The sequence below is a fragment of the Erinaceus europaeus genome, chromosome 14 (genome assembly GCF_950295315.1).
Source record: "Erinaceus europaeus chromosome 14, mEriEur2.1, whole genome shotgun sequence".
In the NCBI taxonomy this organism is placed as follows: Eukaryota; Metazoa; Chordata; class Mammalia; order Eulipotyphla; family Erinaceidae; genus Erinaceus; species Erinaceus europaeus.
Genome location: NC_080175.1, coordinates 67,980,137 through 68,124,315, shown reverse-complemented (window position 1 = coordinate 68,124,315; position 144,179 = coordinate 67,980,137). Strand labels below are relative to the sequence as shown.

Here is a 144,179-nt window from a genome sequence, read left to right as displayed (position 1 = left end):
TTGCTGAGCTAAGAAGGCAACTAGCTGAACAAGCTAAAACAGTATCAGAGCAGGGCAACAAAATAGATGAACTCCAGAAAGCAGTAGAGGGCAGAGAGAATAGAATCAATGAGGCTGAAGACAGAATTAGCAAGATTGAGGATGAATTAGAGACAACTAAAGAAGAAGTAAGAGACCTCAAAAAGAGATTAAGAGATGCTGAAAACAACAACAGAGTCCTATGGGATGACTTCAAAAGAAACAATATACGCATTATTGGCTTACCAGAGGAAGAAAGAGAAGGGGAGGAAGAAAGCGTTCTCCAGGCCATAATAGCTGAAAATTTCTCTAGTCTAGACAACACCAAAGACATAAAGATTCAAGAAGCCCAGAGGGTCCCAAACAGAATTAACCCAGACCTAAAGACACCAAGACATGTCATACTTAGATTGGAAAGGAATAAGGATAAAGAAAGGATCCTCAAGGCTGCAAGAGAAAAACAAAGAGTCACCTACAAAGGAAAACCCATAAGATTAGCAGCAGACTTCTCCATACAAACACTACAGGCCAGAAGAGAATGGCAAGATATCTATCGAGTGCTCAATGAGAAAGGCTTTCAGCCAAGAATACTATATCCTGCTAGATTGTCATTCAGACTAGATGGAAGCATCAAAACCTTCTCAGACAAGCAACAGTTGAAGGAAGCAACCATCACCAAGCCTGCCTTGAAAGAAGTTCTGAAAGGTTTCCTATAAACAACCAGACCACCACAAATAGAACATATATCAAAACACTCTAAAACTCTACAAGAATGGCGTTAAAATATCTTCAATCTTTGATATCAATAAATGTGAATGGCCTGAATTCACCTATTAAAAGACACAGAGTAGGAAGATGGATCAGAAAACACAACCCAACAATATGTTGTCTACAGGAAACTCACCTAATGCAACAAGACAAACACAGACTTAAAGTGAAAGGATGGAAAACTATCATTCAAGCCAATGGCCCACAAAAAAGGGCAGGAACAGCTATTCTCATATCTGACATGATAGACTTTAAAATAGATAAGATTAAAAAAGATAGGAATGGACACTACTTAATGCTCAGAGGATCAGTCAATCAAGAGGACTTAACAATTATTAATATCTATGCACCCAATGAGAAGCCATCTAAATACATCAAACTTCTACTGAAAGAGCTACAGCAATATATTAACAGTAACACAATCATAGTAGGGGACTTCAACACCCCACTATCTCAACTTGACAGATCATCCAGGCAGAAAATCAGTAAAGACATAAGGGAGCTAAATGAAGAGATAGATAAACTAGAACTATTGGACATTTTCAGAGTCATTCATCCCAAGAAACTGGAATACACATTTTACTCAAACCCACATGGATCATTCTCAAGGATAGACCATATGTTAGGCCACAAAGACAGCATCAGCCAATTCAAGAGCACTGAAATCATCCCAAGCATCTTCTCAGACCACAGTGGAATTAAACTAACACTTAACAATCAACAAAAGATTAGTAACAGTGCCAAAATGTGGAAGCTCAACAGTACACTTCTTAACAACTTCTGGGTCAAAGAGGAAATCAAGGAAGAAATCAAAATGTTTCGAGAGTTCAATGAAAATGAAGACACAAGCTATCAAAATATTTGGGACACAGCTAAAGCAGTCCTAAGAGGGAAGTTCATAGCTATACAAGCACACATTAGGAAACAAGAAAAGGCACAAATTAGCAGCCTGATTGCACATCTTAAAGACCTAGAAGAAGAACAACAAAGGAACCCTAAAGCAACCAGAAGGACAGAAATTACTAAAATTAGGGCAGAAATAAATAACATTGAGAATAGGAAAACCATACAAAAGATCAATGAAAGTAAATGTTGGTTCTTCGAAAGAGTAAACAAAATCGACAAACCTTTAGCCAGACTCACAAAACAAAAAAGGGAGAAGACCCAAATAAATCGGATAGTAAATGAAAGAGGAGATATCACAACAGACACTGCAGAAATTCAACATATCATGCGAGGCTTCTATGAACAACTATATGCCACCAAGCTAGAGAACCTGGAAGAAATGAATGATTTCCTAGATACCTACCAACTTCCAAAACTAAGTAAAGAGGAAGTCGATAACATGAACAGGCCCATCACAGCTAATGAAATTGAAACAGTTATCAAAAATCTTCCCAAAAATAAAAGTCCTGGACCAGATGGTTTTACAAATGAATTCTACAAAACTTTCAAAGAAGAACTAATACCTCTACTTTTAAAAGTCTTCCAGAAGATTGAAGACACTGGAATACTCCCTGCCAGCTTCTATGAAGCCAACATCACCCTGATACCAAAAGCAGACAGGGACACAACCAAAAAAGAAAACTACAGACCAATATCTCTGATGAACATAGATGCGAAAATATTGAACAAAATTCTAGCCAACCGGATACAGCAGTATATCAAAAAGATTGTTCATCATGACCAAGTGGGGTTTATCCCAGGCATGCAAGGTTGGTTTAATATACGTAAATCAATCAATGTGATCCACCACATCAACAAAAGCAAGACCAAAAACCACATGGTCATATCAATAGATGCAGAGAAAGACTTTGACAAAATACAACATCCCTTTATGATCAAAACACTACAAAAAATAGGAATAGATGGAAAATTCCTGAAGATAGTGGAGTCTATATATAGCAAACCTACAGCCAACATCATACTCAATGGTGAAAAACTGGAAGCATTTCCCCTCAGATCAGGTACTAGACAGGGCTGCCCACTATCACCATTACTATTCAACATAGTGTTGGAAGCTCTTGCCATAGCAATCAGGCAGGAGCAAGGAATTAAAGGCATACAGATTGGAAGAGAAGAAGTCAAACTCTCCTTATTTGCAGATGACATGATAGTATACATGGAAAAACCTAAGGAATCTAGCAAGAAGCTTTTGGAAATCATCAGGCAATACAGTAATGTGTCAGGCTATAAAATTAACATTCAAAAGTCAGTGGCATTCCTCTATGCAAACACTAAGTTAGAAGAAATTGAAATCCAGAAATCAGTTCCTTTTTCTATAGCAACAAAAACAATAAAATATCTAGGAATAAACCTAACCAAAGAAGTGAAAGACTTGTATACTGAAAATTATGAGTCACTACTCAAAGAAATTGAAAAAGACACAAAGAAGTGGAAAGATATTCCATGCTCATGGGTTGGAAGAATTAACATCATCAAAATGAATATATTACCCAGAGCCATCTACAAATTTAATGCTATCCCCATCAAGATCCCAAGCACATTTTTTAGGAGAATAGAACAAATGCTACAAATGTTTATCTGGAACCAGAAAAGACCTAGAATTGCCAAAACAATCTTGAGAAAAAAGAACAAAACCGGAGGCATCACACTGCCAGATCTCAAACTATATTATAGGGCCATTGTCATCAAAACTGCTTGGTACTGGAACATGAACAGACACACTGACCAGTGGAATAGAATTGAGAGCCCAGAAATGAGGCCCCACACCTATGGACATCTAATCTTTGACAAAGGGGCCCAGACTATTACATGGGGAAAGCAGAGTCTCTTCAACAAATGGTGTTGGAAACAATGGGTTGAAACATGCAGAAGAATGAAGCTGAATCACTGTATTTCACCAAATACAAAAGTAAATTCCAAGTGGATCAAGGACTTGGATGTTAGACCAGAAACTATCAGATACTTAGAGGAAAATATTGGAAGAACTTTTTTCCGCATAAATTTTAAAGATATTTTCAATGAAACGAATCCAATTACAAGGAAGACTAAGGCAAGTATAAACCTATGGGACTACATCAAATTAAAAAGCTTCTTCACAGCAAAAGAAACCACTACCCAAATCAAGAGACCCCTCACAGAATGGGAGAAGATCTTTACATGCCATACATCAGATAAGAGTTTAATAACCAACATATATAAAGAGCTTACCAGACTCAACAACAAGACAACAAATAACCCCATCCAAAAATGGGGGGAGGACTTGGACAGAATATTCACCACAGAAGAGATCCAAAAGGCCGAGAAACACATGAAAAAATGCTCCAAGTCTCTGATTGTCAGAGAAATGCAAATCAAGACAACAATGAGATATCACTTCACTCCTGTGAGAATGTCACACATCAGAAAAGGTAACAGCAGCAAATGCTGGAGAGGATGTGGGGTCAAAGGAACCCTCCTGCACTGCTGGTGGGAATGTCAATTGGTCCAACCTCTGTGGAGAACAGTCTGGAGAACTCTCAGAAGGCTAGAAATGGACCTACCCTATGACCCTGCAATTCCCCTCCTGGGGATATATCCTAAGGAACCCAACACATCCATCCAAAAAGATCTGTGTACACATATGTTCTTGGCAGCACAATTTGTAATAGCCAAAACCTGGAAGCAACCCAGGTGTCCAACAACAGATGAGTGGCTGAGCAAGTTGTGGTATATATACACAATGGAATACTACTCAGCTGTAAAAAATGGTGACTTCAGCGTTTTCAGCCGATCTTGGATGGACCTTGAAAAAATCATATTGAGTGAAATAAGTCAGAAACAGAAGGATGAATATGGGATGATCTCACTCTCAGGCCGAAGTTGAAAAACAAGATTAGAAAAGAAAACACAAGTCGAACCTGAAATGGAATTGGAGTATTACACCAAAGTAAAAGACTCTGGGGTGGGTGGGTGGGTGGGGAGAATACAGGTCCATGAAAAATGATGAATGAAATAGTGGGGGTTGTATTGCTAAATGGGAATCTGGGGAATGTTATGCATGTAAAAAAAAAAAAAAAAAAAGAAGTAGAAACGCAAATCAGAAATTGACTGAGTTTGGAATATGGCACCAAAGTAAGAAAGCAGAAGTATACTAGAGTTTGCAGTGAGTATCTCCCTAATACTTCCTCTCCACTTTTCCAAGCTTTGGGTCCATGATTGCTCAACAATTTGTTTGGCTTTGTATGTTAACTCTCTTTTCAGTCACCAGGTTCCAGGTGTCATCAGGATGCCGGCCAGACTTCCCTGGATTGAAGACACCACCAATGTGTCCTGGAGCTCAGCTTCCCCAGAGACCCATCCTACTAGGGAAAGAGAGAGGCAGACTGGGAGTATGGACCAACCAGTCAATGCCCATGTTCAGCGAGGAAGCAATTACAGAAGCCAGACCTTCTACCTTCTGCAACCCTCAATGACCCTGGGTCCATGCTCCCAGAGGGATAGAGAATGGGAAAGCTATCGGGGGAGGGGGTGGGATATGGAGACTGGGCGGTGGGAATTGTGTGGAGTTGTACCCCTCCTACCCTATGGTTTTGTTAATTAATCCTTTCTTAAATAAAAAATAAAAAATAAAAAGAGAAGAGAAAAAGAAAGAGAAAGGAAGATGAGGGAGGGAGGGAGGAAAGAAGGAAAGAAGGGGAAATGAGAAGAGAAGAGAAGAGAAGAGAAGAAAGACATATCAACCATTTGTAAATGCTTTACTGTGTTGAAAATCCTCTATGAAATAGGAATTTCTTCTTTCACCTGTAGGGAGGTTAAAGTGTAGGCTAATCCTACTTTTGAAAATTCTCAGGTGATTATATATAGTTAATTTTAAATCCAAAATTACAAAGGGTTCATTATTATGTGTTATTGTCTTTACCAGGACTTTCCTGCCCTGGGCTGGGTGTTGTTTGGTTTGTTTTTTTTTTTTTTTAAATAAACTCTTGGATTTTGTTTTATAATATTTTATTTAATGTATGTATTTTAGATAAAAACAGAGAAATTGAGAGAGAAGGCTGAGGCAGAGAGGAAGAATGAGAGACGTTGTAGCACTGCTTGACTATTCATGAAACTTTCCCACTGCGTGTGGGGACGGGGGCTTGAACCCAGGTCCTTGAGCACTATAACATGTATATACAAGGTGCACCACTGCCCAGTCCCTTTGTTTTTGTTTTATTTTTGTTTTGTTTCTGCAGCTGGAAAGAAAGAGTCAGAAACACAGAAAGAAAGAAAGAAAGAAAGAAAGAAAGAAAGAAAGAAAGAAAGAAAGGAAGGAAGGAAGACCACAGCTCTGAAGCTTTCCCCAGTGCAGTGGAGACTGGGCTCAAATGCAGGTAACACACATGGCAAAGCAGGCACCCTTCCAATGAGCTATCTCACAAGCCCTATTTGTTGTCACCATCACTGTCACCACCATCGCCACCATCATCATCACCACTATACAGCCTCTTGTGCCCAGGAATATTTAAAGCTCCCAACAATAGAAGAAACTAGAGTGGAACTGGCCATGGCACAGTGGCTATAGCATTGGACACTCAAGCCTGAGGTACTGAGTTCAATCCCTGGCAGCACATGTACCAGAGTGATGTCTGGTTCTTTCTTCCTCTTCTCCTCCTATCTTCTTCATGAATTAATAATTAAAATATTTTTTTAAAAAAAAGGAAAGAAAAAAGATAAAAGAGAAAAGAAAAGAAAGAAAGAAGAAACTACAGTCTCTTTTTAAAAAATTTTTTTTATTTCTAAAAAGGAAACTGTTGCTGAGGAGTTATTCTGATGCAGTCTCCGCCCCCAGGTTTTTCTATGCCCTGCTAAATCCTAGAGTGCCCCCTTTCAACCAATCCTGGCCCTACACGTCACCCCTGGTTGTCGCCCAATAAAAAGCCCCCTCACCCCTCCCCTCTCTCTCTCTGGGCTCTTGGCTCTCCCTCTCTGAGGTCTCGCTCCCTGCTCTCCCCCGTGGTCGGCCATTGCCGGCTGGCTCCACGTGGTCTGAACCAAACCTCCCCCCCCATCCTATAATAAAGATTTGTGTACCCCTTTGCTCTGGACGTCCGCTCTCTTCTCCACGGTGCAGCCCGACACCAGACCGCCGCAACAACATCTGGCGCCCATCGTGTTCCGTACCCACACCACGCCCGGCCTGAGGTCTCCGAAACCGCCCAGACACAGGTAAGTGGCATCCGCCCACTTCTGTGGCCCCGTGTTTCCCTCCACCATGGGAAATTTCTCGCTTTATGAGGAGATGTCCCAGTCATTATCTCTTACCTGGGACAGATTCCCGCTGTCATAAAAGGTTTAATTTTTGCTACCCCTTGGATTTTTTTAACTGTGGTCACCACTTTCAAGATATGTAAAACGTGGTATGCCATAAGAATAAGTGACCTTGAGGCTGAGGTACGAGAGTTAAATCACATGTGCTTAAGACTTAGACATCCTAAGCGATCAGCGGCTAAACCCAAGAATTCCTTCCCACAGACACTCACACATGTTCGGACGCTCCTCCTCTGACCCCGCCCTCTTCCGCCCCGGTTTCAGCTCCGCCTGAGGCTTCTGCGTTCCTGAACCCCGCCCCTGCCGCCCTGGTTTCAGCTCCACCTGCAGCTTCTGCGTTCCTGAACCCCGCCCCTGCCCCTGCCATTCCGGTTTCAGCTCCACCTGCAGCTTCCGTTTTCCTGACCCCACCCCCGGCCCCTGCTGCCGCGGTTTCAGCTCCGCCTGAGGCTTCCTCGTCCCTGACCCCGCCCCCTGCTGATACATCACCATTAAGGGACCTAGTGGCTGAGATACGAGAGCTAAAGGATATTTTTTCAGCATTTAAGGATTTTAAACCATGTGCAGTCCATCCCGGGAGCTCCGTCCCCGTAGATATGCGTTTAGTCTCCCCTGCAGCCACTACAGCAGTTTCTACTGAACTTTCCACTTCTGTAGCTCCCTCTCCCGTGCCATCAGACCAAATCCACACATTCCCGGTAAACTTGGCCCCTTCTAAACAAAACCCTCAGCCGTGGCAGCCATATTCCTATAAAAAATTTGGAACACTCAGACAAGCAGTCAGGGAGGACGGAATGCATTCTCCATGGACCAAGTCCGTCTTGAGAAGCTTTTACCAGCATTTAAATACACCACAAGACTGGAAAGATCTGGCTCGTACTGCACTCCCAGACCCACTCTATCTTCAGTGGCAGGCATGTTTCCGCGATGAGTGCTCTAGGCAATCTCAGGAAAATAGTAACAAACAGGTAGAATGGAATTCTGATGCTTTGTTTGGAGCAGGAGCTTATGAATCTGGAGCTCAGCAGGCAGAAGCCAGGTTTCCAACCGGTTATTTTGAACAGGTACGCATCTGTGCAACACAAGCATGGGAAAGGGTGACCACACCTGATGTAGATCCATCAGCTCCCATTAACTCTTTTCACCAAGGCTCTGATGAGTCATTGGTGAGCTTCATCTCAAGGGTGAAGAGAAGCTTAGAGAGAAAGGTTTATAATCCTGACGTCCGCAAACTACTCCTGCGCTCTATTGTCTGGGAAGGCATGACACCACAATTCTGTCAGGTATGCCTTAATCTTAAACACCTACACCCAGATAATTGGATTCTAGCGACACAGGAACTTACATCAGGCAATTATGGGGCACCTGCTACGACGCAGGTCTATGCAGTTGCCCCACGTAAGCAAAACGGGGCCTGCTTTCAGTGCGGTTGCCAAGGACATTGGCGTAACCAATGTCCTGATAAGTTGCGACCACGCCTCCAGTCAGGGAAACCACGCCTCCAGCCAGAGCAACCCCGCTTTCAGTCAGGGAGCCAGAGACCACGTACTGTTTGTCCAAAATGTCGTAAGGGGTTTCATTGGAAGAGAGATTGTTGGTCCCAATTTCATAAAGATGGTTCGCCCCTGAATGGTACAAATTCGGGGCCTGAGATTTTGTGGACCACTCCTGTTTTAGAACAAGGTCACCCTTCTATGACAGTAAAGATTGGCAATATTCCTTTTAAATTTTTGATTGACACGGGGGCAGCAAAGACGATTTTAAGGCAAGAAGAGGTTCCCCAAGATTGGGAACTCATCCCTGGACCCAGTTTACATGGAATAGGAGGGATGACGAGAGCATTTTGCACATGAGACTCGCTTATGTGGGAAGACACAGAAGGTTCTACCGGACACTTCCGCCCTTTGGTAGCTAATATTAGCACCAACTTACTGGGAAGGGATCTTCTGGAATGTCTTAATGTTAGGATATCCACAGATGCCTCTGCAGAGCGTAAAACTCATTCCCGCGATACCAGGTCTATTCAGCACCCCCAATACTAAATGCCACTGTTTGTAGTCAAACACCCCGCTTAAGCTGGCTTTCTAATGAGCCTGTCTGGGTGGAACAGTGGCCTTTACCTAGGGATAAGCTAAAAATTTTAAAAGAGCTCGTCCGAGAGCAGTTGTCCTTGGGACATATTCGTCATTCTCGAAGCCCATGGAATACTCCTGTCTTTGTGATTAAAAAGCGCTCAGGAAAATGGCACCTCCTTCAAGATCTCCGTGCAGTAAATAAAACCATGCAGGTCTGGGGCTCCCCCCAAAGGGGTTTGCCTCTTGCTTCTGCAATTCCCAAGGGAATTCCAATCATAGCTATTGATATACAAGATTGTTTTTTCTCTATCCCCTTGCATCCGCGAGATTGTAAACGTTTTGCCTTCTCTGTTCCGTCTATTAATAATGCCAGCCCTGCTGATAGATTTTAATGGGTGGTGCTGCCCCAGGGTATGGCCAATAGTCCTACAATTTGTCAGGAGGCTGTTAAATCTGCCCTTGTCCCATATATTCATAAGGGCCTTAATATTTTTCATTATACAGATGATATTTTAATATGGGGAAAATCAGATACAGATCTCTATGCCTTACGTGATTTTCTCATTCCTGCATTAAAGAAAAGCGGCCTTAATGTAGCCCCTGAGAAGATACAGCTAATCCCTCCAATATCCTTCCTAGGTTCAGAGATTTCTCTAACGCAAATTCGTCCCTTAAAACCTAATGTTACCTTCCCTTCTAACCTTACTCTTGCTTCTTTACAAAGTTTTCTAGGAAATTTAAATTGGCTTAGGCAGTATCTCTATCTGCCCACAAGCTGCCTCCAACCACTGTTTGACCTGTTGAAAGGAAACAAACAGCCCTCTTCAAAACGTAAGTTAACTCCTGAGGCCTCCTTGGCACTGGAAAGGGTTAACCAGGCCCTCCAGGACATGCACCTTGTTCGATTCTCCCCCTCCTCTCCGGTAAACCTTCTAATCTTCAACTCCACCCCCACAGTAGTAGGGGCACTGTGGCAAGACCATGGGGTTCTCGAATGGCTTCACACGCCAGTAGGAGGAGCCCCAAGACTCCTCACTGAGATAGATGCGTTAGCATTCATGGTTCGCCAAGGGAGAAATAGGTCTGTGCAGGTCTTAGGGAAAGAACCGGATTTAATCATTCTGCCCTTTTCTCTCACAGATACAGAGTGGCTTATACGCCATCATTCCCGCTTTGCCATAGGCTTCGTGGGGTTTCCAGGACAAATAGATAACCATTTTCCTTCTAATAAATTGATAGCTTCTTTACCTCTTCTGCCTCTACTAGCACCTAAACTTTTCTCTCGGGATCCCATTCCCTCTGCTCCTACAATCTTTACTGATGGTGGAAAAAGGGGAGCTGCTGCCCTTATATATTACCCAGACAAACAATCTCCTAAACCTCTCTTTACTGAGCTTCCTGATAATTCCCCTCAGTACAAAGAACTTTATGCTGTTTTTCTTGCACTAAAAGCTGTACCAGAATCCTTCAACCTTTTTTCTGACAGTGTGTATACTGTTAACTTACTTCCATGGCTTGCTCATTCGTATGTGAAAATTGATGACAACCCACTTTCCCCTCTCTTGATTCAAATCGCCTCTATGCTCTGTTCTCGAACCCAACCACTGTATATTCAACACCTTCGTTCCCACAGCCCTCTTCCTGGTTCCCTGTCTGAAGGGAATGCCGCAGTTGACCGCCTTGCCTCCACAGGAACTTTCCCAGTCTCTGTCTCTGATCCTGCTAATTTTCACTCTTTAACCCATGTTAATCTTAAAGGCCTTCAAGCTCGATTCCCTGATGTTCCTGTATCACAGTTAAAACATATCTTTGCTACATGCTCTTCTTGTGCAAGTCTCATAAAGACACCTGCTATCCAGACCCTTGGGGTTAACCCCCAAGGTTTAAAAGCTAATGCTATTTGGCAAATTGATGTCACCCACATACCAAACTTTGGCAAACAAAAATATGTGTTTGTCTCAATTGATACCTTTTCTAAATTTATGTGGGCTACAGCTCAGACAGGAGAAAGTGCTAAAAAGCTTGTAAGCCATATGCTCTCTTGTTTTGCCGTTATGGGGGTCCCATTATTTTTGAAAACAGACAATTCACCTATGTTTACAAGCAAACAATTTAAAGATTTGTGTTCCCTCTGGAATATTACTCATACCACGGGCATTCCCTACAATCCACAGGGACAAGGCATTGTCGAGAGGGCCCATCAAACTCTGAAGGCTCAACTAAATAAAGATAAAGGAGGAACATATCCCCCCAATATCCAGCTATCAAAAGCCTTAACTACGTTAAATCTCTTTAATATTTACAATAACCCTATTATTCTTCACTGGCAAACACCATCTACCCTCCCATCTATTAAGGTCAAATGGAGAGACCCACTCGATAAAGTTTGGAAAGGGCCTGACCCATTATTGACCATGGGAAGGGGTTTCACATGCATTTTCCCTCAAAATTTCTCTAAACCTGTCTGGGTTCCTGCCCGCCATGTCCGACAATACCCGCAGGATGGCGCTGTTATTCCTGAAGAACAAGAAATACTACAAGAGGACCAGATGCAGGATACATCCCAGGACCCATAATACGACATGGCAGAACCTGCAAAATCTGGCTCACAGAGACCTCTCTCCTACCCTTTCCCTTTATGTCTTATGTTATAACTGGCCAGTTGTTTTTGTGAGTGAGTGTGTTGAATGACAAAATTTTTTTTTTTGCATGACCCATCTGCTTGGAGTACTCTAAAAGGTAATTGGCTTTATGTAAAAATGCTGGACGCAGCCAAAGTTTCTGGAGACGTCCAGAAACATTCCAAAATTTTTTTTTCTTTCTCCCTCTTTTGAATTATATATATATAGTTTTGGTATATATGTAAGTCTTAAACTGTGTGACTAATGACAGATTTAAATTTGTTTTTAAATAATGTGTTTTTATAACAAAAGTTCTTTTTCCTCCAGTTTGTTATAACTAAATGTATATGGGTATGTCTCAAGTTTGGTAACAGTAACTTAACGGTCAAAAGTGTAACCCTACAGCTACACTTTTACCAGACAAGGTAAAAGTTAATTGTTAAGGTAACTTACTATTTAGGTAAAAGTCTAAATGTTCAACGTGACTATTCATTCCCCAAACAAAACTATATAAATTTTATATACAGGACACCTTTGAAGGGTCCCCAAAGGCGCCCTGTGAACTATCTTGTGGAAACTAATCCACAACAGATCTGGCATCAATCTGGCACTGTAAACGTTGAAATCATTGTCACGAATATGCGTTAACTCTCTAAGCAATTTGAGTCTGTTTAAAATACATATTTTAGCTAAAATTGGTCTCAAGATCCTGCAGTAGAGGCTGCTACAGGAGGTCACATTAGATGACCTTTAAATAAAATCATAAAGAGATTCTAAACCAATTATAATCATCGAGGTATCAACTATAACAAACCTATAACTTGTTACAAGTTCAAATTAACCACGAGAAGCAGATTGTTTGTGTTTCTTTCACACGAATCCCGGAAAAACCATCTGAACCCCTGAACACCCTGACGGCACCCACTAGATGGCACGACTACCGTGGCACATCCCCCGAAACCCTAGATGTCACTCAACGCGATCTGAAGAACCTGATACACAGACTCCAAGGACAGAACTTTCTTCATGCCTGGTTTCCGTTCCTGCTTCTGACCTGCTTGTCACGTGTTGGCAGTTCCAGCTAGCTATCTACAGAAAAGCAACATTCCAGCGGCTGACCTCCCTCATGCAGCGTTGCATCCCCTGCCAATTCTTCCCCTAGCCATCTACTTCGGACTGAGACTTGTATCGGACTTTCTGACATACCCTATATACATTTTACATAATTTTGAAGCATCTTATTTCCCTTCACGCTGCTGGTTTTTCATAGACTGATCCTGAGTAATTCATAGACTTTACAGACTGTTGCCTTGAGGACTATACAATGCCAAATAGCCCCTCTGTTTGGTGGGTCATGCCTCCCGCCTCCTCCTCATTATGTACCCTTGCCCCTTTCCCCACCCAAACAGGGAATGTTCCTTTACACACCAATCCTTCCCTTCACACCACACTGGCTTTTACTACTCCCCTACTTGTCCCTTCCTATTTTGTTATATCATTTAGGCTTATGCCCAAAAGGTTTCTGCCCCATGATAGTCTTTTATAGACTTTGTACATCTTATGCAATTACTAGATAGAAAGATAGAAAAGATGTAGAGATATTGTGAAGAGATGGTTGAGCAGGCTGCGCTTAAACCTATGAGATGAGTCTCTCCAGGTAAGTCTCTCTCTCTAAAGAGGGGTTGAGCACAGGAGGACGCATAAATCTCACAAGGTTGGCAGCCATTTAAGCCTTCCCTCCTCCACAGAAAGTCCTACATCTTCCCACCTGAGCATGGCATTCCTCTAAAACATTTAAGCCTGCTCCATTCCATTTTTCTTTACTGTGTCCATTTAGATATAAAGGGATAGGAGGAGATGTTGCTGAGGAGTTATTCTGATGCAGTCTCCACCCCCAGGTTTTTCTATGCCCCGCTAAATCCTAGAGTGCCCCCTTTCAACCAATCCTGGCCCTACATGTCACCCCTGGTTGTCGCCCAATAAAAAGCCCCCTCACCCCTCCCCTCTCTCTCTCTGGGCTCTCGGCTCTCCCTCTCTGAGGTCTCGCTCCCTGCTCTCCCCCCGTGGTCAGCTATTGCCGGCTGGCTCCACGTGGTCTAAACCAAACCTCCCCCCCCATCCTATAATAAAGATTTGTGTACCCCTTTGCTCTGGACGTCCGCTCTCTTCTCCGTGGTGCAGCCCGACACCAGACCGCCACAACAACAGGAAACATTGACAAAACCATAGGATAAGAGGGGTACAACTTCTCACAATTCCCACCACCAGACCAGGTTTTTCTATGCCCCGCTAAATCCTAGAGTGCCCCCTTTCAACCAATCCTGGCCCTACACGTCACCCCTGGTTGTCGCCCAATAAAAAGCCCCCTCACCCCTCCCCTCTCTCTCTCTGGGATCTCGGCTCTCCCTCTCTGAGGTCTAGCTCCCTGCTCTCCCCCCGTGGTCAGCTATTGCCGGCTGGCTCCACGTGGTCTGAACCAAACCTCCCCCCCATCCTATAATAAAGATTTGTGTACCCCTTTGCTCTGGATGTCCGCTCTCTTCTCCATGGTGCAGCCCGACACCAGACCGCCGCAACAACAGGAAACATTGACAAAACCATAGGATAAGAGGGGTACAACTTCTCACAAGTCCCACCACCAGACCTCCATATTCTATCCCCTCCCTTGATAGCTTTCCTAGTCTTTAAAAATTAAAGTAGTCTTCCTTCACCTTCCCTCCAGCACACCATAAGAATTAATTACCTACTTTGTGGGGGAGGTGAACAGAAGCATTATCCCATCTAGAATGGGAAAACCAGGCCCTCAGGACTCAGAGGGCTTCAAAGCTGAGCCTGCTAAGCTGCCTCCATTTAAGGAGGATTGAAATGCTCTTCCCTGCTTCTTCTCTATCAGAAACAAATCACACTGAGATAAGAAGGCGGCCAGCGGTGACAGCAAGCTGCTCGTGTGAGGTGGGAGAAGGTCTGCCCCTGACACAAGGAAGTCTGTCGTATGCTTTACATTGGCTTGTTCTAGCCCTCCCCCTCCAAGAGAATTGGATGAGTCCTGTTAATTTCGCGGGCCTGCTTGGCCCCGCCCCAAGGGACCCTGGGAGAGGGTTCCGGAGTCCGAGAGTTCCTGAGTTCCCCAGTGACAGAGTTCCTGAGTTCCGGAGTTCGAGAGTGCGAGGGTGCGAGAGTTTCTGAGTTCGAGAGTAAGGGAGAGGGTTCCTGAGTTCCAGAGTAAAAGAAAGAGTGCTTGCGCCGCCGCAAAGAGACAGCAGAGTTCTGTTTGGTGATTAGTTTGTCTTAGTTTGTGAATCGTTGTTCCTGAATAAAGAAATACAGCTTCCCTGCCCAGCCGTGTGTCTGGTCGTCTCTGTTACCCGCCCGTGAAGCTAGCCCGGCAAGAGCTTCCGAATTTTAACAACAAATGGCGCCCAACGTGGGGCACGAACCCACGACCCTGAGATTAAGAGTCTCATGCTCTACCGACTGAGCAAGCCGGCCCGGCAAGAGCCTCAGAAATTTTAATAACAAATGGCGCCCACGTGGACCTGACCTGCGCATCTCTCAGATAAGTAAAGACAATTTGGCTACCTATGCACGATGGCCTTCTCTTCTGCTTGTGAAGAGATCTCCAAAGGCCTCTGCTCTTTCTTCACGAGACTGTTTTGCTGTTTCTGGAACATTTATCTCTGGACCACTCTGTGGTTTCCACTCGCTCGAGCGAACTCAGAACAGCCAGCGGGAAGAGCCAGCGGGCGGGAGGCAAGGCGCGGAGCTGCTGTTTCCACCTGGTCAAACAGCCAGCCAGCCGGCTGCGCCCAGACAACCCCGCGCACTGCGCCAGCAACCCCGCAGCCCCGCAGCCCGCAGGAGGCCTACGCCACCATGCAAGAGCCCGATGCCAGCACGCTAGAGCCCGATGCCAACATGCTGGAGCCCGATGCCAACATGCTGGAGCCTGAGGCCAACATGCTGGAGCCCGATGCCAACATGCTGGAGCCTGAGGCCAGCCCACAGGAGCCGGCTCTCCACCGCGTGGTGCAGGGCACTGGACGCTTGATCCCTCCACGCTGCTCGGCCACTGCGAACAGGGCAGCAGACATGGCAGGGCCATGGGGCAGGGCCGCGGCGTTCTATCATAGCCGCCACCCCTGGGCACCTAGGCTCACGCCTTCTACAAAGATGGCCTGCCTGCCCTCTTTCTATGAATTCTGGAACCATCCCGGGCCTCCCGGACCCCCGGGCTCCCTGCCAAAACTGGGCACACGAGATCTCCAGCCGCCGGTCCGGTCTGAAGACAGACAAGCTGGAGTACGCAGAGATTTGTGCAGAGATCGCAACCTGCAATTCCTAGAAGTGGAGCTGCGCGGGAAGCCACCTCCGGATGGTGAACCCCCCCCCCAACAACTAAGACAATATAGATTTAAATTCGTGTTTAAAATGACATGTCTTCGTAACAAAGGTTTCTCTCCTCGTGTATTAATGACTATGTTTATGTGTATGTTTAAAGTTTGGTAAACAGTAGCTTTAAGGCTAAATTCTTACTAGTCAAAGATAAATGAAAAAGGTTTTCAACGTAATTCTCATAAAGATAAAAATTAACTTACATTTAAAGTCTGAGGTAAAAATTAGTTAACAATCAATATATTTCAACTAAGTTGGTCTAAACAAAAGGTTAAATAGACTTGTTGATATGTAAAACACTACCTTCTCTATTAGAAATGGTAGATCGCACAATGGCTATGCTAATTATTCTCATGCCTGAGGTTTCCTCTCCGGCCCACACCTAGGGTGTGTCTCCATCTTGAATGGGTGTAACAAAAGGTTAAAAGACGTTGTTGATATGTAAAAGTCTCAAATTCCTTCTCTATTAGAAATGTTAGATCGTGCAGTAGATATGCTAATAACAAGTTTTGTTTCATAGTAAGTAAGTTGCAGCCAGCTGCCTTTGGGACCCTAGGCCGTTCCCCGCCCCCATGCAAATGCCCGTCGAGGCAAGTAGCCCCCCAGAGGCAAGAAATGTTTTTTTTTTCAGATATGGCCCCCTCAGGCCTTCCCTTGGCAACATGCTGGTTTTGGTTATATATGTTTCTGTTCACCCCACACCCTTGATACTATAGTCATTTAGTTAAAAAGAAAAGGGGGAATTGTCGTATGCTTTACATTGGCTTGTTCTAGCCCTCCCCCTCCAAGAGAATTGGATGAGTCCTGTTAATTTCGCGGGCCTGCTTGGCCCCGCCCCAAGGGACCCTGGGAGAGGGTTCCGGAGTCCGAGAGTTCCTGAGTTCCCCAGTGACAGAGTTCCTGAGTTCCGGAGTTCGAGAGTGCGAGGGTACGAGAGTTTCTGAGTTCGAGAGTAAGGGAGAGGGTTCCTGAGTTCCAGAGTAAAAGAAAGAGTGCTTGCGCCGCCGCAAAGAGACAGCAGAGTTCTGTTTGGTGATTAGTTTGTCTTAGTTTGTGAATCGTTGTTCCTGAATAAAGAAATACAGCTTCCCTGCCCAGCCGTGTGTCTGGTCGTCTCTGTTACCCGCCCGTGAAGCTAGCCCGGCAAGAGCTTCCGAATTTTAACAACAGAAGTCTCAAGATGGCAACTGTGCCTCTGAATAATGAAGGGTAGGGCCAGAGAGTAGAGACAAGTCTACCTTTAAAAACAAAAACAAACAAACAGAAAACCAGAGGGGATTCTGCTCATTTCTAGGAGAATAAGGAACACTCAAATTCAGCTGCTGATAGAACTGACCGCTCTTCTGTGCTGCAATGTGACTCTCTTTCATTTGTGCTGTATATAAATCACAGATATTACGAAACAGTTGTTGACACATAGGTACAGCTTCTCGTCTCCCTGTGATGGGTGTCTGCAAGACACGCTCTCTCTCAGCCTAGATCCTTTTCCACCATCATGCCCCAGGAACCCAGAGCCCCTCCATTGCCCCCCTCTCCCACCTTTGCTTTGGTGTAATATACCCCACCCAATCTAAGCTTCACCTGATGTTTCCCCTGACTTCTTAAGAATGAGATCATTGGGAGTCAGGGTAGCACTGCAGGTTAAGCACCTGTGGTGCAAAGCACAAGGACCAGCATAAAGATCCTGGTTCAGGCCTGGGGCTCCCCACCTGCAGGGGAGTCGCTCCATAGGCAATGAAGCAAGTCTGCAGGTACCTATCTTTCTCTCCCCCTCTCTTTCTTCCCCTCCTCTCTCCATTTCTCTCTGTCCTATCCAACAATGACAGCAACAATAATAACTACAACAATAAAACAAGGGCAACAACAGGAAATAATTTTTTAAAAGTTTAAAAAAAGGGGGGGAGACGGGCGGTAGCGCAGTGGGTTAAGGGCACGTGGCGCAAAGTGCAAGGACCAGGGTAAGCATCCCAGTTCGAGCCCCCAGCTTCCCACCTGCAGGGGAGTTACTTCACAAGCAGTGAAACAGGTCTGCAGGTGTCTATCTTTCTCTCCTCCTCTCTGTCTTCCCCTCCTTTCTCCATTTCTGTCTGTCCTATCTAACAATGACAACAACAATTAAAGAAAAACAACAAGGGCAACAAAAGGGAAAATAAATAAATTTTTAAAAAAGATTAAAAAAATAATGAGATCATTGCCTGTTCATCCTTCTCTTTTGGGCCGATCTCACTCTGCAAGATTCCTTCAAGTGATAGATAAATCCCAAGTCCTGAAGCATTCTGAGCAGTAACAACCCAAGAAAACTGAGGCAGAAGGGACTCCTTGTCCTTTCCCTTGCTATCTTCTTCCTTTCTCTGCCTGCTTCTAGTCACAGGCCAAAAGTCAGTCATTCCACCCCATCCCAACCCTCAACCCCTTGTGGAGTGCAGAAGCCCAGCTAGGGGAATGTGTTCATTCCCTTTGCAAATGAATGAAATCCCAAGTTCTTGCCCAAGCTAGAAGCACATCAGTTTGAGAGATTTTAAGTTTCCTAGATGGCAATCAGTGAATTAAAACTCACTTCTTCTTCTTCTTCTAGCGTTTGCCCTTCTTCCGTAGCCAGTCAACAGGTCAGGTTGAAAGCTGTCAGGAGCTGCTTGTTGCTGGCTTTGAAAGTGACTGGGATCCATGTGGATTCAGTCAGCTAGGAAGGATCGTCAGTTTCCCCAATGAATGGGTACTCACGGGATGCACCACGAGAAGGTCGATCCAATGCATCCCAAAACTCAATGATTATGTCAATAAACTTTTGAGACAGCTGTTTGCCAGGGACTGAGCTTTCAGAGTTACCAGTCACAGCCTGTCATCACAGGTTTATGGCAACAGAATACTAGCCAGAATCTCACATGTCCAAAGGCCATGAGGTCCAGTCAAATGTAGGCTGTGGGGCTAGGAAGACAGCAGAGTGGTTCTGCAAAGGACTTTCCTGCCTGAGGATCTGATATCCTGGCTCAGTCCCCAGCACCACCATTAGCCAGCCAGAGTTAAGCAGGGCTTTAGTGTCTGTACTTTCTCTGTGTCTAATTAAAAAAAAAAAGTGAGTGGGTGGGGAGAATACAGGTCCATGAAAAATGATGAATGAAATAGTGGGGGTTGTATTGTTAAATGGGAATCTGGGGAATGTTATGCATGTTCAAACTATTGTATTTACTGTTGAATGTAAAGCATTAATTCCCCAATAAAGAAATAAATTATTTAATATATATATATATATATATATATATATATATATATATATATACTCTTTTAAAAAAACGGCTTTTTGTTATCAGAAGCAACCAATGGCACAGCTATATACAAGATACTGGCTACTATACAGCAAATCCTAACAAAAGGACTTTCAAAGTTAACCCAGTTACCAAATAATGTGATGATAACATTAACTATCCATTGTCTTTTTGAACCCTAAGACAGCAGGAACCTCACATCTCCACTATAGAGCCTATATTTCCCCCAGTCCTGGAACCTTAGGATAGGGCCCACTTTCCCGCATGCTTCTCCCAATCCATATCAAATAATATTGCATCAGCCGATCGCAACCTAATCAGCTCAGACTGTGTCCAGAGACTTCACGTGTGGAATGACAACCCTTCAGCTTCATTACTCGGGTGAGACCTTTCCTTTCATAGTATACTCTAATTCCATCCCAGGTGGTTCACTTTCTAACAAAGTCCCAAAACCTACATATAGACCAGGTTCTGTGAGAGAGAGCATATGTTCACACTTATTCATAAACTAGTGCAAAATATATACGTGAAAGGAGAAGTACACTAGAGTTTGCAGTGAGTACCCCCCCAACACTTCCTCTCCACTATTCCAAGCTTTGGGTCCATGATTGCTCAACAATTTGTTTGGCTTTGTATGTTAACTCTCTTTTCAGCCACCAGGTTCCAGATGCCATCAGGATGCCGGCCAGGCTTCCCTGGACTGAAGACCCCACCAATGTGTCCAGGAGCTCCGCTTCCCCAGAGCCCCACCCTACTAGAGAAAGAGAAAGGCAGACTGGGAGTATGGACCGACCAGTCAACGCACATGTTCAGCGGGGAAGCAATGACAGAAGCAAGACCTTCTACCTTCTGCAACCCACAATGACCCTGGGTCCATGCTCCCAGAGGGATAGAGAATGGGAAAGCTATCAGGGGAGGGGGTGGGTTATGGAGATTGGGTGGTGGGAATTGTGTGTAAGTGTACCCCTCCTAGCCTATGGTTTTGTTAATTTATCCTTTCTTAAATAAAAAATAAATTTAAAAAAAAGGCTTTTTGCATGCTAAGGCACACACTGTAACTTCTAGGTCACCTCCCAGTCCTCACAATCCTAATTCATCTTTAAGAATATATATTCAGGGGACTGGGCATTAGCATAGCTACGGGTTAAGTGCACGTGGGCTCAAGGACCCACACAAGAATCCCAGTTCGAGCCCCCGGCTCCACATCTGCAGAGGATTCACTTCACAGGCGGTGAAGCAGGTCTGCAGGTGTCTTTCTCTCCCCCTCTGTCTTTCCTCCTCTCTCCATTTCTCTCTGTCCTATCCAACAATAAAAAAAAAGATATTTTTTACATGTAGACTGATATTACACTGACAATATTGAAAGGAGAAAGGAGATAGGCTTGGTGCCTATGATGGTCTTTGAAGTAAGTTTTCTGGAAAACTTATCTTGTGAAAAGCCCATTTGTATTACAATATATTGTTTCTATTTATATATTTATGTATGTATGTATGTATATGTATGTATGTATTTATTTATTTCTAGGGTAGAGACAGAGAGAAATCAAAAGGAAATAGGAAGATAGAAATGGAGAGACAGAAAGAGAGACACCTACAGCGCTGCTTTATCACTTATGAAACTTTCCCCCTGCAGGAAGAGAGAAGGGACTTGAACCCAGGTTTCTGGGCAAGGTAATGTGTGCTCGGCCAGGTGTGCCATTACCCAACTCCTGTATACTTATTTTTTTTAAGGGACCAAAAATTTAAACCTATAGTGGCATTCCTTAATTTGCAAGTAAACAGGGTACCTCCCAGTGTGGAAGTGGCCCAAGACTCTCTGAAAGTCTGAAATAACATGAAACGATAGAAGTGACCTCATCATTTCCTAGCACTCAGATCACCTCCCAGTCACAATTACTCCCCTTTCCTTTAACTCTCCACTAAAGTTTCTTACTGACTCTCTATAATGGCACGCGTCCCCGTGGTCTGGAGTTGTATTCTGCTGCACTTTAAAATCTTTCTACATCAATTTCCCTCCATCCTTTCTTGACCTATTGGTATAAATTGGAAGAGAGAGAATCATTTGTCACCTTTTATAGTGATTAGTCTGTGTCTTTTTGCAGTGGACATAAATAGGATCCTCTTCTTGTCAGAGATACCTAATGAGTGTCACTCGAATTTAATCAAGTCAAACAAATCCATACACAAAAATGGCGAGTGAGTTAACAACTGCTGCTAAAACGTGCCATGCACTGTAGCTAGTATATTGCACCAAAGTTAAAAAAAAAAAAAAAAAAAAAAAAACTGGTGTATGTCTGTGGGGGGGTGGGGGAGGGGTGGTATTCAGGTCCTAGAACATGATGTCAGAGGAGGACCTAGTGGGAGTTGAATTGTTATGCGGAAAACTGGGAAATGTTATGCATGTAAAAAAAAAAAAAAACATGCCATGCATATAGTTCCACATTTCTGTAAAGTTGTCTTCAGTTTGTTTCTTTGTTTATTTTGACTAGAGCACCACTCAGCTCTGGCTTATGGTAGTGCAGGGGACTTTGAATCCTCAGGCATGAGAGTCTCTTTGAATAACCATTATAGTATCTCCCTTAGCCTGTAAAGCTGTTTTTAGTCTCTCTGGTCATACAGTTGATGAAACTGAGAGGCTAAGTGACTTGCCAAAGGTCTCATGGGTAATAAACAGAATTGGGACTTCCTCCAAGCCCCTGTGAGCTCAGAGCCTGTTTCAGCCCCAGACTGCCACGTAGAAGCTCACCTTTGGTCCTGAGCTGATTTTGTCTGCTTTTAACCATCCACAGGCACCTCCCTAGCATCCCAACAGAGTCCTGAACCATGAGCAACTTGATGGAGGTTTTGAAAGAAGTAAAATAACAAGTACATTTGAAGAGGTCAGAGCTCTGACATTTCCCCCATCATATTTCTTGAAAGTAAGCTCTCAGGAAGATAAGGTAATACTTACTTCCAGTAAAACCGTGCCTGTCCCAGAAATGCTGACTCATGATGTAATGGAACTTTGTTCCTGGAACCATGTCCCACACAGCTCGGCCTGTCAGAGCTCAGCAGATACGAAAGGGCCCCACGCACAGCCCCTTCCTCTCTTGCCTTCCCTGCAGCCAGAATGCCCACAGAACACCTTCTGTCTGTGCTCCAGGGTCTAACACTTTGCAGGCTGCATCCTGCCAGGGCATTTATCTTCTTAAAAACAAATGGAGTGGGGGTCAGGCTGTGACACACTGGGTTTAGTGCACATGGACAGGCGTGAGGATTCCAGTTCCAGCCCCCCCCACCCCGGTTCCACACCTGCAGGGGTGTCCCTTCACAAGCGATGAAGCAGGTCTGCAGGTGTCTTTCTCTCCTCCTCTGTGTCTACCCCTCCTTTCTCGATTTTTCCCTGTCCTATCCAACAACAATAACAACAAAATTAAAAATGGCCTCCAGGAACAGTGGATTCCTAGTGCAAGAACCAAGTCCCAGCAATAACCCTGCAGGCAAAAAAAGAAAAAAAAAAAAAAAAGGATGGATTGAGTTTCAGACTGGGCAGTGGTTCACCTGGGAGAGAGCATGTGTTCCCGGGCACAAAAGACCAGGGTTCAAGCCTCTGGCCCCCACCTGCAAGCTTCACCATTCCCTTCTAAAAACATTTATATCCCTGACTTCCTTGTTCTTCTTTCCCCTACTCATTTGCCTCCAATTTAGCCAGTCCTCCCACTCATTTTCATTTGTACAATGGCGTTCTTATCACTTCTTCTTCTTCCTCCTACATCTTAAATGCTAACTATTCTTGGGACACAGCTTTTATGCTTGTTTTTTGTTTGTTTTGCTTTGTTTTGTTTTTCTTATCAGAGTACTGTTCAGCTCTGATTTATAATGGTGTAGGGGCTTGAACCTAGGACCTTGAAACTTCAGAGTCTGTTTGCATAGCCTTTATGCTATCTCCTCTACCCACTGCTTGATTTTTCTACACACTCCATTATTCATTGTCAAGGCTTTATATGTCCCCATTATGTTATGTCTAACAAACACTATAATCATAAAGAACAGGGATCAAGCTAGCCTTGACCTAGAATACAGGAAATTATGAGTAGATGTTTGTCTAAAGCACTGGGTAGCTGTCTCCCACCCAGATCTCCCTCCTGGAGCCCCAAGTAATCAGTGCACACTGGACCTTATGCAGATGTAAAGTATAATCTTCCCCTGGGTCTACTCCAACTGAATCTTAAAGAAATTTCTCATTTATCTTGTCAAAATCATCCTAATCTGCTCCAACTTCTTCCTCATCTTGGACTCTCCACATTAGTAAGTAAATGGCATTGTGCAGACCGGATACCCTGAAGCCTGTCTTTATATCCCCCTCATCTACCACATGCCCTCCCACATGTCTAATTATTCACTAAATCCATCCTTTCCTCTTGTGAGTCTTCCCAATCTATTCTCTACACACCAACCATTCACACTGTCATAACTTTCATTCAGATCTTGATTGTGAAAATCTCTTTCTTGGGTCTGGGTGGTGGAGCACTTGGTTGAGCGCACATATTACAATGAGCAAAGGCCCAGGTTTGAGCCCCTGGTCCCCACCTGCAGGGGAAAGCTTCACAAGTGGTGAAGCAGTGCTGCAGGTGTCTCTCTGTCTCTCTCCCTCTCTATCACTCTCTTTCCTCTTGATTTCTGGCTGTCTCTGTCCAATAAATAAATAAAGATTTAAAAAGAATTTTTAAAAAAGAAAGTCTCTTTCTTATCAATCCCTGAATACCTCAGTGTATCTTCCAACTCTTGTCAGAAGTTTTTTTCTTGCTGCTTTTTTTTTTTTCTTGTATTTTTTTTTCTTTTTCCTGAAAGGAAATCCAACCATGAACAATTATACATTCATTGATATAAATTCTGTTAATTGCCCTGTGCTCTGTCATTATTAAGTACAGACACATTTCATGAAAGTTTCACTCAAACACATGTAACCTGCCTTTGTAACAGGATTCAGCCAGCCTTCTAGTGGGTCAGAGGTCAAAGACCCCCTAGATTCCTGTACTTCCTGCATGCAAGAGTGATGTCCGTGCCATATTCCCAGCAAGTCTCCTTATCTTGAATAATATAATTCCGCTGATTTTAAATTATTGCTAGCATCCCTCTGGCTAGTTAATAAGTTTTCTGGTGCTAATTGAGATAGCTAAAAGCTAAACATTTACAGTTGCTATCTGATTAGAGGCTTCCACATGCTAACTAACCTCCCCTGGAATGTATGTTTCTGATTAAGGTATTACTTCAAATAGTAGCATGCCACCCCTGGAGTTAAGTTAAATCCACTAAATACACACATATGTGTAGCACGTTTTTCTATGCTGACTGATTCTCAGCTAGATTACGGACAACATAACCCCCTATTTTATAGGATCCGACATGCAGCCTAATTTGCATACTGAGTAGTGAGGCACCATCAACATGTGCCCAACTGTTGGCATCTTTGCCTTGACACTCACTACCAGAAAGTCGTGCAGGGCCAGGAGACAATGTGGTGGTGGTGGCGTGAAAGATTTGCATGTGAGCAGACCCCTGAATTAGTCTGTTTCTTACTCTTCCATTGGCACTGCCCTGTGGGTGAGACTTCTAATCCCTTCACATTTTTTGTTGCTCTTGTTGTTTTTTATTGTTGTTGTAGTTATTATTGTTGTTATTGAAGTCGTCATTGTTAGATAGGACAGAGAGAAATGGAGAGAGGAGGGGAAGACAGAGAAGGGGGAGAGAAAGATAGACACCTGCAGACCTGCTTCACTGCTTGTGAAGCGACTCCCCTGCAGGTAGGGAGCCGGGGGCTCGAACCAGGATCCTTGTTTTGAGACACCTGTGCTTAACCAGCTGCACTACAGCCTAACTCCCTCCCTCCACATTTTTTAAGACCCTGTGGGGTCTTAAATTGAGACTGAAAATGTTCTGCGGACTCCCATTACATGGAGCTGGAAACTGTACCCGTATGTCAACAACTGTGTTGTAAGCCACTGACCCCTCCCTCAATAAAATGGACAAATAAATTCAAAAAGAATTTTTTTAAATGTGGAGAGATTAGAAGTTGTCTTTTCCATCATGTCTTATTCATTAACGTGTGTGGCACAAAGAATAGGGGAGGCCATGAACAGGCATCATGTAGTTTATTTAGGGAAAGTGAAAGCATGTACATATATGCGTGGGCCATTTGGACAAAGTGGCAGATAGATAATAAAGCTGGGCTCTTTTTTCTGGCCTGTCTACCTGGGATTTGTTTCTTATATTAGTCTGTTTCTGACTCTTCCATTGGCCCATCAGGACCCCCACCCCAGCCCTAATAAAACAATGCTACTTCCATGTTGAACAACACATAGGTATTGGCTGCTTCACACAGCTCAGTCTGCAATGCTCTGCAGTCACCTTGAAATAAACAAAGAAAACTAGTTTGAAGTGCAAGTAAGAAACAGGTTCTATTCAAACGCTTAATGACAAGGTCCCAGGAGGAGAAGTAATTCTTTCTCTTCGAGGAGCTGCTAGTGTCTTTGCCCTCTTTAATAATCTTAATCATTAAACAGGAGGCCTAGGTGCAGGAAGTTGTCACAGATCAATTAAATTCTGGGCACTTCTGGGGTGACATTCAGATTAGCAGGAGGGTGAAAGGAAATCAATTCTTCCTTTTCAGCTAGCAGGTGCCCACGGATTTCCCGGTGTGAGAAGTGAACTCTTATTTCAGACACAAAGGCAAAGATGGCCTCTCCTCTGGGGCCATTGACTGATTGTATAGGTGAGGTGCAGGGGGAATCGCAGCCCCAGGGGGCCTCGCCTGGCCATGAAAGGCTCTGACTCACAAAGACCTCTTTCTACCAGGGGGTTAGCAAAAGGAAAAGACAGAAATTCTGATTTCACCAATCCTTGAAGTACAATTACCTTGAGAAGTTGGGCTTCAAACAGGGATAAGAGCACCCAGCTTCATTATCTAGCCAACATTGATAGGGGAAGGGGGAAAAAAAACCTTTTTGAGAAGAGGTGTCATTTCAGGGGGGGGGGGCAGGAACAGGAACGGTGAGGCAAAGTGAATAAATTCCACCATTTAATTAGCAAACCCCCCTGACCCACCAGACACAGAGTGTGATTCCTGAAGGGCTGAGTCAAAGAAAAGAGCAGGTAATTAGACAGCAAGCACCAGAGCATTGAGAAGCAGCACCTTTCCAGGGTTGAGAGCAAACTGGATATATATGCGATGCTTTTAATGTATTCTGCTTTCTAATTAGCAATCAGTCCTGATTTGTCAATCACTCTCCCTATAATGCAGAAAGCCCTGGAACATGGGGCTGGGAGGGGGAGCAAGTTCAGAAAATCAATTATGCTTATATTTACATTCCCTCAAGGCTGAGGCGTTGCAAAAAAACTGCTGAAATATTATCTTTCTCTTTACAAAGGAACAGAAAGGAAGGGTGAGATTGTATTTCAATATAATGAATAAATTTTTGACTGTTTGGGGGAAAGGTACAATAGCTGAATATTAATGAGATTGGCTATGGGAAATACACTTCAGAGGGTCAGCCATTGTGGAAATACTCGACTTGGTTTTTTTTTTTTTTTTTTAGCATTGGAAAAGGTACTTGTTCAAGAAATGGAATCTTATTTCACCTATAGAAGGTTCACCGAAATGTTTTAAGGTTTAGCCTTTACATTGGATGGTGGTTGGCAGATAGGACTTTTTTCCTCCTCCTCCTCTTCTTCCTCCTCCTCCTCCTTTTTCTCCTTGTTCTCATAGAGACAGAGACAAAGAGAGTGAAAGAAAATGCAGCACTAAAGCTTCCTTCAATGCAATGATGGGAGCCAGGCTCAAACTTGGGTCAAGGACATGGCAAAGCAGCGCACTGTCCAAGTGAGCTATTTTACCACCACAGTTGGAACGTCTCATCACCCTCAAATAAACCCATGAGTGCGGTACTGGGCTCACTCAGAGATGGTAGCTACCTTCCTTCTAGCTGTCTCTGGAGAAACTCAATCCATGTCTGTGCTTCCTTAATAACTAGCCCTCACCAGAGCATCTTCATTCCTTTAACACCACTACAGCAGAGCTCATCTTATAGATCTAAAGAACACTCCCCTGAGAAGACTCCCTGTGCCATCTCCCACCCTGGAAGGTTTTTGTCTCTGATTTCTGTGATATCTCACTCTTTAAAAAAAATTACCCAGAGAGAGAGAAGGAAAAGGAGAGGGACATATGGAAGTAGTTATGATGTCATTAGTGGCTTAGAGGGAAAGAGAGGATTGAATAAGAAAAAGAAGGGGGCAACTATGTATAAATGTGGACAGATAGTTGTAGAGAAGATGGTTGGCCCATGTCTAAAATTTTAGGGGAACTGTGGTGGGTTGCAGTGGGAAAAGTGAAGATTCGAACTCTGGTGGTGGGAATGGTGTGGATTCAAACCCCTGTTGACAGGTAATTCTGTAATATAAAAATATAAAAAAAGAGAAAAAATAAATTTTAAAAATTATTTATAGAATAGAAATATTGACAAGACCATAGGATAAGAGGGGTACAATTCCACACAATTCCCACTATCAGAGTCCCATATCCTATACCCTCCCTTGAAAGCTTTCCTGATTTAGGATTCGACTTCCGGAGGTGGAGCTACGAGCAGCAGATCGCTTTCTCTCCTCTCCTCTCCTCTCCCGGATCAACTAGGAATACCAAAGGAGACCACCCGGACCGAAACAAGACAGGACTAGAATGACCACAGAAACCCAGTAAATCACCCATGAGTACAAACACGCATGGCTGGTGACAGAGAGGAGAGAGGGGCCTAAGAAGAGATTAAGTGACTGCTAACAGTTCGACAGTTTATCAGTGGAGACACCACCTCCAGTCTGCTCCACCAACAAGGGGACAGCTGAAGGGAGGAAAGGACTCCCCAGAGACTCACCAAGTACAACTCTGAGTCTCCATTGCTACTATCCTCAGAATCTGGAGCAGCAACAGGGAGGGACACCAGGGCACAGAGATCTAACCGGGAAACTCAGGAGAAGACCTATACCTCGGTGGCATAGCTGAAGGGCTGTGAAAGTCTCTTTGCATAACCACTGGATTATCTCTGCCACACCCTGCTTTATCTCTTGGTCAGGAGTCATTGATTAAACCAAGAAGCCTATTGATAGTTTAAAAGCCCTCAGGCTACCATAGCCTACAGGGGGGAAAAAAAAAAAAAGGCTTTTACACCACTGAACTCCAACTCAGGGATTGAAAAAACTGTTAACTTATATAAAATGGTTAAAACAACAAGAAAAAATAATGGACACTCGAGCCAGAACAAGAGTCCAGCTAAAAGTCCTCCAGAGGGCGAAGCACAAAACAATGAGTTCAACATCCAAACATTAGCTAAGGAAATAATAACAGGAGTGAGTAAAGAATTTGAAAAAATTGTAATAAGAACTGCAGGAACAACAAATGAGAATATGGAAGAAAATTCTAATGATCTCATGGTTATTAGAGAGCTGAAAGCTGAAATTGCTGAGCTAAGAAGGCAACTAACTGAACAAGCTAAAACAGTATCAGAGCAGGGCAACAAAATAGATGAACTCCAGAAAGCAGTAGAGGGCAGAGAGAATAGAATCAATGAGGCTGAAGACAGAATTAGCAAGATTGAGGATGAATTAGAGACAACTAAAAAAGAAGTAAGAAATCTCAAAAAGAGATTAAGAGATGCTGAAAACAACAACAGAGTCCTATGGGATGACTTCAAAAGAAACAATATACGCATTATTGGCTTACCAGAGGAAGAAAGAGAAGGGGAGGAAGAAAGCGTTCTCCAGGCCATAATAGCTGAAAATTTCTCTAGTCTAGACAACACCAAAGACATAAAGATTCAAGAAGCCCAGAGGGTCCCAAACAGAATTAACCCAGACCTAAAGACACCAAGACATGTCATACTTAGATTGGAAAGGAATAAGGATAAAGAAAGGATCCTCAAGGCTGCAAGAGAAAAACAAAGAGTCACCTACAAAGGAAAACCCATAAGATTAGCAGCAGACTTCTCCATACAAACACTACAGGCCAGAAGAGAATGGCAAGATATCTATCGAGTGCTCAATGAGAAAGGCTTTCAGCCAAGAATACTATATCCTGCTAGATTGTCATTCAGACTAGATGGAAGCATCAAAACCTTCTCAGACAAGCAACAGTTGAAGGAAGCAACCATCACCAAGCCTGCCTTGAAAGAAGTTCTGAAAGGTTTCCTATAAACAACCAGACCACCACAAATAGAACATATATCAAAACACTCTAAAACTCTACAAGAATGGCGTTAAAATATCTTCAATCTTTGATATCAATAAATGTGAATGGCCTGAATTCACCTATTAAAAGACACAGAGTAGGAAGATGGATCAGAAAACACAACCCAACAATATGTTGTCTACAGGAAACTCACCTAACGCAGCAAGACAAACACAGACTTAAAGTGAAAGGATGGAAAACTATCATTCAAGCCAATGGCCCACAAAAAAGGGCAGGAACAGCTATTCTCATATCTGACATGATAGACTTTAAAATAGATAAGATTAAAAAAGATAGGAATGGACACTACTTAATGCTCAGAGGATCAGTCAATCAAGAGGACTTAACAATTATTAATATCTATGCACCCAATGAGAAACCATCTAAATACATCAAACTTCTACTGAAAGAGCTACAGCAATATATTAACAGTAACACAATCATAGTAGGGGACTTCAACACCCCACTCTCTCAACTTGACAGATCATCCAGGCAGAAAATCAGTAAAGACATAAGGGAGCTAAATGAAGAGATAGATAAACTAGAACTATTGGACATTTTCAGAGTCATTCATCCCAAGAAACTGGAATACACATTTTACTCAAACCCACATGGATCATTCTCAAGGATAGACCATATGTTAGGCCACAAAGACAGCATCAGCCTATTCAAGAGCACTGAAATCATCCCAAGCATCTTCTCAGACCACAGTGGAATTAAACTAACACTTAACAATCAACAAAAGATTAGTAACAGTGCCAAAATGTGGAAGCTCAACAGTACACTTCTTAACAACTTCTGGGTCAAAGAGGAAATCAAAGAAGAAATCAAAATGTTTCGAGAGTTCAATGAAAATGAAGACACAAGCTATCAAAATATTTGGGACACAGCTAAAGCAGTCCTAAGAGGGAATTTCATAGCTATACAAGCACACATTAGGAAACAAGAAAAGGCACAAATAAACAGCCTGATTGCACATCTTAAAGACCTAGAAGAAGAACAACAAAGGAACCCTAAAGCAACCAGAAGGACAGAAATTACTAAAGTTAGGGCAGAAATAAATAACATTGAGAATAGGAAAACCATACAAAAGATCAATGAAAGTAAATGTTGGTTCTTCGAAAGAGTAAACAAAATCGACAAACCTTTAGCCAGACTCACAAAACAAAAAAGGGAGAAGACCCAAATAAATCGGATAGTAAATGAAAGAGGAGATATCACAACAGACACTGCAGAAATTCAACATATCATGCGAGGCTTCTATGAACAACTATATGCCACCAAGTTAGAGAACCTGGAAGAAATGAATGATTTCCTAGATACCTACCAACTTCCAAAACTAAGTAAAGAGGATGTGGATAACATGAACAGGCCCATCACAGCTAATGAAATTGAAACAGTTATCAAAAATCTTCCCAAAAATAAAAGTCCTGGACCAGATGGTTTTACAAATGAATTCTACAAAACTTTCAAAGAAGAACTAATACCTCTACTTTTAAAAGTCTTCCAGAAGATTGAAGACACTGGAATACTCCCTTCCAGTTTCTATGAAGCCAACATCACCCTGATACCAAAAGCAGACAGGGACACAACCAAAAAAGAAAACTACAGACCAATATCTCTGATGAACATAGATGCGAAAATATTGAACAAAATTCTAGCCAACCGGATACAGCAGTATATCAAAAAGATTGTTCATCATGACCAAGTGGGGTTTATCCCAGGCATGCAAGGTTGGTTTAATATACGTAAATCAATCAATGTGATCCACCACATCAACAAAAGCAAGACCAAAAACCACATGGTCATATCAATAGATGCAGAGAAAGACTTTGACAAAATACAACATCCCTTTATGATCAAAACACTACAAAAAATAGGAATAGATGGAAAATTCCTGAAGATAGTGGAGTCTATATATAGCAAACCTACAGCCAACATCATACTCAATGGTGAAAAACTGGAAGCATTTCCCCTCAGATCAGGTACTAGACAGGGCTGCCCACTATCACCATTACTATTCAACATAGTGTTGGAAGTTCTTGCCATAGCAATCAGGCAGGAGCAAGGAATTAAAGGAATACAGATTGGAAGAGAAGTCAAACTCTCTTTATTTGCAGATGACATGATAGTATACGTGGAAAAACCTAAGGAATTCAGCAAGAAGCTTTTGGAAATCATCAGGCAATACAGTAATGTGTCAGGCTATAAAATTAACATTCAAAAGTCAGTGGCATTCCTCTATGCAAACACTAAGTTAGAAGAAATTGAAATCCAGAAATCAGTTCCTTTTTCTATAGCAACAAAAACAATAAAATATCTAGGAATAAACCTAACCAAAGAAGTGAAAGACTTGTATACTGAAAATTATGAGTCACTACTCAAAGAAATTGAAAAAGACACAAAGAAGTGGAAAGATATTCCATGCTCATGGGTTGGAAGAATTAACATCATCAAAATGAATATATTACCCAGAGCCATCTACAAATTTAATGCTATCCCCATCAAGATCCCAAGCACATTTTTTAGGAGAATAGAACAAATGCTACAAATGTTTATCTGGAACCAGAAAAGACCTAGAATTGCCAAAACAATCTTGAGAAAAAAGAACAGAACTGGAGGCATCACACTCCCAGATCTCAAACTATATTATAGGGCCATTGTCATCAAAACTGCTTGGTACTGGAACATGAACAGACACACTGACCAGTGGAATAGAATTGAGAGCCCAGAAATGAGGCCCCACACCTATGGACATCTAATCTTTGACAAAGGGGCCCAGACTATTATATGGGGGAAGCAGAGTCTCTTCAACAAATGGTGTTGGAAACAATGGGTTGAAACATGCAGAAGAATGAAACTGAAGCACTGTATTTCACCAAATACAAAAGTAAATTCCAAGTGGATCAAGGACTTGGATGTTAGACCAGAAACTATCAGATACTTAGAGGAAAATATTGGAAGAACTTTTTTCCGCATAAATTTTAAAGACATTTTCAATGAAACGAATCCAATTACAAGGAAGACTAAGGCAAGTATAAACCTATGGGACTACATCAAATTAAAAAGCTTCTTCACAGCAAAAGAAACCACTACCCAAATCAAGAGACCCCTCACAGAATGGGAGAAGATCTTTACATGCCATACATCAGATAAGAGTTTAAAACCAACATATATAAAGAGCTTACCAGACTCAACAACAAGACAACAAATAACCCCATCCAAAAATGGGGGGAGGACTTGGACAGAATATTCACCACAGAAGAGATCCAAAAGGCCGAGAAACACATGAAAAAATGCTCCAAGTCTCTGATTGTCAGAGAAATCCAAATCAAGACAACAATGAGATATCACTTCACTCCTGTGAGAATGTCATACATGAGAAAAGGTAACAGCAGCAAATGCTCGAGAGGGTGTGGGGTCAAAGGAACCCTCCTGCACTGCTGGTGGGAATGTCAATGGGTCCAACCTCTGTGGAGAACAGTCTGGAGAACTCTCAGAAGGCTAGAAATGGACCTACCCTATGACCCTGCAATTCCCCTCCTGGGGATATATCCTAAGGAACCCAACACATCCATCCAAAAAGATCTGTGTACACATATGTTCTTGGCAGCACAATTTGTAATAGCCAAAACCTGGAAGCAACCCAGGTGTCCAACAACAGATGAGTGGCTGAGCAAGTTGTGGTATATATACACAATGGAATACTACTCAGCTGTAAAAAATGGTGACTTCACTGTTTTTAGCCGATCTTGGATGGACCTTGAAAAAATCATATTGAGTGAAATAAGTCAGAAACAGAAGGATGAATATGGGATGATCTCACTCTCAGGCCGAAGTTGAAAAACAAGATTAGAAAAGAAAACACAAGTCGAACCTGAAATGGAATTGGAGTATTACACCAAAGTAAAAGACTCTGGGGTGGGTGGGTGGGTGGGGAGAATACAGGTCCATGAAAAATGATGAATGAAATAGTGGGGGTTGTATTGCTAAATGGGAATCTGGGGAATGTTATGCATGTAAAAAAAAAAAAAAAAAGAAGTAGAAACGCAAATCAGAAATTGACTGAGTTTGGAGTATGGCACCAAAGTAAGAAAGCAGAAGTATACTAGAGTTTGCAGTGAGTACCTCCCTAATACTTCCTCTCCACTTTTCCAAGCTTTGGGTCCATGATTGCTCAACAATTTGTTTGGCTTTGTATGTTAACTCTCTTTTCAGTCACCAGGTTCCAGGTGTCATCAGGATGCCGGCCAGACTTCCCTGGATTGAAGACACCACCAATGTGTCCTGGAGCTCAGCTTCCCCAGAGACCCATCCTACTAGGGAAAGAGAGAGGCAGACTGGAAGTATGGACCGACCAGTCAACGCCCATGTTCAGCGAGGAAGCAATTACAGAAGCCAGACCTTCTACCTTCTGCAACCCTCAATAACCCTGGGTCCATGCTCCCAGAGGGATAGAGAATGGGAAAGCTATCGGGGGAGGGGGTGGGATATGGAGATTGGGCGGTGGGAATTGTGTGGAGTTGTACCCCTCCTACCCTATGGTTTTGTTAATTAATCCTTTCTTTAATAAAAAAAATAAATAAAAATAAAAATAAATTAAAAAAAAAAAAGAAAGCTTTCCTATTCCTTATCCCTCTGGGTGTGTGGACCCAGGATCTTTATGGGGTGCAGAAGGTGGAAGGTCTGGCTTCTATAATTGCTTCACCGCTGGACACGGTCGATCCATATTCCCAGTCTGTCTCCCTCTTTCCCTAGTGGGGCAGGGCTCTGGAGAGGTGGGGTTCCAGAGCACATTGGTGAGGTCATCTGCCCAGGTAAGTTAGGTTGGTGTCATGGTAGCATCTGCAACTTGGTGGCAGAGTAATGGAGCTGAAGGGTTGACATCCCGTACTTGGTGTCTCTGGATATAAGCCAAAGTGAAACATGTCAAGGTGGTACTGGCTACATTGGTTAGGTTGAGATCAGCAGGTGCAATATTAACTTTTTTAAAGAGGATGGATATTTAATATGTCTTTTTACCCCAAAAGATTTATTTATGAGAACAAGGGAGGGAGAGAGAAAGAGAGGATCCCTCTAGCAATGCCAGGGATTGGACTCAGGACCTCTTGCTTGACAGTCCAATGCTTTATCCACTGTGCCACCTCCCAGGCCAAAATTGATTCTTTTTCTTTCTCTCTGAATCATCTCACTTACATCAATACCAGAGCTTCCCTTAATGCTATGACACTCTCATGTGGTGCTGGGGCTCAAAACTGGGCCTCAGGTTTGACAAGGTACTTACCCTTACCTGGTGAATTTTCTCTTTAGTCAACAATGTAATTTTTTTTAATTTTTAGATTAGTGATAATGATGGTTTACAAGATTATAGGGTATATAGTTCCCACAGCATCTGCCACCAAGATTCTGTGTCATCACCCCCCCCTTTCCCAGAGATGACCACCATAATTCTCACAAAGTCTTAGAGACAGTTTGGTATCTTTCTTCTTTTTTTTTTTCTTTTCTATGTTCATATGTTTCAATTATCTATATTTCACATAAGGGAGAAACTAACTGATAACTGTCTTTCACTTCACTAAGCACAATCACCTTTAACTCCATACATTTTTTTCACAAAAAAAAAAATCTTTTTTTTTAAATTATAGGACTGCAGACATAGCCTAATTGTCATGTAAAAAAGCTTTTTATGCCTGAGGCTCTAAGGTGTCAGTTTCAATCCCTAGCACCTCCATGAACCAGAGATGAGCAGGGCTCTGGAAAAAAGAAAATAGAAAACAATTCAAGTGTTTTTAATACTACCAAATATCACACTCGAAAAGGGTTTGGGTAGCAGTTATATATTGTCATATACCACAGTAAAAACTCTAATGGAAAAGGTAACATGTAATTTTTCACATCGAAATGGCAAAGCTATCTTTTTGTACACTCTCTGAGATTATGTTAAAATGTCAGCAACAACAACAAAAAATACCTTCTTAGAATATTTGTTTTGAAATCATTTTAGACCTGCAAAAAAAAAAAAAAAAAAAGCTAAGAAGAAAGTTCCAAGTTGAGTTCACCTGCCTCCTTCAGTCTGCTTCCTCTAATACTGGTGATGACAGACAGACACCTAATTTACTTACTGAAATGGAGGCTGGGGGGTACTAATTTTGCAGTACTATCAGCTAAACTACTACAATTCTACCAGTTTTCTCGCAATTATCCTTTCTCTAGTGCAAGACCTAATCAGAAAACCCTCATAGCATCTTTAGTCTTCTCTATATAAACTGTGGAGATCCCTCATTTATTTTTCCCTTGTTATTCATTCTCTTGACAGAGTGATATCGATTTCGTTGAATAGTGCTCAATTTGGTGTTTTCTCATGGATAGCTTAACCTGAGGTTTTGGGGCAAGAGTACTGCATTAAGAAATGCTTTGCCCTTTTCTGTACAAGTCAAAGGGCCCCACTTTATTGCTAGTGATATTATCCTTGATATTAGCTAAGATTGTTTCTGCAAAGTTTTTCCTCTCTAAAGTTACTTGTTTTCCCTTTGTAATTAACAGGAACAGCTCGAGACTGTACTAATATTCTGTTTTCTCCTCAAATTCTGCCTGATGATTTGAGCAGCCTTCTTAATTTGTAGGTCATACTTCTGGGGTGACATATAGTGATTTCTATACTATATTCTTTCAACATTTTTAACAATATGTAATTTATTAATGGATAGAGACAGAGAGAAGTTGAGAGGAGAGAGGAGACAGAGAAAAAGAGACCAATAACTGCAGCCCTGCTTCACCACTCATGAAGCTTTCCACCTACAGGTGGGGACCAGGGGCTGAAACCTGGGTCCTTGACCACTATAATGTGAGCACATAGCCAGGTATGCCACCACCTGGCCCCCTGACCAAACTTGACTACAGAGGAAGTCTACCTCTTTTCTCCATTTAGTTACTTGATTATCTGTCTCTGTTGTTACTCAAGTATATTTCATTGTTCAATTCATTCCACTTGAGGCTATTCGAGTGCCATTATTTCTTTTAATACTTTATTATTTATTCGGGCATTGAATAGAAACAGAAAAAATGAGAGAGGGGAGACAATCAAGAGGAGAGACACCTGCAGCACTGTTTCACCACTTGTGAAGCTTCCCCCTGCAGGTGAGAACAGGGGGCTTGAACCCAGATCCTTGTACATAAGGTACAAGTTCCTCCAACTGTGCCGCCACCCACCCTTGGGAGTGCCTGTAGACTAGTCGCTGTGATCTTGTGACATGCTGTCCTCATTTCTGTGAGCACTTCCTCATTTTCTGAGGCCACAGGGTTTTCCAGGATCATCTCCTGTTTTATCTGTTCCAGGCCTGAAATCAATTCTCTTTCCAAGAAGCTCTGATTTCTTTCATTGGAGAAATATGTTTGTCTTTGCTGAGACTTCACCACTCTGGGCTGACTTTTTCAGATAGAGAGAGAGACAGTGACAAGGTGGAAAACACTACACCACTGAAGATTCCTCCTGTGGTGAAGGTCTGACTTGAGCCTGAGTCCTTAGCCTAGCAAAACAGGCACATTACCCAGGTGCTACAGAATCATTACTCCAGGACCTTCTCAATCAAACAAAGCTGGAAAATATTTCATTGTATCCTAACCCCACTTACACAAATAGATATTTCCATGAAGTCTGCCTTTGGATTTATTAAAAAGCACAAATTCACACTAATATCTATGATTCCAAACTGACACCATGAGCTTGATTGTAGCCTTCTCTCTATATGTATCTATAACTTCTCCGACAACAGTGAGACTGAGTGTATTTGTTCCATACCACACACACTTAGTTAACCACTGCTCAGCTATACCCCTATGAAGCCAAGACTTACTAACCAGATGACAGGCTTTTTTTTTTTTTAATAAAATGGAAACACTGACAAGAATGGAAACACTGACAAGACCACAGGATAAGAGGGGTACAATTTCCATCACCAGAACTCCATATCCCATCCCATCCCCTAGTACCTTTCCTATTCTTTAACCCTCTGGGAGTATGGGCCCAGGATCACTATAGGGTGCAAAAGGTGGCAGGTTGAGCTTCAGTAATTGTTTCCCCACTGAATGTGAGCATTGACAGGTCGATCCATACTCCCAGCGATAGGCTTTTTAAGCTCTTGTTTTTATTTTCAGTATCACAGTATCCAATCAAAATACTTTCGGGACCAGGCATTGGCATACTTGGTTTAGTGCACACCTCAACATGCACAAAGACGGGGGTTTAAGCACCCACTCCCCACCTGCATTATTTCCTGCTCTGCAGATGTCTATCTTCTTCTCTATCTCCCTCTTCCCTTTCAATTTCTCTCTGTCCAAGCAAATAAAAAATAGAATGGGAAAAAAGAAAAGAAAAAGAAAGGAAATAATGGTCACTGGGAGTGGTGGATTCATAGTGCTGGCACTGAGCCCCAGCAATAATGCTGGTGGCAAAAAAAAAGAAAAAAAGAAAAAAATCCCCTTGGTATCTACATTAATGCCCTTCATTTTAAATGCAGTTAGGTTACTTTGTTATTGACTATAGTCCTTTGAACTTCCCCCTCTTCCTGGCTGAGTTTAATTAATTATTAGGAAGAAGGGATCCATGTGAAGGATGATTCAAACAGTCGTGCCTAGGAGCCAGGCGGTGGTGCGTCCTGTACATTCCATGTGTTAACATCCATAAGGACCCAGGTTCAAGCCCCCAGTCCCTACCTGCAGTGAGTAAACTTCACAGGTGATAAATTCGTGTTGCAAGTCTCTCTCTCCCTCTCTGTCTCCCCCTTTCCTCTGGATAGATAGATAAACAAACAAACAAACAACATTTTTAAAAGCATGGCTACATAAAAAAATATTTTTAGAAGCATTTCTTTTTTCACCCCCTACTGACCTCTCCTTATTCATTTCTTCTCCCTATTTTTCCATCAGCCCTTGAAATCATCTAATCATTTCAGTTTCCCATCTATCATCTTTATATTTGACTTGCACCAGTGTGCAGACACATATGTATTTTGTATACCCTTCTTTTCCACACAAAGTGTAGCATGCTATATACTCCTTCTTACCTTTGCATCCCACTTACCAGTAAATACATCACTCCAGATCATTCCATAGTGATTTTGCTCATTTTTGTAACTGCAGTAATAGATTGTATGCGACCACTCCTCTAAGTGTTGGGGTTTAGTTTGTTTCCAGTATTTTCCAAATACAAGCACTATCCTCACAATTGCATATATTTTGGACTTATTGAAATATAGCTTCAGGATAGATTGTTAGAAATGGGATTTCAAGGTCAAAAGCGAATGCATGTATATTTTTATTTATTTTTCTTTTCTTCTTTTCCTCCTTCACCTTCTCTCCTTTTCCTCCTCCTACTTCTTCTCCTTCTTCTATTTCTTTTCCTTCAACTTCATTGCTTCTACTTCCTCTTCTTCTACTTCTTTTTCTCCTCCTCCGAGGATCCTCCTCCTCTTCTTCCTCCTCCTCCTGTTTGTTTTCTGCCAGGGCTTCACTGAAGTTTTTTGGCTTATGATTCCACTAATCCTAGAAGCCTGCCTTTCCTCTTCCCTCCTCTTTCTTTTTTTTTTTCTTTCTTTCTCTCTTACCTTTTTCTTTTCTCAAAACAGTGAGATGCAAAGAGAAAAGAGACATCACAGCACTGTTCCTCCACTCATGAAGCCTCCCCTTTGCATAGTACTGCCATGTGGTTGGTGGTCAGGAACTCAAGCCTGGGTCCTCCCCATAGTAAAGTACAGGCCCTACAGGATGAGCCATCTCCCAGCCCAGTGCATGTGTACTTTTATTAGGTATTACCAACAGCACCTTTAGGAGACTTATACTGATGTGCAGTCTCACCAGTGATGAGATATCTGAACTCTCACAGCCTCACTAGTAGAATACTAGTTATGTTTTTGCTTTTTGTTTGTTGGTTTTTGCTTTTTTTGTCTGCATGATTCCACCACTCACAGTTGCCCTTATTTTTCTTTATTTTTCATAGAGAATGAGAGAAAGATAGAAATAGAGAGGAAAAGAAAAACAGAGAGAAGAGACATCTGCAGCACATTGCCACAGTTCATTAAATTTTTCCACACCCCCACAGGTGGAAGCTTGAACCCAGGTCCTCGTGCATGGGAACATGTGCTCTACTGTAGGTGCAACTCCAGCCAGCCCTCTGCTATTCCTTTCCAGTCTCTCAGAAACGATATCTCAATATTAGGTGGGGTTTTAAAATGTTATTTTAATATGTGTTTCTTCGATTAAAAGTGAGTTTGAACTAATTAGAAGAGGCATATGCACCCCTATGTTCATAGCTGCATTATTCACAATAGCCAAAGAGTGGAAGCAGCCTAAATGACCATCAGCAGATGACTGGCTAAAGTATTTATGGGATATATACTCCATAGAATACTATTCTGCAATCCAAAAAAGATGATATTGTGTCCTTTAGGGCAAAATAGATGGAGGTGATTATGCTTAGTGGAATAATAAGTAAAGAGATGAAATATAACTACCAGATGGTTTCACTAATGTGTGGAATCTAGAGATCTGATACACATGAACTTCAAAAAAAAAAAAAAAACAGAAGCAAGCAAGCAAACTATTTCTAACATTTGTGAGAGCTATAGTGGTTATCTTTGGGAGGTGGGAGGGTGGGGACACAGAATTTTCTTTGGTGGTGGGTATAGTGTGGAGCTCTACACTGTAATCTTACAGATCTTGTAACGTACTATTAATCACACACACACACACACACACACACACACACACACACACACGTGCGCGCACGCAAAGTGAGTCTGAGGAGCTAGGGGGTGTGGTCCCTGGCGGAGCACACATGTTATTATGTAGGAGGACATTGGTTCAAGTCCCCAGTCCCCATCTATGGAGGAAAGTTTTATGATCAGTGAAGCAGTGTTACAGGTGTCTCTTTCTCTTTTCCTCTCTGTCCCTCTGTCTCTATCAGAAAAAGAAAAAAAAGGAGGGGGGAGAATAATGGCTGCCAGGAATACTCAAGTCATGGTGCAGGTACCAAGTCTCAACTGGATCCCCAGTAGCAAAAAAAGAAAAAATGAATTTGACCACTGTTTTATGTGCTTTAAAGGACTATTTTATATATTTTGTTTTTCCCCTTGGTATTTTCCTCCAAGTCTTAACCCTTTGTTGCTCAGTTTTTAAAAACTCTATACTATGTCCTTATCCCTGCTGTATATCACAGAGATTTTTCTGCTAGTTGGTCAGTTTCCTTTGTTTGTTTTTAATATATAGTAAGAGTCCTGACTTGAGAGTCCTTCCCTTTACCTCTAACAAAATTAAGGAGGCACTTGCCCAATTTTTCTATACTATGTCCTTATCCCTGCTGTATATCACAGAGATTTTTCTGCTAGTTGGTCAGTTTCCTTTGTTTGTTTTTAATATATAGTAAGAGTCCTGACTTGAGAGTCCTTCCCTTTACCTCTAACAAAATTAAGGAGGCACTTGCCCAATTTTTCTCAACATACTTAGATTTTTTTTTTTAGTTTGATCCCTAACATTTATGGAATTCATCCTTGTGTAGGTAATCCATCATCACTCATTAAAATGTCCAGCATTATGCCAATGTTCAGAGCTGTCATGTAATAAACAAACTAGCATTCCAATCTGCAATGAAATGGCTAGCAGAGCCACCAGAAGACTGGACGTTATTACCCAAAAAAGAACCATAAGAACACTGGCAGATGGAGCTGAACTGAGGGGATTATGCCCTAGAAAACAGAGGTGAGCAGGCAAAATAGCTTATTCAGATAATGTGCTGCTTTGTCCCAGCTCCCACTGCATTGATGGAAGCTTTGGTGCTGTGGTCTCTCTCTTTCTGTCTCTCTCTAAAAAAAAAAAAAAAAAAGAACAGAGAAAGGAAAGGAAACAAAGAAGAAGCACACTACAATGGTGTTTAAAAAGGCAACTTCGGGGGTTGGGCAGTAGTGCAGCGGGTTAGGCACACATGGCATGAAGGACTGGCCTAAGGAACCCAGTTTGAGCCCCCGGCTCCCCACCTGCAGAAGGGTTACTTCACAGACAGTGAAGTAGGTCTGCAGGTGTCTGTCTTTCTCTCTCCTTCTCTGTCTTCCTCTCCTCTCTTCATTTCTCTCTGTCCTATCCAACAACAGTGACAGAAATAACAACAACAATAATAACCACAACAACAATAAAACAAGGGCAACAAAAGGGAAAAAAATAGCCTCCAGGAGCAGTGGATTCATGGTGCAATAAACCTGGAGGCCAAAAAAAAAAGGCAACTTCACAGAAGAATATATCACAGTGTTGAATGTGTAACAACTAGAGTAACCAATTTTCTAATAGAACAAAATCCCATGGTTCTCATACAACACAAAAGTTGGGCTGGGAACTCACTTCTTGAGTCAGGTGGTAGCTCATCTGGTAGAGGCATGCATCAACATGTGTAAGGACCTGTGGGGGAAGCTTTGTGAGTGATGGAACAGTGCTGCAGGTCTCTCTCCACCTCTCTCTCTGTCTCCCTTCTTTCTCAATTTCTTTCTGTTCTTATCAAAAAGTAAAGAGAAAGGAAGGAAGGAAGGAAGGAAGGAAAAAAGAAAGAAAGAAAGAAGTCAAGAAGGAAGGAAGGAAGGAAGGAAGGAAGGAAGGAAGGAAGGAAGGAAGGAAGGGGAATGAGAAGAAATGATTTAACCCACAGTGCTAGGCACTCAGTGAGGAACCTCCTGCCACATCTGCTGTAGCATCCTGGCATCTTCAACCTACCTCCCAACAGGAAACCAGCTGGCTCTGTTCTTCATTCAGCCCTTCCAGCTGTGAGTTTTATCTTTAACTTTGAGCCTTCAAACATGTTTGCTGACCCACTGCCATTCTTGCAGGCAGGCTTCAAACAGTGAAAATAGTAACTGGTTTTCAAGGGAGTGTTACCTGAATTGGACTTTCTCTTCTCAAAGACCAGGAGAGTGCCCAGACTGTTAAACAGAGAAAGGGCAGTCTGTTCAACAAATAGTATTGAAAATGATTGTACTGAAACATGCAGAAGAATGAAACTGAGCCACTATATTTCACCTTACACAAAAGTAAATTCCAGATGAATCAAGGACTGGGATGTTAGTTCAGACACTATCAAATACCTAGAGAAAATATCAGCAGCACTCTTTTTCATCTAAATTTTATGACTTCTTCAATGATAAAAATCCAATTGCGGGGCCAGGTTAAGTACACATCTGGTTAAGTACACATACCAGTGTGCAAGAACCCAGGTTTAAGCCCCTGGTCCCCACCCACAAGGGAAAACTTCACAAATGGTGAAGCAAGGTTGCAGGTATCTCTCTGTCTCCTTCTCTCTCCCCCTTCCTCTCAATTTCTGGCTGTCTCTATCCAAAAAAATAAAGATAGTAAAAGTATTTTTTTTTTAAAAATCTAATTGCAAGGAAGACTAAAACAAAAATAAAGAAATGGGACTACATAAAATTGAAAATTTTCTGCACAGCAAAAGAAACCACCACCCAAAGAGACCTCTTACAGAATGGGAGATCTTTACATGCCATACATCAGACAAGAAGCTAATAACCAAAATATATGAAGAATTCACCAATCTCAGCAACAAAAAACATATGACCCTATCTAAAAATGAGGAAAGGATATGAACAGAATATTCACCAAAGAAGAGATCCAAAAGGCCTACTAACAAATGAAAAAAATGCTCCAAGTTACTGATAGTTAGAAAAATGTAAATTAAGACAACAATGAGATACCATTTCACTCCTGTGAAAAATGTCATACATCAGAAATGACAGCAACAACAAATGCTGGAGAGGTTATGGAAATAAAGGAACCCTCCTGCACTGCTTGTGGGAATGTAAATTAGTCTAACTCCTGTGGAGAGCTGTCTGGAGAACCCTCAGAAGGCTAGAAGTGGACCTTCCCTACGACCCTGTAATCCCTCTCCTGGGGATATATTCTAAGGAACCAAACATACCTATCCAAAAAGATCTGTGTATGTGTATGTGTATGTGTATGTTTATAGCAGCACACCTGGTAGCAACCTAGGTGTCTAACAACAGAAGAGGGGCTAAGAAAGTTATGGTGTATATACACAATGGAATACTACCTAGCTATTAAAATTGGTGAATTCACCTTCTTCATTTCATCTTAGGTTGAGCTAGAAGGAATCATGAAAAGTGAGATAAGTCAGAAAAAGAAGGATAGATGTGGGATGATCCCACTCATAGACAGAAGTTGAAAAACAGGAACAGAAGGGAAAACACAAAGCAAGACTTGGAGTGAATTTGTTGTATTGCACCAAAGTAAAGGATTCTGGGGGAATTGTTCAGGTCCTGGAACATGATGGTGGAGGAGGACCTAGGTGTGTGTGTGGGGGGGGGGGCAGTCGGATGGTTAGAGTGTTATGCTGAAACCTGAGAAATGTTATACATGTACCAACTACTATAATTTACCATTGACTGTAAACTGTTACTCCCCCAATTTAAAAATATTTAAAATAAATAATTAAACCTGACAGGGTTTCCTCTGTAATCCCTGCCAGTCCTCAGCACTCTGCTGCTGCTCCCCTGCCCCAAAAAAGAACAGCGAGAGCTGAATCACTCAATTTCCAAAACACTTATTGTTAATTACAGCTGGGATGATGAATTGAGCGCTAAGGAGGATCAGTGTGACATTTAGGAAGCTCTCCAGAATCCAGTCTTCAGATGAGCAGGAGGTGCTGGATTAAAGTTTCTAGGATTCAGACTGAAAGATTTATCCCTCCCTCCAGCTATTAGAATCAACCAGGCAAAATCCTCACTTCCTGAGTGTGAAATGCCTTTCCTCCAGGGATTTCTCTTCACATTCATTATCTGATTAATCATCCACTGACTCCCTTAGTGAAAAGAAGGTTGTGTCAGTTCCTTCACTCCCAGGAGGAAATAGGAATTAAAAAACAAAGGAAAGCTATCCTAAGAAATTTGTGGAGAAATCACATAGATAATTATTATTTTATTTTTTAAATAACCTTTTTTTTAAGGTTTTTTTTTTTTTTTTTTTTTTGCCTTCAAGGTTATTACTGGGGCTTGATTGCCGTCACTATGAATCCATGGCTCCTGGTGGCCTGTTTTTTTTAGTTCTTCTATTTTATTGGATAAGACAAGAGAGAAATTGAGAGGGGCAGAGAGATAGAGAGGGAGAGTGAAAAATAGATACCTGCAGACTTGCTTCAACACATGTGAAGTAACACCTTCCTGCAGGTAGGGAGCCGGTGGCTAGAATCAGGATCCTTGAATGGGTCCTTGTGCTTGGTACTATGTGCCCTTAATCCAGTGTGCTGCCTCACAGCTCCCTTTTAAAAAACCTTTTTTTTTTTTGCCTCCATGGTTATCACTGGGGCTCAGTGCCAGCACTATGAGTCCAGTGCTTCTGGAAGCTATATTTTCCCTTTTGTTGCCCTTGTTGTTTATCATCATTGTTACCGTTGTTGTTATTGCTGTCGTTGTTGGATAGGACAGAGAGAAATCGAGAGAGGAGAGGTGTTGTCTCTGCGTCCAGCACAGAGTAAGGTTCAATGATAAGCCTGAGAGAAGGTATGAGAGATGAATGGAGTAGGGAGGGTCATGCCAGAGACATGACAACTTTATTTCTGAGTCTCCAAGATTTATACAGAAAGCAAGCAGTTTTACACAATACAAGATCACACAAGATAGTTCTACACAATACAAGATTACACAGGGTATCATGGTTTACTGGCAGTTAGTTAAAGATCAATCGATTACAGTAAAGAGCAATCAGTTATGGTAAAGATCAAGCGATTACCGGATTTTGCTCTCCTCCTCTAATGATTTGCTTGTAAAATTTGTTTTTCTACAGTTGCTATGTTCCCATTACTATTGTCCTATATGTAGCTAGTTCCAGGAATATGGTCAACTGAACATAACAGTAAAACAGGGTAGTGGTTACATGCCACCAAGTCTACATCAGCTAACCAGGCATAAACAATAATAGGGGAATTTGCAGAGCGCAGCCAAAGGTCATGGTGTACCTATGTCACCCCTCCCGGCTATCCCCCTTCTCAGGGCTCCTGAGAGGTTTACCTTGAACGCTGCTCCCAACATCAGGGAAGACAGAGAGGGAGAGAGAAAGACACCTGCAGGCTTGCTTCACCACTTGTGAAGCAACTCCCCCGCAGGTGGGGAGCCAGGGGCTCAAACCGGGATCCTTGCGACGGTCCTTGCACTTTGCACCATGTGCACTTAACCCACTGTGCTACCACCGGACCCCCTTAAATAACTTTTTAAAAACATTTTATTTATTTCTTTTCAGATAGAGATAGAGAGAAATTGAGAGTGGGTAGATAGAGTGGAAGAGTGAGAGGATGAGGGACACCTGCAGCCCTGTTCCACTGTATGACACTTCCCTCTACAGATGGGGACTAAGGCTTGAACCCTGGTCCCTGTGTACTGTAACATGTGCATTCTACTGTGTGCACCACCACCTTGCCCTTAATCACAGATTTTGGGTTTAATCCCTAAAATTGATACTTAAAATACAAGGTGAACCCTGCCCAGTAGCCTGTACTAATCTTAAGTCATTAATGCATAAGGACCTTCAGAGCACTGTGCTTATGATGTTGGTAGAAAGTTTCACATAAAACAGATGTTGTCTTGTAGTCAAACAGCTGAAAGCCCTGTCTCTTTGGGTATGCTAGAGGGTGTGGGGGCTGAGTAGATAGCATAGTGGGTCTGCAAAAGACTTTCCTGCTGAGACTGTGAGGTCTTAGATTGAATCCCCAGCACCACCATGAGCCGGAGCTGAGCAGGTCTCTGTCTCTCTGTGTTTTTATCTCTGTAGCTCTCTCTGATAAAAATATAATGAATAATGTATCAACAACTGTATTTACTATATGCCATTAACCCCCTAATACAAATTTTAAAAAGCAATAAATTAAATGTTTTTCAAAAATAGAGGACTTGAGAGAGTTGCCTTTGTTAGAGATAAAGCAAACTCATCCGTAAAATGAGTCCTCTGGCCACTTCCACCCAAGGCACTTGATGAAAATGAAGAATCTCAAAAGCTCCTTGACTCTCACAGAGAAGGAATCACATCTGGTTAGGCAAGCAAACTGATCCAGGTCAAAAGCTCCAGAACTCCATGCTTTTATGACCCAAGTGACTGTCTTTTTTATTATTATTTTATTTATTATTTTTAAATATTTATTTATTAATGGGATAGAGACAGCCAGAAATCGAGAGGGAAGGGGCAGCTAGAGAGGAAGGGAGACAGAGACACCTGCAGCCCTGTTTCACCACTCGCAAAGCTGTCTCCCTGCATTAGAACATGTACACTCAACCAGGTGCACCACCACCCAAACCCCCGAGTGACAATCTTAACAAACATGAAAATGTACCAGGCAAGTACTTACTGATTGGTGTTTTGTCTTTACTCTTGCCTGAGAGTTGTTCCTCATGAATAATGCTGACAGTCCCATCAGTGGACTTACATAGCTTTAGTGTTTGAAGGCATTGCCAAGTTGGGGGAGACTGCATAATGGATCTGCAGAACAACTTTCAGGCCTGAGGCTCTGAGGTCCCAGGTTCAATCCCCAGCACCACCAGCTACTCCCCCCCCCCTTTGATAGGACAGAGAGAAACTGAGAGGTGAGGGAGAGATAGAGAGGAAAAGAGAAAGACAGAGACCTGCAGTCCTGCTCTACCATTTGTGAAGATTCATCCTGCAGGTGGAGCCACTGGTTCTTGTTTGCTTTATTTTGTTTTGTTTAGAAAAATCCGGCTTCTGCTCTCTCTCTTGTTACCAGTCATTGTCGACAGTGGGCCCACTGTCTGGGAAGTTCAGGCCATTGTTTCCATGAGAGTTTGGGTGGGTAGACCCCAAGTTCTCCCCACTCCAGGTAGAGACAATGGCAGGTCCCTCCTGACCTCATGAACTATGATGGATGGAACCCCAGACGAGGCCACCTTTCTGCACATGCCCCTCCTCACCCCTTAAAACAAAGGCCATGAATTACTTACTGTGTATTGTGTATAGCCTACTTGAAAACCATCACAAATATGCTGGTTTTGTTCAACTGCTCCCTTCCCCCCTGCCCTAAAGTGCCTGTAATTTACCCCCAGAGAAATATTCACTGTGAACTCATGATCAAGCCTTGTATGGTAACTTTCCAGTGTGATCAAATAGCTTGTAGGTCAAGATGCAATTATGTACTGTTTGGGTTAATGATTACCTCAACCTTTTCCCTGGACAATGGGTATATCTGCTTGCTTTCTCCCTCAATAAATGGGAGCCCCTCTGAGGCCTCTCCCGGAGCTGGAAGAGTCTGGCATGATTCTCTCCTCTCTGTGCATGTCACCCCCTGACACACAGAGCCACCCCAGGACTCCCAGGGGGCAGCTTTGACTTCCGCCAACCAACGGCCAGGGAGGCGGGGGACTCGGAGAGAGTCCGCAGGTCATCTCTATCAGAAAAAACAAAATAGACCCCTTTGTGGGCCCCCATAAGACCTTGCCCTCCATATGAATAAACAGCAATAATGTTCAATTCTCCGAAGAGAGGCTGGACAAAATACTCTATCCTCCACCTGAGGAAGATGGGTCCTGAAATTGGGGCAGCATGGAATGTTCCTACTCATGACCACAGACTGTGAGTTCAGATCTACAGGGATGCAGAGGTTACATAGGCTTCTAAGATGAATATGGGCCCCAAATCAGATCAAATTGATGGGGTTTACAGTCAACAATATTTATAAACCTTTCCCATATTTGGGAGCTATTCTCTTCCCTGATTCAGCTTTCTGGTCCTTTTTTCTATTCATGACATCATCTCCTCAGACAATAACTTGGATACACCTATATATCAGATGTCAGGCTCAGGAAAAAAATAATTGTATAGTCATGGGCCCTTTGGAATATAACTAAAATATGCCCACTAACTATTTACTAAAGGAGACCCCCCCAATCTTTACCTGCACTATTCCACCCTTAAGGATCATAATTAGTCAACAATTTATTTGGCTCTATATGTTAACTCTTCTTTCAGCCACCAGGTTCCAGATGCTAACATGATGCCAACCAGACTTCCCTGTGCAGACAACCCCACCAATGTGTCCTGGACCCCCACTTCCCCAGAATCCCACCCCACTAGGGAAAGAAAGAGACAGGCTGTGAGTATGGATCAACCTGCCAATGCCCATGTTCAGCAGGGAAGCAATTACAGAAGCCAGACCTTCCACCTTCTGAATCCTATAATGACCCTGGGTCCATACTCCCAGAGGGATAAAGAATAGGAAAACTATCGGGGGAGGGGATGGGATACAGAGTTCTTGGTGGTGGGAATTGTGTGGAGTTGTACCCCTCTTATCCTATGGTTTTTTGTCAGTGGTTCCTTTTATAAATAAAAATTAAAATAAGAAAAAAGAAAAATTGGGCTTCTGGGCACAGTGGAAGTAAATCTGCCACGAAGAAAGGGATGAGAGGCATCACTCACTAGGAGTGGTGTCCCTGGTGAGCTTGCAGCTCAGAGGACTCTACGAAACCCTGTTACTGCACCGTGGTCTGGGATAGCTGAGGCCTGTATTGTATACCTGAATACTTCCCACTATCCAACAAAAGAACAATATTCAAGGTTAAATATACACTGTAACTACGTTAGTAACTTTCAACATTTACTTTGCCTCCATATGCCTGTGGGATACAACAGGCCACAGTGGAAATACTGTTGGGTCTCCCTGCTACGTCACCTGGAGGTATCCCATTCAAATCCCTGGGCATAGGGTGAATCTAAAGGCACTGACCAAAGTCACTTGGATGACAGCAATAGAAAGCCCTCTTTGTAGGCTGGGGATATGAAGCAGCCTGCCAATGCCCATGTCCAGCAGAGAAGCAATTACAGAAGCCAGACCTCCTTGCCTCATTGCCACCAGATATATCAAATCATCATTTGAGCAGACCCTGCTTTCATGCAAACTATATCAGAAATCACAGCAACAAAAGCCAGCAACAAGTGTATCCCTCCAGCTTGCTGAAGTCTATCCATCTATCCCAGCTCTCTCAGCAACAAGTGTATCCCTCCAGCTTGCTGGAGTCTATCCCAGCTCTCTCTCTCTCTCTCTCTCTCTCTCTCTCTCTCTGGTCCGGCCTAACCCACAGTAGCTAATGATGGATGATCTGCACCATTATGGAGCAGTGACCTTGCCAGAGACGTTGAAAGGACAACATTTCTCATTTCTCTAGGACAGTATGGCTCCAAGTACTCATTAAAAGATTAAAACTCACAATCTCTTTGATCCTCAGAGACTTAGTTAATTTGCTAAAAAAAAAAAAAAAGATACAAAAATGTTTATCCTGACTAAAAATTAAATATGTCCACATCCAAGTCATTTCTCACTTCTCAAAAGTTACAGTTTATGTGAAGGCCAGACAAGATGAGGTAGTCCATCTATTTTCTGGTGGGGTGGGGCTGACCAGGCAGGAGGGTGCCAGGCTCCTGGCAGGAGGGGGCAGGAGTCTGCAAGTGCCCAAGGTCCTAGCATAGTTCTCAGTTCCACAGAGGAGGAAAGATCAAATGTCTGCTGACCTGAGTGCCAGACATGGCATCTCAGTGGTTTCAGTCGGTGCTGGAGGGACAGACTGAGTGACCTCCCCTCACTTCGTGGAAACTAAGAGGAGCCCTTGAAGCAAGATGCTGCTGGCTGCAGATACCTGCAGATCCTGGTTGGAATAGGAGCCACACTAACAGAGATCCAAGGCCACAGCCTTTGTGCTCACACTGAGCTGAGTGAGCCTAGTCATAAAGAGAAGGCAAGATTGGGGGGATTTCTACTCCCAGTCTGGCCCTCCCAACCCCCATACAGTGACTGCAGGAAAACTGCAATTTACTGACCCACCAAGGAGCACTGCACCAACGCATTATGTCAGAATTATCAGGTAGACAATTATTGGTTGTTGGAAAAGTAATGATGGGTTTTTGCATGTAAAAAGAAAAAAAAAACACAGAAAAATATGGCATGACCTTTCAGATAGCCCAATAGTGGGTTTCAGTGAATATATCTTTAAAATTTATTTTATTTAATAGGACAGAGAGAAATTCAGAGGGAAGAGATAGAGATACCTGCAGCTCTGCATCACCACTCATGAAGCTTCCCTCCTGTAAGTGGGGAGTGGGGGCTTGAACCTGAATCCAGGTATATGGTAGCGTATGTGCTCAACTGGGTACGCCACCACCCAGCCTGTCAGTAGTCATATTTTATATAATATACAATACACTGGAAATTAGTTTTAATTATGTGTCTCTCTTTCTCTCCCCCTCTATGTCTTCCCTTCCTCTCTCCATTTCTCTCTGTCCTATCCAACAATGACGACAACAATAATAATTACAATAGTAAAGTAACAAGGGCAACAAAAGGGAATCAATTTTTTAAAAGCTTTAAAAAAATAGACAAACTAATAAAACAAGTGTATGGGGATTTTTTTTTTTTTTTGGAAAAAAATCTTACATCCCCAATAAGGAGTAGCCTGGGGGGAGAAAGACAGGGTGCTGTTAGCGAGACCTGATGCGGCTCAGGAGTGGGTGAGGTAGTGGAGAGAATAAGTGGAAGCAGATGCTTGAAGTTCACCATATTCAAGTTCAAGGACTCTGGGGATAAGAATCTCTTTTTGGCATAGGCCTTTAGAAGTGGGTGGTTATGAGCAGTTGTCTACACTTTTTTTTAAAAATGTTTTTACTTATTATTGGATAGAGACAGAGAGGAATTGAGAGGGAGGGGGAAGAGAGAGAGGGGAAGAAACAAATACCTGCAGCCCTGTTTCACCACTCATGGAACTTTCCCCCTGGAGGTGGGGACCAGTAGCTTGAACCTGGGTCCTTGAGCACTATAATGTGTGAACATAACCAGGTGCGCCACCACCTGGCCCCGATATTTATTTTTTTATTATTTATTTATTTATTTGCCTCCAGGGTTATTGCGGGGGCTCTGTGCCTGCACCACAAATCCACTGCTCCTGGAGGCTATTTTTTTCCCCTTTTGTTGCCCTTGTTGTTTTATTGTTGTGGTGGTTATTGTTGTTCTTACTGCTGTCCTTGTTGTTGGATAGGACAGAGAAAGAGATAGAGAGAGGAGGGGAAGACAGAGAGAGGGAGAGAAAGATAGATACCTGCAGACCTGCTTCACTGCTTGTGAGGCGACACCCTGCAGGTGGTGAGCCGGAGGCTCGAACCAGAATCCTTACACCCATCCTTGCTCTTCGCAACATGTGCGCTTAACCCGCCTTGCTACTGCCCAACCCCCCTATTTATTTTGTTTTTGATGAAAGAGAGGTACAGAGAGATGGATATAGAGACCAGAGCACTGCTCAGCTCTGGCTTATGGTGGTGTGGAGGATTGAGCCTAGGATCTTGGAGTCTACGATGTGAATATCTTTTTACATAACCATTAATGCTATCTTCCCCACCCATTACGCAATCCTCCATGCCATTTTTTGACATTTAATTCATTTATTTATTTTAATGAAAGATAAAAAGATATAGGGGGAAAGAGGGGCCAGAACCCTGCTCAGCTCTGGCTGATGGTGGTACTAGAGACTAACCCTGGGACCTCAGAGTCTCAGGCATGAAAGTTTTTTGCAAAACCATTATGCTGTCTCCCCAGCCCTGAAGTGGCAGATAATCATGGATCAGAGTGGGGGGAAGCAGCACTAAACTTGCAGGAATGATTATTTCTCCTGCAGAATTCCAAGTTTTCTCAAGACAGCTCCTCCTCTTTCTTTTCCTCTGACCTACGATATTGCACGCTGTTGAACATGTTGAACAAGTCCCTTGGTCTTAAGTTCTCTGTCCCATCCATTTCTCTAAATGTAGCCTTCTCCAAAAGATTTAGGATTTTGGCTTAGCATTACTCACTTCCCAGAAACCTTGGAAGTCAGCAACAATTGTGGGGCCAGTCTCTCCCCACAGCTCCCTCATTGTTTGTTATGATACATGCCAAAACAAAGTTGATAAAGTTAAAGTTCTTCTGAATGTCAAAACTCTTCCATAAATCCTTAATGGAAGCGGTGTTACCTGCACATCAGACCATTCATCAGTTTATGAGCTCCACACTCTGCACCGCCACCTATAAACAATATGCCTTGAAGGCTACAGTGACTTTTAGGTCCAGAGGCTATGATAATGACATAATGGTGGGAGGGAAAAAAAAAAAACACTGTAATATTATTTCCGAAATTGTCAGCTTTTGAAGGACATCTGGGAGTACTGTCTATCATAAAAAGAGCCTTGTTTGCAAGTTCTCCATCCTTGTGCGTTCTGATGAATAGAGACGGGGCCTTGTGTAATCACTAAGCACCTCCTTGGTCACCCAAGCTTTATGAGTGGAATAGCCCATAACAGGCAATTCACTCTTCAATAGTCCCTAAAAGACACTTGGGTTTTTTGAAATTATATACCCACAGAGTTTTGAGCTTAACATCGCATTCACTGGAAAAGCAGTGTTAGCCTATTTGGGATGGTTTATGTCCCGGTACTTTTGTCTCCTTTTCTGAAATGAACATACAAGAGAGCATTCGTTCCCAAAATAGCCCAGTTTCATCAACATTAAAATTTTTTTGCTTTGCTGTACAATCACCTTTTCAATAGTTTTCTGCCCTTCATGAGCTCATCCACTCGCTGGCAGGCTTTTTCAGCATTCTCAAAAGACAGTTTTGTATAATAATTCAGGGAATCTGATGAGACGGTGCACAACATGTTTAAACCGTCCCAAGTCCAAGACGCAAAGTTGTCATGAAAGGACTGAGGCCATACTGCTGCTCAAGTCTGCATCGCCCCTGCTGAATGTGTCACAAGTCAAGCAGCCTTGCTGCTATGACAATGTGTATTTGTCTAAAGTTTTTCTTTCTGATAGTGAATTTGGTGGGGAGAACCCCGTAAGTCATTTAAATAAAGATTTTTGGATGGCAAATTATCAATCATGGTAACAGAATATAAAAGGATATAAACAGCATAATGGTTCTGCAAAAGACATTGATATCTGTGGTTCTGAGATCCAGGTTCAGGCCCCAACTCTACCATAAGCCAGAACTTAATTGTGCTCTAGGCTATGTATCTCTCTCTCTTTCTCCTACTCTCCCTCTCATTCTGTGTCTCTGTCTCTCTCTCATATTAAAATAAAATACTAAAAAAAGGGGGGGTGGGTAGTGGTGCGCCTGGTTGAGCACACACGTTACAATGCACAAGGACCTGGGTTCGAGCACCAGGTCCCCACCTGCAGCAGGGAAACTTCATGAACTGTGAGGCGAGTGATTCAGGTATCTCTGTTACCCTTTCCCACTCGATCTCCCCCTCCCCTTCTCAATTTCTGTCCTATTAAACAAAGGTTAAGTATTACTACTCCCTGAAAGATGGAACAGACTAATTTTGGTATTTTTCTTGTCGCTCACGGATGCTGCTACTCTCTCAGAAAATGAGTGTGTATCATCTTTAGTTTAAATGGAGCAAACAGATCCATAGAATTTGATCCATAGAATCAAATTTCATCACTCTGTACTAGCAGAATTCTTCACACCTGAGCCACATTGTTCTGGTTCTCAAACCAGAAAGACAGTTTATACATTTTCCTATCCACTTACACTGAAAAGCTTTATTTAACAAGATAGTAAAATGGAACTTTAAAAAAATCACTTTGGGGGCTGGCAAGATAGTTCGCTTGGATAGTACACTGCCTTTGTCACTCTGGAACCCAGCCCCCACCACACTCTTCCTACCTCCTTCTCTCTGAAGAGGACAGCCTGGAGCAGTGAAGCCCCAGTGACAAGAAAATAATAATAACTGAACAAACCTCTTTCAGCAGAGGCCACCAAGAAGTAGAAAAGTCAAACCAATAGATGTCAATCAAGGGCAATTGGCAAAGATGTCAGAAAACTGGTTTTGCATCTTTTAGGAAAATAGCATAGGAAATGGATAACTAGGTTTTTTTTATACAATGCTGAGTTCACACTCAGCTCTGGCTCTGAGCCACTCCTTGCCCAAATTTTAAACATTTTATAATTCTATAAGAGACTGAGCTAGAGGCAGAGAGTACAAAGCACTATTCTGCCATCCATGGAAATTGGAGGCATTTTTTTCTTTGTTGCTTTCATGTAATGCCAAGGCACAATCACACTTAAGGTCTTGGCCAGAAGAGACAGCATAATGGTTCTGCAAAAAATCTTTCTGAGGTTCCAGGTACAATTCCCTGCACCACCATGAGCCACAGCTGAGCAGTGCTCTGGTTTCTCTCTTGTGTCTTTCTCTCTATTATGTTCTCTCTCATTTAAATAAAATAAATGTTTAAAAAAGGAAGAAAGGAAGGGAGGGAGGGAGGGAGGGAGGGAGGGAGGAAGGAAGGAAGGAAGTTAGTTAAGGTCTCATACTAGTTTCACTGCATTCATGTGTTCACTGCAGACTATTGTTTTAGATTTGACTAATTTAGGTTGACTATATTTGTTTATTTTGCCCATTTTTATTGCCTTCTTTAAGGTCCTGCCTTCTCTTTCTTTCTTTATTTATTTCTTCCTCTCTAAGATTTTATTTATTTTTTTAATGAGAAAGATAGAAGAGGAAGAACCAGACATCATGTGCTGTGGGGATTGAATTTGGGGGCTTCATGCTTAAGGGTCCAGTGCTTTATGCATTTCACTACCTACGGGATCACCTTTTTTTTTTTTTTTTTTTTTAAACCAGAGCACTGCTCAATCCTGATTTATGGGATTGAACCTGAGATCTTTGGTGCCTCAGGCATGAAAGACTTTTGCATAACCATTATACTATCTCCCCAACCCCCTTACTTCCTTTGTAAGCCACATCTACACCTTTTACTACTGAATGTCCTTTTTACCTCTTTCCTCTCAGATAAGAGAAACAGTTCCTGACTTCCTCTGGTGTTTTCCAGATTCTCTTCCCTCCCAGTAAAGGTATAAAAACAGACTCCTTGTCACACACATTCTGGGCCCCATTGAAACTGGAGTTCAGAGCCCTCTGGTCATCTTCCCTAACAAGTCTCCCTCTGGGAGTATGGAATAAAATTCTCTTTGGGGTGCAGAAAGTATAATTCTGTAATTGCTTCTCTGATAAACATGGACATTGCTAGGTTCATCCATCTCCCCAGCCTCAGATTTTTCTTATAATAGTCAAGATATAAAGCAATCTAAGTTTCTGATCACAGATGAATAAGGGGCATCCATCATATGTTCACATAAATTGGAATATTCCAGACACTAAAGAAGGAATCTTGCCATTTATGAGAACATAGACAAAATGACAGTGTGATGTTACGTGAAATAAGTCCAAGACCAAACACAATGGTGATCTCACTTATGGAATCTTAAAAGACAAACAAAAATGGGCATAAGACGACCTCACCAATATGTCCTGGAGCCCCACCTCCCCAGAGCCCTAGGAAAAAGTAGAGACAGGCTGGGGACTATGGATAGATCTGTCAACACCCAAGTGCAGCAGAGAAGCAACTACAGAAGCCAGATCTCCAACCTTCTGCGTTCCTTAGAGATCTTACAGTTCATACTCTCTAAGGGATAAAGAATAGGGAACCTTCCTATGAAAGGAGCGGGATATAGCATACTGGTGGTGGGAACTGTATGAATTGTACTCCTCTGATCCCACAATCTTATTATTATTAAACCACCAATTAAAAAAAAAAAGAGGAAGTTGAAAAGTAAGAAAACACAAAGCAGAACTTGGACTGGATTTGGTGTCTTGCACCAAAGTAAAGGACTCTGGGGTCGGGGGAGTGTTCAGGTCCTGGAACATGATGTCAGACCTAAAAGGGGTTGAATTGTTATGTGGAAAACTGAGAAATGTTATTCATATATAACCTATTGTATTTTACATTTATTATTGTACTCTATTGTTGACTGTAAAACATTAATCCCCCAATAAAAAATGTTTAAAAACAAAACAAAAGGGAGTCGGGCAGTAGCACAGTGGATTCAGTGCTTGCGCAAGGACCTACATAAGGATCCCGGTTCGAGCCCCCGGCTCCCCACCTGCAGGAGAGTCGCTTCACAAGTGGCGGAGCCAGTCTGTAGTGTCTGTCTTTTTCTCCCCCTCTCTGTCTTCCCCTCCTCTCTCCATTTCTCTCTGTCCTATCCAACAACGATGACAACAACAACAGCAATAATAACTACAATAATAAAAAACAAGGGCAACAAAAGAGAAAATAAATAAATACATATAAAAAAGTTTTTAAGTGCACATAAAAACAAAACACATTGGCAGTTGCCAGGGTAAGGGGATTGGGTGGGTTTAAATGAGAGGAGGAAGTCAAAGGCGCAAGCCTCCCTGTTACTGAGTAAGTCATGGAGGTGTGGAATGTAAAACTTGGCAACTACAGCTAATGATAATACAAAAAAACTTGCAAATATCCAACAAATTTAGACTTATTGTGATTATCTCATAATATATACAAATAAAGGATATTACAGACTGAAAACTGATATAATCTTGTATATCAGTTACACTGCCATTAGAAAAAAAAAAAGAATTAAAGGTGATATTTTTCTTTCTGAGAATAATAAAACTCAAGGCGTGGGCAGGGTATCGATTCCCTCAGTAGAGCATACACACTACTAAGTACAAGACCTGGGTTCAAACCCGGAGTCCCCATCTGTGTGTGTATGTGAGAGGGCAAGAGGGGAAAGGAGTTAAGAGGTTTGGGGACACTGTGCTTGATAATGGAGGAGGACTTAGAATGCTGGTCACAGGGAGATAAGAAAATATACCCATGTGGCAATTATCTTATTAAATTATCATTTCTCTAAAAAAAAAACAAAAAGTTCCACTGAAATTCATCTTTCAACACAACTTAATTTTGTTTCGATATTTATAAATGTGCTTTTTTTTTTTTTTTTAACCAGAATACTGGTCAAGTCTGGCTCATGTGGAGGAGCAGATTGAACCTGGGACTTTGGAGCCTCAGGGATGAGTCTCTTTGCGTAACTATTAAGCTACCCACCTCCACCCTGTGGTCTTGCATTGCCTTAAGGACTTCAGCCTGAGTATCAGTTGTTTGCAGTTAAATCTGATAAAGCTGATGAGGAGTTTAATTGGTGTGGCCCTGCCAACAAAGTTGACTTTGTTACTAGTCTGGGGTGGGTGGAAGGCAAAAAGTATTATTTTGAAATCACCTGTAAGTGGTGGGTATTTCCAAGCAAATAGCCACTTGAACCTAAGACATTTAGTTTTAAAGAAACAATGTTGTTTTTGCCTGACAATGCTAATTGTACACATTTGAGATTATGTGTATAAGTGTATAACGTCTATACAATCTATAAAAATGCTTAGTTTTTATGGGAGCTTGACAGTTATTCTACTCTTGCTATATGTATCCATTTGAGTATAAGTATTGAATTCCCGCAGAACTCTCACTTATTCCTGTTGCTTTTTTTGTACAGTCACTGGGCATGCCACCTTACTTCACTAATATGCTTCATGTTCGCGCCTGAGGCAGCAAAGGCCCCAGGTTCTATCCCTAGCACCACCATAAGCAGTTCTCAGGAAAATAATAATAAAAAAAAAAACCAAGAAGGAATTTAAAGTACAGCATAGCGTAAATGACTTAAGACTCCAGTCAGAAACAGTAAAAAATAAAATAACTGAGTATGAAAGGTAGGGGAAAAAAGAGAAGACATCAGTAGAGGTTTGAACACATGTTTGTAAAATGGAAACAGGATCAAAACCTTTTGAAGGACAAAACCAATCAGAGAAGCAGGGACCTAGACTCCCAAAGAAGCAAAAACAAACCAGGAGTTAACCTTGATGACAAAACTTTAGTGAGGGGATTGGGCCGTTGTAGCACAGCAGGTTAAGCTCACATGGCGCAAAGCCCAAGGACCAGCATTAAGGATTTCCCTTTGAGTCCTCAGCTTCCCGCCTGCGAGGGGGGGGGGGGGGGTCGCTTCGCAGGCGGTAAAGCGGGTCTGCAGATGTCTTTCTCTCCCCCTCTGTCTTCCCCTCCTCTCTCGATTTCTCTCTGTCCTATCTAACAATAGCAACTATAGGGGCCAGGCAGTGGCACACCTATTTAAGTGCTCACATTACAGTGTGCAAAGACCTGAGTTCAACCCCCTGGTCCCCACCTAAGGGGGAAAGCTTCACTGAGTGGAGAAGCAGGTCTGCAGGTGTCTCTCTGTCTCCCTCCCTTTCTATCACCCCTTTCCTTCTCAATTTCTCTATGCCACTATCCAGTAAAAAACAAACAAAAACAATAGCAACTACAACAAGGGCAACAAAATGGGGGAAATGGCCTCCAGGAGCAGTGGACTTGTGAACTACTCTCCTGAACACCACTCTGGAGGTAGAGGTGGAGGTAGAAGCGGTTGTGGTCCTGTGAGCAGCTGATGAGGCGGCAATATGGAAGACAAGGGGAAAGACCTGCTTAAAACCACATCATGATTTTGAGCAACTGGAAGACTTGCTGATACGAAATGGAAATCCCTTTGAACCGTATGTGGATCACTTAGCTTTGATTGGCACCAAGCATGAAACGTTCAATTTCCAGTGGTAACACAGGTTCTCACACTGGGTAGTTTTCAGTTAATCATAGTAATGTCAATGTTGCATATTCCCTTCTTTTTTTTTTTAAGCTTTTCATTTGCTAGGACAGAGAGAAACTGAGGGGGAGGGGAAGATAGAGGGAGAAGAAAGATAGTAACAGAAAGCAGAATCATCCCAACCCTACAACTTACTAACTTACAACCTTATGCAGGCTATGTCACTTGCTTTCTGCCTCAGTTTTCATGTCTGAAAATGGGGCTGGTAATCTCTACTTCACAGAGCCAGTGTAAAGATAATTGGACCAGTGGTCCGGGAAATGGCGCAGTAGATAAAGCATCAGACTCTCAAGCATGAGCTACTGAGTTCAATCCCTGGCAGCACATATACCAGAGTGATGTCTGGTTCTTTCTCTCTCTCCTCCTATCCTTCTCATTAGTAAATAAATAAAATCTTAAAAAAACAAAAAGATAATTGGACAAGGACAGGAGAGTCTGGCTGACAGTAAGCACTGAAATATGTTTAATGCTTTCTAACATCACTGGGAATTAAGAGACGCTATCTTGGTAACTTAAAAAAAAAAACAATAATTTTAAATTGGGAGGAGTGGTCCGGGAGGTGGCGCAGTGGTTAAGGAACTAGACTTTTAAGCATGAGGTCCTGAGTTCAGTCACCAGCAGCACATGTACCAGAATGATGTCTGGCTCTTTCTTTCTCTCCTCTTATCTTTCCCATTAATAAAATAAATAAAATATTTAAAACATTTGGGAGTGGAATGGTAAAAAAGTGCTGTTTATGTAAACAAAATACATTTCAGCATCTGTTTTTCAGCTAATAACTAATGCCTAAAGTTGACAGTTAACAACAGCAACAATAACAACAAACAGAAATGCTTTGTATTATTTAAAAGAAGGTAACCACTGGAAACACTAAAATCAAAAATAGCTATAAGTATTTATCATTTTCTTAATCAAGTAAAGAATCATACAGTCATTCTTTAAAGTTCTAAGGACTGTTTAAAAAAAAAAAACTTGGGCACACATTAATTCTTTGAAAGCTGAAACCATAAAAGCCAAACTTAACAAGCGGAATCTATTATTTCACAAATGAATCCAGCCTGACAGATTTATTTGGAAGTGAAAAATCATCTCTACAGCTCACAGTGTCTTCTCAAGTCTTTGCCAAACTTCCCAGAGTTGTAGCAATGTCAATCTTGGCTACAGGGCCCAAATCCTGGGGAGGTACAGTACTAGGGCTTTACGTCACATCCTTAACTCTACTGGACTTACCTGGCCCAATGGCCCAATTGAATCCAGTCTTATCTGGTCCATCATGTGGATTTCTGGAGGGCTAAATTCATTCTTTATAAAGGATGGCTACACGGGTTTCTCCATTTTCACATTTCGTGCAGACAGGTAATCTGCGAAGCATTGCTTCTGTCAGTAACAAGAAGACTCTTCTTAGAATCATTCTTGCATGTCAAGACTTGGCACCTTTTCCAAACCCTTGTTTAATGTTTAAAACCTGCATTCTTCTAAGGCACACCCAGCAGATTCATCTTACCATCTCCTGGGAGGAAATAAAACTGTAAAGGAATTTTGATATATACTTAATGTGGCTATTCATTTCAGCGACATACTTTTGGTCCATTCACAATGTAACTTTACAGATACTGGAACACTTCTGACGGTCAATTGAGCAGTTATGATCAGTCACTAGAAATGGATAATCTAATTTGGCAAATTAGAAAGTAAACACGTGAGGCTGCTAGAATATCTAGGAATGGAAACATCTTTCCACTTTGGAAAGAAGAGTAGAGTGTGATGTATGTACTAAGATTAATAAGACTTTTTTTTTTTATTATTTAAATAAGAGCCCTCAGAATCCAGCCTTCTGGGAGTAGTGATTTCTCTTATTAAATGATAATACAGATTTCATTCCTCTGGTGTTTATTGGAATATTTATGTCTTCTATTTCTTCTTATATCTGTATGAAAAGTACATACTTTGCAGAAATGTAGTAGAGAATGGTGGTTGCAATAATGAATCTGTTCACATCTCCTGCACCTACTCCCCTGATTACTAGCACCTTCTCAGACTTGAGGCTTTAGATTTGGCTGTACTGAGCATATTTGAGGGAAAACAGTTCAAATGTGGAATTACTAGGTCAGAGGATAAGTGTATATAATATGGTAGTCATTTGCAAAGTCCCCCAAATTTTCTTTTTTTCATTTTTATTTATAAGAAGGAAACACTGACAAAAACCATAGGATAAGAAGGGTAAAGGGTACAACCCCACACAATTCCCACCACCAGAACTCCCTATCCCATCCCCTCCCCATAGCTTTCCTATTCTTTAATCCTCTGGGAGTATGGACCCAGGGTCATTATGGGGTGCAGAAGGTAGAAGGTCTGGCTTCTGTAATTGCTTCCTCACTGATCATGGGCGTTGACAGGTTGATCCATACTCCCAGCCTGTCTTTCTCCCTAGTGGGGCAGGACTCCAGGGAAGTAGGGCTCCGGAACACATTGGTGGGGTCGTCTGCCCAGGGAAGTCCAATCGGCATCATGTTAAGCATCTGGAACCTGATGGCTGAAAAAAAACTTGACATATAGAGCCAAACAAATTGTTGATTAATCATGAACCTAAAGGCTAGAATAGTTCAGATGAAGAGTTGGGGATCTCCATTTTATAGTTAGTAGGCCTATTTTAGTTATATTCCAAAGAGCCCATGACTATTTTTTTCCTGAGCCTGACATCTGATATGCAGGTTGATCCAAGTTATTGTCTGGGGAGATGATGTCATGGCTGGAAAAAGGACCAGAAAGGTGGATCAGGGAAAAGAGTAGCTCCTAAATATGGGAAAGGTGTATAAATATTGTTGACTGCAAACCCCATCTATTTGATGTGGTCTGGGGCCCTATTCAGCTTAGGAGCTTATGTGCCAATGCATCCCTAAAGATCTGAGCTCACATTCTGTGGTCATGAGTAGGACATTCCAAGCTGCCCCAATTTCAGGACCCATCTTCCTCAGGTGGAAGATAATGTTGTCCAGCCTCCCTTCAGAGGGTGGAACATTTTCTACCATTGTTGATCCACACTGAGGGCAAGGTCCTATGGGGGCCCACAAAGGGGTCTGTTGTATTGTTCCTGATAGAGATGACCAGTAACAATAGAGAGAGGGATCTATTCGAGGTCTAGGCCCGTCATGTCTGTTTGGGAATCTCAGGACTCCTCAAATAGGGCCCCAGCTGATGTGATGACCTGATAGTGACCGAGTCATCGTTAAAGTATGCCAGTCTCTTGCCCTTATTCAGCTTTTGCAGTCCTTACCTTGATAATAGGAAGTAGGTGAGGAGGGTATCTAAGTAGACACTATTTCTTTATGAACTTTATGGTGTCTTTTTAGGTTTTTCTACTTGCTGCATATACTGACTCACTGTAGACTATTGTGCACTTCTGCTTTCAGGTATACACATTTTGCCCTAATTTATGGATACATGTGAATATATGCCCTATCTCATGGGACCTGGTCTGTATCTAGGTTTTGCCCCCCCCCCCCAAGTTGTCTACCCATACCAGAAATGTTCGAGAGCACGATTCCCCTAAGACCAGCAGAAAGCATTTGGATTTCTGAAAATTGTGGATTAAAATTAGCATGCTACACTTTCAAGGGTCACTTCCAACTTTCTTCTTACCCTAAACCTTTTATTTTTATCATCTGGCAATTTCTCTATTACAATGTTTGTCTTCTGGAGACTAAGCACTTACAGTTCATGTATTTTATTTTGAATGTGAAACATTTTCTGTGGCTTGTTTTCTTTTTGTTTGCATTGTCTGCTTGTTTTATTAAGCCTCATAAAGCAAGAATTCACTAAGCTTTTGTTTGGATTTAAGTAAGTGTATAGGTTACTGTAGAGAAAATTCACATCTCTTTTTTCTATTGAAAGTTTATAATCATAAACATGTGAGGATCTATGTATTTTTCTCCTAAAACTGGTCATTATGCTCTCAGTGAGGATTTCTTATACTGATCCTGGTTAATGCCCAATATTCATGCTTGATTTTTAAAAATATTTTATTAATTTATTGGATAAAGACAGAAATCAATAGGAAAGAGGGAGAGAAAGGCAAGAAAGACACCCACATCACTGCCTCACTGCTCCTGAAGCTTCCTTTCTACAGGTTGGAACCAGGGGCTTGAAGCTGGGTCCTTGTTCATGGTACCACCATGTGTGCTCAATCAGAAGCTCCCCAAGCCTGCTCTATGTATACTTGATTTAGGCTCTTCACCTTTCTACTACTTTAGAAATATTTTAAGTTATTCAGTTCAAATGATTTTTTGTACAAACCTTTCCCATGTTTCGACTTTTTTCTTTTTCCAGCTATCCTATTAGGAATGTTGGATGTTTACACATGCAGAGCCTAAGACACAACCTGAAAAGATGCATATATGTTGAGCCACCGCTCTCAACTTTTTCCTCCCTCTCTTAAACAACTATCAGTACTTCCAACTCTGCCTGCGAGGTTTTCTTGGCAATTTTTCCAAATTGATCTTTTAGGTCAGCAATTTTCTTTTTAGTTTTGTCTCTTTTTATAGACGTTCAACTTGGTTCCTCTTCAAATCAAGTGCTGTCCTCCAAATCATACTCGTCTATCATCCAATGAGTTTTTCTTGCAAATATGCTTTTTAATTTATTTATTTTTAATGGCCTCCAGGGTTATTGTTGGGGCTCAGTGCCTGCACTGAGTTCACTGCTCTTAGCAGCCATTCCTTACCTTTTTTTTTTTTTTTAACTAGATATGAAAAGGAATTGGGGGCAGGGTAGAAGGAGAGAGAAGAGACACTGGCAACAGTTTCCTCACTCATGAAGCTGTCTTCTTGCAAATTGGGGGGTGGGGGGGGGCTTGAATCCAGGTCCTTGGATATGGTAGTGTGTGCACAGGTGAAGTTTTAGCATCTATAGAATAGACCATTAATTCAAGATCTATAACCTAACACGGTTCCAAGCCACTATTTCCCCTGCCTCCAACAGGATGTGTGCGCCCTGGATTCATGCCCTCACCCTTCAGGGTCTGCATTTTGGCTTAAAGTCCTTGTGTTCACTGTTGCTCACAGTCTGCTTTTATCATTCTGGTTTTGATTTCTCTCAATTTACATGCATGAGAAAAGTATCTTAATCGATGAAGAAAACACATAGTGTCTTCAACTGGTAATGAACAGAAACCAAATATGGATGGCACAGTTAATGATTAAACAGTTTCCACTTCTTTTCTGTAAGAAGACTCCAGATTTAAAACTTCTACATCTGAAACACTGCCCAGTATATATAATATTCTGATGTCAGTGGAGAAGGCATAAGCAAATCAATATGCAAACACATGCAACATGAATGACAGACTGATAGCATTCATACTGGCCTGTGAAAATTTGTCTAAGGAAATTACTTGAAACATGAGACATAATATATATATATATATATATGAATTTAAAGTATTTATTTACAAAGTTTTTCCTAATACAACTGTTTTTAAAAAAGAGCAATAACAGGTTATTTCCTATCTACAAGTGGCACATACGTGGCATCGGGGGAAAAAATCTACACACTCAGTTAAACTATTAAAGTAGATAACTGAAAACTAGTAAGTGACTAAAAGTTTGCAGTACTTCTTGAACAGGTAGGAAATAAAAATGCATTTATTTGTTAAGACTTGGTTACTTTGTATTATTGACTATTTGAAAATATTACTGTGAAAATACAAGGGTTTCAAAAATATTTTACAAGAAGTGTATTTCCATTTAATTATGTAGCCATACACATAGTTATGTATATTATAGCAGATTAGTAAAGCTGATGCCATCTCTCGACTTACTTCTCAAAGAGTATAACACATCTTTACTATAGTTTCTTCAAGGCCTTACATTTCAAAGGTTGTAAAACTGATTAAAGATTGCCAGAGGATGAAATGACCATAAATATATTATGTCCAAAACAGCTGTTAAGTATGTGAAAAACAGCTTGTGGAAAATAAACAATTTTTAATCTTCTTGTCCTCACTGACTTGCAATAGTATTCTGAAACAGTCTTCTATAAAACTGATAACGTTGCTAACAAAGACAAATCTTGCTATACCCCTGTGCTAAATCTCAAAAACATTTGAAAACATAAACAGCCATGGAGCAGTTAATCACTACTTCAAACAGCACAGGTGAAACAAGCCTCACCTTTCACTCCGGTATCTATGCAGGTTTTGGTCTAGGAAGTACAGTAACATCACTTTCTATGAAAATTTGAAATATAGAAATATGTGGTTCCAAAAATTCATTCATGGACACTATACAAACAGATTCACAGCAGTATTTGACACCTACCAATAAAATTTTATTTACTTTATATCCTGTTCATGACTACTGATTTCATGAATAACTTAAATTATCTGTCTTTGAATGAGGGGGTTGAGCAACGATAAATTACATCAAATCAATATAATTTATACATGAATTAAGTAAAAAAAAAAAAAAAGAAGTCAATCTTACTTTTCAGGAAGAAAAATCAAATAGCATATTTTAGTGTTACCTATCTTCTTTCCAGCTAGTACCAAGTACCATTTAAGTCAGTTTCTTATTTGAGTAAGACTTCTTTAAGCTTCATATCAAATGAGTTGTAGATCTACTTAAAGTATGACTTCTTCTTTCGAAAAAGGAAGGCAGGTTGACTAGGGAGGGAGATGGAATTCCCTATAAAGATAAACAATGGATACTTTAGTTAACCACGTGAATTAAATCTGGAATACATTATCTATTACAGCTAGATGTAGAACCTAGTATCTGTAAAAAACATTAATAATTCAGACCATTACAAATATGACTTAACAGACCTACTTTTGAGGTTAAAAATTCTAGGCTAGGTTACTTATTATTACTTTATTTATTTTACCAGAGCACAGCTCAGTCTTTTTTTTTTTTTTTTTATTAGATACAGAAGATGAGAAGAATCCAGAGTAATACTCAGCTCTGGCATATGGTGGTGATAGGGCCTGAACTTGGGATCCCGAATGCCAAGGTCTCTTCTAGGTCTTAGCTAGCTTCTTTTTAATCGTGAAATTCATAGGCCATTCTTTTCTTAATGTAAAACTGATTCCTAAAGAAAGATTACATTATATGCTACCTGTTTGTATCTAATTCTGCTGCTCCATATAAAACTGGAACAGTTATTTAAGATAGTGGCTGACACATTATTCAGTTTTACTGGATCTCTCCCATGAATCCAGGAAGTATATATGCTATTATTAAACATTTTGGGTTGTGTGTGGTGTTTTTCCTTTTTCCTTTTTTTTTTGGGGGGGTGGGGTGGGTATAAAGGGAGACTTTACAAATTTGACCAAGCTGTCACTAAGTGACTAAGGTATCTACATTTACTGTTTCAGAGGTCAATGTTAAAAATAATAAGAATTATCACAACAAAGAGACATGCACAAAAATATTTTTTAAAAATACCCAAGAGTGGCTATAAACCAAAATGAATTACAAAAATAAGCACTATTTTATTTTAGCATACATGACTGGCCAACTGTAAACTCAGAGCTGACTTACAGCTGGCCAGAAGTTCTCATATACAAGACTGAAGTTTAAAGAGCTAAGTTGGTAAAGTACTATCATTCAAGTGGTACAAGGTGGTGATTTAAGTCGATACTATAAAAGTTCACATTTTCCTCAGGTGAAATTTTTATGATTTGCCATAAATCGAAAATTAAGACTCAGATCTAGAATATAAATCCACTTTACATGACAAATATTACTACTCCAAATGATCATTTTCATAAATAAGACAATTTCTAATAGAACTCATTTCCCCCCCTGAACTGAAGCATATATTATCCAGCAAAAATATTTTTATGTGCCAATATGCAATGAAACGCTATTAAGACTAAGTTATTGTGACTTCAAAGCAGCTATAAAGTTGTAGATTCCAACATCCCCGCCCACCTAGTAAGTGATTCACGAGAGAAAGAGTATTTCCTGTTTTCACAAATGCCAAACAGCTAATCAGCTCACATTAAGCTTCAGGAGGCTTGTTTCCACTAGTGGCTGGCACATCTCCTAATTCTTCACAAATGCCAAAGATGACTTGGACAGAACTTTTTTTGAAATGGGAAAACTCAGTATCTCCTAGTATCTCTGAACAACTACTTGGTGAGGAGGAACGGCGTCTAGATGGAAACCAGGAATTCTGAAAGCGCTCACCAGTAGAGTTTGAGCGCTGAATACAAACATGCTTAGCTTGTCCCATTATATTGCTTGTGGAAACAGACTGGGTGATCTGCTAGAACAGAAATAAGCAGCTGAGAAGATGACATGAATGTCTTAAAGATAGTCTAGCTACTTATTATTTACACTACAGAAACATTAATTTTCTTATAAAATTTGGAAAAGTACTATTAAAATAATTACTATCGGTGCAGGAAGTAAACAAGGGGCAGTCTTCTGAACAGTTACGATTTTCATGACTTGTTACTGTCTTTGTGTCGGTGTTAATATATACTTAAGGGCATATTGTACCAAAGTAAAAGACACTGGGGTGGGTGGGTGGGGACAATACAGATCCAAGAAGGGTGACAGAGGACCTACTGGGGGCTGTATTGTTATATGAAAAATTGGGAAATGTTCTGCATGTACAAACTATTGTATTTACTGTCGAATGTAAAACATTAATTCCCCAATAAAGAAATATATATATATATATATATATATATATATATATGTAAGTTTCTTTGCCCATATTTCATTCTTTCTTTTTTTTGCTACCATGCAACAAAACCTTTATTAACATCTTAAACAGGTTTAGCTATTACTGAAATTGGAAACTTGTAAACTTAAATCGGGACAAATGGCTAGAGTGCAGAGTAATACCATCATCAGCCACTATAAGTGCAGGACTGAAAAATTAACAACCCCCTTCATCCAGCCTCATTTCTATGCGGGTTTTTCCATGTATATTATAGTTTTTGTTGTGGTGGCAACAAAAGAGAAAAGGGCTTGCTAGTCTTATCATCTAGGCCAGAAATCTCTGTCCTGATCTTTATATTTCATTCTTCTAATGACAAAGCTAATTTTCTTACTACTTAACTAAGGTGTGGGAGCTACATAAGCATGTTGACAATGGGCTTTTTAGAAATGGCACTACAATGTGTTTCATCTTCGAATACCTCTCCCACTTGGTGACAGTCAACTCAAATTCCTTTAGGAATTTAGAATATATCTCGTTTCAGATATACTGGAGGCTGGGAGGTGATGTACCTGGCAGAGAGCATACATTACCACTGTTCAAGGACGTGGGTTCAATCCCCAGGTCCCACCTGCAGAAGGGAAGTTTTATAAGTGGTGGAGCTGTACTGCAGGCTTCTCTACCTCCTTCCCTCTCTATTTCTGTCTGTACACACACTTATAGTAGTGCTAACTCTTTGCTGCATTAACTAAATTCTGAACTACTAAAAACAAGTTACTGGGCATTATGTGTTTTCTCTGTATATTTTATATGAGGTAAGATACTAGTAGGTACTAGGGCACTCATGATATGTTAGTTACTATTCTAAGACCTTCACATACATTATCTTATTAACCCTTAAACGACTACTTGTGATTCATTTCACAGATGGTAAAACTGAAATAGAGTTCCTTAATAATTTTCCAGAAGTTATATGGCTACAAAGAGCAAGGCCAGGATTCAAACCCCCGAGTTCAAATGCTCTTACCCACTATTCAAACAGCCTCCTGGCATGTGAATCATGCCATATATACACATGAGTATGTGTTTACAAATACACATTTAATCCTTACACTAATGCTCTAGGATAAGGACTCATCTGCAAACTGGGGTAAAAGTACAATAAACTTATTAAAGGACATAGAGGTCAGAAGTGACAGTTACTGTTCTTTGCATCTTTCGTAGGATACGTGAATACTTTTACAAAGGACAAATATTATACTTAGTGGTAGAATAAATGTTATAAATCTTCCTAATATCAATCAACTATTGACAATTGAGACATGGTTTGGTATTTGTGTTGTTCAGGAAACAATTAAAATAAATACATGAATTTAGAGCCCTATGAAGTTCACTGCTTCAAATATTCTATTTATCACAGAGATAGTAAAAGCAGTAAGCTCAGCATCCTATATTATTGGAGTCAATCTGTGTAAATGGATCATTACAATTCTGGTTAGAAAACAGACATAGCAGCCTGAAACATGTTTCTTCTCTTTAGGAATTTAGGATATATCTCAATTCAAATAAAATTTCAGACCAGACAAAAATGATATATTAAGTCTATCTTTGGTTCATTAAGTGAGCTGTTCTCAATTGCTTATAGTCAGTAGAAGTTAGATGTTTAGAGACAGTTTAGAGAAAGAGAGATATCCATCTTTATTAAACAGCTAAATTCCATACTGACTCCATGACTGGGAGGAAGTCATTTTGCTGATAAGTCTCAGTCACTTACAGCTAATGATGATGTGCTAGACAGACGACTTATCACATGCTTGTCACTGCTGGGAGAACTTCTTCCCTCCGTCGAGCTCTGAGATGACATAAGAGCCCTCCGTAGAGCTCTTTTTGGTGTTTTGGTGAAAGAGAATGCTCTTGTAACCTGGAGTTAAAGAGAAGTTGTAGTTAAGTAAGTCTAGTAAGTAAATCTACAGAAGTCTAATGCAATTAGTAAGAATGACTATACTTAAGCAAGGTAAAAATAAACAAACAAAATGTACCAAAATTTCTTCTATAATAAATGAAGAACTTGAATCTTTTTAGACAAAAGTGAGAAAAATGTAGAATACTCCAGAGTGCTCACACATGACAGCCCAGTGGAAGGAAAAAAAGGAAGGAAACCTGTTCTGAGGAAACAAACCTGGGTTCTTACCTGATTCTGCAAGAATCTGTGTCATCTTTTTCTCTATCTCCTGATTTCTTTACTGGGTAGGTGAATTGATTTTAGTCATTCATAATGTTTTTCTTTAAATGTTATTATTATCTTTATTTACTTATTAGACAGAGGCAGTCAGAAATCGAGAGGGTAGGGAGACAAAGGGAGACAGATAGATACCTGCAGCACTACTTCAACACTCCAAAGGTTCCCCCCTCTGCAGGTGGGGACCAGGGGCTCGAACCTTGGTCTTTGAGCACTGTAAGATGTGTACTCAACCAGGTACACCATCACATGGCCCATGTTTCTCTGTTATATTTTGTGCATACTAGGTGCTGAGGTGTTCGAAGATGAAACACATTCTAGTGCCATTTCTAAAAAGCCCATTGTCAACATGCTTATGTAGCTCCCACACCTTAGTTAAGTAGTAAGAAAATTAGCTTTGTCATTAGAAGAATGAAATATAAAGATCAGGACAGAGATTTCTGGCCTAGATGATAAGACTAGCAAGCCCTTTTCTCTTTTGTTGCCATCACAACAAAAACTATAATATACATGGAAAAACCCGCATAGAAATGAGGCTGGATGAAGGGGGTTGTTAATTTTTCAGTCCTGCACTTATAGTGGCTGATGATGGTATTACTCTGCACTCTCGCCATTTGTCCCGATTTAAGTTTACAAGTTTTCAATTTCACCATCTCAGCATGCTTCACTTCAGACTGTGTCCAGAGACATCAGGCATGGTATGTCAATGTTCACCCTCCTCATTACTCGGGTGAGACCTTTCCTGGAGGTTCACTTCCTAACAAAATCCCAAAACCTAGATATAGACCAGGTCCTGTAAGATACTGCATATGCTCACATGTATCCATGAATTAGGGCAAAATATATACCTGAAAGCAAATATACACACTAGTCTGTAGTGAGAATCAAGTTCATAATGAAATAGTGTCTACTTGGACTTAGATACCCTACTCACCTACTTCCGGTTACAGTTCTCTCACTCACTCCAAAGCTAACCTCATCAAAAGGACTGCAAAAGCTGAATAAGGGCAAGAGACTGGCATACTTTAACGATGACTCTTTAGTCACTATCAGGCGACCTCATCAGCTGGGGCCCTAATTCAGGGAGTCCTGGGGATTCCCAGACATGATGGGCCTAGACCTCGATAAATGCCTTTCTTCACTATAATTGGTCATTCCTATCAGGAACAACACAATAGACCCCTTTGTGGGCCCCCATAGGACCTTGCCCTCAACTTGGATCAACAATGGTAGAGAATGTGCCATCCTCCAAAGGGAGGATACACCTGAGGAATATGGGTCCTGATATTGGGAGCTTGGAACGTTCCTACTTATGACCATAGAATGTGAGCTCAAATCTACAGGGATGCAGAGGTCACATAGGCTCCTAAGCTGAATATGGGCCCCAGATCACATCAAATTGATGGGGTTTACAGTCAACAATATTTATACACCTTTCCCATATTTAGGAACTACTCTCTTCCCTGACCCAGCTTTCTGGTCCTTCTGCCAGCCATGACATTACCTCCCCAGACAATAATTTGGATCCACCTGCATATCAGATTTCAGGCTCAGACAAAAAAAACAAAAACAAAAACAAAACAAAACAAAAAAAACAATCTAGTATAGCCACAGACCCTTTGGAATATAACTAAAATATGCCTACTAGGTATCTACAAAATGGAGGACTCCCCCCCCCCCCCGGCAACTCTTCATCTGCACTGTTCCAGCATTTAGGTTCATGATTAATCAACAATTTCTTTGGCTTTGTATGTTAACTCTCTTTTCAGCCACCAGGTTCCAGATGCTAGCATGATGCCAACCAAACTTCCCTGGACAGACAACCCCAACCAATGTGTCTTGGAGCTCCGCTTCCCCAAAACCCTTCCCGCTAGGGAAAGAGAAAGATAGGCTGGGAGTATGGATCGACCTGTCAATGCCCATGTTCAGCAGGGAAGCAATTACATAAAGAAGCCAGACCTTCTACCTTCTGCATCCCACAATGACCTTAGGTCCATACTCCCAGAGGGTTAAAGAATAGGAAAGCTATCAGGGGAGGGGATGGGATACAGAGTTCTGGTGGTGGGAACTGTGTGAAGTTGTACCCTTCTTATCCTATGGTTTAATCAATGTTTCCTTTTTATAAATAAAAAATTAAATTAAAAAAAAGAATTTTCCAATTTCAGTAATAGCTAAATCTGTTTAAAATGTTAATAAAGGTTTTATTGCAGGGTAGCAAAATAAAAAAAAAAAAGAAAGAAAGAAGAAAGAAAAGAACTGTGGCTGAAGATGAGATAAATGAACAACAAAGTTAAATAAAAATGTGTCCCCAGCTTGGCCCCACTCTGCCCAGGCAGGCTTAAGTCTCTGTAGTCACCTCCCTGATGGGCTCTCTTCACCAACCCCACTGAGCAGCTGGTGGTTTCCAAAGCTGCTGGTAGCCTGATCCAAGGCTGCCTCTATCAGTCCACTGGACCATCCAGAGAAAGAGAAACAGATAGTCTTTTTTTTTTTTTAATTTTTTTTTCTGCTCAATTCTGGCTTATGGTGTTGTGGGAGACTGAACTTGGGACCTCAAACCCTCAAGCATGAGAGTCTCTAAGCATCACCATTATGCTGTCTCTCCCTTGCCCCGGAAACAAAAGCTTTAAACCACTTAAGCCACGTGGCAAGTGCAAGCAGTTAAAAGTGGTTAGAAGAAAACATCTGCCTGCAATGATGAACCCATCAGCAGCTTGAAGAAAGCCCCACATTCAACAGAGCTCTCTAAACCTCCTGATGAAGAACCCAAAGCAGGCCGACTGAAATGAGATTTACGGAAGACAACTGCAACGAATTCAGAGAAATAATGTGGGAGATTATAGAAAGATTCACAACAGTAAATAAGAGTAATGAAAAGTACAGTGACACAGAAAACAAAACACACACCGTGGGAGTGTAGGGGGAGACGAAAGCAACACCTGCAGGAAGACAGAAGTCAGAGAATCACGTAGAGAACAAGAAGATAAGGTAGAAGAAGCTATGCCCCCTAAAAAGGAACAAAAAGAAAAAAGCACTGAAACAAATGAAAATAATATATGAGAGTTATGGGACAACATGAAGAACAATAAGACATTGTAGGGGTAACAAGGAAGAGGAGAAAGGAACAAAATTTAAGAAAGAATAGTTGAAAATCTTCCCCAATGATGGGATATAGATCCTCCTAGTTTCAAGAAGCTCAAAGATATTAAGAAAAATGAGTCCACACCTAAACTCACCAAGGGACACAGTTATTAAAATGGCAAAGGTCAGAGACAGAGAGGATTCTGAAGCTGCTAGAAAAAAAAGCAACACGTCACTTGTATAGGAGACCTGATAAGACTAACTAGCAGTTTACTTCTCCACAGAAACTCCAAGGACTGGCAGGATATGTTCTGAGGTCTAAATGGAAAAGAAAGATCCCCACCCAAGAGTACTTTATTCTGTTAGATTATCAAATGGGTTTGAAGGAGGGATAAAGTGTCTTACAGATAAGCAAAAGTGAGAAGACTTTATCGCCATAAACCAGACCTACAAGAAATACTGAAGGAATTCACATAAAATGAAAATACAGAATGGCCTCACCCACAGGAGTATACAAACAAAGCAAGTGAGGCTCAGTGAAAACAGTGGACTGTTTTCAGACTGCAGGCCTGGGGGCCTTCTAGGGGGCTGTCACCGAACTGTTATACTACCAACTGCTTTATTTCTCATTGACTGGGGCACACTGTGAGCACGTGAGAAACTGGACATTTATAACCAGTTACCTAATAAACAAATTTAAAATATCTGAGTGATTCTTAAGCATGCATAGTACATTTATTCCATGTATTTCTCCGGTTGCTTAGTGCATAGAAGTAACACTGGAAGAAAAATGGGAGGGGCAAGTTATAATTATAATGCCAAAAAAGTCACTGAACATATTCAATTAACTAACTCTGTGGACCATTTCCAAGGAGAGGAAGAAGAGAAAGAAGAGACAGAGGAGGAAGATGAGGAAGAAGATGAAGAAAAGCCTTTGTTTTATAGACTACCTTTATAGTAGTGTTTATGGCAATCCTTTTTTTGTTTTTTTGCCTCCCAGGTTATCACTGGGGCTCGGTGCCAGCACTAGGAACCCACTGCTCCTGGAGGCTATTTTTCCCATTATGTTGCCCTTATTATGGTTGTTGTTATTGTTGTTATGGCTGTTGTTGTTGGATAGGACAGAGAGAAATTGAGAGAGGAGGGGAAGACGGAGAGGAGAAGAGAAAGATAGACACCTGCAGACCTGCTTCACTGCTTGCGAAGAGACTTCCCTGCAAGTGGGGAGCTGGGGGCTTGAACCGGCATTCTTAAGCTGGTCCTTACACTTTGTGCCATGTATGCTTAACCCACTGCACTACTGCCCAGCCCCCCAGCAATCCTATTTTAATAGACTGAAAAAAATACAATTTGCAGATATGCTAACTAATAATCTCACCTCACCTTTTTGGAAGTCTTCTTGATTGCTCTAGATGCTCTACTCAAAGTGCTATCCATGTCTTTTGTATTTACTTCAAAGGTTTCTGGATCAGCCGTGTAAATAAGATTTTCCTGTTATAAAAAACAAACAGAAAACAATGCTTTTAATACCATTTAAAAAGACACCAAGATTTAAATACTGTATTGTTTTAATTTTACAGATAAAAATGAAAGTCGTTTCTTTTTGATCTTGGAAAGAGTGAGAGGTAATAGGAGAGAGGAAGAGACACCTGCAGCACTACTCAACCATTCAGAAAGCTAACCCCCTGCAGATGGGGCACAACTATTTCTAAAGTGAGAGCTTTAAGCTCGTACACACAAAGACAATTTACAAGTGAAACCACTCAACATTTTTTTATATACTTAACATAATATCTACTCAAATATACTTGATAAACAATACACTTGGTAAATAGTTTACACTGCAAAGACAAAGAAAAAAAAAAAACTACAGGAGACATATATGTCTCAGATGTACATATTCTTACTAACAACCCTGAGCAAAGAAGTAAAAAATTTAGAGACATAATGCCCAAGTATAAAGTCAGCCTAAGTATTAAACCCAGTTTCTTTGAAATAACCTCTAAAATTTAGACATCTACCTATTCCCCTCAATTAACATCCAGTATTCTAAACTAAAAGTTCTGAACTTATGATATCAAGAGTTCCTAGAGTAACAATGATCAGAAATCAGAAAGTATGCAACTCATCCATCCTGAAATTCAGTAAGAACTTCTGTGTATAAGCTAGCTTTGACTAAGTTATTGACTCTTGCCAGTCAATGAGACACAAAGCAGTTAACAGCATGGCCAGAGCCAGGCCAGGTCTGTGTCCTCGCACGCTGGTGGGGCTTCTCATTCATGGGATTATCTACATCTCGAAGCAGAGGGATGGCCATTTTCTAGTGGTGTGTGTATGACAACATAAACTAAGCACAATAGTAACTTCAGTGTGATGACATTTATTTCATTTTCAATTTTAACTTCATTTCATTTTGATTCCTTTCAAAGGACAAACACTATTTTATAACTATTTATAGACAGGAACTTATGTTGCTAGGTGTGGAGGAAAAAATCCAAACTTTACTACGTTTTGTTTTTAAACTACAAACTGACTTATCAGTGTTCATTCTAAATCGGCAAACTTAGGACATTTTTCTGAAAAAATTAATAAAACTGGGTGGAAAACAATTAGAAATAATGAGAATTAAATGTGGCTACAAAAAAAAAAAATCAACATACTTGTATCAGATTTCCCTATATACGAAATAATATAGGACACAATTTAAGTAGCTGAATTATTTCACTTTTAAGAAAATTATTCAAGAATAAATCTAAAAAAATGTACATGTCTATGCTTATACGTTTGAAAAGATTATGACTGTATCAAAAGCAGTGCAGTGTCACCTTTGAAAGTACAGACTAGTGGGATGGATAAATAGTTTACTGCAGTATATGTTCTTTGAGTGCAAATATATTTCAATTTAAATTACAGGAAAAAAAATTATAGCCTGAAGAAAAGTCAACACACTGATAACCTTATCTCTTGAATTACATGTTTAGATGCAAATTCTATTAATGTATATATGGAAAGTAAATTCTGAGTGTTTAAATTTTTGTGGAAAAAAAAATGTAATGAAGATCCTAGATATTTAACATCCTAAGCAGATGCTAATAAAGAGATACTCAAGTCTTGGGGGCCTTTTCTCTATTACTTTTAAACTCATTAATAGTTCCCATTTACTCTTCAAAAAAATAATAATAAAGTCTTACTACCTTATGACATCTCTATTTATGCCACAAAGCTCATTTTTATAATACACTGATGATTCTAAAAGCACTCTTGTGACTTAACCACTTCATCTCAAGTATAAAAGAAGCTTAGGAGGATCCGTTCTCCATCAGCCCCAAGTTCACATATACTAATTCTGAACACAGATCCTTTTGGCTTTAAAATAAATGGAGTCATCAATTCCTCCCATTGAGAAACACAGTTATTCACCTCAAAAGACAGTAAGCCTTGGTATAGACTTTAGAAGTATACTCACAAGTACTGAACCACAGGAAATTCTCTAGCATTTCTATATCCTAAGACACTAAGCCCATCTGTGAGCAGCTACCTGGAGCCCTTGCCCTAAGCTCCGCCCCTCACAGAGACAGTGCTCCTCTGCTGTTCCCAATGCCTTAGTGATTAAATCAAACTATCATCATGTGTACAGTTTAGAGCTTCAGATGTGATCAAATTAAAACACTCCCAAAGGATATCTATAGTTTAAATTTATGTTTGGCTAAAAAAAAAACACACACACAGAGCAGTTATGATTTTAAAGATGAATTTGATACACTTAATTAATTTATACATACATACATACATACATACATACATACATACATACATACCTGGGGCTTTAGACCCTCAGGCATCTAAGTTGTTTGCAGAACCAGTCTGCTGTCTCCCCAACCATCTCTATAAATCTTATTGGCTCTCACACATAAACTCTTCTAACTTATTATCTCTCTCTAGTATATCCTGCACTAGTTAAATTTCTATTGATAGCTTTAAAAATTAATAAGGAAGACTGTTGCTCAAAAGCAGCCACCAGTGATATGATAAAGGTAGAGGATAAGTCTGATTTTTAATGTATAAAAAAAAAAAAAAACCACGAGTGTGAGAACACTGGATTACAGCATATGACATTTAAGTTGTTTTTAATCTATTCAAAGCAAGGGAAGTAGTAACTCTGCTCAAGTTCATTTGTTAATAAAATTAAACTTTCAACATTATTCAACATTAGAAGTTAGAAATTTAAATAGGAATTCAGAAAAGTCACCAGAGGACACAGAGAATACATGGACAATGCAATTAAAAGTTACATCCTAGCAGAAACCAAAAATACATGTCTAAGCACTCTGAAGAGATAAAATATATCACCGAACCTCACACTACATGGACCATGCAATTAAAAGATGTTAGCAGAAACCAAAGATTCATGTCTAAGCATTTTGAGGAGATAGCCTCAACAGATAAAAACTGTGATCTTGGGAGTCGGACGGTAGCGGGTTAAGCACATGTGGCGCAAAGCGTGGACTGGCATAAGGATCCCAGTTCAATTCCCCGGCTCCCCACCTGCAGAAGAGTCACTTCACAAGGGGAGAAGCAGGTCTGCAGGTCTCTCTTTCTCTCCCTCTGTCTTCCCCTCCTTTCTCCATTTCTCTCTGTCCTATCCAACAACATCAACAACAGCAATAACTATAACAATAAAAAACAACAAGGACAACAAAAGGAATAAATAAATATTAATTTTTTTTATTCCCTCCAGGGTTATTGCTGGGCTCGGTGCCTGCACCATGAATCCACCGCTCCTGGAGGCCATTTTTCCCCCTTTTGTTGCCTTTGTTGTTGTAGCCCCGTTGAGGTTATTATTATTGCCATTGTTGATGTTGTTCGTTGTTGGATAGGACAGAGAGAAATGGAGAGGGGAGGGGAAGACAGAGAGGGGGAGAGAAAGACAGACACCTGCAGACCTGCTTCACCACCTGTGAAGCGACTCCCCTGCAGGTGGGGAGCTGGGAGCTTGAACTAGGAGCCTTATGCTGGTCCTTGCGCTTTGTGCCACATGCGCTTAACCCACTGCGTCACTGCCCGACCCCCCAAATTTTTTTAAAAAACAACTCTGATCTCATTCTAAACCAAACAGAATGTAGGGCATCATATTCAGAAAGGAGAGAAACTATCAAGAAGGTTTACTCAAGAATAAGGGTAGCTTATTCTTGGGGCTGGAGACTTCACTGGATGGGGCTGGGGGCACTTTGCTACATAAAAAGTCGAAGTTTGAGCCTCAGCACCACATGGGAAATGCTGTGGCAGTGGAGAAAGCTCTGAAGCTGTAATGTCTCTCTCCATCTCTATCTGAATGAAAAGCGGTCCAGAGCAGTGACACCACATATGTGAGGGGCCCTGGGTTAGCCAAAAAAAAAAAAAAAAAAAGAGAGATTGAGACCTAGGTTCAAGCATTGGTTCTGCCATTGATTAGGTTCTTGGGTAAAATGATGAGATTGGGTTAGATTTTATTTTCTTTCAGTCTTATATACAGAGAACAAAACTGTGCTTATTTCACCCAAGTCAAAGAAGAGTTCTGTATGCTTTGTAGCTCAAGCTCTCTCCATTCTCATTTGTTCTAGCCAGCATTCTGCTGCATACACTAGCACTATATTCTCTTCTGTTGAATTCTCTTTTTGCAAACTAAATCAATCTTTATTTATTAAAGCAAACTCTTGGACAGATCCCAGAAAGTGAAAAACAAAAATAATAATATAGGACAAGGACTATGAATCAAAGCCAGAGATTTTATGCCTCTTGCATCTTCTGTATGGGTGGATACACGTATACACAAGATAGTACATATAAACAGATAGACTCATTGCCCACACCATGGCAGATGTTATAAAAAGGACACTGACTCAGGACTTTATTTCCTGAGGGGAAGGGCTCAATTAAAGTCCCTGGATATCTAAATTTTACAAACAATGCTTTAGAACAAAATTGCATGACCTTAAGAAATTTTTGTGATTTAGGACAGCATGAACGGGAACAAAGTTAAATGTTTGCTGCCATCTTGTGGCTCATTTCCCTTTGTGAATGTTTTCCGTTTCTTCTAATATTACTGTCTGTCTTGTGCTCCTAAATCAATAGATTTTAGGTTAAGGAAAATTTCCCATTAACTCTTTAGATTTTGGTGACGTGGCCATAAATATAAAAGGAATACTTTAGCCATCTAGTCTGACAGCATGAAAACTGCATGACAATAGGTAATCCTACTTTATTTATAGATCCACTCTATATATAGATACCTAAAACTATGTATGAAGGGCACCTTTCCCTGAAATGAGTGCTTTTGTAAGCTCTATTATTTTTTTCTAGCCAGCATTCTGCTGCACATACCTGCAGTGCATTTTCCTTTACGAAACTTTTTATAGACCAAATCAACCTTTATTTATAACTTGCTTTCAGACTACAAAAAGTCTGTTAATTGTTTCAACAAGTAGAGGAGTTTAATCGAATCCAATCTCCTCTATAAACCATAGTAAATGTAGCTCTATGTCTTTCAAGGCCAGATTAAATAATGATAAACAGACCATCTCAGTAATAGCAATACTGTACTGGGGAGTTACTTGTCACTGCATTCTACTCTACCTGTGCTATCTGCACAAGAAATGAAGGGATCTGAACACATCTACTACTACCTGTCTCTTCCAAGATCTACTACAAACCACCTGGCCTCTGGGGAGTCACGGAACTTTACTCAGTACAGTTTCCGCAAATGTCTATGCTTTAACCTGTGTAAAATAAAGAATCATATGCTCACAGTAGGATTTACATTTATGAGGCTGAGATGAGAAAAGTGAACACACATTTAGTCTGAAGGGAAAAGCAACTCGCTACAAGTCACAGTCTAAGTTTCAAATTTTCATTACAACGGAGCTACTAGAACTTACGGCATCCGCTTTACAAATGGTGTTGGCTACGTGTCGGCAGAGCATCTTTAGCCAGCTTTCTTTTGGAAGCTCCTCTGACGTCATCTGGAAGCTGAGCAGCACATTTGCCTGTTCTGTTGGTGGTCTCACCAGCAAGGCAAAGGCATTGTGGCAATCTAGGGTTCCAGAATAATCACAAAAATTTAGTGCTACTCCTTGAAAAGTGTACACAAATTACTCTCAGAGCTACAAAATTCCAAAAGAAATTGCCTTTTGTTCCTATCCTTTCTATTTTTAATTTTTTAAATTTATTTATAAAAAGGAAACACCGACGAAACCATAAAAGAGGGGTACAACTCCACACAGTTCCCACTGCCAGAGCTCCGTATCCCATCCCCACTTTTCATCTACTCTTAATTTAGACAAAGAACATTACCATATCAAGTTGAAACACTGGAAAGACATAATTGTAGGCAGTCGGGTGGTAGTGTAGCAGGTTAACGCACAGTAGCGCAAAGCGCAAGGACCGGTATAAGGATCCCGGTTTGAGCCTCCGGCTCCCCACCTGCAGGGGAGTCACTTCACAAGCGGTGAAGCAGATCTGCAGATGTCTATCTTTCTCTCCCCATCTTCCCCTCCTCTCTCCATTTCTCTCTGTACTATCCAACAACAATGACATCAATAACGACAACAATAATAATTACAACAATAAAACAAGGGCAACAAAAGGAAATAAATATTAAAGAAAAAAAAAGACATAATTGTAAGTACCATATGAGAAAGCAACACTACTGTAAGTAGTACTTTCCACGGCACTGAGTAAGTCCTTTCTGATGAGGCTTCTAAGAATTCAGTAACTCAGCCCACTAAAATCAAATTCAAAGAAGTAAGCTGCCCAAAAAATAAGATTATTAGTGTTTTATGAATAGTATGCTAAATCAGAATCTATTTTAAACAGTAAAGTCTCATCTAATTACAACCACCCCCCCATGGAGATGACTTTAAAAAATGTACCAGGTAACCTTTAATTAATCTGTAATGTGACACCTGAATAAAGAGAGTACTAAAACTGCTGCTCAAGTCTTCTTATATTATTTCTTATAGAACACTAATTTAAGAGTAGGGGAGAGAGCATAATGTTTATGCAAAAAAGACTCTGAGGCTCTGAGGTCCCAGGTTCAATCCCCAGCATCACCATCAGCCAGAGCTTTTTAATTCCATTTTTATTCTATTTTATTTTATTTTTACCTGAGGGGGGGCAATTATAAAAAATATTCAGGGCCAGGTGGTGGCACACCTGGTTGAGCACATATGTTACAATGTGTAAGGACTTGGGTTCAAACCCCCAGGCCCCACCTGTAGGGGGAAGCTTTGCTGCAGGTGTTTCTCTGTCTCTCTCTCCTTCCCTCTTGATTTCTGGCTGTCTCTATCTGATAATTAAAAATAAATGATTTTTTTTTATTTTCAAATACTAATTTAAAAGGATGCATGCATTTCATTGTTCATAGCATTATTCACAACAGCTAATGGGTACTAGAGATAGAGCTGTGATAAAAATATAAGAACAATTACTTTGCCAAAACTAATCAAAGTTAAGGATTTTTTTTTTCAAATTATCTTTATTTATTTATTGGATCGAGACAGCCAGAAATCAAGAGGGAAGGGGGGATAGAGAGGAAGAGAGACACCTACAGCACTGCTTCACCATTCGTGACGCTTTCCCCCTGCAGGTGGGGACCGGGGACTTGAACCTGGGTCCTTGCGCATTGTAACATGTGCACTCAACCACGTGCGCCACCACCCAGCCCCATTAAGGACAATTTATCAGTGTGTTTAGGGGGCAGGAATGAGAATAAATAAACCTACAACAAACATAACCATTTTATTCACCTAGCAGTTTCTCAAATAAGCTTACCTTCAGTCTCTCTGATGTCCAGCACCTTCTTAATTTGAGAAAGAGGCATTAGATGGATATGTTTAAGAGAAGCTGGGGGTCGGGCCTGGCCAGGAGGACTCTTGAAAGTGCCAATAACTTTATGTCGTTTTCTTGCTATCTGGTTACGTATGAAAAGGAAGAAAGGAAGGGGGGCAGTCAGTAATGAATTAAAGACCAATACTTACGTAGAAGACACTAAGCACATAGTTTTCTATATAGCTCATTTGAGTGTTAGTCACTGAAGAAGTACTGCAATAAGACTCACAGTCACAGTCATCCACTGATGAAAAATTCCTAGATGTTAAGAAGGCAGCAGAAATGTCCCTGTTTAGGGTGGGGCCAGGGCGGGGAGAGAAACAGAGAGCATAATGATTATGCAGAGACTCTCATGCCTGAGGCTCCAAAGTCCCAGGTTCAATCCCCTACACCACTATGAGTTAGAGTTGAGCAGTGCTCTGGTAATAAACAAACAAACCAACAAACAAGTGTCCATGTTTAAAAAACAGTTCAAAAGTCAAGGGCGGGATCCATGCAAAAGGTCCCAGAGGTATGAAAATGCTTAGAAGCACTGTGAGATGTAACAAGAATAAAGAACAAAACAAAAACATGGAAAGCTTAAATTCAGCAGATGGAATGGTTACCCTGGATCTGTCTTGGGTTCAAAAGATAATTGATTTCAGTTTAAGAGAATTTGTAATTATCTCAGACCCAGGGCAAGCCACTGAGGAGTAAGGGGTGATTAACACAAGAATGATTCTGATGCTCATACTATGGACTGCAGAGAAATAGGAGCACTGAAGAAGTTAACTAAACAATGCATTAAAAGCATGAAAGAAATCGACAAAGTGAGACTAAAGAATGCACTCCACTCTGGGTTGGCTAATGGAAAGGGATCATAAGGCAGCCAGTAGTACAACATGCAACACTGCAGCAGAAAGACAAGGCAGACCTATATCACATGTCAAGCATTAAACATTCCATTAGCATAATGAACATGAGCAATAAAGACTATTAACAGTTTATACTATAACACTTGAATACACCTTATTAAGCAAAATAAAGGTTCACTTTAAAAAAGGAAAGACTTAACAATTGTTCATATTGATGATGCAAATGCTAACTTAGCAATGTAAAACCTCAAAGCAGAGATAAACTATAGAAAGAGAAATGTATGTTTAAATCCTGAATTAGTTCCAATTAAACGCCACCTGTCATATTTAAAAGGTCAATATAGGTTTTCACCCATTTTAAACATGTCTAACTTTTCACTGAATTTGAAAAACGTCACTGGGTTCAGGAAGATAAAGGAAATGAAAGCCCAGGCTCTCACATGATACAGAAGCTACAAGGCATGACTGGTGGCAGATATGGCAGTGGAAGGTAGGTCGAGAGACAATTATAAAAGACTTCACAGATTTTGAAGGGGATGAGTCAAACCAAGATTTTAAAGTAAGCCACAACTGAGAATGGATTCTCAATGACGTATAAATAGCTTAACCTATCTGATAGAGCCAGTTGACCTACGGACTTTTATAGGAAAGCAGAAAGACTCTAACGGAAGCAAACAAAATAGAAGCAACAAGTCTGATAAAAGCCCACAGGGAAGTAAATTCAGATGAAGCACAACCAAACAGGCTAAAGTTCACAATGGGGGGGGGGGGCAAAACAGTTCAGAGGCGTCTGCGAGGGCTTTATGACTTTCTCGTGTGGGAGGAGGACCAACTGCATACAGCATTTCTGCTATCTTTACCTTTGGGTACTGTGACATTACTGACCAAAGGAAAATATCATCTCCACAAATTTCCCAAAAACAAAACTGCATTAAACACAAGTGAATTTTTGGGTGAGATGCTAGAAATTACTTAAGACCTCAAAATGAAAAAGTCCTAAGTATTTCATAAATCTTGTACTAATATATGTAAAGCAAAAAGTTCCTAAAATCCTTCAGCCAAATGTTTATTTTCATGAAAATAAATTCTCGTTTGTGCTTGGTATGAACGAAGGGAAACTTACTGTCATAATACCAGGCTTTCTTTTAAGCACACTCTGTTAATAGGAGTAAACAATCAATACTGTGACTAAGTCCAGTTTACTGTGCATACATCATACTTCAGTCAAAAGCTTGGATTGAAACAGGTAAGCAAGTCACACAAGTTAGCAGTATTATCATGCGGTGCTAAGTGCAACTTTACCTCCAGGCAGTCATTGAAGAGAAAGAGAGTGACTTGTTCTCCTCTGTCACAGGGGTGCTCACCTAGAGAAATGGTTTCAACTCGCTGGACCAAGCTTCGGTGAGAAGACAAAAGATTTGCCTGTATAGGTTGAAAATACGAGTAAGAGTGGTCCAGGAGGTGGCACAGCAGATGCATTAGACTCTCAAGCATGTGGTCCTGAGTTCTATCCCCGGTAGCACATGTACCAGAGTGATGTCTGGTTTTTTTCTCTCTCTCATTCTATGTTTCTCGTTAATAAAATAGATAAAAATCTTTAAAAAAAAGATTTGAGTAAGAGACATCACTTGGTGGCAAGCAACATTTTAAAAAGTTGTGATTTAAAGTGGTGCGAGGAATGTCTACATTAAAACCAGAGTTTAAATAACAAGAAAAACTGACAATCAAAAAGCGAATACTGGGAGGGTAAGTGGTAGTGCACCCACTTGAGTGCACATGTTACCATACACAAGGACCCAGGTGCAAGGCCCAGGTCCCCACCTACAGGGGGGGTGCTTCATGAGCAATGAAGCTGGTCTGCAGGTGTCCCTCTCTCCCTCCCTCACCCCTTTTAATTTGTCTCTATCCAATAAATAAAAAAAAAAATTTTTCTAAGTGCATACTTACTGGGCATCCATCCACTTCATAAACAACATCAAAAATTTGCTTTTGAGCTTCTGTTTTTCGTTTATCCTCATTAATATGCCTGAAAAATAGTGTTATTTTTTAACTTTTTAAAATCTTTTTTTATTTATTATTATCTTTATTTATTGGATAGAGACAGCCAGAAATCAAGAGGGAGGGGAGTGGTAGAGAGGGAGAGAGACAGTGAGACATGTGTAGCCCTGCTTCACTACTCATAAAGCGTTCCCTCTGCAGGTGGGGACCAGGGGCTCGAACCTGGGTCCTTGCGCATTATAATACATGTGTTCAACCAGGTGCACCACCACCTGGCCCCCAGTGTTATTTTTTAATTGAGTATGAAAACCAGATACAAATTCATCTAAAGTCCCAGAAAAGCCCTTTCATGACACTATCTCAGCTTTGATAACAAAATCTGCTTATGGTGTACTGCAGCAAAGTAAAAGACTCTGGGGTGGGTGGGGGGAGAGTCCAGGTCCTGGAAAAGGATGACAGGGGACTTAGTACAGGGGCTGTACTGCTATGTGGAAAACTGAGAAATGTTATGCATGTACAAGCTATTGTATTCACTGTCGAATGTAAAACATTAATCCCCCAATAAAGAAAAAAATCTGTTTAAAAAACACCCAATAGATGCAACTGCATTAAAAAAAAAAGTTATCACAGAATTCCCTAGAAAAACATGGTTTACATGGTTATGCCTGAGGCTCCAAAGTTCAAGGTTCAATGCCCCTCCACCACCATAAACCAGAGCTGAGCAGTGTTCTGGTATTTAAAAACAAACAAACAAACACCATGGTTTACTATATTCTATGTTATATTCTTTATCTGTCGACTCAACACACACTAACTAACATACTAGATCTGTAGGAACATGAGGTGAACAAGTTGAACTAGAAGTTCAGTTCAGGTTTTTGAGGATCATGTGACTTACAGATGGAAGGCATCACTCCTTTCCCTGTTTCTCATCCATCTCTTCTCTCTCTCCCTTTCTCATAAAAGGTTTAGGAACAGTAGAGTCATACAAGCAACCAAGTTTCCAGTAATAAACATAAACTAACACTACTGCTTGCAGGTAAGGTGTTACAAACAATTAAATAGACTAGCAAAAAATAAAGAAATGGGTACAGTGTGGAAATATACTCTAATATTAGTCTTCTAAACCATTATTAATCACAAATTTTAAATAAAAGGATTTTTAAAAAAAAAAAAGACAAAGAAATAGTTTTTCCAGGTTCTGGGAATTTTCTGAGGCAGTAAATAGTTTAATTACATAATGCTTACAACAGATATAATTTAAAGACATAAGTTTTAAAAATATAATATTAGTCTACTTAACAGCAAAATACCCATTCTTCAAAGAACAAAGACAAAACAAACAAGCAAAAACCTTGGAAATACAGATGTATTGGGGATCAAATAATACAAATGATTAGAAAAGAAATTGTGAAAGAAATTTTAAAATACTTTGAAATAGACAAAAACAAAAGCACAAAACACCAAAATTTACATACAACAAAAGCAGTTTAAAGAAAAAATTGTTTTACAAATAAGGGAGAGGCCAGGAGAAGGCTTGTTCAGTAAGCTGCACAAGTCCCAACCCCACCTACAGGGGGAGGGGTGGGGGAGCTTTATCAGCAGTGGAGGAATGATGCTGGTATCACTCCTTTCCCTGTTTCTCATCCATCTCTTTTCTCTCTCCCTTTCCCATAAAAGGTTTAGGAACAGTAGAGTCCTATAAGCAACCAAGTTTCCAGTAATAATCCTGGAAGGGAGGAGGGAAGAAGGAAGGGAGGGAGGGAAGCAGAAGGCTGAGTGGGTGATGGGGAAGGGAGGGAGTTGAGAAAGCATAATGATACCAAATGACTTGGTTGAGATTATGAAGCCCCAGGTTCACTTTTTATCACTTACCAGAAGTAAGAACTGAGCACTGCTCTGGGGGAAAAAAAATTGCTTTGATTTATTTGGGGGTGGGGGGAAGGAGAGGCTTAAATGGTATTTAAAAAAAGAAAATTAAATTATTTTCCCCCTCAGGTTGGCTCATTACAGCAGTGAGGGCAACAGATGATCAGGGTCAGTTCTGGAGCCCATTTGCAGTTCTCCAGTGGGACTGGATCTCTGGCTGGGCCTGGGACCCGCTGCCTTGTGCCTGTCCATTTCCAGATGCTTTCCAGTCCTACCCCCTCCATGTATTGCTCTGAACTCCTCTTTTGCCTCCTCTATCTTTGAAGCTTTTTTGTTTGTATGTTTTTACATTTTTCTTTTTTGTGAGAGAAAAGAGTGACAGAGAAAGAGAAGAGAGCACAACTCTACCATTTTCCATATTCTAGTAAAGGAAAAAGATAAAAAGGTGGTCTAGGAGGTGGTGCAGTGGATAAGGCTTTGGACTCTCAAGCATGAGGTCCTGAGTTCAATCCCCAGCAGCACATGTACCAGAGTGCTATCTGGTTCTGGTTCTTTTTCTATCATTACTCATGAATAAATAAATAAAATCTTAAAAAAAAAAAAAAAGGCAACAGAGTGAATAGCCAGCCCCTTCTCTACTTAGATTATTATGTATGTTTACACAAAAGGCTACATCTGAATAACAAATAGCATAATCAATCGACCGTCAAGATAGAAGTAGTGTATTCCACACCCTCAATGTTAGTTGATGACATTTAAAAATAATTTTTTAAAATATTTATTTCCTTTTTGTTGCCCTTGTTGTTTTTATTGTTGTTGATGTCGTCATTGTTGTATAGGACAGAGAGAAATGGAGAGAGGTGGGGAAGACAGAGGGGGAGAGAAAGATAGACACCTGCTGACCTGCTTCACTGCCTGTGAAGCGACTCCTCTATAGGCGGGGGGCTGGGGGCTCGAACCAGGATCCTTAAACCGGTCCTTGCGCTTTGTGCCACGTGCGCTTAACCCGCTGCGCTACCACCCGACTCCCGTGATGACACATTTTTATGTAGAAAAGCCAAAAAAAAAAGTCATGACTTTTATGACAACCTAACAGATAAATGAGGCAAGCACACCCTTAGCTTTACATTTATGCAATTCTTTGAACTGATGTTCCAAGGATCAAGGTAAACAATGTGGATTGCGGTACATAAAACCGTGACGTGGTAAGAAAAACTACTGTTCTGAGCCCAAACTAGTGAACAGAAAGCAGGATGCCTGGCTGGTGAACACACACTGCTATAGGCAAAAGAGAAAACTGCAGGACCTTAGCAGCAACAACAGAAGCTGGTTTCAAGGTTAGTGCTGGACTTTCTAGATAGAGCTACTTAAGTTTCTAAGAGCTTCTCTATAGTTATTTAAGAGACTATTCCCATGTAAGGCCTTATGGAATCTCAGAAATCATTTAGTTAAATATCAAGCATTTGATAAGCAACACAGAAATATCTTCTATGAGAAAAGTCAAACTGTCGTATGCTTTACATTGGCTTGTTCTAGCCCTCCCCCTCCAAGAGAATTGGATGAGTCCTGTTAATTTCGCGGGCCTGTTTGGCCCCGCCCCAAGGGACCCTGGGAGAGGGTTCCTGAGTCCGAGAGTTCCTGAGTTCCCCAGTGACAGAGTTCCTGAGTTCCGGAGTTCGAGAGTGCGAGGGTGCGAGAGTTTCTGAGTTCGAGAGTAAGGGAGAGGGTTCCTGAGTTCGAGAGAAAAAGAAAGAGTGCTTGCGCCGCCGCAAAGAGACAGCAGAGTTCTGTTTGGTGATTAGTTTGTCTTAGTTTGTGAATCGTTGTTTCTGAATAAAGAAATACAGCTTCCCTACCCAGCCGTGTGTCTGGTCGTCTCTGTTACCCGCCCGTGAAGCTAGCCCAGCCAGAGCCTCCGAAATTTTAACAACATCAAACTACCTAAGAAAGAGAATTTTCAATTTTGATCAGAGTGCTGACTCAAACTGCCATTAAGTAGGCTACACTTGCCAATCAATTTCATTGAGTTTATACTAACACATCTCTACATCTCTGAACAAGCCAATAAAATACAAGAAAGGAAACAAAAAGTCAAAAGCTTAGGTGAAAAACATAAGGCTTTTTTTTTTTTATAATCTCACAAAACTCAAACTCTCAAGTTATTATTGAGCAGTTTACATGAAGAGTTATGACTGAAGATATATGAAGACAATGTGTGTTTATTGCATTCATATTACTAGACAATTGTTCCTCTGCGCAATTTACTATCTTCAGAAATAAATGGTTTTTGACAAATCCATATTGTTACAATACAGCTCTCTTTATTCGAATGTACTACCGAAATAAGTCAGATACTATTTTACAAAAAAATTGCTTTTGCTAGTTTTCTCTCCACCCTATGACTATTACAGTAATTCCGTTCTCAATCTCTGGAACAGAGAAAATTGAAATAATGCACTTACGTCATTACTTCCTTTAGTGATCCAATAGCTTTCTCTAAAGTGCTTTTGTCAGGATTTTCTTCAGCTGTATGCTTTTTAAGATCTGTGGTGATAAAATGTATTTTTCATAATTAAAAATCAGTTTTCAATTAAGTTGTCCATCCTACCCACCCCTGAACCTGGGCCTTGTGCATGGGGGTGGGGGAGAAGGAAGAGCAGAGACACTCTGGTGACAAATCACCTTCTCTGGGGCACGGGCACCAGGTTGTGAGCCTGGGTCTCATGTGCTGAGGTACACACCCTGCCCAGTGAGGAGTCTCTCCAGTCTTACTGAAGATAAAATAATGTGAACCGTCAAGACATATCGATATATAAGCTGATCAATTTTATGACTATTATCTAGCCTTTACTTAAAAAAAAAAAAGTTTTACACAATATTCCTTTAAGAGACCATTCCTCTCTGTCCTGCCAAATAAAATAGAGATCTGATCATTGCTTATACATTTACATTCTACACTATTCGTTTCACTGACTTAATTTTCAGACTACATAACAGAATTTCTTACATGACTGACACCTCTGTTCTAATAATCTGGGAACTCCTAATAAAATGAAAACACACGATCCACAATTAACTGAGAAACCATTACACATTTTACTTCATATTGAAGCCCCCAACTCCATCCCACTGAGCCTCTGAGACCTTAACAATCAGGTTTGGCTTAGTTCAGAAATTCGTAAGATGCATATATATTCTGACTCTTTGTACCAAAGTTCTTTATAATGCCTCATATGCCATGTGCTACCTAGTGGTTCCTAATTGCCTACCTTTCCTTTTAAATGGCATTGCTAGGAAAAAGGCTTAGATTCAAGATCATGTTAGTCATAACAAGTGATGGAATTATATACTTAATGATACAATAATAAAGGTAACCAAATAAGACTGAAGGGAATCATTTATCACACAATGGTTCTAAACCTCACCAGATAACCTTAAAAAGAATAAACATCACTATTTATTTACTAGTATCATGTTAACCAAAATATTTTCAAGAAAAAAAACTGAACTACCATAAAATAGACCCTACTCTTCTGATCAATGACTTAGGGGTCTACATGCTTTATTACTTATACCTATTTTCAAACTTAATTTAAAAAAATTAAAAAAAAAAAAACTAATCTTAAAAACCTGTCACTGTCCTAAAAATAACCACTACTTTGGTAAGCTAAATATAAGAACATAGATGTGCTTTTCCTTTAGAGCAGGCAAAATCTATTCATAGTTTAACTATCTGCTGTGAACTCCCCTCCACTGATATCTATTATTAATTAAAGGGTTTGTTTAAAGAGAAGAGAAAAGAACTACACTAGCAGTAAATATAACTGACATCAGAGAAGAACTTTAAGTCGGACTAAATTTTTATAGCACAAAATTATTCATAAAGATATTTACATGAGAGATAAAGACTTTAGTGCTCAATTCTGTGAAAAGGAGAATTTCAGATTTTTTGCAACAAAACAATTCCACAGAAACATCCAGAAGTCTGGAAACAAATCAGCCAAGTACCATTTAAAAGAAGGGCGACGCTGGGCAGCCTCTGCACTGGGCGGATGAGGAGTTCAGCAAGGCTCTGCCGTCCACACTCTGGCTTGGCTTGGTTTATCTGAAAGGCAGGGGTGTGTTGAACAGTGAAACAAAAGGCTTTCTATAGCACACAAAGATCAGAGCCTGCACTCACTGTAGCCTGTAACTGGTGCCCTAAGAAGAAGGAACAGGAGGAGGGAAAGGGGAGCGCTGGCTCTCTGGCATGTTTGCGTGATCTCACAGGGCCTGAAAGCACATCCACACTGGCCAAGTGTTTAACGCCTTATGCAGAAGTGAGCTCCTCTCCAAGTTCCTACCATCATAAACCTACATCATTCACAAGGCAAAGTCTTAAAACATTAGGTAGATGCCATTTCATAGATCAAGTAAAACACTGGAGTAAGACAAAACAAACCTCAAGGGAAATTTTTAGGTGTTTGAAAACTGAAATGTTTAACATGTCACATCACATCAAATACTCTTCACTCAGCTGTCTTATACCCCACCACCTATCAAGTCGAATTTTCTGAAGTTGAACATCACCATTACTCTCAGACACAGATAAGATTAGAGCAGAACATTAAGGCATTCTTTTTTTTTCACCACTGGGGGCTTGCTGCTACATAGCACTTTCATCACTCCCAGTGACCTTTAATTCTTTTTACAATTTTTATTCCTATGGGGTGGGAGCAGTAACCACCGGCAGCACTGCTCCTCCTCTCATGAAGCTTCCCCCCTGCAGGCTTTAACCACAGCTTTCTGAATGCACGCTACCAAGTACATTACTGCCCAGCCCTGGCATTAAGGCATTCTTACAAGGATACATCTTTACTAAAGGCTTACAATTTTTTTTGTAAACTCCTTCAGAAATTATTTCTCAGTTTTTATTTGAAAGAAGTGTGTATTACCTTTAGAAAAGCATGGAATCTTGGTTTCTGTTTTTCACATTTAATAATTGTTTCCTTGCTCATTTCAAAGAAGTTTACAAATGGAGGGTAGGTCTTCACCAGATCTTTTGACTAGGAAAAAAAAGGGGAAAAAATTCATTTGAACAAGGCACCATCAGACAATGGAGCTCTAAGTTTAATACTAAAATTTGATTGTCGCACGCAAAAGAAAAGTTTTAATTTGAAAAGTAAATAGAGAAGGGGCAGATAGCATAATGGTTATGTAAAGACACGCATGCCTGAGGCTTTTAAGTCCCAGGTTCAATTCCCTGCAGCAACATAAGCCAGAGCTGATCAGTGAACTGTCCTGGATGTCCGATTCCCCAGAACCCCACCTGACTAGGGAAAGAGAGAGGCAGGCTGAGAGTATGGATCAACCCGTAAATGCCCATGTCCAGTGGGTAAGCAATTATAGAAGCCAGACCTTCCACCTTCTGCATCCCACAATGACCTTGGGTCCATACTCCCAGAGGGTTAAAGAATAGAAAAGCTATCAAGGGAGGGGATGGAATATGGAGTTCTGGTGGTGGGAACTTTGTGGAGTTGTACCCCTCTTTTCCTATGGTTTTGTCAGTGTTTCCTTTTTATAAATAAATTAAAAATAAATAAAGAAAAGAAAAAGAAAGCAGATAGAGATTCACAGAGAAACAAAAGTTTGTTCAAGTTACTCTACTGATAGAAACATGACAAAGCCATGAATAAAAATATTAGACTATAAATAGAACGGTTAACGTATTTAATACTTAAGGATTAATATATTAATAATTATACTAATAGAGTATAACAATTAGAATAACAGATCCAAGGACATATATTGCTTGTTTGTTTGCCCTTTTTCTCCTTCCAAATGAAAGATTCAAGCCACCATTAAAGCCCTCTATATGTAACAAAAATGCATACAAATAAAAGAGAAAAATGTCCTGGCCAATTGAGGAATTTAACAGCTATCGAAAAGATAATGTAACTAATTTGCATGTTTGTAACTTTCAACCAACCAGAAAAAGCATCTAAGAGACTTCAAAAAACAAATGTGTCTAAGAAACCCAACTGAAACTTTCACAGCCTCTTCACAACAATTTACTTAAAATGAACTTATTTTACTTGGCAAACTATAAAATTCTTATGAAAACAAAGCAGAGCAGTTATAGTATAAACTTTTATGCAAAAACAGAGTAACTAGCAGGGGTTGTATTGTTATATGGAAAACCAGAACATGTTATGCATGTACAAACTACTGTATTTACTGTCTAATGTAAAACATTAATTCCACGATAAATTAAAAAAATAAAATAAAAAAGAACTTCAAAAAAAAAAAAAAATGCAATGGGTGGCCGGGGTAGATAGCATAATGGTTATGCAAAGAGACTCTTAACCAAGGTTCCAAAGTCCCAGGTTCAATCCCCCGCACCACCATAAACCAGAACTGAACAGTGCTCTGGTTTAAAAAAAAAAAAAAAAATGCAATGGCAGCAAAGATAGCAACAACTAGGAGAAAATTAAAAATAAACAAAAATCATTCATCTGAGGCCATTTATGAAGGGAAAATGACTCTATATGTAGTAAAATCATATAGTAAGATGGGATAAGTAATGTTCCTAATAACTATCTTGGACTACCATGAGAATACTACATTGTGGGTAGAGGAAATAACATAATGGTTATGCAAATAGATTCTCATGCCTGAAGTCCCAGGTTCAATCCACTGTACCACCATAAGCCAGAACTGAGTAGTGCTCTGGCTTATTTTGATCTCCCTCAAAAATAAAATAAATATGAAAGTATTATATTATATACAAATACAACTATGCCAAAGTTTTTAGGCTCTATATTAGCCAACTTTCATTCCCTGTCAGTTAATGAGAACACTTTAAGATGAAAACTTACGTATTTAAGAAAAATGTCGCCAATGCTCTTGCTCTCATCCCAGTTAACAATAAGGTCTTCAAGATCGTCCTGAAAGAGCACAAATTAAAACATTAAAAATTGAATTTGAGAGCCCCTTAAACATGTTTTCACATTTTCAAGATAGTCATTTGAAAGAAGTCTGTTGTGTCGTAAGTGGAATGTAAAACTACGACCAATCTTTCTCTTCAATAAGGGATTCAGTATTTGATTATGTTCTGAAAAATAAAGCAGAAAGGGCTGGCAAAATATTGGGTCGTCAATGTCAATGAGAGCTTTAAAATCAATTCTTATTTCCTATTTAGTAGGCAGGTATGATTGACTGTGAATAAAAACCAAAAAATTACTGTTGGTCTTGCTATAGAAACACAATATAATAGGGGGCCAAAAAAGAAGGAAAAAAAAGAAAAAACATTAAAGGGCCAGATGGTAAATAAGGTTTGCAAGTAATACTGTTTCTCTCACAAGTACCCAGTACTCAGGGAAAACGCAACAGACAGAAAGGTTAAGTGCAACTGCATTCCCATCTATTTGGTGCCACTGATCATCATTTCCTAATTGTTGGTCTAAAAAACTCGTCAGCCTAAAACATTACATACTTTTCATACAAAAAGATGTCCAATATCTCTTATTAGGGAAACACAAGTCAAAACCACAATAAGCTATCACCTCACCTTAGTAGTGAAAGCACCTTATAGTGCTCAAGTGAAGCATTAAGATTGAACTTCCCTTTTGTTGCACTTGTTTTATTATAGTTGTTGTTGGATAGGACAGAGAAATAGAGAGGGGAAGGGAAGACAGGGAAGGAGAGAGAAAGACAAACACCTGCAGACCAGATTCACCGCTTGTGAAGCGACTCCCCTGCAGGTGGGGAGCCGGGGGCTCGAACTGGTATCCTTACGCCAGTCCTTGTGCTTTGCGCCATGCGCGCTTAACCTGCTGCACTACCGCTCGACTTCCATATACATACATATTTTTTAAAAAGACTGAACTTTCAATAAACAAGTGTGTGAGAGGGTCAGGTTCTCCTCCCTCACATAGTAGATGACAGAATTGAGTGGTGTTCTAAGATTTCTCACAGAAAATAAAAAAGGAAGAAAAGATTCTTAAACTAGCCTTGTAGCAATATTATGTAGTAGAATCTGAAGAGTTAGCTTTAACTCTAAGGCTTATCAGCTCTATGTTACTGAACAAGTTACTTAACCTTAATTTCCTACTCTGAAAATTTAGAAAAATGACTCCTATCTCTGAAAAGATTTGATTAATTAATACTTGTATTGCACTGGAAAGAATCCCAAACAAAGAGCATTCCCAATAAACTATTAACTACATTTGCCTATGTAGTTAAAGTAAGTCTGAGGAGATATTTGGGAAAGTGTCATACAGGAAGTTATATATCTCTGACAAGAAAATCTAGTGGTCAGTTTTAAAAGCATAAACTACATAATGTCTCCATATCTATAAAAAAAAAAAAAAACACTTCCTGGGGGTTGGGCGGTAGCACAGCGGGTTAAGTGCACTTGACGCAAAGCACAAGGACTGGAGTAAGAATCCCGGTTCCAGCCCCTGGCTTACCACCTGCAGGAGATAGCTTCGCAAGCGGTGAAGCAGGTCTGCAGGTGTCTATCTTTCTCTCCCCCTCTCTTCCCCTCCTCTCTCCATTTCTCTCTGTCCCATCCAACAACAAGTGACATCAACAACAACAATAATAACCACAAGAAGGTTACAACAAGGGCAACAAAAGGAGAAAGAAAAAAATGGCCTCCAGGAGCGGTGGATTCATGGTGCAGGCACCAAGCCCCAGCAATAACCCTGGAGGCAAAAAAAAAAAAAAAAAGAAACACTTCCTAAAAGCAAAATAATCTCTAAACACTATGAAAAACAATCCACTGTTTCCTGTTTGACTTTAATTCCTAGTGCTTGTTGAGTAAATAAAGATTTCTACCTTAGTCAACTGTGAGCTTAGGAACTAAAGCTTAGAGATTAAGTAATCTGTCACAGGGGACAGGGTGGTGGTGCACAGGGTTAAGCGCACATAGTACAAAGTGCAAGGACAGCAACAAGGATCACAGTTCAAGTCCCCAGCTCCCCACATGCTGGGAGGCCGCTTCACAAGTGGTGAAACAGGTCTGCACGTGTCTCTGTCTTTCTCCCTCTCTATCTCCTCCTTCCACCCTCATTTTCTCTGTGTTCTATCCAATAAAATGGAAAGAAAAAAAGGAAAAAAAAAAAAGCCTCCAAGAGCAATGGATTTGTAGTGTCAGCACTGTGTCCCAGTGATAGCCCTGGAGGCAGAAAAAAAAAGTAATTTGCCTCACATCAGATAGTTGTGGATCAATATTCAAACTCAGATTTGTCTGACTCCAGGTTACACTAGATCTATACTGCAATTCCATGTTAGAAACAAGAGAGTCAGATTGGCAAGGGAGCTGCCAAAGGCATCCATCAGAGTCAGACCGTCTCTGTTTGAGGGAAAATCCTTGGCCCGATGCTGAGAAACATAAAATCAGAGTAGCAGTCAAGTGGGTTTTCTTTTTAGTGTTCTGTACCATTCCCTTGTGGATCAGTTAGAATATATGGTAGTTTTCTCTAGACTGGATTAGGCAAGTCACTTCTAGTGTTAAATATTATACACATTTTTATTTAAATAGGATTATATCCTAATTCAGAAAATCATCTTCTGAAATTCATCAGAACTTTTTGAGCCTAAAATCTATATGTGCTGTAAACATCTGGGAGAAAAAGGTATATATAACACTCATTGAGTTGCATTTTTTTTTTTTGTAACACTAGGGCTTTGCCACTCCAGACTGAAATGTTCAGAGACAGGGGAAGACACCACAGTATCTGAAATTCCCAGTGCAGTAGTAGCACACGTAACCAAGCAAAGCAAAAACATAACATTAGAAAGTGATAATGGTAGAATAAGAAAAATATAACTGGGGCCAGGTAGTGCAGCACCTGGTTAATTGCGCTTATCACCATGACCCTGATCCCAGGGTTAAATCCCACTCCCAACCTGCGGGGGGGAGCTTCACAAGTGGCTAAAACAGGTCAGGAGGTGTCTTAGCTTTCTCTATTGTTCCTCTCTAACTTTCTCTCTTTCCTATCCACTGAAGTAGGAAGAAAAAAGAAAAAGAAAAAAAAAAAAAAGGCTTTGCCAGGAGCAGTGGATTCATATTGTAGTGCTAGCACAGAGCCCTCAGCAATAATCCTGGTGGCAATAATAAAATAAAAAATAAGGGGTCAGGCAGTGGCACACCTGGTTAAACATATACATTACAGTGTGCAAAGATCCAGGTTCAAGCCCCTGGCCCCCCCTGCAGGGGGCAAAGCTTCATGAGTGGTGGAGCAGGGCTGCAGGTGTCTCTCTCCTTCTCTATCTTCCCCTCCCCTCTCAATTTCTCTGGCCCTCTCTAATAATAAATAGTATATATACATATATATATATATATATATAAATAATAAAAATAAGATAAATACTAAAAACTTATTTAGCTGAGAAATAACTGAAAGATAATAAATACACATAATGCAAAAAAATTATTACTGACATAACAGATACAAATTTACCTTTATCTTAGTGTGAACATCAAATATATCTGGGATGCTACCAAAAATAGTCTTAATCTCTTCTGGTGCAAGGATAGGCCCACCACGTTGTCCCTCCTCTTCCAATGGTACCTGAAATAACTAAAAGGGAGAAAAAACTAGTTTCAGTAGATTGTAAGATGAGAAAAAAAGATCACCCAAAATATAGCCAGTAATAAAAGAAGATAAAATGATAGGTAAGATTTCTTTTAATTACTTCTCTCTAAATTTGAGACATCTGTTTTCTTTACAACATTTTAAATTATATTGTATTCTACTTAAATGTGTGTGTATGCGCTCCTATAATAAAATAGTGATAGAAAAATGAACCTCTGTGGTCTGGAAAGTGGCACAATGGATAAAGCATTGGACTCTTTAGCATGAGGTACCAAGTTCAATCCCCAGTAGCACATGTACCAGAGTGATGTCTGGTTCTCTCTCCCCTCCTATCTTTCTCATTTTAAATAAATAAAATCATTTAAACAATATATGTAAGAAAAAAAGAAAACGAACCTCCCTTATGGCCCAGCAATTCCTCTCCTGGTGATATACCCAGGTCAAACAAAGAAATCTATCTGAAAAGCAGCACAGCTTGTAAAATCCCAAACTTGTAAGTAACCCAGATGCCCAGTGGCTAATGGGTTGCTCAGAAAGCTGTAGTACACACACACTGTGCAGTCATTAAAAATGATGAGGTCATCTCCTTTGTATTATGTTGGCCAGGTGTCACGTTGAGTGAGATAAATCAGAAAGAGAATGACTAAGAGAATAGCCTCACTTATAGATGGAACTTAAGAAAAAAAAAAAAAAAAGGACTATAAAAAGGAAACACAAGATGAAACCTGGACTAGGTATGGTGAATGGCACCATAGCAAAGGACTCTGGGGAAAGGTTTCTAGGCTGGGGAAAGGAGTGTCTACCAGACAACTAACAACATGGAGATGAGAGGCTGTGCCTGTGAGTCAAAGACTGCAGTGTAAGTCACTAACACCCCTCCCCCAATAAAAATTTAACAAGTGACAGAGACAAAGTTTATCATAGTTATACAAAACATCAAAATTGTTAGTATGACACAAGAGTAATTTCTACTTTCTCATTTAAGTTAATTAAAAATAAGACAACTAGTCAGCTATCTCTGGATATACTTAATATAAGAAACTATTTCAAAATGGTAGTGAAGAAACTTGGTTTTAGGGAGAAGAGACTGAATCTGAGGATGAAAGATCTGTTTGTTCTTCTTTCCCTCAAGATGCTTCTTCCACCTGGCTTTGTAATCATGTTTTATCTCCATTTCCAGTCTAAGTTCATGAAAGCTTGACTCCTCTTTAATGGTCGGCACAATACTTCATACTAATAGCTAAGTATTTCTGAATACGCATTTAATTTGGGGACTAAATGAAAAGTATGTTATTCCAAATCTAATTTCAGAAAACACAGCAGTCTTCAATTTGAGAGAGAACAGCACTGTGAACTTAAGACCACAACCTTTTAAATAAAACCCTGGTTGAGCCTGGTTGAGTTTATACACAGCAAAGTGCCATGTAACTTCGCTTATAGTCTAATAATTTTGAGAGCTTTTTCTCAAAAGAAGTTTTAGTGAACCTAATATACAATTTACTTTTTAAATTCTTTTTTAAAATTCTTTATCTTTACTTATTTATTGGATAAAGACAGCCAGAAATCGAGAGGGAAGGGGGTGAAAGAGAGGGAGACAGAAAGACACCTGCAGCCCTGCTTCACCAATTGTAAAGCTTTCCCCCTGCAGGTGGGGACCGGGGGGCTCGAACCCGGGTCCTTGTACATTGTAACATGTACACTCAACCAGGTGTGCCACCACCTGGCCCCATATGCAGTTTAGAAGTTGAAAACATCAGTGCATTTGTCATATTCTGGAAAAATTTATATTCCTAGGTAGTAAATACTACCAAAGTATATGAACAGTATATGCCAAGAGAACTGTATGCTACTCAACTACATTGTGACTGACTACAAAAACTTCAATAAACTCTTCTAAGGGAATGGGCGATGGTACACCCTGTTGCAGGCACATTATTAAGCTCAAAGACCTGGGTTCAAGCCCCTAGTCCCCATTTGCAGCGGGGAAAGTTTCATTAAGTAGTTGCAGGTGTCTCTTTTTCTTCCCTCTTTATCTGTCCATAAATATAAACTCATCTAAAATAATTTCTCTTGAGGAGGAGAGTAAAGATGACTTAAAACAAGCTCACTTAATACAGAAGCAATTTCATGAGTCCTTAACAACTGCTAAATTTTTAATGGTGAAGAAAAACTTGTCCATCACTACTAAAAAAGAAATCTCTCCATATCAATGGTCTTATTAATGCAGTTCATCAATGGTGCCAGTACCTAGAGGCTCTTTCATTGAACCCTACTGCGTCACTTAAAAACTAAACCCCAATCAGGAACTTCCTATAGTTCTGCTATTCAAAGACAAGGTGATAGTTCTGTTTTTCCCTACCTCATTCAGGACTAAAAGCAAATGTATTTCTTTATACAGATGCCAGAGTCCTAATGACTTTTAGTTCATTTCTTAACACGGTTTCAATCTCACCTAAAGTAATCTTTAGAAATAATATAATCTAAAAAAAGACACCATAAAGTACCTAATGAAATAGTTTCTACTTGGACCTAGATACCCTCCTCACCTACTTATTATTCCATTTCCCTCAATCACTCCAAAGCTAATCTTGTCAGACAAAATAAGGATTATAAAAGCTGGATAAGGGCAAGAGACTGGCACACTGTAAAGATGACTCTTTGGTCACTACCAGGCCACCCCATCATCTGGGGCCCTAGATAGGGAATTCTGGGATTCCCACATAGGCATGATGGGCCTAGACCTCTAACAGATCCCTCTCTCCACTGTCACTGGTCATCTCCATTAGGAACAACATAATGGACCCCCCCCTTGTGGGCCCCTATAAGACCTGGCTGTCAATGTAGATCAACAATAGTCGGGAATGGCCCATTCTCTGAAGGGAGGTTGAACAACATACTGTACCTACTACCAGAGGAAAATGGGTCCTGAAATTAGTACAGCCTACAATATTCCTAGACGTGACCATAGAATGTGAGCTCAGACCTACAGGGATACAGAGGATACACAGGTTCCTGTGCTGACTATGAGCCCCAGTTCAAACCAGGGCGGTTTAGTTAACAATGTTTATATACTTGCCCCATATTTGGGAGCTACTCTCTTCCCTGATCCAGCTTCTAGTCCTTTTTCCAAATAGGACATCATCTCCCGACAATAAAAAAAAAAAGGGGTCCACCTGCATGTTAGCTGTCAGACTCAAACAAAAGCTAGTAAAGTCATGAACCCCCCCTTAGAATATACCTAAAATAGACCTACTAGCTTTTTCCAAAATGGAGACCCCAAATCTTCATCTGCAATATTCTTGCCGTTAGATTCATGATTTAGTCAAGAATTTGTTCTGCTTTTTATCTTAGCTCTTTTTCAGCCACCAGGTTCCAGATGCTACCACGATGCCAACTGAACTTCCCTGGGCAGCAGACCCCACCAATGTGTCCTGGAGCCCCACCTCCCCAGATCCCTGTTGTATGCTTTACATTGGGTTCTAGTTCTCCCCCACCAAGAGAATTGGATCAGTCTTGTTAGTTTCGCGGGCCTGCTTGGCCCCGCCCCAAGAAACCCCGAGAGAGTTCCTGAGTTCGAGAGGAAGAAAGAGTGCTTGCGCCGCTGCAAAGAGACAGCAGAGTTCTGTTTGGTGATTAGTTTGGTTTAGTTTATGAATTGTTGTTCCTGAATAAATACAGCTTCCCTGCCCAGCCGTATGTCTCTGGTCGTCTCTGTTACCTGCCCGTGAAGCCAGCCCGGCCAGCTAGAGCCCTATGAATTTTTAACAACAAATGACGCCCAACGTGGGGCACAATACTTACTCTGTAATCCCTGCCCCACTAGGGAAAGAGGGAGACAGTCTGAGAGTATGGATTCACCTACCAACGGCCATATTCAACTGGGAAAAAATTACAGAAGCCAGACCTTCCACCTTCTGCATCCCATAACAATTCTGGGCCCGCAGTCCCAGAGGGTTAAAGAATAGAAAAGCTATCATGGGAGGGAATGGGATAGGGAGTTATGGTGGTGGAATTGTGTAGAATTATACCCCTCTTATCCTATTTCAATATCTCAATAAAATCAGTATCTTCACTTTATAAATCAAAAAATTATTTAAAAAGAAAAAAGAAATAAAGATATAGTACTTCCTAAGATCCTCAGGCATGAGACTCTATAACTATTATGCTATCTCTATCAATCTTAAAGTGTATTTTAATATTAGGAAACAATGAATTAGTATTTACTTATTATTTACTGATCATTTTACTAAGAATACCCATAGTACTACATTTTTAGATATTCAGGGATATATTTGGGTTGTCAAAAAATCATCACACATTTTTTGCACTGAAAAAAATACATCATGACTTTTCCAACAACCCAGTATTTCATTGCATCTGTCTCTTCTCAAACATACCATGCTAAATAAAGCGGTGGCATTCGAGCACACATTCAGAAAAGGTTGTCAATCATTTGTAAATAAAGGTATCAGTGCAGTTCTCTGACTGTTTGATGAGAATTAACTTGGTCCCTTCTGAATTCATCTAAGGAGGACCCTCCTCTCTACATGAGGGAAAATAACTACTGTTTACAGGCAGTCTCCCTAGCAGCAGTTTCTGTAATACATTTTCATTTTGAATATCCATGCTTATATAATCTTTTTGCAAGAAATAGCATCGTCTAGACTTGTTAACTTTGAAACAGTGGAACAGAAGTCATTTTGCAGACAGACTCTTACCTGAATAATTGTAGCCAATATATTTACATAATTACTTTCAGTCTGATAGAGCTCTTTTGCAACTTGCCACCTGGCTGACTGCTTTGAGGGAACTGGGGTGGAATTTTTAGAAGATTTGGCACAAGACTTTGGTGTTTCTAAAGGCAAGAAAAGGGAAAATTTTAACAGAAAACATGTACACATATCCAGCATTTTATAGATTCTACAGAAAAAGAGAGACAAAAATCTTACTATTCAAAATATACAGACTGGGGGCCAGGTGATAGCATACTTAGTTGAATGCACATTATAGTATGCAAGGACTAACAAAATATATACCACCTGGGAGTCGGGCGGTAGCACATGGGTTGAGTACACGTGGCACAAAGCACAAAGACCGGCATAAGGATCCCTATTCTAGCCCCCAGCTCCCCACTTGCAGGGAGTTGCTTCACATCTGGTGAAGCAGGTCTACAGGTGTCTGTCTTTCTCTCTCTCTCTGTCTTCTCCTCTCTCCATTTCTCTCTGTCCTATCCAAAAACAATGACATCAATAACAACAACTAAAACAACAAGGGCAACAAAAAGGGAAAATAAATATTTTTTTAAAAAGTTAAAAAAAAATACCACCTGTCCTGGGGAGACAACATAATGGTTATGCAAGTGATTTTCATTTCTGAAGCTTTGAGTTCCCAGGTTCAGTCCTTAGCACCATAAGCCAGAGGTGAGCAGTGCTCTCGGAATAACAACAACAACAACAACAATAATAAAGCATCATGATCTAGTGGGTTGGCTGAAGAGATAATTCACCAATGAGGATACTTTTGTTATGCACAGCAGCTAGTAAATTAGTACAATTTAATCAGTAGCCTTGTGTGGTTGATTTTCTCCTGTCTTTTGTACTACAGATTCAAACTTTAACCCTTAAGGCTCAACTCTTATCCTATGTCCATGCATACAGAAGCAATATTCTCAGAATTACATATCTAATCATAAATCCACTGTTCAAATGTCTACTAGACATTTCTTTCAACTTAACCTGAATTTTCTTTCTCTGCAACTACACTGTTGTCCTCTAAAATGTGAATAAAAAAATTTTACATTTATTTATTGGATGCAAAGAAAAATCAAGCGGGGGGAGGGGAGGTAGAGAAAGAGAGAGACACCTGCAGTCCTGCTTCACCACTTGTGAAGTTTCCACACTATAGGTGGGAACTGGAGACTTGAACTCAGACCCTTGTCTATTATAATATGTGCTCTAAGGAGATAAGTCACTGCCTGGCCCCCTAAAATATGAATTCCTTCTTATGCCAAGGTAACCTTTTATCCATTTGCTACTTTGTTGTCACTTGCTCATAATTTCTTCCATCACTTCATTCTATCAGTATTTCCCCAGTTCTTCTTACTTTTCTTCCCAGCCACCATCAAGGGTTTCAGTGATATGTCACCTCATGACCCAAACCTGGGGAGATGACTTTGGTCTAGCCTTCCCCAGACAACCTGCCTAGCATCCTGATGTTCTGTGCTTATTTTCTCCAGAATTCTTGCGCCATATCCTGGGATTTTGTTTCCTTACTGTGAAAGAGTTCACTCTCAACAGTTCTATCACTTTGTCTAAACTCAGATTAGTCACCAGTAAAGCAGGAGTATTAAGCCCTATTTTCCAGGGGCATGTGGTGGTGCACTTGGTTGAGTACATGATTACAGTGCACAGGGATCCTGGCTCAAGGCCCCCATCCCCATCAGCAGGGAGGAAAGCTTCTCAAGTGGTGAAGCAGTGCTGCAGGTGTCTCTCTCCTTTATCTCAATTTCTCTCTGTCTCTATCCAAAATAATTGAAAATTTAAAAAACTGAAAGAAAGAAAGAAAGAAAGAAAGAAAGAAAGAAAGAAAGAAAGAAAGGGAGAAAGAAAGGGAGAAAGAAAGAAAGAACACCCACCTTTGGGCCAGGAGCTAGCTCAGTTAGTAAAGCATGAGGCTGCATGTCCAACCTCCAGCTTCACTTAGGAGAACCATGAGGTCTTAGAGATTGTAGAACTCTCTCAAGTGGGGGAAAGGTTCTGGCCCAGGAGGGGTGGACTCATACATGCACATGGCTGGCCCAACATCGAAAGAACAAGATACTTACAAACAAGCAATCATTAAGTAGGAGCCTACTCCTGTACCTTTTCACCTCACTAAAACAAAGTTAATTGAAGGCAATTTTTCATAATCACTGTGGGAAGGGTTTTCTCTGTACTCTAGCATTCATTCTATTCCAACCGATTTTAAACATCAATTGCATAGCCTGTGAATCACCTGCACAGTTGATGCTGGACTCCGGTGTGTTAGAGATGTCAAGGAGGGAGCCGATAGAAAGGGAATGCTCGGCCGATGGGCGCTTACGGGGAGGGAAAGGTGACAAGTCTGTCTCTCTGGAGAGTTGAGCAAGTGTGTCCTTCAAACGCCGCCTCTTGCGATTGCTGTTTGGAGTACTCAGTGACAGCAGGGACACTGATTTCTTGAGCTCAGGAGTATTAGCCTGTGATCAAAAGCGCAAGAGCTCAATTTTACTCCCATGGTTTCTTAAGATGAGGATAAAAGAAAAGTATCTTTACAAGCCTGACAAAAATCTGTATTTTGCACAATAATTTTACAACTCCACACTCTGCCAAATCATTCAGAAGCTTCAATGGCACAGAGCAGTCAGGGACCCACAGTACCTCTCAAGCCACTCACGCCTCCTGTGTTTTCTCCACAGCACAATCCCCATCACATATTCACCTGCTGGCTCATGTACTGTCTACACTTCTACTTGGCCATAACCTGTACAATGGAATCATTCTCAATCTGACTACTGTAACCTTAGCCTTTGGCATAACGCCTGTGCTCTCACAGTGCTCTCAAAAGCTGTTGAGTGCAAATTGATTTTTAAAAAGTGCTCTTTCAAACAAGACATATTTTTCAAAATATGCTTCAAGAGCCTTCATAGATAACAGAAGCGTCTACATAAAACTCAAAGCAGTACCTCTTTAGATTTGGAATACAATAAATCCATAATTCATCTCCAGTATTTCATTCAAGATTATTAAATGCCAAACGAAAGTAAACCTTCTCTTAAAGCTCTTTCAACTGTCTTTATGTCACATTTTAGAGAGTAACACTCTTCACCAGATCCAGAATGAATGCTTGACTTCTGTATCCTATACTCCACTTCTCCAGCCATTCTGTAAATGGTATCTGTCCCTTTAATATTTTGCAATGCCTCTCTAATACTTATAGAAATGAAAAACAAATATATAAAAACCATTTGTGAATCTGCCTATATACCAATCAAGGTTTATATGTTGGCTTCATCTCACATACTCCTTTTTAAAGCCATACTGAGCTACTTGCCATTGTAACGTACTTTCTATCCTCTCCACCTGCCACCTAACTTGAGTGTCCTTGTTAGGGTGGCTAAATAAACTGGCTCAACTTTTATCTGCTCGTTTGCATCCTTCCTGGGTCTCTCAGAGGCAGGCTACTTAGGATGCATTACCCGGTCACAGGCTATATCATTCTGCACTATCATTCTGTGTACCTAGCTTTCCCTTAAGGTTCCGTTTCTGAAGACTGTGATGCTTCTGTTCATAATAGCATCATCATCAATTAGCACAAGAAAGATACTATCTCATGTTCTTCATGTATAGAAAAATGGCATCTTTGCACAGTCAAGTTCACAAGTCAAATAACAAAGTAACAAAAAAAAAAGTATATACCTTTTCATATAAGTACATAGTTTCTCCAGCTCGGGCATCCATTTGAATACTTCCCCAAAACCACTAGGTAAGAGAAACAACATTTCAATTAAGAATTAAATCTACTTTATCAGAAAACCTACTAGTAATATTTCTTAAAAAAATAATAATAATAATAGCATCATAGGATTACTTGCCTCTTGCTTGACAACATAAAGTTTTTTCAGAGGTTCAAATGGAAGTTCTTTCACTACATTCTCCTCAACTATCAGATGAGTACATCTCTCATCTCCAACTGGTAAACAATTACCTCCTAAAAGGAATCCACAAGCACATACAGTCATTAATGTATACAAGCATGTCTATCTCCACACCAAATTTCTGAAGATATAGACTCATTAGAGAAATGATTAAGAGTTGAAATTATATTACACTTTTACATTTTGCTAAATTTAAACTCTACCTTGCATTTCAGTCATTTCTTCCATGTTGGCTTTCTCATCATCTGAAAACCCCAGGAAACTTAAAATGCAATCTTGAAATGGAGGAACTTTAAATTCATTTCGAAAGTCATCAGCTGCAGCATGGAAATTGCTAAAAAAGAAAAAAAAAGTATTTTCTAAAGCCATCTTAACATAAATTCAGGTAGACAGGTTTACCAATTTATAGATCTACAGTAATTCCTGGGGTTGTAGCATAAACCATTTAAAATACTTTACATCTGGTCGTGAACTGTCTATAAAAACTAAGGTTAAAAAAAAAAAAAGATGGGCTGGGGTGACCAGGTGGGTGGTACACCTGGCTGAGTGCACATGTTACCATTTGCAAGGACTTGGGTTCAAACTCCAGGTCCCCACCTGCAGGGGGAAAGCTTCACGCAGGTGTCTCTCTCTTTTTCCTTCTCTCAATTTTTTGTCTCTATCCAACAAATTTTTAGAAACAGATGGGAAGAAAGGAAAAGGGAAGATGGGTTGGAAAGGTAATTCAACATCAGTACACAGGACTTGCACGCCTCATGCAGAGAAGCCCCAGTTCAGTCTCCAGCACCACCCTACACCAGAGCTGAGTGGTTCGTCTCACTATTTCTCTCCTGTGTTTCTCACCCAACAGGGCATTTGTTATCATGCAAGCTCAGGCTGGAGCCCCACGCACAGGGGCAGGGGAAGGGATGTAGAAGTGGTTGAGCAGTGCTGCAGTGTCTCTCCTCTTTCTGTGTCTCTCTCTCAACATCTATCTTAGAGGGTAGAATTTTTTTTTAGATGTCCCTGGAGGTGATAGGATTCTGCCGGCACTGAGCCCAGGCAATACATCTTAAAAAGAAAAAGGAAGAAGGAAAACTGGTGCCTCCTCAGTTATCCTGAAGGAACCTGTGATGAATTCTGATCAATATTTGAGTGCCAAATTCCTGTTTTGCACTCAGCTCTACAAGTGTCACTTCACATATATCACATGGGAGCTAAAGGTCACAAGAGCTTATACAATGATGAGGTCCAGTAGCAGGGAATCAAATACAAGATGAACTCTACAAATGCCTTTCAATTTTGTGTACCTTTGTGATATGGCCAGGGTCTCACCACTGAGCTTTTTCAGACTGAAAGACTCAGACAGGGAGAAGAGAGGCATAATACCAGAGCTTCCTCCAGTGCCATACGACCCCCACCAGCAAGAGCGGGGATCCAAGTACTTGGAAAAGCAGGCCGGCAGCTTCCCAGGTGAGCTAACCCCAAAGACCTTATACTTTTGTTTGTAACTTTCTTGCATCTGGGCTTTGCTCCTTAAGCTATGCAAAGATTGAACTCACTTTCTTCAACACCACCTAGCAAGTTAGCTGTTTTGACACATGGTTTATCCAGACTACTTAAAATGTCTAATTCATATTAGGAAGTACTGCATTTCTAAGCACTTACTGTTCATTTCGTTTTTCCCAAGCTTTATAAATCCATTCTGGATTCATAATTGGAGTACCCAGGCTCACAGCAATCTGGAATTACAAACACATTTTACAATGAGTTTTTACCTGAAATAACTGCACTTGTGGGAAGTTTCAAGCAACTGCATACATACTTTTGTAAAAACTTTGTTTTTACAAAGTTTCAGATCACTGTCATAGCAATAAAGCCAATAAAAATAAGAAGAAAAACTTGCATTCACACAATTTAGGATAAAACTCAACATGAATATCCTAGGCTAAAATAACTTTAATCCAAGTTCTGAGAAGTCCAAATCATTCCTTTATTCTAAATAAATGTATCTCTGAAGTTGATTAGAAATTTATTTTATTTCTCCTCCCTCTGCGCTTACTTCTTTGGAGGGACTGAACCCCAAGATGCCACTACAAAAGGCAACTTTTTCAAGTTAGATATGTGTTCAATTTAGATATGTGTTAAAAGATAGGCCCACTTCTCCCTCCCAGGAATTTAGCATTACCTTGAGATTGATTGTCATTCATTACATAAATCTAGCAAGGGAATATTGGATCAAAGTGAGCACCATCTTAAACTAACATTTCAGTCCCATCAAGTTCTTTCTCCTGCTCTTTTACTATGTTCACAAGTTAAATTTTATAGAAATTAAATGTTATAGAGTCATTTTTTTAAAGATTATTCTCCTCCTGTTCTCTGATAACTTTCACAAACTATTAGACAACCAAGACATATTTTGTTCTCATTACCTGATGGCCCCCTCATTCAATCTGCACACTGTAACCTTTGCTAATGCTGCTCAGTTGCCTGAAATGTCATCTACCCAGCTTTCACACTTCTGCTCATCTTTCAAAACCTAAATCAAGCCCCAGTGCCTCATTACTAACCTAGGGACCATATCCCCAGAATTGACATTCTTACTAGATATATATATAGTAAAAAAATAAATAAAAGAATTCCCAGTCCTTAGTAAACGATTGAAATAGACATCCTATTAGTGCTATTATTAAATCAACTCCCAAATAATTTTACAGTGAAATATAGAAAAATACCCAAAGTTTACATACCCTAAACTTTTCTCCTTGTGTATAATTTGCCACCAAATGTGTGACTTTTGAGTTAAAGTCTCTCCGAATCACTCCACCCATGTGATGAACCAATGTCACCAATCTGACCTCAAAAAAAAAAAAAAAATTAAATAGAATTGACTGTAAGATTAACTTGAATAAATTATAAACTATGTGTATAAGTCAGTTGGCATCTACTAAATACTACATATAAGATATACACAAGAATCTTTTAATAAAACAGAGTTCCAACACACAAAAACAAGTCCAAGAAAGACATCAGCACCAATTCCCTTGGGTAATGAGAAGTCTTTTAGGTTACAATACAAGAAAAATTTCAAATGTGATGTCTGACAATAAGAAAGTCAAATAGGTAATTACGAATGTTTTCTGTTTTATTCATAATAGCTATCATACATACAACATTTTTTTAAAGATAGGCAGAGAGAGTGAATGAGTGAGTGAAAAACACAGCAATTAAGCTTTCTTCAGTGCTGTAGAGGTCAGGCTCAAGCCTGCACTGCACACCTAGCAAAGCGGTACACCTACTAAGTGAGTCACTTCACCACCCAAAACATTGATTTCTTTACGATGTTTTTCAGCAACTTTCTTCACAAAATAGAGAACTTGGTATAGCCATAGTGATTTTCCACCAATATTTCAAAAAAGAAAAAAAAAAAAAACTGTGGTACAACCACCAAAAAATGTCAATTAGTGGGGGTTGGGAGACGGCTCACCCAGCAGAGTGTAAGTGATCAAGTACAAGGCCCAGGCTAAAGCCTGGGCCACATGAAAGCATCTGCAGAGGGGAAGCTTCCATAGCAATGAAGCAGTGTCATGGTGTCTCTTCATTCTCTCTCACCCGCTACCTTAAATAAAAGTCTGTCAGGAACCATCGAATTGTGCAGGCACAGGATCCACCCCACTTCCCACTCCCAGCAATAGCTCTGGTAACAAGAAAGAAAGAGCCATTTAAATGAATTGTTCTGAAAACATATTCTTTGAATGGAGTGTCTCAAAGTACTTACTAGTTCTTCTTTCTTCCGGAATCCAGTAAAGCAGAGTACCAGATTTATCATACTTGTACAATAGAGTGGACGGCATGAAAACGGCAAAGGCTGGAGGACACAACAATTTGACATCTGTGAGTTTTCTTTATAGGAGAAAACAGGGCACATCTTTCTCAAGTAAGCATTACTTCCCTTCTTGCCATTCAACTTCCCCAATCCAAAGATTAACTTGTATTTTTCAATACACAGCAAAAAAGACAGTTTGCATGTTTCACAACGTTTCCCTAATTCTAAATTTTATCTGAAACAAATAATCTACACACACTTTACGCTTGGCAAATTAAGCATAAGAACATCCAAACTTTCAATTATGATGTGCTTAACAGGTATGAAATATATACTCTGTAAGCAGTCTAGATTTCATAGACTACTGTAAATCTTTCCAATTAATGCTAAAATACGTTTAACTATTTTCAGATAAATACCAGGTACATAAAAGATCACTTGAAACAAGTATGATTCCAATTTTGAGCTAAAAATATAAAAAACAATAAATAATTTAGTCAATGGCATTATATACATGTTTATATAGAGCATATATAAAGTTTACATATAAACAAGCTTGTTAAATCAACATTTCTGAAACAAGGAGAAAATTAAAATATTTTCATGTGCTTACTACTAGTATCTATTCAAAAGCACACAACGAGGTAAGCCATTTTAATCAAGGAAAGCTTAAGACTGGCAAGACAGAAATAAGAATCAATAGAAAATAACTACAACTAAAAAAAAAAAACAAAAAACTACAACTCATACTGACATGCTATTTAAAAACAAAAACTGTTTGGTGATAGCACAATGCAGAACAGTGTTTATATGGATTTGCTCCTCCACACTGTGTATGTTGAGCAGTGCTTTGGTAAGCCTCCCTCTCTCTCTAAAAACATTTTAAAATCAAATGAACCTTAAGAAATAAAAATAAGGGAGTCTGGCAGTAGCAGAGTGGGTGAAGCACATGTGGCACAAAGCGTAAGGACCGGAGTAAGGATCCCGGTTTGAGCCCCTAGCTCCCCACCTGCAGGAGAGTCGCTTTACAGGTGGTGAAGCAGGTCTGCAGGTGTCTATCTTTCTCTCCCCCTCTGTTTTCCCCTCTTTTCCATTTCTCTCTGTCCTATCCAACAACGATGACATCAATAACAACAACAATAATAACTACAACAATAGAAACAAGGGCAACAAAAAGGGAATAAACTTTAAAAAAAAATTAACATCATCAAAATGAATATATTACCCAGAGCCATCTACAAATTTAATGCTATCCCCTCAAGATCCCAAGCACATTTTTTAGGAGAATAGAACAAATGCTACAAATGTTTATCTGGAACCAGAAAAGACCTAGAATTGCCAAAAACAATCTTGAGAAAAAAGAATAGAACCGGAGGCATCACAGTGCCAGATCTCAAACTGTATTATAGAGCCATTGTCATCAAAACTGCTTGGTACTGGAACATGAACAGACACACTGACCAGTGGAATAGAATTGAGAGCCCAGAAATGAGGCCCCACACCTATGGACATCTAATCTTTGACAAAGGGGCCCAGACTATTATATGGGGGAAGCAGAGTCTCTTCAACAAATGGTGTTGGAAACAATGGGTTGAAACATGCAGAAGAATGAAACTGAAGCACTGTATTTCACCAAATACAAAAGTAAATTCCAAGTGGATCAAGGACTTGGATGTTAGACCAGAAACTATCAGATATTTAGAGGAAAATATTGGAAGAACTTTTTTCCGCATAAATTTTAAAGACATTTTCAATGAAACGAATCCAATTACAAGGAAGACTAAGGCAAGTATAAACCTATGGGACTACATCAAATTAAAAAGCTTCTTCACAGCAGAAGAAACCACTACCCAAATCAAGAGACCCCCTCACAGAATGGGAGAAGATCTTTACATGCCATACATCAGATAAGAGTTTAATAACCAACATATATAAAGAGCTTGCCAGACTCAACAACAAGACAACAAATAACCCCATCCAAAAATGGGGGGAGGACTTGGACAGAATATTCACCACAGAAGAGATCCACAAGGCCGAGAAACACATGAAAAAATGCTCCAAGTCTCTGATTGTCAGAGAAATGCAAATCAAGACAACAATGAGATATCACTTCACTCCTGTGAGAATGTCACACATCAGAAAAGGTAACAGCAGCAAATGCTGGAGAGGGTGTGGGGTCAAAGGGACCCTCCTGCACTGCTGGTGGGAATGTCAATTGGTCCAACCTCTGTGGAGAACAGTCTGGAGAACTCTCAGAAGGCTAGAAATGGACCTACCCTATGACCCTGCAATTCCCCTCCTGGGGATATATCCTAAGGAACCCAAAACATCCGTCCAAAAAGATCTGTGTACACATATGTTCTTGGCAGCACAATTTGTAATAGCCAAAACCTGGAAGCAACCCAGGTGTCCAACAACAGATGAGTGGCTGAGCAAGTTGTGGTATATATACACAATGGAATACTACTCAGCTGTAAAAAATGGTGACTTCACCGTTTTCAGCCGATCTTGGATGGACCTTGAAAAAAATCATGTTGAGTGAAATAAGTCAGAAACAGAAGGATGAATACGGGATGACCTCACTCTCAGGCCGAAGTTGAAAAACAAGATTAGAAAAGAAAACACAAGTCGAACCTGAAATGAAATTGGAGTATTACACCAAAGTAAAAGACTCTGGGGTGGGTGGGAGGGTGGGGAGAATACAGGTCCATGAAAAATGATGAATGAAATAGTGGGGGTTGTATTGTTAAATGGGAATCTGGGGAATATTATGCATGTAAAAAAAAAAAAAGAAGTAGAAATGCAAAGCAGAAATTGACTGAGTTTGGAGTATGGCACCAAAGTAAGAAAGCAGAAGTACACTAGAGTTTGCAGTGAGTACCTCCCTAATACTTCCTCTCCACTTTTCCAAGCTTTGGGTCCATGATTGCTCAACAATTTGTTTGGCTTTGTATGTTAACTCTCTTTTCAGTCACCAGGTTCCAGGTGTCATCAGGATGCCGGCCAGACTTCCCTGGATTGAAGACCCCACCAATATGTCCTGGAGCTCAGCTTCCCCAGAGACCCACCCTACTAGGGAAAGAGAGAGGCAGACTGGGAGTATGGACCAACCCGTCAACGCCCATGTTCAGCAGGGAAGCAATTACAGAAGCCAGACCTTCTACCTTCTGCAACCCACAATGACCCTGGGTCCATGCTCCCAGAGGGATAGAGAATGGGAAAGCTATCGGGGGAGGGGGTGGGATATGGAGATTGGGCGGTGGGAATTGTGTGGAGTTGTACCCCTCCTACCCTATGGTTTTGTTAATTAATCCTTTCTTAAAAAAAAAAAAACAAACAAAAAAAAAAAAACCACTTATAGTCATAGGTCCTTTGGAATATAACTAAAATAAACTACTAACTATTTACAAAACGGAGACCCCCAAATCTTCATCTGCACTATTCTAGCCTCTAGGTTCATGATTAGTCAACAATTTGTTTGGCTATGTTAACTCTTCTTTTAGCCACCAGGTTCCAGATGCTAACATGATACCAACCAGACTTCTGTGGGCAGAGGACCCCACCAATGTGTCCTGGAGCCCTGCTTCCCCAGAGCCCAGCCCCAACAGGGAGATAGATAGGCTGGGAGTATGGATTGACCTGTAAATGCCCACGTTTAGCAGGGAAGCAATTACAGAGGCCAGACCTTCCACCTTCTGCATCCCATAATGACCCTGGATTCACGCTTCCAGAGGAATAAGAATAGGAAAGCTATCAGGGGATGCGATGGCATAGGGAGTTCTGGTGGTGGGAATAAAAAAATTTTTTAAAATAAATAAATAAAAAAATAAAAAATAAAAATAAAACAAAGTTAAAATAATCACCCTAATTTTTCAAATAATTCATTGACTGACAAAAATCGAAACATATCTGTGTTGTGTATACGTTTCCAGATCTCACATTTAAGTAAATTAACTCTTCCCAAGATACTGTGTGCAGATGGAAATATTTATATGCAGGTTAATAAATACACACACAACATGGACAACATGGGCATGTATATAGTTGCTTCAACTTCCAAAGGCCTTGGGTTTTCACTGCTGAAAACTACAACAGAAAGTTCTGTACTCGAATGACCACTATGAGTCCTATTCTAAATATGTAATGTTCCCAACAGCGAACAAGATTTTTCAGTATAAGCATTTTCACAAAATCGATTACAATGATTAAATTTTGGAAATTTGTAAAAGCAAATTCTTCCTTACCTCTCCTTTTTGTGCACAGTTTAAAACAACTGGTGGTCCAATGACTCTACAGTCAGTCTTATATAAGTCACTGAAGACAGAGTCCTGAAAGTCCATGACTACAAATACATTTTCAAATTCTGGAGAATCCAAATCTTCAAATTCTTCCACTGATTCCATCTTTATAAAGGGCACTTTAATTTCCTTCATTTTTTTCATGTAGTTATAAGAAATAAAAATAATTTACATATTAGTACTCTAAGAGTTAAAATCAGTAAGATTTTAATATTGTCAAAAACAAAAACCCTTGAGTTTTAAATAATACAATAACCAGTATATTTAATAGTATATTATGAATACTAATATGTGACTTAGGGCTTAGTAGTCACTATAAATCTAGTATACAAATTAAAGAAGAGCAATGCTTAAGTAGACACTATTCAACCATAGGATATATCAGAAAGATTATCACTATAATTCTGAATATTATTATTTTTACCATAAATGGGCTTATGGTGTGTGGTTTAGGGGATTAAATCTGGGACTTCAGAGCCTCAGGCATGAAAGTCTATTGCAGAACCATTATACCACCATCATTTTTGATTCAGACTGAAAGGAAAATAAAGTTTTTGTGCTACAGACTCTCTTCAGAAAAATTATACTATAGCACTTAGTACTTGCAAAAAGGATATAGATTAGGTTAATCATTTTGGCATAGATATGGGGAAATAAGAGAAAAATATAAAATATGTAGGCAGCTACAGTATGGAAACTACAGGAAATAAAAAGTCAAGTCACTGTTTAAATAGCACAATGGTTTACACAACAGACTTTCCTGCCTGAGGCACCAGAGGTCTTACTTAGGTTTAATCCCTAGCACTATCATAAGCCAAATTCATACTTTACTTACTTAACTCTCTTATGTGTAAGTGGGGAGAAAAGCAAAAACAAAACCAAAAAAGAACAATTTAAAGAAAATTCTGGGGCCAGGCGGTAGCACACCTGTTGAGAGTACACACTACAGTGCACAGGGACCCAGGTTCAAGCCCCTGGTCCCCACCCGCTGGGGGAAAGCTTCACGAGTGTGAAGCAGGGCTGCAAGTGTCTCTCTGTCTCTTTCCCTTTCTATCTCCCCCCTCCTCTAAATTCTTCTCTGTCTCTATCTAATAAATAAATGAGAAAAAAAAATTCCTAATGGGTCAACAAATTATTCGGGCTTTATCTGCCAGGGTGATATAATGAACTGAAGTGTATGCACCCAAAATTCATGTTGAAATCATACCTCAGGCTTGTGATGTTTGAAAACAGGGTCTTCTAAACCATAACTGAGGGAATAAAAAAGCCACATGCATAGGCCCTAATCTAATCTGACTGGTGTCCTACTGAGAGATCTTGGTATGTGAATGCACAGAAGACCAAGTCAAGGAAATGGGGGTTTACTGCAAGTCAAAGCAAGAGGCTTCAAGAGAAATCACACCTGCTGACTCCTGGACCCTGGACTTCTAGTCTCAGAAATTATAAGAGAAAGAAAAAGAAACTGCATTATTTACGACCTACAGTCTATAGTAATCTGTTATATGACAGACAAAAGAAATATAGTCAGCATTTAGAATTAGAGATATTCAAGGCCAGGCGGTGATGTACCTGGTTAAGTGCTCGCATTACAGAGCACAAGGACCCAGGTTCAAGCCCCTGGCCCCCACCTGCAGGGGAAAGCTTCACAAGCAGTGAAGCAGGGCTGCAGGTGTCTCTCCCTCTGTCCTCTCTATCTCCTCCCTTCCCTCTCAATTTCTCTCTGTTTCTACCCAATAATAATTAAAGTAAAAAATATTTTAAAAAATAAATAGATATTCTACATGCTGAGGTAATAGCCCAGGTATCTGTCAACTGTGATTTAGTTATGGAAATGAAGCAAGAATTTAGGGTGGGAATAGATAGCATAATGGTTATGCAAAGTGACTCTCATGCCTGAGGCTCCAAAATCCCAGGTTCAATCCCCTGTACTACCATAATCCAGAGCTGAGCAGTGCTCTGGTAGGGAAAAAAAAAAAATGTATAAAGCAATAATTTAAAACATAAGATAATGAAGAGATAAACCAATGAGTTTAAGCAGTAAATTTTGGCAAGTATATAGGACATCAATTAAACTAAACAATGTTAAATTACTTTTAAAAAAGATTTCATTATTAAAAGTAAGTTCTTTAGTTTGAGGATTTCAGAAACACCCAAATTTTAACAGTGAATAGAGGCTGGTCTTATTTAGCTAGCTTCAGATTACATAAAGCATACCCTGTGCCTAGTTTCAGTCCAATCACCAGAAGTGGAAAATTAGGATGTAATCGAGGGAGGTGCAGCATGCCACATGCAATGAAATGCTTGACCTACCATATTAACAACACTTTTTATTAATTTCTCATCCGCTTTTCCAGGACAACTTTCCTTTATCTTTAAAACAGGGACTTCCATTATCTTAATATTCTGTGGAAAAGAGACTTAAGTGTGAGATAAAAAAAAAAAAACTATCAAATTTTATACACTCATGGAAGAACCTTAAAAAAAAAAAAAAAAATCAAACTCCATACCTGCAGGGCTTTGATAAGTTCTTCCTGCTTTGCAGCTTCTCGAACTAATATCATCCTTGTCTCAACCTGAGGCATTTCCTCTGTGGAATAAAATGTTAAAATATGTTTACCAGATACTGCTGGCATCATCAAGGTCAGCAGCTGCTAACCTCTCTTTTCCTACCAGTTGCTAGATCTCATATGCTTTCCTTCTGAGATTAGCATTTTCGAAAATCAGATGACTTAATTCCCCACTTTATTTAAAGAAAAAAAAATGAGGTTGGATCATGTCATCACTATAGAGAAAAAAAGAGCATATAAACATCAGCACAGACCCCTCCCTAGCCAAGGAAATCATTTATATCTCGCTCAGCTTGGGCTTCCTCTTCAATAGTAGGAAACTTTAAGAAGCATTACTAAAACGGTGAGAGAAGAGGTTCTTCACCTAACCAGTCTTCAATGAACAAATCCTAACTAACCAATCTATAGTAACTTGATTACCTTCACATACCAAAACAGCAATACTCAATTTAAAAATGAGAAAGCATTAATCTGAAAAAGGCTACATTGTACATAGGGAATTTGTTGACTAACAGTTACTGAACAGCTATACTCAAGATTAACAGTAGTACAATTATATCTTAAGAAAGCTGACAGTAAGTTTAGGGTTAAAATAGCAATGAACATTGCGCACTAGTCAAATCATTATGTTACATGGTAAACTCATACAATAACATTTCAGTAAAATGGGATGAGGAGTGGTCAGCAATTTAGTGCTACAGAGACTATAACAAGGGTGGGGTACATAGCATAATGGTTATGCAAAGTGACTCTCATGCCTGAGGCTCCAAAGTCCCTGGTTCAATCCTACGTAGCACCTTAAACCAGAGGTGAGCAGTGCTCTGGTTAAAAAAAATTAAAAAAAAAAAAAAAAGATTCTAACAAGCTTACCGTCAACATATGACCTGGGTTGTCCAACGACTACATTTTCCTTAGAAGTTTCAATAACTTTAGAATCAAAAATGGAAGAATCTGCCAGGCTTGTCTTCTCAGTAGCGGAGGTTAATATGCTACTGTCAGCCATCGTTTCTCTTCTTCGATGACTGAAATAATAAAGCCTGAATAAAATACAATCACAAAACAAACATGACTGGTGGGCATTAGAGGCTCTAGTACTTTTTATTTTGGTCATTGGGGCTTTTTGCCCCAGTGCAATTCCACAGTTCCTGGTAGGCTGCCGGCCCTCCCCTCCCCACTTCAATGTCAGACAGAGACAGAGATATAGTTACCTACTATAGTAGGTATATATAGTGCGCTACTCTTGAACTGCCCCCCCACACACACACCGGGGTTCAAAACCAATGAAGTGTGCACTCTACTGCGTAAGTTAGCTACACAACCCTTTACTCCTTTTTTTTTTCTTCCTATTTTTTAAAAAATATTTCTTATGTACTTAAGAGTCAGAGAGAAATCGAAAGGGCAGGGGGATAAAGAGACACCTGCAACACTGATTCACCACTTGCCCTGTGCAGGTGGGAACAAGAGCTTGAATGAGGGTTACTGCACTGTGACTTAGTGTACTCAATCAGGCGTGCCACCGCCTGCCACCCACTCCCTCCCCCCCACTCTACCTTCAGACCTGGTATTATATTAAAAAAATCATTACCTATTGCTTTGAAGAATGAACCACAGAAATTCACTCCAGTTCTCTGAGCCTGCTTTCTTTTCTGTAAAATAAGATACAAATACCTGACTCTGGAATATAGAAAGAACAATGTATTCAAAGTACTCAGAACACTGTCAAACAATGAATGCTCAAAAGGTACTAATATTCATTCTCCCTCCTGAACACCTTTCCTATCAAGCAGCCTATTTTTATTGTGCTATTCCTTCACACACACAAAAAAAAAAAACTGGGCCTATCTATATGTTTTCGTCTACCTCACTCTCTCAGCGTCCTCAACATTCCTATCAGTCCCATCTCAACTATCTCTGGAAAGTGGCCCCTCTTTTCATTTCTGGTGCCACAATGACCATTTGGCAGAAACACACGAGCTCCAGTCAACTTTCCTTCCAGGATCACTCTCCAGCCAGATGGGTTTTCAGGGATAAGGTTCTAAAAACAAATGTGACCACTAACAGCCACTCCTGTCGAAATACACCATCCGGGTTACAATCTGGTTCTTATCTACCCTCCTGTTCTGGTACAACCCCAGCCCACATATGCTGTATGCTTGTTACCTGTACTTCTCAGCATTTTTTCAAACACAAACCCCAATCTTCTTTGCACCTTGCACTTAATAGTGCTCAATTCACCATCTAGTATGCCTTTCAATGCTCAACACACCACTCTCTACCATCCTCTGTGGACACTTCTGAAGCACTCATGTGGAACTGGGTTGCTCCCTAATCTATGTTCATATTACTTTACAAATGACTCTCCACTAAAAAAAAAAAAAAAAAGTACATTATCATGGGCTATTACCAATACAACCCTAGACTATTAAAGAATGTGGGTGTGGTCCGGGAGGTGGTGCAGTGATAACGCTTTGGACTCTCAAGCACGAGGTCCTGAGTTCGATCCCCCCACAGCTCATGTGCCAGAGTGATGTCTGGTTCTTTCTCTCTCATCCTATCTTTCTCATAAATAAATAAAATCTTTGAAAAAAAAAGTGTTATTAAAAAAAAAAAGAATTTGGTTCTAAAGATTTCCAGAAACCCCTATCTGTGGAGGTTATGCTTCACCAGTGGTAAAGCAGACCTGCAGGTATTTCTCCCTCTCCATCTTCCCCTTTCAATTACTAAAAAAAAATAAAAAAATAAAAAAAAGGAGGGTGGAGGTGGGGAAGATGGTCGCTGGCAGTGTTGGATTCGTAACACTGGTACTAGACCCCATCAATACCACTGGAGGCAATCAGAAAATAATAATGAAGTAAAGGATTCCCAGGACTTAAAAGAGTTAAGTCAGGCAGGCAGAGAATAAAGAAAACCTGGATAGATTTCCATCAGTTCAATTTCTACATCAAAACACTGTTCAATTCCGGCTTATGGTGGTGCTGGGGGTGGATTTTATGTATTTATTTATTTTTTAAAAACAGATTTTTTTTTTTTTGCTTTTTTATTTATTGGATAGAGACAACCAGAAATTGAGAGGGAGGGGGTGATAGAGAGGGAGACACCTGCAGCACAACTTCACCACTTGCAAAGCCTTCCCCCTGCAGGTGCGGACCGGGGGTGTAAACCCAGGCAGGTCCTTGCGCATTGTAACATGCACACTCAACCAGGTGTGCCACCACCCGGCCCCTGGACTTTATTTATTTATTTGCCTCTAGGGTTATCGATGGGGCTCAGTGCCAGCACTACAAATGCACTGAACCCAGAGGCCACTTTTCCCATTTTGTTGCCCTTGTTGCTATTATTGTTGTTGCGGCTGATGATGCTGTTGTTGGATAGGAAAAAGAGAAATCGAAAAGAGGGGAAGACAGAGAGGGGGAGAGAAAAATAGACACCTGCAGACCTGCTTCACCACTGTGAAGTGACCCCCCTGCAGATGAGGAGTTAGAGGCTCGAACCGGGATCCTTATGCTGGTTGTTGCGCTTAGCACCATATGCGCTTAACCTGCTGCACTACCACCCAGCCCCAACTTAATTTTTAATATTTTGTTTTTTTTATTGGATAGAAACACAGAGAAATCACGAGAGAAGAACATGAGAGACACCTGCAGCACTGCTTCACTACTCACAAAGCTTTCCCCCTGCAGGTGGGGACCAAGAGCTTGTACCCTGGTCCTCGTGTGTTGTAACGTGCACTGTAACAGGCCCACTACCACACAGCCCCATTGCTGAGGACTGAACCTGGGACCTGAGCCTCAGACATGAAAGTTTTTTCAGATCCATTATGCCATTTCCTCCATCCTACATGGTTATTATCTTAAAGAAAAGTACCTGCCACCAGGTGGTGGCAAATCTAATTGAGTGCACATGTTACATTGCACAAGGAGTGGTGTTGGAATCCCCACCTGCAGGGGAAGAAGCTTCCCAAGCAGTAAAGCAGTGTCGCAGGTAATCTTTTTCTCTCTTCCTCTCTAGCTCCTCTTCCTTCTCAATTCCCGTCTAACCAGTAAATATTTAAAAGAAAAAAAACTGGGGGGGGGGGGGAATCTATCCTACACCTTTACTTAATAATTATAATAACAATTCCTTTTTTTAAAGAGTGGGGCAGACAGTATATGGTTATGTCAGAAGACTAATGCCTGAGGCTCCAAAGTCCCAGGTTCAATTCTCCATACCACTATAAGCCAGAGTTGAGCAGTGCTATGGTAAAATAAATAAAATTTTAAAAAGAAAATTTCAGGGACTGGGTGGTGGCACACTGGGTGGTGGTTTGAGTGCACATGTTACATTGTGCAAGGATCCAAGTTCAAGCCTCCAGTTCCCACTTGAAGGGAGAAAGTTGCGAGTGATAAAGCAGTGCTGCAGGGAGTCGGGCTGTAGCGCAGCGGGTTAAGCGCAGGTGGTGCAAAGCACAAGGACCGGCATAAGGATCCCGGTTCGAACCCCGGCTCCCCACCTACAGGGGAGTCGCTTCACAGGCGGTGAAGCAGGTCTGCAGGTGTCTATCTTTCTCTCCCCCTCTCTGTCTTCCCCTCCTCTCTCCGTTTCTCTCTGTCCTATCCAACAACGACGACAATAATAACTACAACAATAAAACAACAAGGGCAACAAAAGGGAATAAATAAATAAAATAAAATATTTAAAAAAAAAAAGCAGTGCTGCAGGTATCTATCTCTGTCTCCCCCTTCTCTCTCAATTTCTGGGCCTCTATCCATTAAACAAAGATAATTAAACTTAAAAGGAAAAGAAAATTTCAGAATATTGTGTAAAAGATCCTGTTTTGGATATTTTAAGTATCGGGAAATACATATGTGATCTGCTTTACTCTTACCAACTTTTTCAAATTAGTATGCAAACACCCTCCAGCAGACTCTTAGCAAAGTAATAGTTTAAGACTGCTGAAGAAACAGCCATCTTCATAATTTCCGGCAACATTAATAGTAACAGTAAACCAAGCACAACTGTTTGGTACACACTTCAAAGTCAGGTGACTCAACTTCCCATCTCAGCTCTGCACTTACCAGGTTAAGTCTCAGTTTTCTTATCAGAGAGATAATAGTACAGCTCAAATGCAGCTGTGAGGAAAACTAAATAGATGTCTTAAATGAGTGATAATTATTAATGTTCACACAAGATTCACAGTGTTCCTGTCAACCACTATTCTCAGGATTTCCAAAGAAGGGCTTCAGGATTGGCAAAACAGCTAGCTCACCTGGGCTGTGTGCTGCTTTGCCGTGTGGCCCCCCCAGGTTCCAGCAGAGCCACCTCTGCATTAAAGGAAAATCTGTTACTGTGGTCTCTTCTGCTCCCTTCCCCAGTCTCTATCTAAAACATCAACAAATCACAAGGAATGCTTCAATAGTTGTCAGCCTATTTACTTACAATCAACGATAAATTCTATCAATCCCTCATTTTTGTGTTGATGTTTTAAGTTTCTTACCGCTAATCCCTCCATATACTTAATCACTCCCAGTGAAAAAGGGTCTGTCACTTAAAACATCAAAAACAGGATTGAGAGATGAACTGACTTGAATATACTTTTTCATAAAAATATATACATATATATTTCTCCTACACCATTCTGTTGCAAGACAACTAAAACAGGTGAATCAAAATCTACATTCTTAAAAATTAAAATGGTTTCCAAAGGAACTGTGAATGATCAATTCATTACCAAAACAACATCAAATTAAGGAGAATGTGGCATAAGTTTCCTGCTAAGTAGAGATTTAGCAGTCTGAAAACAAGATAATCATGTTCTCATAATCATGAGTTCTATACATTTAAAGCAAACACAAAGCGGGAGACAGCATAATGGTTATGCAAAATGACTTTAAAGCCTGAGGTTCCAAAGTCAAAGACTCAGTCCCCAGCATCAACGTAAATCAGAGCTGAACGGTGCTCTGAATTTTCTCTTTCTTTCTTTCTTTCTTTCGTTTTAACTAAAGTAAAGTAAAAACAAGCACACCAGGCTCAGTGTTCACTTCTCCAGAAACATAACTCATGGAGCTTTTGACTCAGCACACTAACACACACTAGTCATCCCCCAAGACAAAATGTGTCATTTCAGCAAATCTCACTTTGTTTCCTCTCCCCTCCTTTACCAGCCCCCCCCCCCCGCACATATCCCTGGACGGGAGAGGGAGGTGCTGAATGCAATGCTGAATCTGCTGAGGGTGTTATGAGCACCAACAAAGTTGCTGCTACCGTAAAACATCTTGCTAAGCATCTTAACCTTTTACGCCCAAGTCGTGGCAGATTTGGGATCTATCTCTGAGGTTGCATTCACTGAATCTTTGCAACCAACAAGTCAGGGCCGCAGCGACTGATGCTGCCTCCCGTGCATAAAGCAACCTGGAGCCTGGAGGCACAGCGCCTGCGGTCGAGCAGGGATTCCAAGCCCGGGACCGCAGAGCCTCTCCGATCAGGACCCGGAAGCAAGGGCGGGGCGGAGGGGAGCGGCCGGGTTGGCGTTTCCTGCAAAGCCGGGGAGAAGCTGCAGCGGGAGCCCGGCCTGCAACCACCGAGCGCCCGCAGATAAGCGCTCGGGGCGGCACTGCCGAACCCCGCGCGGTCGGCCACCACCCCCCACGCGGGCCTCCCTCCACCCACAGCCCCCCCGTCCGCCCGACTCGGACCGCGACTCCGGACATGAAGCCCACTCCGGCCTCCCTCCCGCGGCCCTCTGGAGTCCTCACCGTGTGCTCTCTGGACACAAAGGCCGAGGCGCGCCGCGTCCTCAAGCGCCCACTGTTGTTAGCAGCGCCGCCATTGCGCGCCGGCAGCGGACACCTGCGATTCAAAAAGCGAGCGTCTCTCTTGCCGGACCATGCCGATTGGCGCGTGACGTCACCCCATTCCCCATTGGCTGACTGGCCCCCAGGGGCGGGGATTGGCGTTGCTCTCGGCCCGCCTCCCTGACTGATTGGCTCTCCGTGGGTTTCAAATCAGCGCAACGGCCTGGGACTTCGGAAAGTCAAGGGTCGGTCCCGGTGCCCCGATGTGGCCAGCAGGGGGTGCTGGTGGTGGCTCTGTGTCTGCGCCTGTGGGTCTAGCAGGTGTATCTATAGCTACCGCTTGTTGACTTAAGTAAATAAAGTCGGCTCCCCGTCAACTTGGAATGGTGTCACTTTCCCAGCCCAAACTTTTTTTTTTTTTATAAAATGGAAATACTGACAAGACCACAGGATAAGAAAGGTACAGTTCCACACAGTTCCCACCACCAGAGTTCCATATCCCATCCCATCCCTTGAAAGCTTTCTTATTATCCCTCTAGGAGCATGAACCCAGCATCATTATGGGGTGCAGAAGGTGGAAGTCTGGCTTCTGTAATTGCTTCCCTGCTGAACATGGGCGTTGGCAGGTGGATCCATACTCCCAGCCTCTCTCTTTCCCTAGTGGGACAGGGCTCTAGGGAGGCAGGGCTCCAGGACATATTGGTGGGGTCGTCTGTCCAGGGAAGGCTTGTTGACATCATGGCAGCATCTGGAACCTGGTGGCTGAAAAAGAGCTAAGATAAAAAGCTAATAGGTCAACTTTAGGTATATTCCAAAGGACCCATGACTTTACTAGTAATTTTTGCCTGAGCCCAACAGTTAGCATACAGGTAGACCAAAGGCACTGTCTGGGGAGACAGTGTCAGAGCTGGAAATAGGACTAGAAAACTGGGTCAGGGCAGAGAGTAGCTCCCATATAAGGGAAAAGTCTATAAATATTGTTAACTGTAAACTTCATTGATTTGATCTGGGGCCCATATTCTGTGCAGGAACCTGTGTAGCCTCTGCATCCCTGTAGATCTGAGCTTGCACTCTGAGGTCATAGCTAGGAACATTCTAGGCTGCACTCATTGCAGGACCCTTCTTGCTGGAGTGGTAGAGTATGCTGGCCCAACCTCCTTTCAGAGAAGGGGGCTGTCCCTACCATTGTTGTTCCACATTGAGGGCATGGTCCTGTAGGGGCCTGCAAAGGGGTCCATTATGTTGTTCCTGATGGAGATGACCAGTGACAGTGGAGAGACAGATCTGTTAGAGGTCTAGGCCCACATGTCTATGTGGGCATCCCAAGATTACCTGACGAGGGCCCCAGGTGATGGGGTGGCCTGGTAGTAACCAAAAGAGTCATCATTAAAGTATGCCAGTCTCTTGCCCTTATTCAGCTTTTGTAGTCCTTACTTTATCTGACAAGGTTAGCTTTGGAGTGATTGAGGGATATGTACTAGGAGCTAGGTGAGGAAGGTATCTAGGTATAAGTAGAAACTATTTGATGGGAGTCAGTCGGTAGCACAACGGGTTAAGCACACGTGGCTCAAAGCGCAAGGACGGGCATAAGGATCCCAGTTCAAGCCCGGGCTCACTACCTGCAGGGGAGTCCCCACCTACAAGGGAGTCCCTTCACAGGCGGTGAAGCAGGTCTGCAGGTGTCTATCTTTCTGTCTTCCCCTCCTCTCTCCATTTCTCTCTGTCCTAACAACGACAACGATAATAACTGTAACAACAATAAAAAATTTTAAAAAGGGAAACTAAATAAAAAAAGAAACTATTTGATTAGGTACTTTATGTTGTCTTTTTTTTAAAAGTTGTTCTACTTGTTTTCTGCATTTATTGAGTCACTGTAAAATACTGTACACTAAATTTTAGTTTTTTTTAAGTGTGTCCGAGGTCTTCAAACTGAATCAGTGACTCTCAAGATGGGTTTTCCCCCCTTGGGGCAGCTGCGAGCTGCAAGGTGTCCCTCCCAGCCTGTGCTCTCAGTTTCAGGAGAGTCACCTAAAGTTACATCTTAGTGTTGCTGACTAAGCTGGGGGGGGGGAGGGCTGGGGCTCAGCGTTCTGAGGTTCTCAGGTGGACTTCAAATCACAGCTGTTTATTTAAATTCCAGTGTTTCTAAAGCAGCACTGTGCTCTGTTCTAAGGGACTTTCAAGGGGGGTTAGAAGAAATTCTTAGTCTTGCTCAGATTCAGAGAAAGGGGAAGAGAGAGAATGTATATATATGTAACTTGCACTTGCAAAAAAAAAAAAAGAAATAAAAAGAAAAAAATCACTAGATTGTAGAGTCTAGAGTCTCCTGGAACTTTCTGCTGCCTCATGTTCCCAACATAAGTGTGTGTGTGTGTGTGTGTGTGTGTGTGTGTGTGTGTGTGTGTGTAACTGACATCTGAAAGGGGGAGGGAAGGAAAACTCACTAGAATTCTGGAGCCTAGAATCTCCTGGAACTTTCTGTGGTCTCCTATTCCCAACATAAAATATTTTACTTTCCCTTAAAAATCTAACCAAGAATAAAGTTTTTCCAGCAATGACTACTGCTTTTATAGTTAGTCTTCTATTGTCTTTATCTATGAATATAAGACCCTAGTACAAAACAAACAAACAAACAAAACAAACCTTGGGGAAAATGCACCTCCACCAGGCAGGTTTTACATAGTTCCCAGCTAACTACAGACCTGAAGGAGGGAAGAAAGGGTAATCTGATTCCAGACTCTCAAATCCCAATGTCAGGCAGGAAACTTGAACTTTGGACAGAGCACTTTTGAGTGTCTCCAATAGATCATGGAGATTTAGCATTTTTCCTATTGTGTCAGAATGCCTTGAAAGTTTTGCAGTGCATTTCAGAAAAATGGGTGAAGGGAGCTAGTGATTGGTTTCCCTGTTTACAGCTAAGGAATATTTACAGTCTGCCCATCGTTACAATGCTTTCCTGAAGGTTGAGACAAAAGAAAGAGGGAGGGGGAAGCCATTGAAACTGCATTTTGGAATGCACTTGCATACTTGCATTAGGGTGTGACTGGCATTCCAAAGATTCTCATCTCTGAAAATATATTAAGCCAAGGAGAAAAGGAACCTACTTCCCCTGTGCACAGCTCCTTATTACTCCAACTTTGCATCCAGATCTGATGACTGACTGTATGGGATCCTGGTGCAAATTGCATGCTGACCTAACAAAAGCCTCAGTAGATTCCTTTGAAGAAATATTTGGCAGTTAGACTAGCAAAACAAAAAAATAATATAATCTTTTTTTCCATTTTATAATTGTATAATCTTTTCCATCTTGTCATGTGACCCTCAAGCAAATTATTGAATCTCTCGGCTTTGTCCTTAAAGCATGTGATGGTGCTTAGCAAAGATCAAGGGAGTTAGTTAATATAGGAGATTAAAACATTATAGCAAAAACAATAAAAATAAATAATGAAAAAAAAAACATTCCGGCATATAGTAAGCATGCAATAAATGTTCGTTGTTAACATTACTAATACTTTTACAGCTAGATTGACTGCTGCTGCTATTAGTACTACTGTTAGCTTGTCATTGCCAGGTGGATTGAGGCTAATGGTTTTCGTAAACCTGACCACAGGAGCAATGGTGCCTCCTATATCCTGTGCCTCACTGTACCCCACATTCTGCCCCTCAGCATGCCAGCTTGATAAAGCTGAAACCTCTAGCACATTCTCTTACCTATTTATTTATATAAGACACAGAACCAGAGCATCACTCTGGCACACGTGGTGCTCGTGATTGAACTCCGGGCATCTTGTTTGCAAATCCATCAGTACATCCACTGTTTTATCTTCCTGGCTGCTCCCTAGCTCATTTTGTTTGTTTATTCACTTATTACCGGAGCACCACTCAGGTCTGGTTTATGGTAATCCTGGGGATTAAACCTTGGACCTCAGTTCCTCAGGCTTGAAAGTCTTTTTGCATAATCATTATGTTCTCGTCCCAACCTTGTTTTTATCATTTTATTTTATTTTTCCTCGAAGATTATGGCTGGGCTTGGTACCTGCACTGTGACTTCTCTGCTCCCACTGGATTCCCCCCCCCCATTTTTTTTTCTTTCTTTACTGATAGAGGTAGAAATAGGGTGGGAGAAAGAAAAAGAAACAGAAACAACTGCAGCACTGTTCCTCTGCTCGTGAAGTTTTCCCTCCACAGGGGAGGGCCAGGAGCTTGAAGCTAGGTTGTCAAACATGGTATCGTGCACTTTAGTAGACGAGCCACTGCCTGGCCTCCTCTAGCACTTTTTAAAATTTTCCCCCCATAACCCTGCTCAATTCTGGCTTAGAGTGGTACAGGGGATTGAACATGGCAATTTGGAGCCTCAGGCATGAGACTAGTTTTTTTATATATATCTATATAAACATCTTGTTAAATCCCCTGCCCTGCAGCACATTCTTATCCTGCCCAAAAGGACTGTCTTTTATTTAGAACCAGATCTCTTCTCTTTTATAAGGGAATCCCTGCTGTGTGCACTGAGAGTGTTTCCATTTGTCTGGAAGACATGTCTGTCTTGCTGCTGCCATTGGCAGTTTCTGTCTCCTGCCGATATAAGTCCTAGCCAAGATTTCTTATGTTAACTGTTGACTTTGTCTTCCAAGTCCTGTCAGCTATAAACATAGTTACTGAATTCAGATGCCAGTGGGGAAAAAAAAACTGTTTAGTTACTGGCAGGACAGTATCCAAGCAGCCAGGTTCAAGTTCCCTTCCAAACGTGTGGGAGTGAGGGGAGAGGAGGAAGGGCTTTAGGAGTAGTGAAGCAGTCCTACAGGTTTCTCTTTCTCTTCCTTTTTTTCTATTTCCCCTGCTTTTCTTCTTCTCTTTCTTTTCTCCTCCTCCTCCTCCTCTTCCTCCTCCTCCTCCTCCTTCTTCTCCTTCCTTTTTTTGCCACCAGGGTTATTGCTGGGGCTAGGTACCGGCATTATGTGCCCCTGCCACCCCTGACGTTTTTTTCCCCTTTTTTTCTATTTTTTTTTTCTTTTTATTAGATAGGGCATAGAGAAATTGAAATAGGAGGGGGAGGGAGAGAGAAAGACACCTGCAGACCTGCTTCACCTCTAGTAAAGAAGATCCCCTGCAGGTGGGGAGTGAGAGCTTGAACCTGGGTCCTTGCACTTGGTAAGGTGCCTGCACTTACCCGAATGCACCACCGCCAGGGGTTCCCTACCCTATCCCTTTTTACTTCCCCCATTCTCTCTCAATTTCTGTTTCTGTCCAAAATAATTAAAGTAAAATAAATCTGAAAAGCTAAATAAATAAAGGTTCCAGCCAGGGAAGTAACTTAATGGTAGAACAGAGGACTTGCATGTATGCCTAAAGTTTGAGTTCAATCCAGGCACTACACAGGCTCCTGGGTTTCTCGCTCTTAAATAAGTGAATCTTTATTTACTTTTATTTTTTATTATATTTATTGGATAGAGACAGCCAGAAATCAAGAGGGAAGGGGGTGATAGAGAGAGACAGAGAGACACCTGCAGCACTGCTTCACCACTCACAAAGCTTTCCCCCGTAGGTGGGGACTGGAGGCTCGAACCTAGGTCCTTGCACATTGTAATACGTGCACTCAGCCAGGTGCACCACCACCCGGCCTCATAAATCAGTCTTTAAAATACACATGGAATAGATGGTGGAGTAGAGAAAGGAAGGGAAGTTCTTATGTGGCATCCACAACTCCTAAGATGCTGGCTGAACAGGTTTTAGGCAATAGATACTAAAGCAACTGACATAATTTGTCTTAGTGCGTGCCTTGTTTTTCCCAAGCAATGAGATGATGTCTGAAGTAGGGGAAATGAAATGTGGATGATAGAATGGCTGAAATTCTTCCTTCTACCCACTACCTCCCACCTCTATCTCTGAACTGGGCAATGCTGTGGACCATCTACCCTGACACATGACTCATATTAGTTCTTCTTCCATTTTATTTCTTCCTCTTTATCCATATGTCCTTTCCTTCTCCTTCCATCATCCTCTTGTTTTCATTTATAGCTCTGCAGGGCAGCAGAGAATGGGAAATTAGGAAAGTTGGTTTGGTGTTAGAGAATATTTTTCTCATGGTCTGGGAGGTGGTGCAGTAGATAAAGCACTGGACTCTCAAGCATGAGGTCCTGAGTCAATCCCCAGCAGCACATGCATTTAGAGTGATGTCTAGTTCTTTCTCCTTCTCTTATTTTTCTCATTAATAAATAAATAAAATCTTGAAAAGCAAGAGAGAGAATAATCTGTCATCCCCTTTTGCAAGTGTGTATACTTATAATCCAAAAACATGTATAGCAAATTTCAATATTTTCTCACAAAAGTAAATATCTTATTATGATTAAATATTCACATTGTGGTGTCATAGACTTCCTGTCATTCTTTTTTTTCCCCAATGCCATCTTTACCTCTTGAAAACATTTGTAAAGCACATTGCTTTGTATAATATCACACTAAGAGTGATTGCAATGATTCAATCCCTCTGAAAACATCATTTGAGATTTCTACTTCAAAAGTGTTAATGAATAGGGACCGGGTGGTGGCACATCTGATTGAATGCACATGTTACAGTGCGAAAGGACCCGGGTTCAGGCCTTCAGTCTCACCTACAGGGAGGAAACTTCATAAGTGGTGAAGCAATGCTTCCTTCAGGTGTCTTACTGGCACCATCTCTATCTTCCCCTTCCTTTGCAATTCTCTGGCTGTCTCTATCCAATAAATAAAGATAGTAGAACAAATTTTAAATTCTTTATAAAAGCGTTAATGAATAGTCATGAGTTCTATATTTTCTTAGAATTATTACTATTTTCCAATTAAAATGTTCTGTCTCCTAGTTGGCTATAATAAAGCATCAGCTACCCTGTCATCTCTGCCGGTAAAATAAGTTTTAGAAATTGTAATCACTGTGATCTGAAGAAACCATTTTATACGCCTTAATAGTCAGCAATTAAGCCGTGAATCCTTGCTTTCTTCCTCTGAGTCATCAGAGTTTAAATCACTTGACACAGAGTTGCAAAACTATACAAATTTAGCACTTAAAATTTCATTGGACACACTGAATTAGCTTTCCTTCTGGAGCAAGAGGCTTTCAGATATGGAGTTTCCAGGACTGGGAGAATTGTGGGTTTTATAGAGAACGGGGAGGCTTGGTGTCTAAGAAGGCAGTAGATAGTTAATATTTTAACCAAGGTATTAGGGAATTGAGTTTAGTTTGAAAATCCCAAGGTCAGGATTTGCTGTATCATACAAGACCTTACCATGATTTATGCCATTTAATGCTATTTACATATAGCTGTATCTTATATAGTGATACAACAGGTGGTTCTGGTCTTCCTTGTCTAAGACTATAGGCCATTTAATATTTCAATTAAACACATTAAATTTCATTAAATTAAAAATGTAAGCCCGTTGTTGAAATTCAATCAGGTTACGGATTTGAAACCTTAAATGCTTAGACTGAAAGAATATATACTTAGAGCTGGGGGGTCTAAGCATAAAAAATTTTGAGAGTTTCAATCTATTTTTCCCCTCACATATTGATTAAATAGTGATTTATAAGATTATAAGTTTATAGGAGTGTATATTAATACTGTTCCCACCACCCAAGGTCTGTGTCTCCACCCCCACCTCCTAGAGTGAAGCTAAAAATCTATCCTCTCCCCCCACCCAGTTTTTTACTTTGGTGAAATACTCCAGACTCGGTCAAATTCAACTTTGTTTTTCCCCTGTTCATTCTTCTGCCTCCAGGGTTATCCCTGAGGCCCAGTGCCTGTACTACAATTCACTGCACCTGGAGGCCATCTTTCCCATTTTTGTTGCCCTTGTTGCTGTTGGGTAGGACAGAGAGAAATCAAGAGAGGAGGAGAAGATAGAGAGGGGGAGAGAAAGATAGACACCTACAGACCTGCTTCACCAATTGTGAGGCTAGCCCCCTGCAGGTGGGGAGCTGGGGGCTCAAAATAGGATCCTTACGCTGGTCTTTGCGCTTGTGCCCGGCCCCCTACCCTATTTTTCGTCCTTCGTTTCTTTCACTCTGTCTTTTTCTTTCCTTCTTTCTTTTTTTTTTATCTATCTATCTATCTATCTATCTATCTATCTATCTATCTATCTGCCTTCCTTCTTTTCTTTCTTTTTAATTCCTTTTTCTTTTTTTTTAGAAACAGAAACAGGTTACAGCACTATCCTTCAATGCAGTGAGGGTAAGGTTCAAACGTGGGTCGTGCACATGGCAACGCAGCACACCAGTCAGGTGAACTATATTTTACTGGCCCTTCCCTGTTTCTCTCATACAAAAGCAGTGGTCTCATAATAACCTTGGGCTGGCAAACAGCTCACTTATGAAGTGTCCTGCTTTGCCCTGGATGCGACCTAACCCCAAGCTCAGTCTCTACCGCATTGAAGGAAGCTTCTGCTCTGTTGATCTCTTTCAGTTGTCTCTGCCTTGTCTGTCTGACGTTATCAGCTGCTCCTCCCCTTTACACCTTGACTTCCCTGAGCACAATGGTTTCTTCACTCCTCCAACACACTGGCAAGGGACTTTAAGTGTCTTCTCTGCTTTGATGTTTTAATGAGAGAGTTACAGAGAGAAAGATACTAAGAGAAGGAGGGGCTGGAACTCTGCTCAGCTCTGGGTGATGATGCTGGGGGTTGAACCTGGGGCCTCAGAGCCTTAGGCAGGAAAATCTTTGGCAGAACCTTTTGGCTATCTCCCCAGCCTTCATCCTCTTCAATTCTTGCTGAAATGCACCTTCTCTATTGGTTTGCCACACCCAACACTGTGGCCCTTCCTCAAGCATTTCCGGTTTCTTTTTCTTTGCTTTTTTGCTTCATAGCCAGCAGCAGCAGCAGACAAGAGTTTGTCTGTTATGCTGTCGTTTATCTCCAGCCTCCCTGCACTGGAATGTCAGCCCTACAAGAGCAGGAGGTGCCCATGTTGCTCCCTGGCACACTGGCACATATGCAGAGACCAGGTCAGCACCTCCCACATAGTGGAGATTTAAGGTTTTTGTTTTGAAGGTAGAGTGAACAGGACTGATGAAATAGCTCACTTGGATAGTGTGCTACTCTGCCTTGTGGACAGCCCAGGTTCAAGTCCATCTCCACCACACTGAAGGAAGCTTCAGTGCTGTGGTCTCTTTCAATCACTCTGTCTCTGTCTCTACCTAAAAAAAAAAAAAACAGATATAAGAAAGTAAAAAAATGTAAAAATAAAGAATAAATGGAAGAAGAAAGGAAAGGAAAGAAAGATTTTTAAATTTTCCACTGATTGCCTACATTTTATAATTTAAATCAACTGGTCAGGGTCAGGTAGTGTTGCATCCAGTTGAACACACATACAAGGACCCGGGTTCTAACACCAGTCCTCACCTTCGGAGATGGGGTGGGGAGGAAGCTTCATGAGCATTAAAGCAGTGCTTCACGTAGCTCTCTCTACCTCCCCTGCCCCTCTTAATTTTTCTTCGTCATAGCAAAATCAGTCATCCTAGCAGAATACTGCTTAGTTCTGGTTTTCAGGGTGCTGGAGTTTGAACCTGAGACCTTTGGTGCCTCGGCATGAAAGAGTTTTTACATAACCATTATGCTATCTCTGTAGCTCTCTTTTAGTTATTTTGATTTCTGCAACTTGTTTACTCTAAGAAAATATTTCTCTGAGACTATGAGAATGGACTCTAAAGCTGGCTGCGTCTCATTCTCCAAACTGCTTTCCATGTCCCCTTGGGGAAAAAGGGTATTTTCTGCAGTTGCTCATTGCTTTTTTTTCCTGTTCTCTTTACTGGACATTTTTATCCTGCTTTTCTATTAATGATAGAAAGTGATTAAAACCTAACATTATGAATGTTGCATTATCTATTTCTCACTTTAATCACTTTCATCTGGGCTTTCATGTGTTTTATTTGGAAATGTTGTCATTAAATATCATTTAAAAGCATCTCACATTTGTATATTCCTAAAGAATTGGTATTATAAGGTTGGATGAATTCTATTTTTCTCTCTTGGTGATGTACTTTGTCTTGCATTTCAATTTACTTTTTTACATATTTGATTATTTTTTTAAAATATGCTTGTGTTGAAATTTATTCATTTATTTATTTACTATTTTTAGTAAGAGAGCTATCATACGAAAGAGAAACCAGACACTGCTCAGCTTTGGTATATGGTGGTGCTGGGAATAATCTGGGACTTCAGAGCCTCAGATATGAAAGCCTTTGCATAATTATGATGCTATTCCCCACCCAGCCCAATTTCTTTTACTTATTTTAAAATATTTTATTTACTTATTAATAGAAGATAAAGGAGGGAGAGGTGAGAAGGGAATAGAACCAGTGCATCATTCTGGCACATGGGACACCAAGGATCAAATATGGGACCTTTATGCTTCCAAGCTCAGCGACACCTCCCAGGCCCACATGTCAACTTGCTTGCATTTACTATTTGTATGTTCTGGCATGAAATTTCTGAAGAAGGTCCCAAATTCAAACAAACAAGCAAAAAAAAAAAAACAATAAATAAAGTGAACAAAGATGAAATGATTCCTACCTTCCTACTACATCAGGTTAATTTGTTATTATGTAGATTAGAGGTGATAACTTGGTATATGTGGAAAAGAAATGAACAATCCTGGCCTACTTTTCAAGGTGTGATATAGAAGGGCCTGTTTTTAACATACATTGTCTTGTTTAAAGTCAGTCTCTTGGCAGCTCTAACTGAGGGTTTACTGTACATCAGAGATGGGGAGCCTGAGGAACATATTCAACCCATCGGAGCCCTTGGTCTGGTCCTGCCTGGTGAGCTTTTCATTTGTTTTGTTGTTGTTTTTACCAGAGCACTCATCAATTTATATGGGTATGGGGAACTGAACCTAGGACCTTGGAGTTTCAGGCATAGTTGTCTTTTTGCATAACCAGTGTGCTATCTCATTTGCCCTAAGTACTACGTTTAAAGTTGATAATTTTGTTGTTTAGGTAGAGACAAAGATGGGAAAAAGAGAGAGATGCTGCAACACCAACGTTTCCTTCAATGCAGTAGGGGCTGGGCTTGAACCTGGGTCATGTGCATGGCAAAGCTGTGCATGAAAGAAGTGAGCTTTAAAGTTGATTTTAAATTTTGAATGACATGTTATAACTATCCAAATTATCCTTGTGAGAAAAAAAAAAGTTTCCTCCCTGCTGTTCTCTCTCTCTCTCTCTTTTTTTTTTGTGTGTGTGTGTGTGTTTTTTTTTTTTACCAAAGTATTACTCATTTCTTTCCTTGACTTTTTGTAATTTATTTTTCCTTTATTGGGGGATTAATGTTTTATATTCAGCAGTAAAATACGATTGTATGTAGATAACGCTGCTCAGTTTTCCACATAACAATACAACCCCCACTAGGTCCTCTGTCATCCTTTTCCAGGACCTGTATTCTAATATTACTCTTTTCTGATTGATGGTGGTACTAAGGATTGAACCTGGGACTTTGGAGCCTCTAGCATGAATGTCTTTTTGCATAATAACTAGTATATCTACCCAGTCCCGACGTGCAGTTTTGCTTTCTGTGATTTCAATTACCTGAAGTCCAAAAACATTACTTACAGTAAGGTATTTGAGAGTGAGAGACATATTCACATCATTATTACAGTATAATTATTTTAATTTATTGTTAATTATTTTGTTAGTCTTTTGTTGTGCCCAATTTATACATTAAACTTTACTGTTAAATATATATGTGTGTAGAGTAAGCCAGTGCTTTCTGCTTGGAACTGTCCATAGCTTCAGGCATTCTCTGAGCATATTAGATTGTCTCTTGTGGAGAAGAGGACTATCCTGTTCTTGCTTTTATTTAATGGTCTCTTCCCAAATGTAACCTGAACCTTAGTGAGTAATTCTTAATGAATGTAAAGAGACCCCTTACAGTATGGGAGAAGATCTTTACATGCCATACATCAGACAAGAGGCTAATAACCAAAATATATAAAGAGGTCACCAAACTCAGCAATAAAATCTAAATGACCCCATCCAAAAATAGGGAGAGGATATGAACAGAATAGCCACCAACAAAGAGATCCAAAAGGCCTACAGATGTATGAAAAAAATGCTCCAAGTCAGTGATTGTCAGAGAAATGCAAATGAAGACAACAATGAGATATCACCTCACTCCTGCGGGAATGTCGTACATCAGAAACGATAGCAACAACGGATGCTGGAGAGGTTGTAAGGGACAAAGGAACCCTTCTGCACTGCTGGTGGGAATGTCAGTTGGTCTAACCCCTGTAGAGAGCAGTCTGGAGAACTCTCAGAAGGCTAGAAGTGACCCTGCAATTCCTCTCCTGGAAATATATCTTAAGGAACCAAACATACCCATCCCAAAAGATCTGTGTACAACCATGTTCATAGCAGCACAATTTGTAATAGCCAAAATCTGGAATCAACCCAGGTGTCCAACAACACATGGGTGGCTGAGTTAAGTTTTGATCTATATATACAATGGAACACTACTCAGCTGTTAAGAATGATGAATTACCTACTTCACCTCATCCTGGATGGAGCATGAAAGAATCGTATTAAGTGAAATAGGCCGGAAAAGGAAGGATGAATATGAGATGTTATCATTCATGGGCAGAAATTGAGAAATAAGAACAGAAATAAGAACAAAGCAAAATTTGGACTGGGTTTCATGTATTGCATCAAACCAAAGGACTCATATAATTATAATGAAAATGAAGCTTGTATATCTTTCATTATCATATGTTTAAACAATTTATTATCCTGCTAAAATTAATAACACTTTGAGTTAGATTAACTTAGGAAAAAGAATACAAAAATACTACAAGGAGTAAAAGTGAGGTTATCACAATGTATTTTCCAGATGTTAAGAAATTAATAAGAGGGGAGTCAGGCTGTAGCGCAGTGGTTAAGCACAGGTGGCGCAAAGCGCAAAGACCGGAATTAGGATCCCGGTTTGAGCCCTGGCTCCCCACCTGCGGTGGAGTCGCTTCACAGGCAGTGAAGCAGGTCTGCAGGTGTCTATCTTTCACTCCCCCTCTCTGTCTTCCCCTCCTTTCTTCATTTCTCTCTGTCCTATCCAACAACGATGACAACAATAATAATAACCACAACAATAAAACAAGGGCAACAAAAGGGAATAAATAAATAAATAAATATTAAAAAATTTTAAAAAAGAAATTAATAAGAGGATATTATAAAAATTGCTAAGTTAGATGAAATAAATTTCTTGAAAGACAGGTTTGCAATATACCATTAAAAAAATCCTGAAAGAAAAAGGTGAAATTGTTGAAAAGTGATAGCCTTCTTAGCATAGGTAGAACATATTTAGATTATTCTCAGATTACATTAAATATTTTTATATTTTTTAATTTATTTATTCCCTTTTATTGCCCTTGTTTTTTAAATTGTTGTAGTTATTATTGCTGTCATTATTGATGTCATTGTTGTTGGGTAGGACAGAGAGAAATGTAGAGAGGAGGGGAAGACAGAGAGGGGGAGAGAAAGATAGACACCTGCAGACCTGCTTCACCGCTTGTGAAGTGACTCCCCTGCAGGTGGGGAGCCAGGGGCTCTAACCGGGATCCTTAAGCCGGTCCTTGCACTTCGTGCCACTGTGCACTTAACCCGCTGTGCTACCCCCCGACTTCCTACATTAAATATTTTATAAGACGAGTCAATCCTTCTAATGAAAAGGGGTTTATTCTAGGAAAGCACATATGTTTGTATATTCAAAATTCAATGTAGTATGTTGCATGAGGAGAATAAAAGGCATTTCAAGAGATGCATACATAATGTTGCAATAAAATACCCATTCCTTAAAAATAATCTCAGTAAATCTGGAATCAAAGGAGACATTCTCAATACAATTAAAAAAGGAAATTGCCTTTATTTGAAGATGAAATAACTATCCCATAGGAAAGTCTAAGGAACCTATTGAACCACACTTAGAACTAATTGAAGTTAGTGTAGTTTAGAGCTACAAAATTAAGGTAAAAAGCAATTCTGTTGGTAAATACAGCAGCCATCGATTGAAAAATGAAATTAGAAAAACAATTCCATTCACTATTGCATCAAAAAGTAAAATATTTGCAAATTAGTGAACACACGCACATGCACTCTAGACCTCTACACTGAAAACTGAAACATACTGTAGGAACAAATTAAAGAATAACTACTGATAGAAAATCTTGAGTGAGAGCATGTTCAAAGGTTATACAACTAAGGTGATGGAAATAGCATAATGATTGTGCAAAAAGACTCCCATGCCTTAAGCTCCCAAGTTCCAGGTTCAGACCCACATACCATCCCAAAACTGAGTTGAGCAGTTCTCAGGTAAAAGCAAATAAACAAACAAACAAGATTATAAGGCTCAGTATTGTTAAAGTGTGAATTTTCTATAAGCCAACCTATGGAATGAGAGCAATCAGAAGCCTAAAAGATTTTTGGTAAAAATTGAGGCAATGGTTCTAAAATTTGTTGAAAAGCAAAAGACAAAACATAACAAAAAAATAATTATAAACAAAGGAAGGAAGGAAGGGAGAAAGAAAAGCAAATCCAAAATATCAGAAGTGGTCTTCAAATAGAGAAAAATTGGAGAATTTCCACTATTTGATTTCAACACAACATAAAATTACAATTACCTTATTACAGTGTTAGCATAAGGACCAACAGAGAGCTCAATAAACCAAGTATTGTTCAGACACAGAATCACTCAAACAACATTCTGACTTTCCAGAAAGGCACCAAAACAATTTTTGGGGGGAGTGGACCCCATCTTTTCATCAAGTGATATGGGAAGAACTAGACAGCTAAATGAAAAAAAAATAACCTCAACCCTTGCTCACACCATGCATAAAATCAATTTGAATTGAATTATAGCACAAACATGAAAGTTAAGACTGTAAAGGGTTTTTAAAAAATGTTTTTTAAAGTACTTATTTTATTTGATAGGGCAGAGACAAATTGAGAGGGAAAGAAGAGAGAGAGAGAGAGAGAGAGAGGCTTGCAACACTGTTTCACTGCTTGTGAAACTTCTCTGCAGGTGGAGAGTGGGGGCTTGAATCCAGGTCCTTGTGGACACCACCACCCAGCTGCAAAACTGTACAGATTTGGGGAAAATATCTCTATGATATGTATGGACTGGGCTTCTTAGGCAAGTCACGGGAAACATCCATAAAAGAAAATCTTGGGGCTGGGCAATGATACTCTGGTTAAATGCACATATATCATGTGTAAAACATGTTGGGCAGAGAATTTAGATCCAAGAAGTCTGTTTCAATAACAAAGTCAAAAAGTCAATAAAAAAATAGAGAAAAAAATTGAACAGATACTTTACCCCAAAATGAAAAGTAATCACCAATAATCAAATTTTAAAATTCATAGTCCTCAGTATTCTGAGAAGTCTCCAGACAGGGGTTGGGTTACATTCATTTCCACAATGTAAAAATGCCCCCCCTTTTTTCAACATCCTCCCTAACAGTTGTTGTTATTGTCCTTTTTAATGTAGGGCATTCTTACAGGTATAAAGCTATGCATGACTAAAAAAGAGACAGTCCTACAGAGTGGGAAAAGATCTTTACATGCTACACATCAGACAATGGGCTGATAACCAAAATATATAGAACACTCACCAAACTTAGCAACAAAAAAACAAACAACCTCATTAAAAAAAAAATAAGATAAAGAAGGATGACAGAGGACCTAGTGGGGGGTTGTATTGTTATATGGGAAACTGGGGAATGTTATGCAGGTACAAACTATTGTATTTACTGTTGAATGTAAAACATTAATTCCCCAATAAAGAAATAAAAAAAATAGGATAGGATATGGACAAAATCTTCACTAAAGAATAGACTTCCTAACTTCTTCCAATATGAAGACCCCAAATCTCATCTGCTCTATTCTTACCTTTAAGATCCTGATTACTAAACAATTTGTTCTGCTTTATATCTTAATGCCTTTCAGCTACCAAGTTGCAGGTGCTACCATGACACCAACCTGACTTCCCTGGCAGACAACCTCACCAAGGTACTCTGGAACTCCATCTCTCCAGAGCCCTATCCCACTAGGGAAAGACAGAAACTGACTGGGGGTATGGATCAACCTGTCAACGCCAATGTCCAGAACAGAAGCAATTACAGAAGCCAGACCTCCCACCTTCTGCACCCCATAATGACCCTGGGCCCATGCTCCCAGGGGGATAAAGAATAGGAAAGCTTCCAAATGAAAGGGATGGGGTATGGAACTTTGGTGGTGGGAATTGTGTGGAATTGTACCCTTCTTATCCAACAGACATGTCAATCATAATTAAATTTAAAACAACAACAACAACAACAAACTTCCAGCCAACTTTTCTCTCTCTTAAGACAGACTGTTTAAGGCGAAGACATTTTAATAGAGTTTTGAAATTAGATTCACTGATATAACTTTAAGTGAAAGTTCAGATCTGTTTAAGGTTTAAGTTTGTATAGGTGGGCTGGCAATAGTTCTCCTGGGAGGTTGCCTGCTTTGTCGTGTGCATGGCCCAGGTTTGAGTGCAGTCCCCACTACACTGGGGAAAGCTCTTGTGCAATTATATCATTATCTTTATTCCTCTGTCTCTTTCTATCTCTCTCAGTTTGAAAAAGTTGGCTCAGAGTAGTGAAGTTCTGGCATTGACAAAAAAGTAAACAAACAAACAATAACATTTGTATCAACATCAAGTTACTTTCGTATCTTTATGAACTTCTAACTTATTGTTTAAAAATACATGAGGGAAACAGGGGAGATAGCATAATAGTTATACAAAGAAATTCTCTTGCCTGAGGCTCCCAAGTCCCAGGATCAGTTCTGTTCCTGCACTACCATACACCAGAGCTGATCTATGCTCTGGCAGAAAGTAGAAAAACAAACAAATAGGGGCCAAGTGGTGGTGTGCCTGGTTAAGCGCACACATTACAGTGTGCAAGGACCCAGGTTCAAGTCTCTGGTTCCCACCTGCAGACAGAAAGCTTCACGAGTGGTGAAGCAAGGCGGCAGGTGTTTCTCTGTCTCCTTCTCTACCTTCCCTGCCCCTCTCAATTTTACTGTCTCTATCCAATAATAAACAAAAATATTTTTAAATTCAAGTCTTTATTTAAATAAATAAATAAAAACAAACAGACAAACAAATGTCTGGAAAAATAGTTCACATAGGTAGTGTTATGTGTTTTATAATCTGTGAAACCTAAGTTCAAGTCTAACTCCCACCACGTTGGAGGAAGACTCAGTGCTGTGATGTTTTTTACCTTCTCTGTCTCTCTTTCTATAAAGTTCTGGTGATAACCAAAAACACATAAGTAAAAAATAAAGTCATAATACAAAAAGGAAATTGAAAAATTCAAAATAATGTAAAGAAAGAAAATTATTTGTGGTTCTACACAAACCCAAATGTACTTAAGGTCTAGGTATACTTATTTAAAATGTTATGTTTAAATATTTTTGCACTGTTTTTAAACAAAATTGCTGCTATAGGGAGTCGGGCGGTAGCACAATGTTTAAGCGCACTTGGCGCAAAGCACCAAGGACTGGAGCAAGGATCCCGGTTCGAGCCCCGGCTCCCCACCTGCGGGGGAGTCGCTTCACAAGTGGTGAAGCTAGTCTGCAGGTGTCTATCTTTCTCTCCCCCTCTCTGTTCTATCCAACAATGACGACGTCAGTAACCAAACAATAATAACTACAACAATGAAAACAACAAGGGCAACAAACATGGAAAATGAATAAATAACTATAAATATATATTTAAAAAATTGCTGCTATAGTGTGTATCAACATAAGTAACCTAAGCAGTTATTTGTGTGTGTGTGTGTGTGTGTGTGTTTTAAGGCTTAGGTATTCTATTTACATTTGGTATAACATTTAATTTTGTTGTGATGAGAGGAAACTTATTTATATATTAAAATACTATTTTTCTACAAAGAACCATTTATGTCATTCCAAAGTAGTCTCTCTCTCTCTCTCTCTCTTTTGACAGAGACAGGAAAACAGAAAGGGAGAGAGAGACCTCAGCTCTGAAGCTTTCTTCAAAGCAGTGGGGGCTGGGTTTGAGTCTGGATCCAAGTGAGCTATTTTTCCATACCTGATGTTTCTAATTTTAATTTTTTTGTTATATTTATTTATTTATTTATTTACTGGATAGGGACAGCCAGAAGTTGAGAGGGAAGGAGGTGATAGAAAGGGACAGAGACACCTGCAGCCCTGCTTCACTACTTCCAAAGCTTTCCCCCTGCAAGTGGGGCCCAGGAGCTTGACCCTAGGTACTTGTGCACTGTAGTGGCCGGTGCGCTCAACCAGGTGCACCACCACCTGGTCCCCATTTTTCTAGTTTTAACTAAACAATTTTTATTAAGAAATAAATTTTCTTCCAGAAGAATCATAAAGTTCGTAAACAGAAACTGGACACTATCACACCTGTGCAATCTATTCTTTCTCACTTAAATAAAGATAATTCATGATCTTTTATGACTGATCAGAATATTGCTCTCAACATACACAGACACACACATGGAATGCTAATACTGTGGTGTGATGGAAGTGTTAGTTACAGTGGAGATTACTTTGTGATATGCATGTGTATCAAATCAACACTCAGGTACTTTTGCCTTATATAATAATACTACATGTCAACTCTATCAATAACACTGGAAGCAAACAAAACATAGGGGTAATAAATATTACCTTATTTAGTTTTTCCAGGCAAGTACTTATCAGGTCTTTATCACATCTACAAATGTTAGAAAATAATGGGAAGTTGTGCCCCAAAGTAATAAAATAATTGTAACATATTGTTATGCATATTTTAACACTTTAATATGTAGATGCTTTTATATCTTGGCCAAGTAAAAAGATCTAGATTTGAAAGGTACCACATTATATTAAATTTATTTTATATATTTTATTTATTTAATATTTTATTTATTTACTTATTTATTTTAATGAGGGAGATACAGAGAGAAAGAGAGACCACAACACTGGCCAGATTTGGCTTATTTTTTAAGTTTTATATTTATTATTATGAAATCGTTTTCTCAAGATTATTGTAATATAAACTTTAAGTATGTTACCAACAGATTTTTTTGCATTAGCTGGAAAATGAAAAGAATAATAATAATAGTAGTAGTAGTAATAATAATAAATGGAACATGAAGGACAGATATTTAATCTGAATCCCAGTAGTTTTTAGCAATTGTTTTCAACAATCTTTCTGGAATTTCTGATACAGAAATACAAAAATCTTCTTAGGATTTTCAGAAATAATAAAAATCAACTTAAAAATAGATTCCTTCAGGATGTTAGATATCTAATAATACAACTTACTTTTCATCTACATCATTTCCTCCAGATGGAGGTCATCTAACTAGGTTTTGTGAGGGAAGCAAGAGAACATTGCAAGGCTGGGGAGATAGCATAATGGTTATGCAAAAGACTTGCAAGTTGGAGACACGAGAGGTCCCAGGTTCAAGCCTTAGTGCCACCATATATGCCAAAGCTGGACAGCACTGTAGTTAAAAAAAAAAAAAATCAAGCAGAGGAGCCAGTTCAGAACAGCACATCAAAACTCTAAAACAGTAAAGCCTCAATTTCTCTGATCTTCTGAAAGGAAGTCAATGTGACAACCACATAGATGACAGGTGGTCAGAGCTCCAGCTAAGTTTTAGCAGAAGCAGACCTGCTAAGTCTGGAAGCCTTGGAAAGGAGCTTGACATTTAATTGAAGATCACATTCAATCAAACTGGTGGGCAATGGACTAGAACCCTGAGTATGAATTCACCAGCAGACATATCTTAAGCTCCACAAGTATGCCCAGTTATACTGCAAGAGACAACTTTCAGTGTGTTGGTGTGTGTGTGTGTGTGGGTACTTTTTGCCTATTTCGTTCCATAATCACCTACCCAAGTCATAAGTCTCAGGGGTTATCTGACCACTGCTTAGTCTCTGTCTTCTGTTATGGTAACTTAATTTTTTAATGATTGTTTTAAAAATATTTTTTATTTATTGTTATTAGATAGAGAGAAATTGAGAGAGGAGGGGGAGATAGGAAGTGAGACAGAGAGACACCTGCAGCTCTGCTTCACCACTCGTGAAGGACAGCAGAGTGGCAAGTAGTTTCTTAGTTTTTTATTTTTTAAAAACATATTTTATTCTATTTGTTTATTTGACAGAGAGAAATCGAAAGAGAAGGGGGTGATAGACAGGGAGAGAGACACCTAGAGCACTGCTTCACCACTTGCGAAGTTTCTACCTGCAGGTGAGGACTGGGAAAGTGGGGGGAGGGGGCTTGAACCTGGGTCCTTATGCACTATAATGTGTGCTTTCAACCTAGTGCACCACCACCTGCTCCCTGCTTTTTTCTTTTTTTCCCTTTTCTTCCTTTCCCTTTTCTTTTTCTTTCTTTCTTTCTTTCTTTTTTTTTTCTAACGCCACCAGGGATATCACTGGGCCTCAGTGCCATTCTTGGTGTCCATTTTTCTTTCTTGCTACTTTATTTGTATTTGACAGGACAGAGAGAAATTGACAGGGAAAGGGAGATAGAGAGGGAAGAAAGAGAGACACCTGTAGACCTGCTTCACCATTCATGAAACATCCTCCCTGCAGGTGGGGAGTGAGGTGTCAAACCCAGATCCTTGCACATGATGATATGTGGGCTGAACTGAATGTGCCACCGCCCAACTATCCTC

The 144,179-nt window shown here is 40.5% G+C and overlaps 1 protein-coding gene across 6 annotated transcripts; it reads right to left on the bottom strand.

Moving 5' to 3' along the window:
* Nucleotides 1–64,654: 64,654 nt before the first annotated feature.
* On the bottom strand, nt 64,655–123,606 carry ECT2 (epithelial cell transforming 2). 6 transcript variants are annotated; one of them, XM_060171965.1, is made up of 27 exons: nt 123,461–123,594; nt 121,975–122,087; nt 118,315–118,375; nt 117,600–117,766; nt 116,670–116,749; nt 116,473–116,565; nt 114,109–114,291; nt 109,817–109,906; nt 108,789–108,896; nt 107,707–107,780; nt 106,263–106,393; nt 105,997–106,112; nt 105,821–105,883; nt 104,379–104,601; nt 102,104–102,240; nt 97,251–97,370; nt 93,660–93,728; nt 91,737–91,847; nt 90,811–90,907; nt 89,265–89,346; nt 84,883–84,961; nt 84,238–84,357; nt 82,025–82,163; nt 80,131–80,285; nt 74,600–74,707; nt 69,671–69,817; nt 64,655–65,909 (listed from the first exon to the last, which is right to left on the bottom strand). In XM_060171965.1, exons 2-27 carry the CDS (start codon nt 122,033–122,035, stop codon nt 65,820–65,822), a joined length of 2,904 nt encoding a protein of 967 aa, XP_060027948.1. In that variant the 5' UTR covers nt 122,036–122,087; nt 123,461–123,594; the 3' UTR covers nt 64,655–65,819. The 6 variants fall into 6 exon arrangements, with proteins under 6 accessions (XP_060027948.1, XP_060027950.1, XP_007518025.1 ...); XM_060171967.1 differs by having other exon boundaries at nt 121,975–122,029; nt 123,461–123,590; XM_007517963.3 differs by lacking the exon at nt 121,975–122,087 and having other exon boundaries at nt 123,461–123,606.
* Nucleotides 123,607–144,179: the final 20,573 nt, after the last annotated feature.

Bases quoted from the DNA above. Each gene is read 5' to 3' on its own strand.
- ECT2 (XM_060171965.1), bottom strand. From the start codon at position 122,035: ATGCAGAGGTGGCTCTGCTGGAACCTGGGGGGGCCACACGGCAAAGCA. The intron at 105,884-105,996 runs GCAAGTAATCCT...TCTCTTACCTAG, and splicing joins TTTATGTTGTCAAGCAAGAG to TGGTTTTGGGGAAGTATTCA. The intron at 104,602-105,820 runs GTATATACTTTT...TTTTGATCACAG, and splicing joins CTATGTACTTATATGAAAAG to GCTAATACTCCTGAGCTCAA.